Below are 144,179 nucleotides of genomic sequence, written 5' to 3'. Positions count from 1 at the left end.
ACATCTGAAGATGTCACCCCTGTCTGGCTGGCTTATGGACCTTTTTAGCTCTTAAGACCATTTCTCAGTCTGCCTCTGCCAGAAACTACCTGAAGTTTCTTTCACTGACTCACACGCCTTCTGGGGAGGAGGTAAAGAAGGATGGTACCTTCCCATGAGCCTCTGCTATGAGGTGGGAAGAATGTGACCAAAGTTTCCCCACAACGGCAGCTCAAGACCTGAAGTCTCAGGCAGGATAAACCACAATGAAATCAAAACTTCTTGGGAGGTTCACAAAGAGAATAATGATGTGCCCCCCCCCAAAAAAAACCCCAAGTGAAAACTCTCAATTCAAATACATAAATAGCTTAGATCATAAAATACCACAATTTAATCAAATATAAGTGTTAGATAGCAGTTCATTAATATCAAAATATTGATCCCAAATGCTAGAAGCCTTATCAAATATTCACATGTTTAAAACATATGTAAAAATCATGCATAAATGCATTTTAAAAGTCTCAGAAAATCAAAAGGTTATATTTTTGGGTGTGCCCCAATCCATGCAGTCAAAATCCACACATGGATTAGTCTGAGGCAGGATGCCAAATACTGCCCCATCCTTGGGTACATATAACCTTCTTCCCCTCTTTCCCCTTTTTTAAAAAAGGGGGGCAGAAGAGCATCTTACCACCTTGCTGGTTCCCCAATAATTCATCTACGGAATTATCCATGAATTATAAAATCATCCAAAATTCCATAATTATGGAATTAAGGAATTAATCTATGGAATTCTCTGCCATGGGATGTGGTGGTGGCCACTAGCTTGGATAACTTTAAAAGAGGCTTAGGCAAATTCATGGAGAACAGGTCTATCAATGACTATTAGTCTGGTGGCTCTAGGCCACCTCCAGTCTCAGAGGCCAGATGCCTCTAAAAACCAGTTGCAGGGGAGTAACAGTAGAAGGGAGGGCATGACCTCCCCTCTTCCTTGTGGGCTTCTAAGAGGCATCTGGTGGGCCACTGTGTGAAACAGGATGCTGGAATGGATGGGCCTTGGGCCTGATCCAGCTTCTTCTTATCCGTTCAGTCATGTCCAACTCTCGGTCACTCTATGGATCAATGAACTCCATGCCATCCTATCTCGTACAGCTTCCTTTAATTCCACCATTGTCATTCCGGTGTCATTTTTAATAATATCCAGCCACCGAGTACAAGGCCATCCCCGACTTCTTCTTCCACTGATCATTCCTAGCATAATTAAACCCTTAACCCGGCTACTGGGGATCACTGAGATGGGCACATAGAGCGCCCATCTGAGGGGGTAATCCTCAATACAATGTACGTGCTGCACATTGCATTGAGGGACACCTGGAGGCTGGAACAACAAATTCCAACCCCAGATCCTTCCATCTCGCTCCATGCTTCACACAGCTGCACAGAGCACACCCCGTGTGGGCCTGCAGGAGGTGTGCCGAATCCAACCTGCTTAGTCATCTATAGGGAAGGTAAGTGAAAAGCAGCCTTCCCACCATGCCCCCCTCACCTGCCCAGGGCAATTGTGAGAATCGACCCATCATCTCATGAAGGGAGATCTCCCTCTTTCCCTTTGGTGACTCCTTGTTTCAAGATACTTGTTCAGGAAGCAATTACCAGAACTATTATGGAAGTATCATCAAGTTGCAAACCAAAACTAGTATACACTTTACAAAAGGAAATGGCCAAGGTGCCACTTCATAACAATTTTTAATATCTTACATTACACTATTTGGTGTTGTTTTAATGTTATTGCTCAAAGCCGTAATATCTGAAGAGCCTCCTGTTCTTATATCTTTATTTATTTATTTATTACATGTATATCCTGCAGCATATACATCTTGTAAATAAATGAACAAACAACCCTGTGAGATAGGCTAGTCTGAGAGAGAAGTGACTGGCCCAGAGTCACCCAACGGGTTTCAGGGCTGAGTGTGAATTTGAACTCATCAGTTCAGGTCACCCTCAGAGGTCCTTCGCTGATCCTGAAGAGGTGGATGAGGTCCAAGGAGTGGGACTTCTTTGTGGTGATGTTCAAAGTATTTATTGAATACCCATTGAAATAGGTGTACCTGGGCACTTTCCAGATTAGACCCTGCAACGGGGTCACGTCGTATCTCGGAAGTGTGCTTCCACACTTCCTGTGTCGTGACACCGCAGTCCCTAGGCGGACAGCAGGGTGCCGTTCACATTTCCAATTCCTTGTTTCGAATTTAATCGCTGCAATATAGAGCTAGGACGTGTATATCCGGCGTTTAAAAGTTGCTGTTCTTTTCGGGTTGTTAGTTTCTGTGAGACTGTTCCCCCTGCTGTTTACATTTCGAATGCAACTTGCCTGAACAGAGGCATTTTGCTGCTGTTGAGCAGCTAGGCTGGAAAGCACCCTAGTGCCTTCATTGTTATCTTAGTTACCCATCCACTACTTTTGTGGGAGCTGCAGAAAGGGGTGGGTTCTTCTCGGAATGCAAGAGCTAGCTAGTAGGTAGAACTGCAAAAATCACGCAAGGTCCCTGCCTGGCTTGTGGCCAGAGAATCAGACCATGTTAGGAAGGAGCATAGGACCCTATGCACAGGGGCATGGCAAGGTTGGAGTGGGTCCAGAGACAAGATTTAAAAATGCACACACACACCCCGCCCCCGCTCAAGCTCAGCTCATGAAGTAAAGAAATATTAAATGAGGCTGAATAGTGGTAACAAAAAGCATAGTAAAATTTATTGTGGGCGATGCAAATCATTTCATGGTACTAGAGAAAGACATGCTGTTCTGGTAGCTCCAGGTCTTAATACTCACATCAATTTTGGAGGATGAATACAATTGAAGGAAGCCCAGACAAGTGCACACCTGGGGGAGTCAGTCATGCGACTTGCCTCTGTGGGGGGAAGGCAGTGGGCTCCCAGACAACTGTCTCCCCTTGCCCTATCATAGTTATGCCCCTGCCTATGCGATGAGGTGGCATTTGGAACTTGTGCAGAAGCTTTCCGCATCCTGCACTGTTGCCATCTGGAAAAGCCCCTATTCTGTGCCTAAATTTATACTACAGACATAAATCCTTTTTAACCCAGTTTTACTCTCCTGGTTCCTCAAGCTCTAGATCTGCTATGGAGATCGTGTCAGGGCCTAGGAAAGGATATTCTTGCAGCAGAAGACCTCCTCCCCCACTGCACACACACCCCACTGCAAAGAGGAAAAGTTGGCAGATGCATGTTCTGTTGTCATGGCAACTTGGCCCAAGAAGCCTAAAAGGTTGCAGCTTAGCTTTCCATTGAACATGTGATCTGGCCAGCGAAGGCACAGCATTTAAAAAAATTAAAAAGAAATGTGTCCCTCGCTTGCTCTGCGCTTCACCTCCATTTATGCTCCGGTTATTCTCTGCCCAGGTGTTACTGGCAGGGTGCTGTGACTTGTCTCTTCTCCGTCCTGCTCCCGTGAATTCATGTTCGCCATAAAGAGGAAATTGCTATGCTGCCATGTCTCTGGCCTGTCAGGTGCCGGTTTGAAATCTCTTGGGCTATTTATAAGAACATGCACCTTCCTTCCAGCTTTGGTTTTCCTTATTATGAGCTACAGCTGCTGGCTGTCTTCTGCTTATGACAATATACAAAAAGGTACTTGATTAGGCAGGCTATTTTGAGGTAGGGTACAGGAAATTATAATTCGTGGTGATCGCCTGTCGCTTTGGTGGACTGCAGTAACCAGGGCATTTTATTTACTGATTGGTTTCGGGAATTTAACAGCCCACTTTCAAAACGTAAACATTAGTCCTATTCACATGTTATGTTCAACACAAGTACAATCCAGGTTAGGCTGAGGTTAGAAAAAGAAATGACTGGCCCAAAGTCAGCCAGTGAGTTTCATGGCTGAAGGGGAATTTGAACTCAGGTCTTCCTGGTCCTAGTGCAACACTCTAACCACTAAACCACACTGGCTCAGTTCACATGTTATACCAAATGCAGGTACAGTAGAATACTTCATAACAGTGTCCTACATTTAAGGGGTCTATACCCAGGTTCATTGTTAAAGGGAATGTAGGTAAATAATTCAGAAATCATATTCACACGTCATGTTCAGCACTCATACAATGAGTGTTCATCATACACAGGTACAGCTATTCACACATGATGCTGAACATAGGTACAAAGGTATATTTCCTATCCACACCATGCATTTGAGGGACCTGTACCCAGGATCACTCTTAAAATGAATGCAGGTACAGTCATTCAGACAAAAATATGTACAAGCGTAAATACATCTGTACACTCAAAGAACATAATATGCCCAATACACACATTATGATGTATGAGTGTACATGTCTGTATACTCATAATTGTGTTTGTGTGAATGACTGTACCTGTGTTCGTTTTTAAGGTGAACCTGCATACAGGCACTTCAAATGCATGGCAGATAGGTACTGTACATCTGTACCTGCATTCAACATAACATGTGAATGATTGTACCTGTATACAGATCTTTACCTGTGTACACTGTACACTCATTGTACGAGTGTTGGACATAACATGTGAATGGGCCTAAAGTCTGAATAGGGCTACACAACACTTTTTATGAGTGTACAGACATCTGAACACAAGTACAACATAATGTCTGAACAGGGCTATTCTCAAAATGGAAAACAATAATGTTAAACAACCATATTTTAAAAACATCCACCAAATAATACAAGTCTTTGCATCAGGTTCTAAAAGCATCATAAAATACTGGAAAAAGCAATATAGGCAAGCATAAACAGCAAATAAAAGCTTAATATAAATAGCAGATTAAAAACAACTGATAACACAAAATACAACCAGCAACTGGTGATACTGGATACCAAAATGGCAACTGAGAAAAGCCAGCCATCTCAGTGTTCAACTGTTGACTAAACTGGTTCTCTAAAATGCTCTGCCAAATAAAAATTCATTTATGTGGTACCTAAAACTCAGCCATAAAGATGCCAAGCAGACATCTCTGGGGAGGACATTTCAGTTTTGATTTATTATTTTTAATTGAATGTTGTAAGCTGCTTTGAGCTTATGGAAAAGTTGAAACATAAAGATGTTAGTTAGTTAGGCAACACCATTTTTAAAAAAGTTTGGTCACTCTGTTTCCAAATATAAACCCGGTCTGCTCTTTGAGAGTTTGTCTTATAATCAAGAGAGATTTATATTTGGCAATAAAGAGTTTCAAGGATTAAAACTCTTATTACATACAGCAGTGGATGGTTTTCTTAACAACTGCTGAAGATTTGGGTTCACGCTGAGCTGAGAGATGCTTTGCATTTCTCACTGGACTGCTCTGAACAACACAGAAGTCTTGGCTAAGTGAATTACACTCTGGAAATGCAACATGATGAAGATATCAAACTGGGGCAAAATTAGCACTTCAGGTTTTATTGGTCTTGATTACTTTATCCCTTTTCTCTGTAAATCCCAATGAAAAACTCTTTACATTGAACCTGACTGGTGAATTTGCAAGCCAGGAGCTTCTCCTCACATATTCCTTTGCTGCATCCCCAGGTAGGGCTCATGTTATATGGGTTTTCCTCCTGCTACATGGGTTTTCAGAGAAAGAGAGGACAATTTTGGCAAGTGGTGACTATCTCATCAGGGATTTTGTACCTCCAATTTGCATCCATAGAAGATGGGGCCATGAAACTCCATGCATCCAAGTCATCTGACTCCACCCCACCCACCCCATACTCTCTACAGGGTCCCCACTGGGACAAACTTCTAAACAAAAAACAACAACAACACATTAAAAATACTGGATAGAATACAACGGCGCTCCATGAATGGGGAACAGAGAAGGAAGGACTGGTCAAATAAAATGAATCCAAATTCTTCACAGCATGTCTTTGTGTGCATGGATTTGCTCACTTCAGAAGAAATGAGTGGGGCTATCACCCGAGAGTTCACACGGTAACATTTAGCAGCATTTGCGAAATACCACTGGAATGTTGCTCCCTATTTCTGCTGCCAGTGCATCTTTGAAGAACTGTTAAAACATTCTGTTTTGAGAGAACGCTTGTTTTTTTGGCCAGCATGGTAGACTTGAGGTTAATGGGATGTAACTTTTCTCTGGAGAGGCCACAGTTTTCTGTCTCATGTAATGCTCCACACATAAATGCATTTCCCTGTAGGGTGAGAAAGTAGTTGGGGAAAATGTGGCACCATGTAGAGTTGTCCACTTTTATCTTGTTCACAGGCAAAGTGTAGTCTCCTGTGTGCCAACTCAGGGGGTACCTTGCACTGATGCATATCGACAAATATCCCCCACCGAAGTCTACATTTGCGGAGGGAGGGGGAGCAAGAGCAATGCATATTTATGACAACACACACAGTCCTTCCATAAATCTGACTGTTCAGAAAGCCTTTTTAATAAATGATAATGCGTAAATAAATATCCCTCTCTCTTGCAGTAGGGAACTGGTCAAATCTTCTACCTTCAGGGAGCCTTTTCTGCATCAATGTGCCAACAAAGAAAGTTCTGTGCACTGGAGAACATGCTGGGAAATATTCTGGTGTGTAACCGAAGTTCACACGTTGTGTTTCTAGGCCTTTGGCATCTCACCAGAGTGCAGCCTAGAAAATATCCAATCAGTGATGGTGTTTGGGGAAAAGAAGGGACAGAGGAGAAGCAACATGCATTTTGGGGAGGTGAGCTTTATCCCACGAATTAGATTTCTGAAAGAGAAGTAATGGTATATGCCTAGGAACATGTGAACACAGGAAGCTGTCTTATACTGAGCCAGATCATTAGCCCATCTAAATCAGTACTGCCTACACTAATAAGCAGCAGCTTCTCCAAAGTTACAGACTGGGATCTTTTCCCAACCCAACCCGGAGGCTTTACAGACAGGCCTTCTACCCCGAATCTCCTTCAGAAGAGAGTGTGTGCATTCACACACCAACCAAGCTTACCCCCGAAGTCCCTTCGAGATCCTTGGACCCACTCCACACACAAATCGGGCTTTGTCTTGCAAATTCTAGCTTATCTGAAGGTATTTCCGCATTTTGAAAATGCTGGTTTTAAGCTACTTTTTCTGAAAATGCTAGAGCAAATAGGGAGAAGCACTGCCACTTATCATTAGCATGATAAGAGGGATACTCTCTTTAGAAATGCAGATGTAGCTCTTTAGTACTCTCTCTCCCCCACCCATTGGCTAGAAGGAAAACACGGAGGAAAACATGTGAACTTGCATCAAAACAAAACCCGAGAGCAGAGGGGAGGGGCTGCTTCCCTCAATGCCGCAAGTGTGATTCAACGTGGCTTCACTCAACATTTACCCCGCAACATGAAGCCATGTGCAGATAAATCCCTGGAGATGCTTGGGATTGAACCTGGGACCTGTTGCATACAAAAATGCAGATGCTGTACCACTGAACTCCAGCCCCATCATCTTAAAAACAGCCCTGCTGGATCAGGCTCAAGGCCCATCCAGTCCAGCATCCTCTTTCACACAGTGGCCCACCAGATGCCTCTGAGAGGCCCACAGGCAAGAGGTGATGGCATGCCGTCTCTCCTGCTGTTGTTCCCCTGCACCTGGTATTTAGAGGCATCTTGCCTCTGAGGCTGGAGGTGGCCTATAGCCACCAGCCATGTATAGACCTGTTCTCCATGAATTTGCCCAAGCACCTTTTAAAGCCATCCAAGATAGTAGCCATCACCATATGAATTCTGTGGCAGAGAATTCCATAGATTAATTATGTGCTGTGTGAAAAAGTACTTCCTTTTGTTGGTCCTAAATTTCATGGCCTTCAGTTTCGTGGGATGACCCCTGGTTCTAGTGTTGTGAGAGAGGGAGAAAAATCTCCCTCTGTCCACTCTGTCTACTCCATGCTTAATTTTATACACCTCTAGGAGATCATCAATTTCACATCTGAGTTCCTTCAGAACTCTTGGGTGGATGCCATCTGGCCCTGGTGATTTATTAATTCTTAGTGTTTCAAGACAGTTTAGAACATCCTCTCTCATCTCCTCAATTTGGCCCAGTTCTTCCAAGCCTGAGAAACTCAGTTCTGGAGGGGGTATATGGTCAGTGTCCTCTGCTATGAAGACAGATGCAAAGAACTCGTTCAGCTTCTCTGCAATCTCCTTATCCTCCTTATCAACTCATCCTCCTTAATAACCAATCCAAATGCAAGCCAAGGTGGACACTACCTAGCAAAGGGAACAATTCATGCTAGGTCTCCTCCTCAGTGCCACATGGATGCCCCCATCCTAAACATATTTCCTCTGAAATAACTGCTGTTGATTTTGATGTGAGTTAACTTTCAAGTAAGCATACTTATGATTATAGGCTGACAGGCTGACTAATGGTACGTGCATGCATCTAACAAAAGGATAAGAACATAAGAACAGCACTCGTGGATCAGACCCAGGGCCCATCTAGCCCAGCATTCTGTTTCACACAGTGGTCCACCAGATGCTTCTGGGGAGCCCAAAGGCAAGAGCATGCCCTTTCTTCTGCTGTTGCTCCTCTGCAACTGGTATTTAGAGGCATCTTGGTATTTAGATGTGTGCAGTGGTAGCCCCCAGGCTTCCAAAGCAAGAGCACTCTTGTGCAAGAGCAGATATCCAGTTTATCATTTAGCAGTGGATTCAGAAAAGGGAGGGTGAGCCACTCCCTCCAACTCTGCCTTTCCACCCAACACTTCCCCGTGGGTGGACATTACAAGGGCAATAATGGTGAGCAGGCGGTCTTTGAGAGAAGTTTGGCTGACATGATGAGGAATATCATTTAAAGTAGTCCCATTGAAATTAACATACTCCCCCAGCTGGCCTCCGCTCCTCAGCTTCCACCACAGTTTTTAGGAAACAAGTTAAGACATGGCTCTTTACCCAGGCTTTGTGTTTTATGTATTATTGTTTTATAGAGGTTTTAGCTATACTTTTTTTAATTTTAATTGTGTACTGTTTTTAACCATATGTTGTAAACTGCTTTGAGCTGATTTTAATGAAAAGCAGTATATAAATCGAACAATCAATGAATAAAAGTAAAATATGTGATCATCTGCAGCGCCAGCTTCTGGGTCTCTCCGTATCTAGGGCTGGGGGAACCTCAGGTTCCACGTTATGTGTGAACCTGGCCTAATTTTCCTCACCATGCAGGGCAGGGCAGGGCTGCACAACTTCTGCCTTCCAGGTGTTGTTGGACTACAACTCCCATCATCACCAGCCAAAGTAACCAATAGTCAAGGATAATTTTTGTTGTTGTAATTGTTATTTTTATTGTTATTTATTCGATTTCTATGCTGCCCTTCCCAAAATCCACTGCGTACATCAGGGGAGGCTTGTCTGTGGCTACCTTCATGTCATCTGGTGGCCACCCAGGGACGGGCCTTCTCTGTTGTCGCCCTGAGACTTTGGAACATGCTTCCTGTGGGAATAAGAGTCTCCCCGTCTCTAGCGGCTTTTAAAAAGTGTCTGAAGACTCATCTTTTTACCCAGGCTTTTTAACTTTTTAAATTTTGGATTGTTTGTTGCTTTGTTTTAAACTGTTTTTAGTATTTAATTGATTTTAATGTTTTGTTTTTGTTTGTTGTGAATCGCCCTGAGACCTTGGGTTGGGGTGGTATACAAATGCCCTAAATAAATAAAATAAAATAAAATAAAATAAAATAAAATGGCTCAGGGCAGTTTACACAGAGCAATAACAAACAAACAAGATGGCCAGGGATTGTGACATTTCTTGAAGAATCCCTGATAAACTTCGGAGGAGCCCCAGAATGCAACTTGAAAAGCACCCCATTCAAGTATTAAAGAGCACAAACTGTGGATGTCTTGATGTGTAGTTCATTAGGAAAGACAATAAAAATGAAATGAAACATCAAAAAGTTGGGGATGGACACAAATGAGATTTAGTGTGATGTGAAAAATAAGACGGGTTGTTGTTTTTAAGTAACAGCCATTGAGCAAACTATCTCTTGAAATGAAATAAAGATAGGCTGCTACTCTTTTATCCGGACTGAGATAACAAATCTCCTAGCTGACAATGAAACACTTATCACCAATGTTTTACAGCAAGGCAAGTGAGATTTATCTGCACCAACATCTTTGCTACAAGAACGGAATGGAGTTGCTTGGATTTTCGCACACAATCTGATTTTCCAGGCCTGTAGTTCTCCCTCAGGAGCAGTGGCCTGGTTTTTTTAACACTTCTTTTGCTGACCCGTGAAGCCCCTAGTGGTCAGTAAAGCTACTGTAAGCTGTTTTCCTTCCATTCGGCAATCCTTTGATAACCTCAATTTACTTCCATGTCCCAAAGTAACTGGGTCGGAGAAAAGTTTCCAGATAAGTTTGTGGAAGTTGTGTTTCTCTCCTATGTTTATTAGTGGGTGAACTTGTTTATATTATTGAGTTTCATGCAATGCCAGGAGAGCGGGTCCTGTGGCAGCACGCATGAATTGTCCCCTTTGCTAAGCACGGTCCACCCTGGTTTGCATTTGAATGGGAGACGATGAGGTCATTCACACAAGCAAAAAATGTGTTCTACACAGGTTTGGGAGCTGTGTGTGCTCCCAGTTTTTGATTGTGTGGTACAATGATTCTCCTCCTCCTACAGCCTCCAAACCTGGATAGAACACTTTTTCCCTGCTTGTGTGACTGACCTATTCCTCTTAAGGGATGGGGCCGCTCTGGGAAGAGCATCTGCATGCCTGCATGCAGACGTTTCCAAGCCCGATTCTGCTTCATGTGGATGATGCCATTCTGCTTTCCCAGAAATCGATTGGCTTAAGGCGAGGCTTGCAGGCCCTTTCTTTCTATTGCAATCAGAAGGATTAGAAATAAATTAAGATAAAACTAAAATAATGGCATTTGTCCTAAAATAAGAAAATGGCTGTTAAATAATCATAGATTGGAGCAGGTTACCTGCTTCAAATATCTTGGTTTATTTGTCTAGTATGGAAAGATGAAATTAGATCAGCACTCCGGTCATTACCAAGTTGGAAGGCTACAGGAATTGATAGAATAGCTACAGCATTATGGCAAGCAACAGAAGAAGAATCAGTCAAGGCTCTAACGAAACTATGCCAGAGGCCAACAGATTGGAAGAGGTCAGTCTACATACCCTACCAAAGAAAGAAGACTTAACAGATTGCACAAACCATTGTACAATATCCTTAATTTCACATGCTAGCAAAATAATGCTCAGGATCATCCAATGCAGATTAGAGCCCTACATGGAAAGGGAGATGCCGGATGTCCAAACCGGTTTCAGAAAAGGCCAAGGAACAAGAGACAACATTAGTGATGCACGCTGGATAAATGAGAAAGCCAAAGAAAAAAGAAGTCCATATGTGCTTTATTGATTACAGAAAAGCCTTCGATTGCATCAACCATGTCAAGTGGTGGAATGTCCTTAGGAAAATGGGCGTCCCAGAACATCTCACTGTTCTAATGAGAAACCTAAACACCGGACAGGAAGCCACAGTCCAGACGGAACATGGTGAAACAGACTGGTTCCAGATTGGCAAAGGAGTTAAGACAGGGCTGTGTACTTTCTCTGTATTTATTCAATTTATATGCTGAACATATACTGAGTGAAGCTGGATTGGAAGAAGATGAGCATGATTTTGATGTTGGAGGAAGAAACATCAATAACCTGCACTACACTGATGACACCACTCTGATAGCTGAGAACCATCATGGATGAACTGTAAGCTGTAGTAATGAAAGTCAAGGGGCACTGTGAAAAAATGGGACTACAACTAAATGTAAAGAAGACTAAACTAATGACAACAGGTACAGCAACTAGCCTCAGAAATTATAGCAATAGCAATAGCACTTACATTTATATACCGCTTTATAGCCAGAGCTCTCTAAGCGGTTAACAATGATTTAGCATATTGCCCCCAACATTCTGGGTACTCATTTTACCAACCTCGGAAGGATGGAAGGCTGAGTCAACCTTGAGCCCCTGGTCAGGATTGAACTTGTAACCTTCTGGTTACAGGGCAGCAGTTTTACCACTGCGCCACCAGGGGCTCTTTATAAATTAAATTATAATAAGACATTGAAGTGGTGGATAGATTCTGCCTTTTAGGATCGACCGTCAACAGTAAAGGATCCAGCAGTCAAGAAATACGCCGCAGAATCACATTTGGTAGGGTTGCAATGAAGGCCTTGGAAAGGATATTTAGATGCCACGGCGTGTCTATACCTACAAAGATTAGAATCGTACGGAAAATGTTTTTTCCTGTGACAGTCTATGGATGCAAAAGATGAAGAAGCAAAATCCACATATCCATGTATATAGGGGACGGGTGTCTTTTTACCACCCGCAGATATGCGATACCACAAATAGTGGTTCCATGTATAACTAGGTTTGCCTGTATGCTACCTCCAGGTTCAGAAGCCTCTGAATACCAAATATAGGGGAGCCATATAGAAAAAGTATTGGCACTTTTGAACTTTGGTGCTGAAGAAGACTTTTGAGGATACCATGGACAGCCAGGAAAACAAACAAATGGATCATAGAGCAAATCAATCCTGAATTTTCACTTGAGGCACAAATGACCAGGCTCAAACTATCATACTTCAGACACATTATGCGAAAACCCAGCTCCCTTGAGAAGTCCATAATGCTGGGAAAAGTGGAAGGAAAGAGAAGAAGAGGACAACCAGCAGCAAGATGGATGGACTCGATTATAACAGCAATGAATGCACCACTAGAGACCTTAAAGGCCAAGTTGAAGACAGATCATCCAGGAGAGAATCTATCTATGTGGTCCCTAAGAGTCGACACCGACTTGACGGCACTTAATCAATCAATCAAGTTGTGCGTACATCAGGCCTTCCAGGGTTTTTAAACTGTTTTACATGTTTTAATGGTTAATGGTTTTAAACTGTTTTTAAATTTTTTTGTATTATTATTTTTAAATGACTGATTCGCGGGTTTTATTTTTGCTACTGTGCACTGCCCAGAGCTGTTTGGATGGGGTGGTATATAAATGTGATAGATAGATAGAACAGCACATTTAAACTATGTTCTTCAAAATACCCAGAGGTCTAGAAAGGCTGTGCTCAATTTGTCCCTGCTACAGCCGAGTCCCATATACAGCTATTGTTGGGAGTGCGGGGGGCAAGTTGGCTATAAAAAAATCCTGCAAAACCTAAAGCTCAACAGTCAAAGTTCTTGAGGAGCTTATTGCAGACACCATGTCATGCCATAAATGCAGTATTCTGCTTGGAAGCGGGTGTCAGAACAATAGAAGTGGGTCAATGGCTTAGTAATTTTGAATTGTGCATAAAGTTAAGATTTCATCCTACTGGCCTAGCTCTTTTGCTATTACTAGATAAATTTTCATCTTGCTGGAAATGTTCATTAGAAAGGAAACTGTCATTATGGCTTCTCCTTAGACTTTCTTGTATCAATAGGCTATGAAATGGCTAGATTAATGATTAAACAGTGAGGAGATGACATGAAACAGGAAACAGAATTGAGCCATGTGGCTCTTTGTGGCTCTGTTTTTTTAATGGCAAAAATTCACAAAAATTTGGAGGATTTTAAGCTTGGGGGGGGGCTTGCTGGAGAGCTGGAGGCCTGAAGAGAAAGGTACTGTGCTTTATTGCCTTTATTTCTTGGTTTCCTGACCCTTTTTTTAGCTTAAGGAACCTACCCCCTGAATTCCCATAGGGATAGAGTTTAGTTATTCACGAACACGAATACAATGAGTATTTATATACCACTTATCAACAAAAGTTCCCAAAGCAGTTTATATAGATGTAAATAAATAAATAAAGTGATTCCTTCTCCCCAAAGGGCTCACAATCTAAAAAAGAAACATAAGACAAACACCACAACAGCCACTGGAGGGAATGCTGTGCTGGGGATGGATAGGACCAGTTGCTCTCCCCCTGCTAAATCAAGAGAATCACCACTTTTCCAAAGTGCCTCTTTGCTCTGTTAGCAGGGCTCTGTTAGTTCACAGTTTCCATATCCACGCCTATAGGCAAGAACAGAACCCCCACAAATAACAGGGGCCACCTGAACCATTTATCGCCTAAAGGGTTCTCAAGGTGGCTTACAGAGCAAAAAGAATGATGTGCTGGTTCCCTGTCCCAAAGGAGCTCACCATCTAAAAAGAAACACAAGTTGTTCTAGTGAGAAGTAATCATCCTACTTTTCTTCTACTGTCTCTACAACTGTCTCTACAACTTAGAGGTCTATAAAATCATGCACAGTGTGGAGAAAGTGGAGAGAGAGAAATTCTTCTCCCTCTCACACAACACTAGAATCAGGGGTCACTCCATGAAATTGATTGCCAGGAGGTCTAGGACCAACAAACAGAAGTACTTTTTCACACAACGCGTGAAACAAGTGGATCCACTTGTGGAACTCTCTGCCACAGGATGTGGTGACAGCCAACAACCTGGATGGCTTTAAGAGGCATTTGGATAACTTCATGGAGGAGAGGTCTATCAATGGCTACTAATCAGAGGGCTGTGGGCCACCTCCAGCCTAAAAGGCAGGATGCCTCTGAGTACCAGTTGCAGGGGAGTAATGGCAAGAGAGAGGGCAGGCCCTCAACTCCTGCCTGTGGCTTCCAGCAGCATCTGGTGGGCCACTGTGCAAAACAGGATGATGGACTAGATGAGCCTTGGGCCTGATCCAGCAGGGCTGTTCTTATGTTCTTATGGACTAAATTTGGTTCAAACTGAGATCTACGTTCGATCTCTTGCACCTCAAATGTTCGTGCATCCACCATTTTGGATCAGGGTTGATGACATCATTACAAACTACACCATTGAATTGTCCCTGTGTGTCACTCACTACAACTGTACCAAATTCGGTTCAAATCCATTAGACAGTCCTCAAGTTAGTGCATTTGAGCCTTAAAATTTTATACATCCACCATCTTGGATCAGGGTGGATGACATCATCACAAACTACACCTAGGGCATCCCTATGTGTCCGTACAGCTGTAGCAAATTTGGTTCAAACTGGTTAAGCGGTTTACAAGTTAGCCCCCTTGCATTTAAAGTTTATGTGTCTGCCATCTTGAATTGGGGTGGATGACATCATCACAAACTATTCCATTGAGGTGTCCCTATGTGTCCCAACAGCTGTACCAAATTTGGTTCAACTCGGTTAAGCAGTTCACAAGTTAGCCCACTTGCATCTTCAAAGTTTATGCTTCCACCATCTTGGATTGGGGTGGATGACATCATCAGAAACTACAATGATGAGATGTCCCTATGTGATGCTACAACTGTACCAAATTTGGTTCAAATTGGTTAAGCGGTTTACAAGTTAGCCCACTTGCATTAAAAGTTTACATGTCTGCCATCTTGAATTGGGGTGGATGACATCATCACAAACTATGCCATTGAGTTGTCCCTGTGTGTCATTCACTGCAACGGTACCCAATTTGGTTCAAATGGGTTAGGCAAGCCACAAATTAGCCCGCTTGCGCCTCAGATGTTCACGTGCCTGCCATTTTGAAGTGAGTGGATGACATAATCACAGATCATGCCATTAGGGCATCCCCATGTGTCCTTGCAGCTGTAGCAAAGTTGGTTCAAATTGGTTAGGCAATTCACAAGTTAGTCCACGTGTGCCTCAAAAGTTTATGCATTCGCCATTTTGGATCGGGGTGGATGACATCACCACAAACTACGCCGCTGAGGTCTCCTTATGTGCCCCTACAACTACAGGTGAAACTCAGAAAATTAGAATATCGTGCAAAAGTCCATTAATTTCAGTAATGCAAATTAAAAGGTGAAACTGATATATGAGACAGACACATTACATGCAAAGCGAGATAAGTCAAGCCTTAATTTGTTATAATTGTGATGATCATGGTGTACAGCTCATGAAAACCCCAAATCCACAATCCCAGAAAATTAGAATATTACATGGAACCAAGAAGACAAGGATTGTAGAATAGAACAATATCGGACCTCTGAAAAGTATACAGTGTACTGTGCTTGATTGGCCAGCAAACTCGCCTGACCTGACCCCATAGAGAATCTATGGGGCATTGCCGAGAGAAGGATGAGAGACATGAGACCAAACAATGCAGAAGAGCTGAAGGCCGCTAATGAAGCATCCTGGTCTTCCATAACACCTCATCAGTGCCACAGGCTGATAGCATCCATGCCACGCCGCATTGAGGCAGTAATTGCTGCAAAAGGGGCCCAAAGCAAGTACTGAATACATATGCATGCTTATACTTTTCAGAGGTCCGATATTGTTCTCTTCTTCAATCCTTGTCTTCTTGGTTCCATGTAATATTCTAATTTTCTGGGATTGTGGATTTGGAGTTTTCATAAGCTGTACGCCATGATCATCACAATTATAACAAATTAAGGCTTGACTTATCTCGCTTTGCATGTAATGCGTCTGTCTCATATATCAGTTTCACCTTTTAATTTGCATTACTGAAATTAATGGACTTTTGCATGATATTCTAATTTTCCAAGTTTCACCTGTATACCTGATTTTGTTCAAACTAGTCCAGGCGTTGCAAAGTTTATCAGGGGGGACACACGGATAGACACACACACAGAAGGCTGGGTGATCTCATAAGCCTACTGGAAAGAAGGCTAACAAGGGAAAAACCAGCCACAGCCACTGGGAGAAGTGCTATGCTGGGCTTCTCCCCTCGCTAATGATAAAAGAGTGACCTCATTTTAACAAGTCCCTCTCTGCTCAGCTTGCCCAGTGGCCCATGTTGCTTTTCCTCTTTACTTCCAACTAGAAAAGGAAGGAAGAGGGAGAAATTTGAAGGAAAGGAAGCACTATTATTTCAATAGAATAAGAGAGAAAGGGGAGAGACGGGTGTAGGATATATGTCCTGTACAACAGGAAGGGTGTTGTTTGGTGCTTTTCTTCAGGCAGCAAAATGTCGTAGCCCAGCACCGACCAGAATAAAAATCATAAGCTATCCTTTGAAAGTACATCAAGGTCTGTCTTGAACCAGCAAAGCCTCTTTGCTCTCTCAGCTGTTCTAGGAAGACCATTCCAGAAGGCTTTCTCTGTCAACGCTGCTAATGTCTCATCATGCATTCTTTAAAAGCCATAAACTGCATCCATTTCCATGTGCTTTTCATTATGGACGGCATTATGTAGGCAGAAGGGGGCAAAATTATTACAGCAGGCTCTACTCCTCTCCTACATTCATTCATTTCCACATCTGAAAGGTCAATTTGTTGTATTCTGTCTAGCAAGCTTTTATGTTTTGTTAATTAGAAGTTTGTCCCTGTGGGGATCCTGTAGAGAGTGAGGTGCGGGGGGGGGGAGTCAGAAAGGGGGGGAGGGTGAAGGAGGAAAAAATGGAGTTGTTTCTGAATAAAGCATAGTTAAAAACAAACATAAGGCCACCTTAAGTGGCACAGCGGGGAAATGCTTGACTAACAAGCAGAAGGTTGCTGGTTCAAATCCCTGCTGGTACTATATTGGGCAGCAGCGATATAGGAAGATGCTGAAAGGCATCATCTCAAACTGTGTCGAGTAGGCAATGGTAAAGAAAGCCACAGGGCTCTGTGGGCGCCAGGAGTCGAAATTGACTTAATGTCACACTTTACCTTTACCTAAACAAACATAAGATTGCTTTGTGTTTATGAGGGAAGCAGCTATAAAACAATTCCCCCATCTACCCGCATTGATCATCCACAACTAGACCATCTGCCAGGGGTTTGTGTTTCTCTTGAAGACCTTCTGGAAAATTCTGGCGAAGTCTTCAGGCAACTAGGAAAGCAATCACTCGTGTGATGTGCCGTTCTAATGTTTCCATTAGAACTTGCAGTCTCCTGCTGTAGAGAAACAGCAGTCATGTTCTCAGTTCTACCATATGTACTTCCATTGCTACAAAAAAAAAACACTACAGAGGTGGCACTGCTGCTTCTACATCTGCAGCAGCGGTGGTGTCGCACATTCTAATGGAGATGTTAGCACTGTGCGTCATGCTGGCCAATGTACTTGGGAGCTCTGCAGCTCCAACTGTGTTTCTGAAATATCATTAGTATATGTTAATTTATCACAATTAGATGAAAGCAAGCATCATCCTTCCTCTTGGAAGGAAAATGATCTCTCAGCCTGGGTCTATCTGTTAGTGAGAAACAGGAAGGGGGGGCAAATGCCCCCCTCTCCCCAGAGAGCCACCCTGTTTGTATATTGGAGACACTGCCCCGTGTTTCAAATGAGAGCTGTGCAGGAAGGTGCACTTGCACAGGTGCCACTATTGCATGAGGGAGTTGAACAATCACACAGTCATTGCACCCCATGGTTGTGCAATCGCACAACTCCCTTGTGCATTCAGCATTTGCACAAGTGCACTCTTGCACATCTGGCGTTTGGAACACCCAGGGGACTTCGTGTGATATTTGAGCCACCGTGGGGAGAAAACAGGGCTAACAGGCTCTGAGAACTGAAGCTCAGAATGGTAAAAGTCAGAAGCGAAAGAGAAGGGCTATTTAATTTGCATAGATTCATCAAGCCCTGTGGAATACATTCATCCATGCAAAACGCTGTTCCAATTCCATTATTTTTCAGATTTTAACCAAATAAGCTGCTTATTCCTACTGTGATTCACTTGTTAAAATGTTCCTCTTCACTAATGAAATTAAAGTATATTTGGGTTTTTTTTCCTCCAAAGCCCACAAAAAGTGAATTAGGTAAGACATGAGTTTTAAAGAGCACTAACTGGAAATGAAGCAACTGTATTTTTTATTTTTTAAAAACCAACTTTTTCATTGTGAGATGAAATACTTAGCGATGTTCGGTGGTGGGTAGGTGTTAATTTGACTCATTCCCTGCAGTGCATTCCACTTACGCAGGATAAATTTTTCATATTTTGGATTTTTAAAAAATTTCCTTTACTAAACAGAACATACCCAACTGAGGATGTACACCAGTTATGTAACACAGAACAAGAATGTAAACACCATCAAGGCTCCAGGAAAATAGCAACAATTTCTCCTTACTCTCTACTTGTCAGTTCTTTCTCATGTTGAGACCCTGGGGGGGAAGGAAAATTATTTTCTGCATCATCACAACATAAAGCTATGAATTGAAATGTTAACTTGTTTTAAAACTATTTGTGCCTTTTTATTCAAAAACCTGCTCGCTCGCTCTTTTTTTGCCTGCCAAGCTCTCAGTGCCAGACCCCACAGTACTTAGAAAACGTTTGTGAACTCTCTAGGATGGTTTGTATGTTTGCACAGTTCTTTTTCAAAACATAGTTAGACCCTAAGCTAAACTCTGATAGGAGAGAAAGGCAACCCCAATGAATAAGTAACTCAGGCAAATAGGATATATTTTGAATATTCACTCAACAGAAAGAGTCGACAACAAACATCCTTGTGTGAAAAAGTATGTGAACCCTTCATTCAGCAGCAATAACTGCACCTAAACATGTCCTATAACTGGTGATCAGTCTCTCAAATCGGCTTGGAAGAACCTTGGCCTGCTTCTTCCATACAAAACTATTTCAGCTCCAGGGGCGTAACGATGGGGAGGCAGGGGGGGGCACGTGCCCTGGGCGCCACTCTGTTTGATCACGTGGGGGGCGCCAAAAAGTGCCCCCGCCAAGCCCCTGCCTTTCTGGAAATTTTTTTTTGGTTCGGATTTTTTTAAAAAATTATTATTTGTGCGCAGCAGGCAGTGTGGGACGCATTGAGCAGTCCCCCTCCCCGGGTCCCGGTGCCCCCCCCATTGCTCCTGGGCGCCGCAGCGCAGGCGCCTAAAGTTGCACTGCAGTGCCTGCCTGCTTGCTGCTTGCTTCAGCGAATCGGCGTCACCGTCATTTCATTAATCATATATCACTCCGCTCGTTAACGCTCTCACTTCCCGCCCCGCGGCGCCGCCTTCCCCACCAGTCGCACATGCCTGTCTGGCCCTCCCCTCCCTTACAAAAAGGGCGCTTGGCGCTTGCCTTCGTTCGTTCTAACCTTGTGGAGTGGAGTTTATGATCAGGCCCTCTAGTGGCTTGCCGCTTGCCAGGGTCTCTCTCCCACTCGCACATGCACACACGCAACTTTCTGAGCATGCGTGAGTCCTCCCAGCTCGCCTTCTGCACGTGGCATTGGCGACGAGGCAGGGTGGGACTGGGAGAGCGTTGCTGCTGCTGGCTGGGCGCAGGCACAGGAGGACAACAACATTAAGAGGGATTCGAACAAGAAAAGGTTTGTGTGCCTTAAATGAATCTTTATTTGGTGCGGTTGCCTTGGCTGGGGCGGCGGTTCTTCTCCTTGCTGGGGCTCAAAGATGGTCTTAAAGCGGCAGGGACAGTGCAGCCCCTGCCGTCATCGGTTGAGCAGCACCAGGCAGGCAGCAGTTCCAGGGTCTCCATCCTTTCCCTCAGGCGGAGGTGCAAACACTTGGGAGCCTAAGCCCTGTGTGTGTGTGTGTGTGTTGGTTCCCCCCCCGCCCCTTCCTCCACGCTGCTTCCCATTGCGTTCCTCCTCTAATCAATTTTAAATTAGCTGTAGGATGAGGGGTGCGCTCCTTCCTAAGCCCTGTGTGTGTGTGTATGTTGGTTCCCCCCCCCGCCCCTTCCTCCACGCTGCTTCCCGTTGTGTTCCTCCTTTAATTCATTTTAAATTAGCTGTAGGATGAGGGGTGCGCTCCTTCCTAAGCCCTCTGTGTGTGTGTGTGTGTGTGTTGGTTCCTCCCCCCCGCCCCTTCCTCCACGCTGCTTCCCGTTGCATTCCTCCTTTAATCCATTTTAAATTAGCTGTAGGATGAGGGGTGCGCTCCTTCCTAAGCCCTGTGTGTGTGTGTGTGTGTGTGTGTGTTGGTCCCCCCCCCAGTTACGCCGTTTTCCCTAGTTACGCCTCTGGGTGTGTGTGTGTGTTTGTGTGTGTGTGTGTGTGTGTGTGTGTGTATGTGTGTGTGTGTAGGATCTTGATTATGGAAGTTGGCTGAGTGTCAGGATGGGACAGGTGTCTTGTGTGCGCGCTGCAGTAGTATTTAGGAACATAGGAAGCTGCCATATACTGAGTCAGACCATTGGTCTATCTCGCTCAGTATTGTCTACCCAGTCTGGCAGCGGCTTCTCCAAGGTTGCAGGCAGGAGTCTCTTGCAGCCCTATCTTGGAGATGCTGCCATGGAGGGAACTTGGGACCTAGATGCTCTTCCCAGAGTGGCTCCATCTCCTGAGGGGAATATCTTCCAGTGCTCACACTTCTAGTCTCCCATTCAAATGCAAACCAGGGTGGACCCTGCTTAGCTAAGGGGGCGGAGGGGGTGGGGTGGGCGCAATTTCAGTGCTTGCCCCGGGCGCCATTTTCCCTATTTACGCCTCTGTTCAGCTCTGTGACATTTGAAGGCTTCCTTGCATAAACAGCTCACTTCAGGTCTTGCCACAACATTCCAATAGGATTTAGGTCGGAACTTTGACTTGGCCACTCCAAAACACAAAATCTCCTCTTCTTCTCCTCCCCCTCCTTCTGCCATTCTTTGCTAGACTTACTTGAATTGACGATGATGTTTAGGGTCCTTGTCATGCTGCATGATCATCATCAAAGCTTTTGACAAAGATCCTCATCAAAGACTCCTGAGGAAACTTAGTGGTCATGGGATAAGGGGACAAGTACATGTGTGGATTGCTAACTGGTTGGAAGACAGGAAACAGAGGGTAGGTATAAATGGAGAGTTTTCACAATGGAGGGAAGTAAGAAGTGGGGTCCCCCAGGGATCTGTACTGGGACCAGTGCTTTTTAATTTATTCATAAATGATCTAGAAGCAGGGGTAAGCAGAAAGGTAGCCAAATTTGCAGATGATACCAAACTCTTTCAGGTAGTAAAATCCAAAATTGATTGTGAGGAGCTCCAAAGGGATCTCTCCAAACTGGGGGAGTGGGCAACAAAGTGGCAAATGCAGTTCAGTGTTGGCAAGTGTAAAGTGATGCACATTGGGATGAAAAACCCCAACTTCAAGTATATACTGATGGGATCGGAGCTGCCGGTGACTGACCAGGAGAGGGATCTTGGGGTCGTGGTGGACAGCTTGTTGAAAGTGTCGACTCAGTGTGCAGCAGCTGTGAAAAAGGCCAATTCCATGCTAGGGATCATTAGGAAGGGGATCGAAAATAAAATGGCTAATATTATAATGCCCTTATACAAAACTATGGTGCAACCACACTTGGAGTACTGCGTACAATTCTGGTCACCACATCTAAAAAAGGACATTGTTGAACTGGAAAAGGTGCAGAAGAGGGCGACCAAGATGATCAGAGGCCTAGAGCACCTTTCTTATGAGGCAAGATTACAATACTTGGGGCTTTTTAGTTTAGAAAAAAGACGACTGCGGGGAGACATGATAGAAGTGATAGACATGATAGTGGATAGAGAGAAATTCTTCTCCCTCTCCCATAACGTTAGAACCAGGGGTCATCCCATGAAATTGATTGCCGGGAAATCTAGGATCAACAAACGGAAGTACTTTTCCACACAACGCAAAATCCACTTGTGGAATTCTCTGCCACAAGATGTGGTGACGGCCAACAACCTGGATGGCTTTAAGAAGGGTTTGGATAACTTCATGGAGGAGAGGTCTATCAATGGCTACTAGTCAGAGGGCTGTGGGCCACCTCCAGCCTCAAAGGCAGGGTGCCTCTGAGTACCAGTTGCAGGGGAGTAATGGCAGGAGAGAGGGCAGGCCCTCAACTCCTGCCTGTGGCTTCCAACGGCATCTGGTGGGCCACTGTGCAAAACAGGATGCTGGACTAGATGGGCCTTGGGCCTGATCCAGCCAGGCTGTTTTTATGTTCTTATGATCCACTTTCAGCTCAGCTTCAGCTCACAAACATTTGACCTGACATTGTCCTCTAGAATTTTCTGATATGCAACTGAATTCATAGTTCCATCAAAGATGGCAAGCTGTCCAGCAAAGCAACCCCAAACCATGATGCCTCCACAACCATGCTTGACAATCTGGATGTGGTTTTTATTTTGGAAGGCAGTGTTTGGTTATTGCCAAACAACATGGTGTGATTGTGTCCAAAAAGTTCAATTTTTGATTCGTCTCTTCAGAGAACATTATTCTAGAAGCCTTGTAGGTCATCCAAAATGTAGGTTATTTTTATAGTCTTGTTTTTAATGTTTATGTGAACCACCTTGGGATTGTTTTAGTGAAAGGTGGTATACAAATTTAACAATAAATAAATAAATAAATAAATCCAGATGCCCAGAATCATCCAAAATGGCTCATCCAGAATCAAAAATTTAGCTTTTGATTGTACATATCTGTGTATATCATGCCTCCACATTTAATGTTAGTGGCTGATATACTGTACAATGCTTGATGTGTGTTTTAAGAGAGCATGCATGCCATCGCACAAGAATACTCTTGCACAAATGCAAACATTGCACAGATACATTTGCACAACAAACGACCATTATGTCATCTGTCATGCAACTCCATTTGCACAATGTTGTGCTTTTGCACAAGAGTGCCTTTGTACAACTGCACACACATTCTGTTAAAATATACACTGTATGTCAGCCATTGCCTTTTAAAATTCTGTCTCATTTGTAAATTGTTCTCTTATTTGACACAGTAGCTGTCATGATAAGGAAGATTACTCAGAGTAGCAGCACTGTAATTTAAAAGACAAATTAGGCACAGTGTGTTTATCTGGTTGTTTTATTTTATTAGAAAAGGTTTAATCAACAGAATGGATGCTGCTGCTGTTGTTAAAAAAGGATTGTTAAAAAAGAAGCTGCATTCTGGATCACAAGAATATCCCTGCTGGATTAGACCAAAGGTCCATCTCATCCAGTGGCTATCCCATTCCCCGCAATGGCCAACCAGATGCCTCCAGGAAGTCTAGAAGCATGAAAGGAAGACTATAGCCCTATCCCACTGTTGCTCCCCATAAACTGGCATTCATGGTACAGTGCCCCTGAATGTGGAAGTTCTACATACCCTTCACAACTAGTAGCCATTGATAGATTACTACTCCATGAATCGATCTAATCCCTTTACAAAGCTATCTAAATGTATGAGCATCACCACCAATATTTTGCCCCATCTGTGTGGCAACACGTTCTGTAAATGAATTGCAAAATTAATTGTAAAAATTGTGAACTGCCTGGAGATCTGCAAATGGAGCAGTCCAGATATGTGTAAAATAAAATAAAATAAAAATAAATTATGCCTTGTGAGAAGACGAGTGGTTTTTTAAGGGGCTGAGACCAATCCATGAAGGACAAGTCTGTCAATGGTCAATAGTCTTGATAGGTAGGATGCGTCCGAATATTTGTTGCAGAAGAGCAACAGCGAGAGAGGGCATGCCTTCATCTCCTGCTTTGTGGACTTCCCAGAGACATCCAGTGGGCCACAGTGGGAAAGTGGCTGTCAAACTAGAGAGGCCTTGGGCCTGATCCAGCAAGACTCTTCTTATGTTTTAAGGCATTTCCCCTATAGCCCAGACGCATGTCATATGCTTCAATGGCCCATATTTATGGGCCCCATTTTCTGATCCCTTTTCCTGACAAATCCCTGTTAAGATTTTTGCCTTGTGAGGAACAGCTCATGAAAACTGTTATAGGGCTGTCACTCTTGAGTTTATCTTGTGGTCCATCATGGAAAGCTGCCAGTAAAATGCCTGAAAACAGAAGAGCTGGGTCAAGCCAGAAGTTCAATTTGGACAATTGGCTGGACCAGTTGAACGTTGGACTTTTTAAAGACGAAAGTGGGGACTGGGAAAGGCATCTGTGAGAACTGTCAAGTTAAATGTTTCTATTAATGGATATTTGCATAAATATACTCACTGGTTTTACATTTAATGCTCTCATGCAAATTCCATTGCTGTTTCGGCCCTTGAGAACCCACATTAGCATGGTCTTTCTTCAGAATTCAACTCCCTATCTACAGGTACTTAAGCGCTCTAGAAGTTAAATTTTGGAGGAATGTGTTCAGATGCATCTCCTTTCTAGTGCACCCACATATGACTGCATGTGCATGAACACTAAGGCACAATTTGTTTTTCCAAACAATGCAGCTGGTAAAGTGTGCTTTGAACTGTTGATAGGACAATTATGATTTTCTTGTATATTCTTAACCAAAAGACCCATCACTGATCTTGTGATCTCTTAACCAAAAGACCCATCACTGATCTTGTGTGGAACCACAAGAACTGGTCTTGTGGTAGCAAGCATGAATTGTCCCCTTTGCTTAGCAGCGTCCACCCTGGTATGCATTTGAATGGGAGATGACATGTGAACACTGTAAGATATTCCCCTTAAGAGATGGGGCCTCTCTGGGAAGAGCATCTGCATGCTTGCATGCAGATGGTTCCAAGTTCCCTCTCTGGCATCTCCAGATAGGGCTGAGAGTGACTCCTGACTGTAACCTTGGAGGAGCAGCTGCCAGTCTGGGTAGACAATACTGAGCTAAATGGACCAAGGGTCCAGTATATGGCAGCTTTCTGTGTTCCTATTCTTGGCTTTAAAATCAATGGAAGTCATGCTACTGCAGAGTCAAATTAGTCCATTAATACAAGTGATGACAAGGAGCATTCTGAAATGTATAATAATGGAGTGGGTGGGGCTTGCACAGCAAACTTCAGTATTAGAGCCATTATGGACTGGTATGTACAACAAGGATGCACAGATGCAGTGAGAGAGCAGCCTAACAGATCTTCCCAACTAATTGCAGCAGTGGAGCAGGGAGAAGACAATTTTCAGATGCCCTCCCCTTCCCCAGAAAGCCCTCTGTGCCATCTAGAAATATGTCCCTGATGGCTATGCAGCCCTCAGGGACATATTTTCAGGTGGCACAGAGGGATTCCTGGGAAAGGGGAGCATGTCAACAGTTAGTTGGGGAGTTGTGTAAGGCTGCTGTCTCCCTATACCAATACATCCTTGCTCTGTAGGTCAGCCCTAATGTTATGTGTGCATAGATGTCTGCACACATACACATGTGTTTGTGTGAGTGACTGCAGATGTGTTCACTTTAAAAATGAATCTTGGTACAGGATCCTCAAAGGCAGGGTACAGATAGGCAGTGTACTTGTGTACATGTGTTGAACATAGCATGTGAGTAACAATATGTGCTTACAGTGTACACAGACTGTACATAGGTCGAACACAGCATGTAAATAGGGCTTAGGGATATGTCAAATATGAAGCAAAAAAGGAAGAATATAAGCCAGAGAGAGGGGGTGAACCCAAGATGCTAAAAAGAGCGCTTAAGTAGATAGGGAGTTGAATTCTGAAGAAAGATTGTGCTAAAATGTGGGTTCTCAAGGGCACAGAAAGCAATGGAGTTGGTTGCTGCCAACTCGTTTGGCAGCTACTCGGGAACAGGCCTTCTCTGTTGCTGCCCCTGGACTTTGGAATGCGCTCTCTGTTGAAATAAGAGCCTCCCCATCTCTGGTAACTTTTTTAAAGGCACTGAGGACACATTTATTCACCCAGGCTTTTAATCAGATTTACTCCAGTGAACATTTATGATGTGTTTTGCAATCTTGCAGTTCTTCAAGGCCAATAATTTTTTTCTTCTTCTACTACGACGACGACGACGAATACTTATATACTGCTTTTCAACAAAATGTATGATTTACATAGAAAAATAAGTAAGTAAGATGGTTCCCTGTCTCCAAAGGGCCCACAATCTTAAAAGAAACATAAGTTTCTTCCCAGCAACAGATGCTGAAGGAACGCTGTGGGGGGGGATGGGCAGAGACAATTGCTCTTCCCCTGCTAAATATAATGGAATCACCACTTTTAAAGCTGACTCTTGGCTCAGTTAGCAGGGGTATTTTTCTGAGAATATTTCCAACCTCAACAAGAATTAGTGAAATATAATGGGAGAATGCAACGGTCCATCACCCAGTATTGTCTTCTCTGGTCTCTCCATGGTCCTGACCAGATGTTTTCCCCCACACTGCTCTTTCTTTTTCAACTGACATGCCAGAAACTGAAACTCAAAACTTCTTCATTCAAAACATGGGCTCCTCTCCAACACAAAAAGTGCTTAATCCATCCATAACCAGAGAACAGAATTTGACAGTGAGATGAGTTGTTATTATTATTTCTTGTTTACACAGTCAGACAGGTGATATTGACTGGTTTGTTTTATCCAGACATCGAGTCCTTCCCAAGGACCTGGGATGGCTGAATTTTATTATCAGTGTTGTTGCTGTTGTTATCGTCGCAGAATATAGGCTGTTCCCAGTAAAGTTGCTTTTTATAATTGGCTGATGGTGATTTCTGTAGCCCCTATGGTGTTGAGGTGCTCTTCAAGTTGTTTTGGAATTGCACCCAGGGTGCCAATTACCACTGGGATTACTTTGGTCTTTTTCTGCCACAGCCTTTCAATTTCAATTTGTAGATCTTTGTATTTTGTGATTTTTTCTATTTCTTTTTCTTCTATTCTGCTATCCCCTGGTATTGCTATGTTGATTATTTTAACTTGTTTTTCTTTCTTCTCGACTACTGTTATATCTGGTGTATTGTGTGGCAGATGTTTGTCTGTTTGTAGTTGGAAGTCCCATAACATTTTTGCATCTTAATAATAATGCAATCTTTTGCATTATTATGCAAAAGATTATTATTATTGATAACAATTATTATTGATGATCATTATTGATGATCATTGAATTGATGATGATGATTACTACATTTATATCCCGCTCTTCCTCCAAGGAGCCCAGAGTGGTGTACTATATACTTGAGTTTCTCTTTCACAACAACCCTGTGAAGTAGGTTAGGCTGAGAGAGAAGTGACTGGCCCAGAGTCACCCAGCTAGTTTCATGGCTGAATGGGGATTTGAACTCAGGTCTCCCCGCTCCTAGTCCAGCACTCTAACCTGCAGTTGGTACTTTTTAATCTCAATTGCCTTTTAATAATGGATCATTCTACTGATGTACTGTTGTTGGTGTGATTCTAGTTTTGATTTGATTTTATTTTTTTAATAGATTTTTAAAAAATATTGGAACATGTGCATTTGTCAACTTGAATTTTTGATGGCAAGGCAAAAGATAGATAGAGCAAATAAGTGCTACATAAGTAATATAATATCTATATCCCCACCTTATGTTGAGGTCATCTGGAGAGGTCTGTCTCCAGTTACCACCGGTACATCTGGTGGCAACTCAGAACCGGGCCTTCTCTGCAGCTGCTCCTGGCCTGTGGAATACACACTCAGCAGAAATTCATAGTTTGTGCACATGGTTGGCCTTTAAGAGAGCCCTGAAAACCTATTTGTTTGGTCTGGCCTTCCAAGGTTTTTAAATTATTCTTAAATGTTTTTAACTGTTTTTAAATTTATTTTTATATTGTTTTAAGCTGATGGTTTAAAATGGTTGTTTGGTGTTGGTTTTTGTACACTGCCCGGAGCCTTTGGATGGATAGGGAGGTATAGAAATATAATAAGTAAATAATAAATAAACAATTGCAGACCTCCGCTGTTACTATGCAACTCACAATACACAAAAGACATGATTAGAAACAGATAATAGATAGACATATGACAAAGAGTTGCCATGTTTACTCAGAAGTAAGCCAATGCTGGAGCAGCAGTAGAAATATATACCTGTCAGGTTTGGGGACATCCACCGAGGCCAACTGAGATATGGGATGCACACCTCCTGGCAGCCTTGAACATCATACAGAGCTTCTTGATCCAGATATGAAGGGTTCCTAACCTTGGGTGCCCAGATGTTGTTGGACTAAAACTCCCATCATCCCCTGTCACAATGACCTTTGACCCTGTCATATGAGGTTCTCAACTGACAAGCAAAGGACCTGTGTCATGGTGCAACCAATGGGATTCTTGAAGGGAAAAAACCCTGAATTTGGCTATTAGAAGAGTAAATAGACAGTGGAGTATAATCTGTTTACTCTTATTTTTTTCTGAAAAGGGCTCCTGAGGCAAAAATTATCCCATAAACACACATAGTAGATGTTGTTTTCATTTTTAACATAGAACTGAGGTATTTTACTGGCATCACCTCCCTTCTCCTGCTGTTGCCAATGGAATAATTACAATGGTAATTGTGGGGAGAAAGAGCTTTTGAGGAGACAGCCAGATGAGTAGGTGAGAAGGAGTTGGATGTTCCCCTGCTAACTGAGCAAAGAGGCATCTTTTTAAAGTGGTGATTCTCTTTATTTAGCAGGGGGAGAGCAACTGGTTCTGCTGGTTCTGGACCCGACCTGATCTTCACCAGCAGGAGTTCTCAGGCAGGAGATGGGCTGCAAGGAGAACACACGTGAACTTGTTGGGAGCTTTTCCCCTGCTTCTCACTTTTGCATCTGTCCTAAGTGTTTCTGTCAAAAGCTACATTTCCCAAAAGGAGTTTGAGGAGCTCTCAGCAGTAGAAAGGAGATGCACCCAATTTGCCAAAACTGTGTGTCCAATGTTGTCTCCAGATGGCAACTTCCTCTAGCAACTCTAGGTCTGGATGAGGGACTCAAGAAAGGTACAAGGAGTTACCTATTCATGTTGGCTCAGATTAAAGCAGAGCTGTGCACTGGAACATCCAATGCTGTCTTAAAACAGTCTCAGACAAGTTGGTTACTTATTCTGCAAATAGGTTTTGGGTTGAGGCTATTCTCACAAGCAGCCAAGACCAGGCTAGGGCAGCTAAGCCTGGCCTTGGCTGCCCGTGGGAACCATTGGGAGCCAACCAGCTCCCTGCAGCACCTCGGCGGCAAGCCCAGCTAAGAAGCCGGGCAATTAAATGAGGTTAAAGGAGCAAGTTCTCCCTTAACCCCATTTACCTGACTGCATGTCGGTGCCAGCTGCATTTTAGTTGGCGCTGATGCCCTGATGGGCACCCACCTGTCGCTAGGGAGATCCCCACAATAGACCATGCACTCACTCAGTGCACTGTGGGATTTCTGGGGGCAATCTGTCCCAATCCCCACTCTGTGCTTCCTGTGGCAGCTGCAGACTGTCTGGGCACGGGATCCACATGCCCAGACACCTCACCCAGATCATCTGCGGGGAAGGCGAACTTCTGTTGCCTTCCCCACTGCCCGCCCTCAAGCATTCGTGAGAAAGGACTCGTTGTGTATGAACCCACCCTTAAATTTCATTGGCATGACTAACTTGTCCTTTTAATTTCAGTGGGATTTTGTCGAGTAAACTTAGTCAGGATGTGGGCCATTGATTTCACTGGGAGAGACTTAAGCAAGTGTTTAATTCTCCAACGGATAACAATGATAATACCCCCCCCAAAAAAACCCCATTTAATTTGGGCTGGATTATGCTGCTGCTATAATGACATGGTGTCAGGAATTAGGCTGTCTCAAAAATATGCAAAGAAAAAGACAAGGGAATTGTAGCGGCCAAGAAACTGGAAGTGAGTTTTCTTCAAGTCAGTTTTTCAGCACCTTAAAACATTTGCTGAAGCGAAGCGTCAGAAGGATTTTGACATACTAGCTAAGGGGTCAATGGGAAGAGGCCACGCATAATGGATAGGGAGTTCATTGATCAGACAGCAGAGAGAGCCGCATGACTGGGAGGAATCTCTGCCAAAGAAGAGTGGGTGAGACCTTTGGGCTAAAGTCTGTGTTTGGAACATCCACTCCTGAGACAAGATGAATGAATGGGGCAGCTTTCAGCCAGAGGCATATTTTGAGAGCTGTACACCAAATCACTGGGAAATGACTTCTAAAAAAGAATTCCCTCCATGAGTTTATGTAATTCATGGTGGAGCCCGAGTAGGAAAAAGCTCACAATAGATCTCTGGCTGCTGTTCATCTGATTATCTCAAGGGTTCTCAAAGCTGACAAAGTAAACAACTAAAACAACAACCGCTTGAGTCTTGGTTGGAAGTTGAACCAAGATTCACCAGCCCAAAATCAGGTTCACCAGGAGGCTTTACACACAGGGCTTCTACTCTGAATCTCCTTCGGGAGAGAGTGTGTGTGTGTTCACACACCAGCCAAACTTACCCCAAAGTCCCTTCGAGATCCTTGGACCCACAACACACACGTCGGGCTTTGTCTTGCAAACTCTAGGTATTATCTCGAGGTATTTCCGGGTTTTTAAAATGCTGGTTTTAAGCTACTTTTTTCTGAAAACGCCAAAGTAAATAGGGAAAGGCACTGATGTAGAATCATTAGCACGATAAGGATACTCTCTTTACAAACGCAGATGTAGCTCTTCAGTACTCTCTCCCTCCCCCACCCACCACCATTGTCTAGAAGGAAAACACGGAGGAAAACATGTGAACTTGCATCAAAAGCAAACCCGAGAGCAGAGGGGAGGGGCTGCTTCCCTCAATGCCACGAGTGTACTTCCAAGTGGCTTCGCTCAACATTTACCCCGCAGCACGAAGCCATGTGCCGATAACTCCCTGGAGATTTTTCAGATGGCAACTTTACTTTGGGAGGGTGGGTGTGCATTCACATATCAGCCAGATTTACCCTGAAGTCCGTGTGATATTTCAGAGAGCACTTCACACACGATTCGGGTTTCCCCCTCCGTATCGGAACCTAGCCTGATTTATGTCTGGGGTTTAAAAATCCTCTTTTTGTGTCGGAGTTATCAGTTATGCCCTGAACACGTGGCAAAGCCTCTCAGTAAACCCACACTAAAGCCTGCTGTCTGAAAAGCCTCCTGGCTAGTTGCGTTTATCCTGAGATTTCCTCAACAACCAGTGACAGCTCAAGACTTCTGACTTGAGGTCTTAAGGGGAGGAGAGCAGGTCTTGCAGTAGCAAGAATGAATTGTCCCCTTTGCTAAGTAGAGTTTGCCTTGGTTTGCATTTGGATGGGTGACTAGATGTGAGTGCTAGAAGATGTGCCCCTTAGGGGATGGGGCCATAGCTCTGTGGAAGAGCATGCTTCTGCTTGCCGGCAGAAGGTCCCAGGTTCAATCAACCCCTGGCAGCATCTCCAGGTAGGGCTGGGAGAGACTTTTGCCTACAGCGCTGGTGGGCTGCTGCCAGTCAGTGTGGACAGTAATTAGCTAGATGGGCCAATGGTCTGACTCGGTATAAGGAAGCTTCCTACATTGCTATGTCCACTTGAGGCAGGGTGCCAAATGCTGCCCCCTTGTGCTTACCCTCCTCCCTCTCTTTCCCCCCACTTTGTAAAATCAGGGCCAGAAGAACATCTTGCATCTTGATAGCACCCCAGTAATCTGCTGCCTAAGGTCACTGCCTCACCTCGCCTCATGAAAGGGCTGCCCATGTCAACAGCAACATTTCCCCTAGTTATTTCTAACAAGTTTACTAGATCAGGGGAAAGCCCTCTGCAAGCCATCTCTGCAGAGGCTTTCTGAAGATACGCTTTGCAAAACCTCAGCTGCTAACACAGAGCAAATCTCCTTTGCAGAACTTCAGCTGCTGTGCAAGCTAATGGGGCTATTCTCACAACCAACAAAAATCGGGCTAGCAGAGGCTAGTCCGATTTTTGTTGGTCGTCAGAACCACCGGGCTCAGCTGCGAGCCCAGTGGTTCTGGAGCGGCTAACCCACTCAAGGACTCTTGGCAAAAAGCAGGTTTGCAGAGCAAGCGCTCCTGCAAACCTGCTTTTTGCGATCGTGAGTAGCCGCGGCACGCCATCACGTCATGCTTACTCATCAGTAGACCCCCGGCCGGGAGGCTTAAAAGCAGCCTCCCGGGTTGGGGGTCTCCCCAGTATGCCCTGCCCCCGCTCCCCCCACCCCTCGCAGGCTCCATCTCGGAGCCGGCCATCGTGTGGGTGGCCTATCTGGCCGCCCAGGACTCCCTGCCTGCTCGTGAGCGGGGAGAGCGGGCTTAGCCCGCTCTTCCAGCTCACTAGACAAAACCGGGTCACTAGACAAAACTGATCGTGAGACCCGGTCCAATGCGTTCAAACTCTGAACTGCTTGTCAGTTTAGATCTCTGTTGCTGATCTAAGGAGTACACATGTAGTTTGTTTTCACCTGATGCTCCGCTTTCATATTTGTAAAGAATGTAAACATTACAAAGATGCCATGAGGTCACTGTGTTCTACCTGAGTTTGAGAGCTGTGTGTGCTCCCTATTTTCAGTTGTGTGGAAGCAAGACAGAAGGAAAACCTGGGTAGAAGTAACTGTGTGGAAACCAGGTAGGAGGAAAACCTGGGTAGCTTGTTGCATCCGCACAATCACTTCTACCCAGGTTTTCCTCCTAACTTGCTTCCCAAACCCGCGTAGAACACAGTGAGGTGAGTCTCACGATCAGCGAGACTCACCCAGAGCGGGTTTGTGGGGAGAGAGGGCTTAGCCTGCTCTCCTCGCAGACAACCAGAGGGGAAGCCCTGGGCAGCCAGATCGGCCGCCCACATGGTTGCCAGCTCTGTCACGGAGCCGGTGGGGGCTTGGGAGTTGGGGAGCTGCGGAGCCCCCTGAGCTGGGAGGCTGCTTTTTAGCCTCCTGGTCGGGGGGTCTCCTCGTGAGTTGCCACGCCACGGGGCCCCACCATGGCAACACACGATCCGGAAACCCTGGTTAGCGGAGCACTCGCTCTATGCTCCCCTAGCCCAATTTTAGCCAATTGTGAGAACAGCCTCAGTTTTTGATTGTATGAATGACCTCCATAATCTAGTGATCTCTCTTACAAAGGAAGCAGAATCCAGGTGATGCTGTCCTCTGGAACTTCTTGCCACAGGGAAACAGGAAGCACATAATGATATTTTAGTTGTTATGGCATGAGCTACTGCATTGGAGTGGGGACGAAAGTCTGGTATAGTCTGGAAGGCAGGATGCAAATACAATGAATGAACAAATGAAACAAGTCACAAACACCATCCTCAACAGACAAATGGCTAAATGAATTATGGAATTCTACTAAACTGATGAGGCTTATAACTCCTGTGTATATGAGCCAGAACAAATTAAGAACAGATGTATTTATTTTATTAGTTTCTTCAAAAGGAAGAGGGGAGATTGTCAAAGACAACATTTAAGCACGCCTGAATTATATTGCTGTGAATATTTCTTGTGTTACAGTCATGGCAGGGGTGAAACCGAGGTTTTCCCAGTTCAGTCTTCACCAATACGCTCTGCCAACTCCTCAAAGCTTGAGAGTTGGTCTCCTCTGATCCTTTTTACAACTGACCCTCATTCCAGGAGATGAACATTGGGATAAAAGGGTTCTTTCATAAGAAACAGCCAAGGAACTTGAATTATTGAGGTTAATGGAGGTGCGTGCATCTACTTCTACTGAGATTGAATCGGTGCCATCTTGTCTTACCTGACAAAGAGAGACTTGGGAGCAGGCCGTTCTCTGGCTTTCTCTGGCATTCAATTATTCAGGAGCTGCTCTTACAATTTAGGTTACAGAGTTGATGTCTCCCCGTCTCTGTGGATTTTAGAGCACTGGCTCCTTCTCAATAAATCAGAACAGGGGACAACTGTGCCCTTTTTGTCACGGAAGTGTCTGGAAACCTTTGAAACTTTACACTGAAAACTTTACTCCTGGAAATTGATACAACTTCTGCACCACCGGATTGGTCAGGCGGGGAGGGGGCTTGCCTCCCAGATTGATGGGATTAGGGTTGGGTGTTCCCTAGAGGTTAGGAACCGAGGAAGCTGCCTTATACCGAGTCAGACCATTGGTCCATCTAGCTCAGTATTGTCTACCCAGACTGGCAGCAGCATCTCCAAGGTTGCAGGCAGGAGTCTCTCTCAGCCCTATCTTGGAGATGCCAAGGAAGGAACTTGGAACCTTCTGCATGCAAGCAGGCAGGTGTTCTTCCCAGATTGGCCCCATTCTCCAAGAGGTATATCTTACAATGCTCACATAGAATCTCCTACAGAGATGTGCACGAAACACAATTTGGAATCTGAATCATGCCAGATCCCTTTAAATGAGGGGATTCTACATCCCCATTAAGACGGAGGCGAGCAGATCCATACCTGCTTCTCTGGCACTGGCTGCCCTTTCCTTAAGCACGGTGCTCTGTGCGGAGGCCATGTGTGTGTCAGTGTCACTGAGGGGCAGCTGGGGGGTGATGGGCTGATGGAAGTTCGTAGCTACAGAGGAAGGAGAGGGAAATGGAGGCAGGAGAAGGAGAAGATATTGTGCTAGAGAGCAGAAATCATCCCCTTTGCTGAGCAGATTTCACCTTTGTTTGCATTTGGATGGGTGTCTGCATGTGAGCACTGTAAGATATTTCCCCTTAGGGGATGGGGCCGCTCTGGGAAGAGCACCTGCATGCTTGCATGCAGAAGGTTCCAAGTTCCCTCCCTGGCAGCATCTCCAAGATAGGGCTGAGAGAGATTCCTGCCTGCAACCTTGGAGAAGCCGCTGCCAGTCTGTGTAGACCAGGGATTCTCAACGTTGGGTCCCCAGATGTGGTTGTTATTATTTATTCAATTTCTATACCGCCCTTCCAAAAAATGGCTCAGGGCGGTTTACACAGAGAAATAATAAATAAATAAGATGGATCCCTGTCCCCAAAGGGCTCACAATCTAAAATGAAACCTAAGATAGATACCAGCAACAGTCACGGGAGGTACTGTGCTGGGGGTGGAGAGGGCCAGTTACTCTGCCCCTGCTAAATAAAGAGAATCACCACGTTAAAAGATGCCTCTTTGCCAAGTTAGCAGGGACTTCTACTGGACTTCATATCCCCCAGCCCCAGTGGTCTTTGGTTGGGGATTATGGGCGTTGAAGTCCAAAAACATCTGAGGAACCAATGTTGAGAATCTCTGGTGTAGACCATACTGAGCCAATGGTCTGACTCAGTAGAAGGCAGCTTCCTATGTTCCTATGTAGTACAACCATCAATATTTATATATCACTTTCCAGCAAAAGTTCTCAAAGTGTTTAACACAGAGAAATAAATAACAGCTCCCTGTCCTCCTAAAGGACGCACTATTCAAACAAACAAACGAGACAGGCACCAGCAGCAGCCACTGGAAGGATGGTGTGCTGAGGCTGGATGGGGCCAGTTGCTCTCCCCCTGCTTCATACAAGAGATCCACCACTTTAAAACCTGCTTCTTGGCTCACTTAGCAGGGCTTATCCTATTCTTTCACTAGGGAGCTCCAAGTAGCGAATAGCTTAGAAATGCAGATCCAAACATGATAAAACATTATAATAACAGAGTTAGCAGTTCGAACCAAATTTCAGCTCCCCCCAAAGGTCTCCTTAACCAGGCACCAGAAGGCATAGAGTAGGGATTCTCAACGTTGGGTCCCCAGATGTTACTGGACTTCAACCCCCATAATCCCCAGCCCCAGTGGCCTTTGGTTGGGAATTATGGGAGATGAAGTCCAATAACATCTGGGGACCCAACGTTGAGAATCCCTGGCATAGAGCAAGGCTGCTCAACCTTGGCGCTCCAGCAGATGTTGGCCTACAGCACCCATGATCCCTGCTATTGGCCACTGTGGCTGGATATTATGGGATTTGTAGTCCAAAAACAGCTGGGGGTGGGGCTAAATTGAGCAGGCCTGGAATAGAGTGATGGGGCAATGCAGACCTCTTGAGGGAGGACATTCTACATTCTCAGGGCCATAACTGAAAAGTCTCTGCTCCTCCTGCCCACCAGCCACGGCTCAGTCAATCAGGGGTCCCAGAGCAATAGCTGAGATGCAGAAATAGCAGCTTGAAGGGGTGATTTCTAGCAAGAATCTGACACAAGTGGAAAGAGTTACCCTCCTATGCAGTGAGGAGAGGAGAGCTTGTCTGGTGGTAGCAAGCATGACTTGTCCTCTTAGCTAAGCAGGGTCTGCCTTGATTGCATATGAATGGGAGACTAGAAGTGTGAGCACTGTAAGATATTCCCTTTAGGGGATGCAGCCACTCTGGGAAGAACAGAAGGTTCCAAGTTCCCTCCCTGGCTTCTCCATGATAGGGCTCAGAGAGATTCCTGCCTGCAACCTTGGAGAAGCTGCTGCCAGTCTGTGAAGACAATACTGAGATAGATAGACCAATGGTCTGACTCAGTATATGGCAGCTTCCTATGTTCTTATGGCTGGGGCTCTCTGGCTGCATTTTCTTAAGAAAGAGAGTAGACTGGCTCTAAGTGCATTGCTTAAGATTGAGGACACTGAACGTGGAATCCAGTTTTGCCCTGAATTTTGTCTCTATGAGTGTAGGCATTGGCTGACATACTGCACAAGGGCACGTCTGCCTAGTAACGTTGGGTGAACAAAAACAGCACAAATGGCATTATGCAAAAGTATGCCCTTTAGAAATAATGGGCTTTCTCTTGTGTAACATGATTTGTGCAACTTGCCTGCACGCAGTCTTACTGACATACCCATGGGATGATGCTGTGCTAGCGAAGAGTCCATGTTGCTAAATTATATAAGCAAACCTCGAGAAAGCTAGCTGAAAATACAAACTGGACAGGTTCAAATCTGGCACCCGTAATCCCAGTACATGAAGTTGCTACCAACATGACAAAATGAAGAGAAGAAGCCCTATTTTAGGACTGGCTTCAACACTTGCTGTCTGGCAAGAGCACAAAATGCATTTCAATCGTCAAGTCACTTATCTGTTCTCCCTACCCCCCCCCATTTACTTCATGGTAAGCACCTCCTTGTTTCCATAGAGGGTGTGTTTGTGTGTGTGTGTGTGTGTTCATACTTATTTTATTTTTTTATGTATTATTATTTATTCATCATATTTATATACTGCCTGGTATGTGTATCCCTAGGCAGTGTACATAATTTAAAATTCGACAAATGTAAAAACAGAATTAAAAACCTTTAAAACAATTTCACAGAATAAAGACAGTTAAGCCATTTAAAATTAACTAGATGGCCCTGTGCAGAACATCTGCATGCTAGAACTTTATTGGTCTCCTTAAAGTCCCACCACAGCCCCTGCTTTATTGCTCAGTGCCAGCCACCCCACTCTCCGCCACCCCACTCCTCCCCACCACCACTTTCAACCACCCCCCTCACAGCCACCCCCTCCATTCTCAGCCACCCCCTCCACTCCCCCACTCTCTCAACTCACTCCCTCATCTCCCTCCCACTCACTCCCTCAGCTCCAACCACGGGCCTCTGACACCCTGCTGAGTCTCCTCATGAGGAGGATGGCCAAGCTGGGGTGGGAGAGCAGGAGCATAGCGAGACCCCTGGGGGTCAGGGGGCAAAAGCTTATTAGGGGGCCTCCCTATCACACGCAAAGTGTGCACACCACCAGCCCCCTAAGCCACACCTCCTTGCATCTGACAACAGACACAAGTGGGGGGGCAACAATATCTCACCGCCCCGGCTCCGCCGCCGTTATTTGCGTGGGCTGGGGTGGTGGGGAGCCGAGCAGCGGCAGCCACCGCTATGGTCAGCCAACTGGCTTCTCTGCCAGCCTCTCCAGCCAAACTGTGCAGGTGCTGCTCCTGCCCTGCCGCCATTTGTGTCGGCCTGGGTGGGGTGAGCCAATAGGTGGCAGGTGCTCTGGCTGGCCGGCTCGCCTCTCCGCCGGCCTCTCCGCTCAAACTGTGCGCCTGCGCAGTTCAGATATGGAGTCGCACGCCCGTGACGTCATGGGCATGCAACGTCCATATCTAAACCGCGCAGGCACACAGTTCGGGCGGAAAGGCCGGCGGAGAGGCTAGCCGGCTGGCCAGAGCACCTGCCGCCACCGCTCAACACCCACCCACACCTCCCAGGTCAACACAAATAGCGGCAGCAGGGCGGGGACGGCAGTCACACAGTTAAGCTGGAGAGGCCAGTGGAGAAGCCGGCTGGCCACAGTGGCCACCATCACCTCTTGTCCGGGGCAGGGGCAGGGGAGACCAGCTTGGGGGGGGGCCCTGTGGGCCCAGGGACAATTGTCCTGTTTGTCCAATAGGTGCTATGCCCATGTGGGAGAGAGTACTGAGGGCCATCCGTGCAGGCCGGATAGGAAGCCCCGGCTTTGCCGTCCTCCTCACAAGGAGATTCTGCGAGGCATCAGAGGCCAGCAGTTGGAGCCAAGGGAGGGAGGGAAGGAGTGAGCGATGCTGCTGCTCTTTCTTCAGACCTCCTGCTCCTCCTTGGCAGCAGCTGCCCCTCCATCTGCTCCTCAGCCGCCGCCTCTATGCCCTCTCTCTCTCTCTCTCTTACATACGTCCTAAGGCTTTTAAATATAAAGATGTTAATTAATAGCTGAGAAAACAGATACATCTTGAGGGTCTTTTAAAAAGCAATCAGAGATGGAGAAACTCTTATTTTGACAGTGGGGGGGGGTATTCCAAAGCCCTGGGGCAGCCACAGAGTAGGGCCGGTGGCAACTGAAACCATATCTCTCCAGACATGGTCATTCACACAATCAAAAACTGTGTCCTACTCAGGTTTGGGAGTTGTTTGTGGAAGCAAGGTTAGAGGAAAACCAGGGTGGAAGTGGTTGTGTGGAAGCAGGGTAGGAGGAAAACCTGGGGAGAAAAATCACTTCTACCCAGGCTTTCCTCTTACATTGCTTCCACACAACCAACACTTGGGAGCACACACACCTCCCTGTCTGGTGAAACTGAAAACTAACAAATCACCAGGGCCGGATGGCATCCATCCAAGAGTCCTCAAAGAACTCAATTGTGAAATTGTTGATCTCCTTGCTAAAATATATAACTTATCCCTGCAATCAGGTTCTGTACCAGAGGACTGGACAGTAGCAAATATAACACTGATTTTCAAGAAGGGATCCAGGGGTGATTTGAGAAATTACAGGCCGTTTAGTTTAACATCCGTTCCAGGCAAATTGATGGAAAGCATCCTCAAGAATAAAATTGTAAAGCACATAGAAGAACAGGCCCTGCTGGGAGTGAACCAGCATGGCTTCCGTAAAGGTAAATCTTGCCTCACCAAACTTTTGGAGTTCTTTGAGAGTGTCAACAAGTGTGTGGATCAAGGTGATCCAGTTGACATAGTATACTTGGACTTTCAAAAAGCTTTTGACAGAGTTCCTCATCAAAGACTCCCGAGGAAACTTAGCGGTCATGGGATAAGGGGACAAGTACATGTGTGGAATGCTAACTGGTTGAAAGACAGGAAACAGAGGGTAGGTATAAATGGAGAGTTTTTGCAACTGAGGGAAGTAAAAAGTGGGGTCCCCCAGGGATCTGTACTGGGACCAGTGCTTTTTAATTTATTCATAAATGATCTAGAAGCAGGGGTAAGCAGCGAGGTGGCCAAATTTGCAGATGATACCAAACTCTTTCGGGTAGTGAAATCCATAACTGATTGTGAAAAGCTCCAAAAGGATCTCTCCAAACTGGGTGAGTGGACGACAAAGTGGCAAATGCGGTTCAGTGTTGGCAAGTGTAAAGTGATGCACATTGGAATGAAAACCCCCAACTTCAAGTATATGCTGATGGGATCTGAGCTGTCGGTGACTGACCAGGAGAGGGATCTTGGGGTCGTGGTGGACAGCTCGTTGAAAGTGTCGACTCAATGTGTGGCAGCTGTAAAAAAGGCCAATTCCATGCTAGGGATCATTAGGAAGGGGATTGAAAATAAAACTGCTAATATTATAATGCCCTTATACAAAACAATGGTGCGGCCACACCTGGAGTACTGCGTACAATTCTGGTCACCACATCTTTAAAAGGACATTGTAGAACTGGAAAAGGTGCAGAAGAGGGCAACCAAGATGATCAAGGACCTAGAGCACCTTTCTTATGAGGCTAGGCTACAACACCTGGGGCTATTTAGTTCAGAAAAAAGACGACTGCGGGGAGACATGATAGAGGTCTATAAAATCATGCATGGTGTGGAGAAAGTGGATAGAAAGAAATTCTTCTCCCTCTCCCATAACACTAGAACCAGGGGTCATCCCATGAAACTGATTGCCAGGAAGTCTAGGACCAACAAACGGAAGTACTTTTTCACACAACGCATAATCAACTTGTGGAATTCTCTGCCACGAGATGTGGTGACAGCCAACAACCTGGATGGCTTTAAGAGGGGTTTGGATAACTTCATGGAGGAGAGGTCTATTGATGGCTACTAGTCGGAGGGCTGTAGGCCACCTCCAGCCTCGGGGGTGGGGTGCCTCCAGGTACCAGTTGCGGGGGAGCAACAGAGAGGGCACGCCCTCAACTCCTGCCTGTGGCTTCCAGCAGCATCTGGTGGGCCACTGTGTGAAACGGGATGCTGGACTAGATGGGCCTTGGGCCTGATACAGCAGGGCTCTTCTTATGTTCTTATGTTCTCCCAAACCCAGGTAGAACACAGTTTTTGATTGTGTGAATGACTTCATTATCTCAGTATGTGGCAGGGTTCATGACAGAGAAGTACCCTGTACCGAAGCCATTACAAAGCCAACACTTCGTATTTTGTTCACAATAGCAAGCCATTAACATCTCCAGGACTGCTTTGGATACTCACCTAGCGATTGATGCTGATCCCTGTAGACTCCATGCCAATCTCATCAGGTTGGCAACCCTAAATCTAGCCTCTCTATCTTCTTTGCACAGGGCCACACACCCAATAGCCCTATCTGGATGTTTTAAAAAATAGCTCTGTACATACTTACAAGTGCCAAAAGTGGGTCCGGAACCCCTCAAGCCAGTGCGTCACTCACTCCTTCCATCTCACCACTCACAGTTACAGCAGCATTCGACTGCAGAGGCAGAGGCCACAACTGAGATGGTGAGCCTGGTATGTTAGCCAAGGTAATCAAGCAACAGTCACTTGTGGGAAGCTGTGCTAGGGTTGAACAGAAACAGTTTTCCACCTCCTGCTAAATATACGAGAGCCACCACTTTAAAAGGTGCATCCGTCCAGGTAGCCAGGCAAAGAGGTCATTCCCACACAAATCATCAACTGCGTTCTACCTGGGTTTGGGAGCTGAATGTGCTCCCAATTTTCAGTTGTGTGGAAGCAAGGTAGGAGAAAAAGCTACCCGGGAGGCAGGTCTCACGATTGGTGAGACTCGCCATAAAGAGGTTAGCGGGGAAAGCGGGCTTAGTCCGCTCTCTCCGCAGACAATCATCCAGTCTGCCCTGGCTGGCCAGACCAGCCACCCACACGACTGCTGGCTGCGTTACAGAGCCGGCAGGGGCTTGGGAGTTTGGGGGCCACACAGCCCCCGGAAGTTCCAGCATGCTCTACGCAAGTGCACAGAGCACGCTGGAGAGACCCCCGAGCTGGGAGGCTGCTTTTTAGCCTCCCAGTCAGGGGTCTCCTCATGAGTTGCCGTGGCGTGGAGGCACGCCGCGGCAACACATGATCTGGAAACCCTGGTTAGCGGAGCGCTCGCTCCACTAACCTGGACTAAGCGGAGGGCTTCTCAAGCGGGTTAGCCGCGTGTAAACCACGGGGCTCACCTGCGAGCCCGGTGGTTTACACGACCAGCAAAAATCAGGCTAGGCTCTCCTAACCTGATTTTTGCTGGTCGTGAGAAGAGCCTCCAGGTTTTCCTCCTACCTTGCTTCCACAAAGCCACTTCTACCCAGCTTTTCCTCCTACCTTGCTTCCAGACAAGCAAAGCTTGGGAGCACACACAGCTCCCAAACCCAGGTAGACGTTTGGGAGCTGTGTGTTGTTGGTTGTGTGGATGACTTCAAAGAATGACCCCACTCACTTAAATAGGGGTCAGTTCCAAGTGACTGGATACATTTCATGATGTCTCATCGTGTTCATGATGTCTCATCGTGAGTAGAGCCAGCGTGGTGTAGTGGTTAGAGTGCTAGACTAGGACCGGGGAGACCAGAGTTCAAATCCCCATTCAGCCATGAGACTTGCTGGGTGACTCTGGGCCAGTCACTTCTCTCTCAGCCTAACCTACTTCACAGGGTTGTTGTGAGGAGAAACCTAAGTATGTAGTACACCGCTCTGGGCTCCTTGGAGGAAGAGTGGGATATAAAATGTAAATAACAACAACAACAACAACAATAATAAGCAATTCAGACATCCTTTCCAACAGGAGGTAGCAAACGCAACTGGTCCCCTTTGCTAATCAGGGTCTGCCTTGGTTTGCATTTGAATGAGAGGCTGAAGATGAGCACTGTAAGAGATTCCCCTTAGGAGATGGGGCCAGAGCTCAGTGCTAGTGTATCTGCATGCATGGAAAAGGTCCCAGATTCACTCCCTGGCATCTCCAGTGAGGGCTGGGAGAGGCTCTTACCTGATACCTTAGGAGTGTGTCACTGTAGATCAGCAGTTCCCTGCCTTTTCCTTTCCAGGGATCCTCAACGTTGGGCCCCCAGGTGTTCTTGGACTTCAACTCCCATAATCCCTAGCCCAGTGGCCTTTGGCTGGGGATTATGGGAGTTCAAGTCCAAGAACATCTGGGGGCCCAACGTTGAGGATCCCTGAGATGGACTACTACGTTATCATCAAAAACTTTTGCAGACCTCCACATAAGCAAGACATTTTTAACATAGCCTATGGCTAACAGGAATCAACTTATATATCAAAGGGTATTAAAAACACAGCTATTCCTAATAACTTAATATGCTCACTCACAAATGTATTGCACTCATGACAGTACATTTACCTGCATAATCTACCCCTGGATTGTATTATTATATTATACTAGTATTTTTCAGCCCGTTAAATTAACGGGCGCTAGTCTCTGCCCTCAACCGCCGCCTCCTCCCACCCGGGCCCACCACCTCCTCTGGCTGAGAGTGGGGATTCTTTTCTGAGAGCCTCTACCCTCCCTGCGGCTGGTCCGGTTCCGCGGCCGCCGCCTCCGGCCTTCCCGCGGCGGCCACCGCTGCCAGCGGGCCCAGTCTCCTTGCCGCAGCTGCTCGGCTGTACCGTGTACTCTGGCCGAGGCCGCTGCTCCGCCGCCACCTCGTCCGGCTTCCCCCGCCATCTCCTCCCCCCCGCCCAACTTCGGCGGCAGCCAGACTGGTCCCGCCGCTGCCGCATCTACCCTTCCCGGTCCCCGCTTCTCCTGCTCCCGGACCGGACCCACCGCCGTCGCCATTGCCTCCCTGCGGCCGGGCCGGGTGCACTGTTGCCGCCTCTGGCCTCCTGGGCGGGCGGAGAGTGCTGCCCCCACCTCCAAGAGTGCTGCCCGCCCCCGCTGTCTTTCCCTTCCCGGCGGCCTTTCTGCGGCCGGGCGAACAACCGGCCAACATGGCCGCCTGGTGCCGGTGGTCATGTCTCCCTCGGCTTACTCTGGGCATGCGCAAAGCGCATGCCCAGAACAACCAAGGGAGACACGGACACAGACACCAGCCTTCTAAGACATGGACACACACCAAGGGATCTTATTATAGGGGATTCCTCCCACCACCACAGACCACCTGCAGTACCCTTGTGGACCACCAGTGGCCCTCAGACCACAGTTTAAGAACCACTGGGATAGACCAAGGGTTCCCAACCAGTGGCACTCCAGATATTGCTGTACTACAACTCCCATTATCCCCAGCCATGATTTATTGTGGCTGGGGATGATGGGAGTTGTAGTTCAGCAACATCTGGAGTGCCACTGGTTGGGAACCCCTGGTGTCGACAATACCAGTACCGAGCTAGATGGACCAATGATCTGGCTCAGTATAAAGCAGCTTCCCAAGTTCCTATAGCATCATGAAAACGGTAGAGCATCTTGCTTCCAACACACATTTCCTCTGCTACTTGCCATTTCTTTTGCAGGATTTTCAGCCCAATTTAATGTGGCATTTTTATACATTAGTTGCCCTGGTGGCTCCCTTTCACTATTCATGACGAGATCAATGGCAAACGGCCCCTATCAAGACCATCAGAAAGAACCTTTATGAATCACATTAGTCTGGGATGGCTCTTTCATTTCCCGGAGCAAACAGAAGACAGCAATTAGGTGCACCTTGCAAATGGGAGATTGAGAATGCCATTAACTCCAGAATCATTGTGTCCTAATGAGCAGAGGGAATTGGGGCAACGGGGCAGGAACAAGCTGCCAATGATTATTCCCTTCAAACTTTCTTGAGCGATTCTTTATTGCCTGCAAAATCAATAAACACAAGAAAGGAAAAAAGAAAAAGAAAGAAAGAAAGAAAGGAAGGAAGGAAGAAAGAAAGAAAGAGAGGGAGGGAGGGTGGAAGGAAGGAAGGAAGGAAAAGAGGGGGGGAGGGAAAAAGGAAGGAAGGGAGGAAGGGAGGGAGGAAGGCACCGCATCTGCCTTGGAATATTATAGACAGGTCTGTGTGTTTGCTGCAGTTCTGTGCAAACCTGGGTCAGAGCTATAATAGCGGGGATGGGTTCAAAGAACACATCATGCCCTGCATCTGGAAGCTGTCCAGCTCCCCTGCTCCCCCTGGCCGGGGCTCCCACAGTTGCCACCAGCCACCTGCTGCCGCCACTGCTGCCAACCAACTTCTCCAGCCACTCGCCTGTCTCTCAGGCCTGTCCTCCTTCCATCAGCCGGGCTTTTCCCATGCTGGCTGACGGAAAGAGGATGTGCATGTACTCTTGATGGGCTGATGGAAGAAGAGCGGGCCTGGAAGCCAGGCGGCAGGAGAAGGCAGTGGCAACAGTGATGACGCGGGCAGTCAGCCAGCTGGAGCGGGAAGATGAACATGGAGGGGGCAGGGAGGGGGGCATGAGTACATGTGTGCTGCCATGGGGGAGCACTGCCGCCACGAGTGGGAAGGCCACCTATGGACCACCACTTGTGGACCACCCTTGTGGACCACCACTATGTGTAGACAGGCCCAGTCTCCCCTCGCTACATCCCTGGAGCAAACAATGGAAAAGTGCAGCGTCTGACACAGAATGCAGCCACTCCGGGTGACATTTGTGACTAGGAATTAGAAATTCGAGAGCAAAGCCGAAGAAGAGAGGGCAGCAAATCCCACGTGTTTCGACCCAGATCTGTCCAGACCATGATGGAAGAGCAGCGATAAGGTATTCCTGAACCCTAAGAATCTCACATCTGGATTCCAAGCAGGAAAAACCACCCAGCACTATTCAGCTGATTGTATTGTCTCCCAACGTGCAAAAGAATGACTTATATGTTAGATGCTTAGTTTGTGGGGTTTGTTGCATTGCTCTGTGTGAAGGTCATGGTAAGGCTTCTGGGGCTGAGGATGACTTTCTGCGTTCAGCCAGATTTAGAGCCTCCTTCTCAGAGGCACAGAGTAGGAGCAAAGTAAAACAAAGGAGCATGGAGACCTACTGTGTGTACCTGAACCCAGGACTAGGAGGCTCTACACACGATCGCCGTGTAGAGCCTAATAGGGTCCTGCAGGGAGAGAGGGTCAAGCCAGTTGGGGTTGTGGGAATCAGGGACCGCCTGGCCCCGGGAAGTCCCAAAATGCCTCGCTCGAGTGCGTGGAGAATTCTGGGGACTGCTCAGATGCCGGGACACTTCTTTTAGCCTCCCGGTCAGGGGTCTCCTCATGAGCTGCCGTGGTGCGGAGCCACACCGTGGTGACTCACAATCACACAAACGGTGTTAGCAGAGCACTCATTCCACTAACCTCATTTTAGGGGTGGGGTATTTAGGCAGGCTAGCCACCACTGAACCACCGAGCTTGCCCGTGAACCCGGTGGTACTCATGACTGCTCAAAAGCAGGCTGGGCTCCCTTAGCCAACTTTCGAACAGTCGTGATGATAGCCTTTATTTTATTTTATTTTATTTTATTTTATTTTATTACATATTTCTATACCGCCCAAAACTCATGTCTCTGGGCAGTTTACAACAAGCAAGCAAACAAGAAGTTAAAACAGTAGTTAAAACAAAATAAATGATATAGTAAAACATGACAACAATTTAAATTCTAAAGCAACATTTTAAAACTATCTTAAAACTATTAAAACGATTGTCAGTTAAAAGCCTGGGTGAATAGGTGCATCTCTAAAGACTTGTTTAAAGTTGTCAGAGATAGGGAGGCTATTATTTCAGCAGGGAGCACGTTCCAAAGCTCTGGGGCAGCAGTGGAGAAAGCCCTTTAGGATTCTTCTGAGTTTTTTTTATATTGGAAAACAGGAGGTCATCTTCAATTCAGTCCTGTTCCTTTTGAGTAAATGCAGATATAGCCTGTATTCAACCTTTACTTTTTAAGGGGGCCATCGTAAATTCAGAGTCATCATCCATTTGGGTAAATACGGTATCTAAACGATCCCTTGAGTGTTGATTGGTTGGTAGACAAGCCTAATGGATTCATTCTGCCCCTCGATCTTGGGTTCCCCCTTCCCTGTTTTTATCTATCTATCTATCTGTCTATAATATTTATATACCACCTGGTATATACATCTCTAGGCGGTGAACACAACTCAATTTACAACAACAAAAGAAAGCAAATAATAAAAACACTTTCACAGAATAAAAACAATTAAACAGTTTAAAATTAATTTTAAATGAAAGTTGAAGACCTTTTTTTATTATTTCAGCAGGCCTTCCCCTAACTCTATTTCTTTGTGATGGCCTTGTTTTAATGATTGTCTTATCCTGCACTTCTGTGATTTTAGAGACTGGTTTTTTAAAAATGAATTTTGTTGTAGACCACCATGAATTCATTTATGAAGAAAGGTGGCATAGAAATCTTTTAGACAGATAAATAAATAATGGATTCCTGCTGGTACCATCAAACATCCCTAACTACTACTACGGATATTTATATACTGCTCTCCAACCAAAGTTCTCAAAGTGGTTGACATTGATGGCTCCCTGTCCCCGAAGGGCTCACAATCTAAAAAGAAACATAAGGCAGATACCAACAGCAGCCACTAGAGGTATGCTGTGCTGGGGTTGGATAGGGCCAGTTGCTCTCCCCCTGCTAAATATAAGCTAATCACCATTTTGAAAGCTGTCTCTTTGCTCAGCTAGCAGGGCTAACTACTGATACAGCAGAAACTAAATTAGCTGGCACTTCCATAGACTACCAGGAAGGTTAAGACAAAAAATATCATGCCTTTCCTACTTTATATGCATTCTAAACTGGTTAGTTCTAACTGGCACTGAAGGTTGGATTTAAACAGGAGGGGAAATAAATTGAGCTGAGCAGCGCAGAGCTTTTCCCTGTCCATAGATTACCCTCTTGCAGCATCCCACTCCTAGTACATTTCACTTTGATGGGAACAGAACTGAAAGTGATCTTGGCTGGGGGAAAGCAGGGGGAAAGATAAAGTGTGCCGTCAAGTCAATTTTGACTCCTGGCACCCACAGAGCCCTGTGGTTTTTCTTTGGTAGAATACAGGAGGGGTTTACCATTGCCTCCTCCCGCACAATATGAGGTGGTAAGTGGTCAAACCCAATCCATCCATCCTCATAGGCTCCAACTGGCCCTATTTACCAGAGAGAGTCCCTATTTTCTGGACTCTCGCCCTAGTAAATCACTGCCCCTATTTTGTCCCTATCTTTGCCTCTGGGGGTTGCCTTGTTCACTATTTTCCCCCCATGGAAGTTACTAGAATTGTCCTTCTTCAGGATTCAGCTCTGTCCTCGGAGTCTCTAAAAATTAAAAATGTGGGTGTGGGCCTTGTAATTCATGGGACAGAACAGCTGTGAGGAGCAGAGGATTCGGCAGCATGCAATGCAGACCAATGTCATGGGATCTTCACCATGGCAATGAACAAGACTCCTTTAATCTAAATTAGTGAAATATTGTGAAAGGGGGAGGAGGATCCATCATATAGGAAATGTTTAGCTGTTTGGGTTTACTGTTGTTTCATAGCTTACCTGGATAAAAGGTAAAGGCCTAGGGCTGTGGAATGTACTCCTGTTGAAATAAGAGCTGCATCATCTCTGCTGACCTGCAAAAGAGCACTGAAGACACACCTGTTCAGTCAGGCTTTTAATCTGATTCTAAATTGTAAATTGCTGATTTGTTTTTACTATTAGTTTTAAAGTTTATCAATATTTTAATTAGTCATAGACCACCTTGAGACCTCCTTATAGGCAGTATATATGCTAACATGGCAAAGAGGCACCTTTCAACATGGTCATTCTCTTTATTTAGCAGGCAGAGTGTAACTGGCCCTCTCCACCCCCAGCACAGGACCTCCAGTGACTGTTGCTGGTGTCTATCTTATGTTTCTTTTTAGATTGTGAGCCCTTTGGGGACAGGGAGCCATCTTATTTATTTGTGAGCCATTTTTGGAAGGGCGGTATAAAAATTGAATGAATGAATGAATGAATGAATGAATGTTGTTTGCAGTGTGAAAATGCTTGACTAACAAGCAGAAGGTTGATGGTTCGAATCCCCACTGGTATCTATATTGGGCCACAACAATATAGGAAGATGCTGAAAGGCATCATCTCATACTGCATGGGAGGAGGCAATGGTAAACCCCTCCTGTATTCTACCAAAGAAAACCACAGGGCTCTGTGGTCGCTAGGAATCAACACCAACTCAACAGCACACTGTACCTTTAATGGCCACCTACTGGCACAGCGGGGAAATGGCTTGACTAGCAAACCAGAGGTTGCAGGTTCAAATCCCTGCTGGTATGTTTACCACACTAAGGGAAACACCTATATCAGGTGGCAGCGATATAGGAAGGTGCTGAAAGGCATCATCTCATGCTGCACAGGAGGCAATGGTAAACCCCTCCTGTATTCTACCAAAGAAAACCACAGGGCTCTGTATACGCCAGGAGTCGACACCGACTCAACGGCACACTTTACTTACTGTATTTGACTTGTGTTCTTGCCTTTCTCCCAGGTTATCATTCAAGCAGGCTGTGGCTTGTATTGGCCACAGATGGGTGCACACAAGCTCATCCTTTCATGATGGCCTGTGGGTATCATCCAAACCAGCCCAACCAGTTGTTGGGAATTCTCTCTGGTAAGAGATACCCTTCTAATATAGCAGAGTGCACAGAGGCACAACACAGCGGAGTCTGCCCAGGCATGTGTGTATGCTGAGAGCAAAATAACTTGGAGCCAGTTCATAGTTTCAAATCACTATAAGGAGTATTTATTAGTGAACTCCATTCTAGATAGGAAAGTGAAGAGATAGGATCTCTAATCTAGCTAGCTAGCTGGATGCACATGGATTCTGCATCTCTGCACACATGATACAGGGAGAGAGGAGCTTGCATGTTGCAAGGGAGAAGGAAGGGAAGGAGAGAGAGGAAGTGGAAGTCAGGAAGGAAGGAAGTTAGTCCCTAAGAGTAGCAATCTACATATCAAAGGGATAGTGTCAGAGCAGTAGAGAAGGGATGACCAATGTCTTGACCTCTCTAGCCCTCTGACTCACTAGTCTGTCCCCCTCTGTCACTGAGACATGAGACAGAACAAAGTCTTTCACTTCCAACACCAGTTAACTTGGAATTGCCTCTGAAGACTTCCGTTAGTTCAGAGTGCAGTTGAGGCCAGCTAAAGTTACCATATATTGTGTGTACTTCATCCGACATGATAGCGACTGTCCTCTTGGTTTTATGGTTTGTAATGTGTACTTTTTGTAAAAGCGTGTCATTCTCTTCTGCAGTTTCTGTCTCATAAAAGAGCCTTTTGCTGTTGCTTCTTAGTAGATCGATGGTTGTGCATCTGAAGACTAGACCCAGCTGCCCATATTGCCTGGCCCAGTGCTTTTGAAATTGGTCTGTTTTCTTGGAAGCAATCAAAGATAATTTGATCCGAGTTCATGCAGAGGTCTCTAGAAACTAGTGAAGAGAATCAAAGACTTAGTTTGAAAACTGACAACAGGGAAGCCTGCCAGAAGTTTGCCTGGCCAATCCTCAATTAATGGAGATCAACAGCACTGATTAAGGTGGAGAGGCAAAAGGCACTTTGCACATGCTCAGATGTATTTATCTTCTCAGCATGCCTCCCTTTAACAAGGCTGCCCCCCAGCTCAAGTCCCACAACAACATGAATGTAAATAGAGAGAAACTGGAAAATGGTGTGAATCGATAGAATTGGCTGAGTTGAGCATACAATTGCAATTGGGAAGTTTCTTTCAAAGAGTGGTAACTTGCTCCTGCACACATCTCAGCAGTAAAGTACTCCTGTACTGTTCTTACTGCTGCTTTGGCGGGAGGGATTCAGTTACTGCCATTCCTTTTTGGTTGCCCCACAGACCTGCAGCAGCTGTACATGCACCTGCTGATTCATCCTCCCTCTGGGAAGAGAAATCAGCCTTTCCTCGGGTCAAAATAAAGTGTGCTCTAATCTTACTAAACCAATTTGTCCAGAGCCTACAATGGGGGGGGGGGCGCGTAGCTATAATTGAGCGAAAGTGTTCAAAGAACACGGGCCCCCAGCTCCTAAGGGCCCTCCATATCCACCCCTCCCTATTTTCTTCATTATCTTCCTCACTCTGGGGGGCCGCCAGAGAGAGGGATGAACACGGGCCCCCTCTTCCCTAGCTATGCCCCGGGGGGGGGTCTACGTCAGGGATTTTCAACATTGGGTCCCCTGATATTATTGGACTTCAACTCCCATAATCCCCAACCAAAGGCCACTGGGCCTGAGGATTATGGGATTTAAAGTCCAATAACATCTGGGGACCCAGCGTTGAGAATCCATGGTCTACGTCAGGGTTTCTTAACCTTGGGCCCCCAGATGTTGTTGAACTACAACTCCCAGAATCCCCAGCCCCAAAGGCCACGTCTGGGGATTCTGGGAGTTGTCGTCCAACAACATCTGGGGGCCCAAGGTTAAGAAACCCTGGTCTATGTGATCCACAGCATTACGGAGATGTAACCCTGCACCTCAGGACTGCTGTGGACTCCTAAGACAGCCCCAGCACCATTCTGAAGCAGTGGTTGTGCAAGAGTCTGTTGGATCTAGCGGGCTTTCCTTGGGGCTGGGGGGTCTTGGCTGAGGCATGTACATCCTCCTCCTCTGAGAGTGTCTCCTTCGGGTCACGGGCCAGGTGGATCCTGGCATCACACCAAAAATTACCCTCAGGGCAGAAGATGCTTCTGTGTAATTAAAACCAATCCAGGCAGCTGGATCTGTGGTCCTTAGGAGACAGCTCCACATATCCTCCAAGGCTCTGATTTAAATCCAGACTTTTGAACTGCTGGGACTAATGCTCACAGGACACCGGCAGGCTTTTAAATACTGTTGCCTTGATACTCCCTGTGGCTGCTTCCAGTCAAGAGCAGCTGTCTTGCCTAGACGGGGTGACTCTAGAACAACTAGTTTGGGGGAGCAAAGGGTAACAAAGAATGTTATCAGGGGAGCAAGGACTTTGCTATTCATTAAATACTTATAGAAGGTAGGGTAATAATTAACGCCATACATTTAGTGAAGCGTGCTCGATTTTTTCAGACTAATTCAGAAAATGGACCAGATGCTTTTGAGACAATACTGTCTTTTGGGAATTGTCCCCTTTGTTAAGCAGGGTCCACCCTGGTTTGGACTGGAATGGAGCACTGTAGGAGATTCCCCTTCAGAGATGGAGCCGCTCTGGGCAGAACACTTGCATGCTTGCATGCAGAAGGCTCCAAGTTCCCTCCTGAGATAAGGCTGAGAAAAGACTCCTACCTGCAACCTTGGAGAAGCCGCTGCCAGTCTGGGTAGACAATACTGAGCTAGATGGACCAATGGCCTGACTCTGTATATGGCGGCAGCTTATGTTCCTATGAGGAGTTCTTCTTCTTCTTATGTTCTTCTTCTTATGTTCTTCTTATGTTCCTATCCTATGAGGAGGAGAGCTGGTCTTGTGGTAGCAAGCATGACCTGTCCCCATAGCTAAGCAGGGTCTGCCCTGGTTGCATATGAATGGGAGACTTGATGTGTGAGCACTGCAAGATATTCCCCTCAGGGGGTGGAGCCGCTCTGGGAAGAGCAGAAGGTTTCAAGTTCCCTCCCTGGCTTCTCCAAGATAGGGCTAAGAGAGATGCCTGCCTGCAACCTTGGAGAAGCCGCTGCCAGTCTGTGAAGGCAAAACTGAGCTAGATAGACCAATGGTCTGACTCAGTATATGGCAGCTTCCTATGTTCCTATGACTGAGGTGGGGAGAGAAGTCAGTACCAGGCCTGCTGAAATCTGCAACCCCTCCCGCCTACACACATGGTCTCACTCAGCCTAGTTCCTGGCCGGGGAGGTAGCAAAGGGGTTGGCCTGGCTCCGGGGAATCTGGAGGAATCTCCTGACTGCCTGACTTGTTTCTGCTTCTGCTGCTTGTTCTGGGGTAGAGGCGTGAGTAAATGAGGCTTCTTTAAACAAGGGACTCCACAGTGTTCCCTCCAACAGGGATTCCCTGATGTTGTTGACTACAACTCCCAACATCCCCAACAGTGTTCCCTCCAACAGGGATTCCCAGATGTTGTTGACTACAACTCCCAGCATCCCCAAGCAAAAGCCCTTGCAGCTGGGAATTCTGGGAGCTGTAGTCAACAACATCTGGGAATCCCTGTTAGAAGGAACACTGCAAGGAAGGCCTTTTAAAATAATTAATTCAAGCTATAGGACCATCATATACTATGACAGTATTGTCTGACACTTTGCTGTAAAGTGCCAGAATGGTGGATGGAGAGCAAAGCGGGGGGGGGGAACAGGAAATATTTGTGGGGGGAGGACCTGTTACCCCTTGAGGTCCACCCTGGGCCTAGATACAGTTTCTGAACAACTTTCCGAAGTGGGTTGTGCTTTTCTGAAGTTTTGCTCAGGCCTCAAGAAGCATCTCTTGAAAGGGCAAAGAGGAGAGGAGGAAATGACACCTCCTCATTCACGTTGAATTTCACTCGGTTCTGCTTCCACAGCTTTGCCAGAATGGCCAGCAGCAACTGGGATCTCTAGAGGTGGGAGAGAGTTCTGAGTGGCATAGAAAGTTGCCAGGAAATGTCTCACACAGAGCCAGGCAGTGCTGTTTCCTATTCCCTCCGCTTATTCCTCTAATGCCACTCCTAAACTCTCCGGAATCCCATAAACGCCATGAATTTTAATGACAGCTGCATCCATCTCCCCCACCGCCCCAAGCTGTGTACTGCGGGAACAGCCTGCTGGCCATTATTTTCACAGATTTTCTTTGCTTGAATAGATTATAACCGGATTAAGAGCTTTTCGCATCCCAGTCAACTATTTATGAGCTTGGAAATGCAGAGAATAGATTTCTTTACAAGTTCATGCACATGCCTTTCAAGATGTAATGCGACAAATCTCGAGAGAGTGGAAGGGGAGGAGGACCCAATGGGCGTCAAGACCAACAGAAGTGGGATCTCTATTATAGAGATCTCAACATGTGGGAGGGCTGTCAAAGGAGGCATATTCTTTTTGGAACAGGTCCTGGTGGATGTTGTTTCCTTTTTAATGCCGGACTCTTATCAACACACTGTAGAACAGTGGCTCTCGAACTTTCTGTGAGAGCCAATTTCCTATACGCCCTACCTATTTGTCCACAAGCACATCAAGAAGAAGACCTGGGAGTTTTTCAAAGCCCTTTTTAAAGCCCTTTAGCTCGCATCTTCTCCGGAATGAAGGGGGTGTGTTCACATATTGGGCAGATTTACCCCTGTGAGCTATCAGGGGGGCATTTCACACACAATTCGGGTTTTTCACTGAGCGTTAGAGCTCAGCCTGATTTATATCCGGGGTTAAAAAATCAACTTTTTACATCGGTTCTTTGGGACAACTTTGAGTTTGCAGTAAAGTTTCTCAGAAAGCTCATGGTAAAGCCTGCTGCCACCTAATGGCGCAGTGGAGAATTGACTTGACTAGCAAACCAGAGATTGCCGGTTTGAATCTGCGATGGTATGTTTCCCAGTATCGGGCAAATGAAAAAAAAACATATAAAATGAAGAAAAATGCAGTGGAAAACTAATAAAACATATTAAACATATTAATCATACTCAAAAAAAATTATAGATTCTAAATCACAATTCATATATACAATATAGAATATCAATGCAATCAATGTAAATATAAGAACCATAATTTACAAGATAGATAACCATAAACAAAAATATATGGGAATATAAGCAATACTAAAGCTATACATAAGTACTGATGAATATTCCAGTGTCCAAAGAGTAAAAGTCCATAATTAGCTCAGCGGGGAAATGACTTGATTAGCAAACCAGAGACTGCCGGTTCGAATCTGCGATGATATGTTTCCCAGTATCAGGCAGCAGCGATATAGGAAGATGCCGAAAGGCATCATCTCATACTGTGTGGGAGATGGCAATGGTAAACCCCTCCTGTATTCTACCAAAGACAACCACGGGGCTCTGTGGTCGCCAGGAGTTAACACCAACTCAATAGCACACTTTACATTACTTTACCAGCAATAAGCTAAAGTTTTTTTTAAAACCTTATTCCAGGGTTTTTAATTAGTTTTAATTGTTTTAATGCTGTAACCTGGTTTTCAGGGGGTTTTAATTGTTTTAATTGTTTTTTATGATGTTTTAATTGTCAATTGATGTTTTACATTGTTTATATTTCTGTTTTAACTGTTATTGGTTTTAATGGTTTTGTTTTAATTGTAAACCATCCAGTGCCACTTTGGAAAGGCAGTATAAAAATCAAATCAGATAGATAGATAGATAGATAGATAGATTCTACATTCATCAGAGAGAATTCTCGGACAGGAATTCCCCCTGAATTCCCATCAGGGGGGCGCAAATTTAAAAACCCTCCTTTTTTTAATGGGATTGGGAAGCATGCTCAGCTCAGCAGTGGCGCTTGGCAGCTGTTTCATTGACACCATGTAGCTACAATGGCTTGCGAAAAGCACCAGAAAAAATGGGTAAAAATAGTTAAAGCAATCTTCCCACTCAAATTCCTGGACATTTCATATCCAGGATGTCACTTTTCCTACATCCTGGACAGGATGTCTAATGTCTGGACTCTCTAGGCCAATCCTGGACATGTAGAAACCCTACATGGAGTTTAGCTTTGGTAGTGGGGCATAGAGAAGGAAAGCACTGACTCCCAAGTCAGGGTGCTTTCCAGACAGCATCTTAAAATTGCTTCGCTTGGTGTGCATTCGTACAATTCTGAGTTTTGACACCGTCTTGCATAAGGGAATAGCAAGGTGCCTCAATTCGGATTTTACCTTGACTTTTCAGGCTTAAAGTGTTGAATGTGAATCATCAAATCCAGCTTGCTGGATTTACTCAGAAGTAAACAATTTAGTTCAAAGGGCTTCCTTGCAAGTAAGAATGCCTAGGATGGCAGCTGTTGAAGTGTGGCTTGCACAGCAGACTGTTTCTCTCTCTCTCTCTCTTTTGCAACTGCCTGGTGTTCTTGCGCAAATTGCTGGATGGGGGAAGATCAGCCGCCAATTAAGGGAGAGCAGCTGCCATGCACAAGGCTTGGTTGGAGAACATGCCAGTGGCAAACTCCTCCTGAGCACTCTCTGCCTGTGTGCAAATTCACTGAGCGAGGGAAGGAGGGGAGGAAAAGCCATCAGTCACCTGTCCCCTCTTCTCTTCTCTTCTCTCTCTCTCCTGGGAGGAAGTGGTGTAAAATCTGATGGTAGCTTCAAAACTTTAGGGTTAACCATGGGATTTTACACCACTTCCTCCCACACAGTCTGGGGCTTTTTAGTTTAGAAAAAAGACGACTGCGGGGAGACATGATAGAGGTCTATAAAATCATGCATGGAGTGGAGAAAGTGGATAGAAAGAAAATCTTCTGCCTCTCACATAACACTAGAACCAGAGGTCATCCCATGAAACTGATTGCCAGGAAATTTAGGACCAAAAAATGGAAGTACATTTTCACACAACACATCATCAACTTGTGGAATTCTCTGCCACGAGATGTGGTGAGAGCCAACAACCTGGATGGCTTGAAGAGGGGTTTGGATAACTTCATGGAGGAGAGCTCTATCAAGGGCTACTAATCAGAGGGCTATAGGCTACCTCCAGCCTCAAAGGCAGGATGCCTCTGAGTACCAGTGGCAGGGGAGTCACAGCAGGAGAGAGGGCATACCCTCAACTCCTGCCTGTGGCTTCCAGCGGCATCTGTTGGGCCATTGTGTGAAACAGGATGCTGGACTAGATGGGCCTTGGGCCTGATCCAGCAGGGCTGTTCTTATGAAAGCACCCAGGTGCCACACTCTGATGTGTTGGGGGAGGCACCAACCCCATTCCACTAGTCATTTGGAAGATCCCTGCCGAACTTGTAATTGGTGATGAGGTGAAGGATGTGGGAAAGGGATGAGAAGGCAGGGAGAGTGGGTGGACCAGAAGAAAAAAACAAGCGAGAGGGAGAGGAAAGGACTCAGACTATATGTTTGTTTGTTTATTAAGTTTTTATGCCACTTCTCACCACAACGGAGAAAGCCATGCCCTGTGTGGCTGTCAACCAAACTTCAAGAAGAGATAGCAAGGCGGAGGAGAGCATCTTTTGAAGATGACAGGCAGTCTCCTAAGGTATTACTGCCTCTCAAGTGTTGGAAGTTAAGGACTTTGTGCTGTCTCTTGTCTCAGACAGTGGAGGACAGACTAGTGAGTCAGAGGGCTATCGGGACAAGACATTGGTCATCCCTTCTCTACTGCTCTGACACTATCCCTTTGAAATGTAGATTGGTACTCTTAGGGATTAACTTCCTCCTTCTCTTCCCTACCTGTCCTTCTACCTTGCAACATGGCAAGCTCCTCTCTCCCTGCACCATGTGTGCAGAGAAGATGCAGAATCCATCTGCATCCAGCTAGATAGATAGATTAGAGATCCTAACTCCTCACTTTCCTATCTAGAATGGAGTTCCTTAATAAATGCCTTATATATTGATTTGAAACTATGAATTGGCTCCAAGTTACTTTACTCTCAGCAAATTCCGCTGTGTTGTGCCTCTGTGCACTCTGCTATAATGAAAAAGGGATTCTCTCACCACAGAGAATTCCCAACATCAAGAAGGACATTATGGAACTGGAAATGGTTCAGACAAGGGCAACCAAAATGATCTGGGGACTAGAGCACCTTCCTTATGGGGCAGTGCCACCACACTTGGGGCTTTGTAGTTTAGAAAAAGGGGGAGAAAGGGGAGACATGATAGAAGTAAGAGATGTAAGTTTTGGGTGGTAGAAAAATATGTTAAATAAATAAATAAATAAATAAATAAATAAATAAATAAATGTTTATAAAATTATGCATAGAGTGGAGAGAGAGGGACTCATCCAGTCTGGCATCTTCTTATCAAAGCAGAGAATAGGCAGGCATCTTTCCCTGTTGCCTCTAGTACGTGATATATGGTAGAGGTAGACTGCTGCGGGCTATGGAGCTTCTGTTTAGGTGTGATGGCTAATAGCTGTAGATGGCTTTCTGTGTGAAATTGGCTAATGCAGGGCTGCACAGTTTGGGCCTTCCAGCTGTTGTTGGACTATAACTTCCATTATCCCCAGCCACAGTTGCCAATAGTCGGGGATGATGGGAGTTGTAGTACAACAACAGCTGGAAGGCTGAAATTGTGCAGCCCTCTTTTGAAGACTTGGGAGCTTTGAAGGCTGGGAGGTTGTTTGACAAGGGGAAATGGACCGAAGGAAGGGAAAGTGTGTGTGTGTGTGTGTGTGTCTGATTTTGACATGCTGATGGGAATTAGCATTGAGGAAGAGATTTGCAGTGGCAAACACTGATATGGAATAATATCTAAGTCAGCTTTTCCCAGACAGGGAGGGAAACCCATAATGTGTGGATAGGTGAGGATATACCTTAATTCTTTCTCATTTCCTAATTAAAGCCCTCTGGCACAGCAGTCTTTACTATGCTTCCCGAGTCTCTCTCTGTCACAGGGAAAGTTGTCTTTGATGGCAAAAGTCTTTTAAAAGTCATTCAAAGGAAGTATTGCTTACTTTTCTTCTTGGGTAAAAAGCATCCCAGAGGAGTGCTTGACAAATTAAATCCAGCTCAACAAAGCAAGGCAGGATTGTGTGTTTACACAGCATATCTCATCTTGCTTTTTACACAATGCAGAGGGGGAAACTGTGTGTGTTGTTGCGTGCACGCACACATGCATTCGCAGGCACCAAAGATCAGCGTGCAGAATTTGTGCCTTAAATGCTACAGGGATCTAGGCCAAATTCTACCATCTTTGTAAAACAGATGGGCTTCCAACCTGTCGTCTGCCGTGACTTGCTTCAGTAACACTTCCAAACTTTGCCCTGACCTTCTGTTCTGCAGCTGTGGAATCTGTTTTTGAGCCTATGTTTCTTATTAAGATGAATTTATTCCTCACAAGCACCTGCTGCTTTTTTTAGCACAGCTCCTCTCAGGGCGGCTAGCAAGTCAGTAAAGCAATTAAACTTATAAAACCATAAGATGAACGAAAAATGAAAACAGCAAGGAAATTTTAAAAATGCCTGGCACAGGGAAAGATTTAAGTCAGGGCTGCAGAACTTCAGACCTCCAGCTGTTTTGGGACTACGGCTCCCATCATTCCCTGTCGTCATGGCCATGTTAGTGATTATGGGAGTTAGAGATTATGGCAGTTGTGGCCCAAGTTCGACAGGAGGGCCAAAATTGTGTAGGTGGGCCTCCTTGGGGAGGGCATTCCAAAGGTGGGAAACTGTCGGAGAAAAATATCTCCCTGGAGGTGCTTTAGTAATCAGGGGCCACGCCATTCCATCCGATTCAAAGCTTTATTAGAGGTGCTTTAGTAAGCAGGGGCCACACCATCCCATCCGATTCCAAGCTTTATTAATCACCACATGCCGAGCTGTCAATCGCGTAATGAGAGAGCCCCGATTATGGGCGGATACAGAGTATATAAGTCTTATCAATCAGGCAAAGCAACCAATCACGGACCATCAAAAAGATACATTCTTTTTCCCTTCTGAGCATGGCCAACCTTACAGTACAATAAGGCCATTGTGTACCATCAGTAACTGTAGCACCCCCCTCAAATGCCATGATGGTCAGTTTTACCACAGCAGAACCACTACTGAAGATGCCCTCCAGCCAGTTGTCACCAGCAGAATGTTTTGCCACATCTAGCTATAACAGGCAGCCAGAACCAGAAGGAACTTAAACTAAAGGGCCTAAAGGAGCTGAAGTAGCCAAGTCTCCAGTTTTTCAAAACAGAAAAGACCCTTTTTGTGAGTAGGGAGAAGGGGACTTCCACCTCTCAAAGGTGCCTAGGAAATCTGCAGTTGTGTTTCACTTAACACAGTGGAAGCACCACTGCTGTGTCCACAGCGATGGCACCACAATACCTTCCTAATCCTAACCCTGTTGAGGCCGTGCTGCATCACGTCCATGAGAGTTATTCGCCGGATTCAGACATTATGCTGTACAAGTGTACAAATGCCTGTACACTCATACACGTGTTTGTGTGAATGACTATACCTGTGTTCATTTGAAAAGTGAACCTGGGTACAGGTCCTTCAAAGGCATGGCTCAGATAAGAAGTGTACAGTAATCCCTCGTCAACTGCGGGTTTCCTAATCGCAGATTTGAATATCTGCAACTGGGAAATTGTGGCAGTCTCACCAACCACGACCTGAATATCCGTGATTTGGCAAGATTTTTTGGAAATTTGGGGAGGGATGGGGGATTGGGGGGGGTCAGGAGGTCATTCCCAGGGTCAGGGATGATTTGGGGGGGTTGGGTGATTTGGGGGGGTTGAGGTGATTTTTGGTGGTCAAGGGGTCATTTCTGGGGGTCATGATCGTTTTTTTCTATTTTTAAATATGGAGGGGTTGTCTTATTGCAACCACGATTCCCCTAACCCCCCATTTCCCATTGGTTTTAATGCCTTGTCAACTGCAAATTTGCCAACCATGAGGTTTTCCAGGAACAGAACCCTCGTGGTTGGCAAGGGCTGTACTTCTGTACCTGCATTCAACATAACATGTGACTGACTGTACCTGTGTACACTATACTCTCGTACAAGTGTTGAACATAACGTGCAAATGGGCCTATAGTGTTACATTGCAACCAGGAGACCTTTCCCACAAGAAATGTACTTAAGCCAGTTCAAATTGTCTAAACCAGTTACTCAATTGCTTTTTAAAGTCCAGAGCAAGGATGTGCCGGTGCAATGAGAGAGCAGCCTAACAGAACTTCCCAACTATATGCAGCAGTACAGCAGGGAAGCAGCAGTTTGTGATGCTCTCCCCTTCTCCAGGATGCCCATTGTGCCACACAAAATTATGTCCCTAAGGGTCACACAACCCTCAGGGACATATTTTTGGGTGGGAGAAAAATGGCTACATCCTCCCCACTGCATCAGTGCCATTAGTTGGGAAGGCTGTTCTCTCGCTGCACTGGTGCATCCTTGTTCTGTGTGTCAGCCACTGTCTGAACTGGAAGTGAACTGGGGAGTTTTAAAATACTGATTAACGTGAACTGCAAGAGAACCCAGTTTTTTAAATGATCAGCTCCATTGTCTTTGAGCACACCAGTTCAAAGTGTCTGAATGGGTTACTGAACTGCTTTTTAAAGTTAGTGGCTGACATCTTGACTAAATTCCTCAATAGTCCTACTCAGGAGTTACTCTAAAGGACCTCTGAATTTCAACAGGACTCCCTCTAGTAATTTTAATCAGGATGTCAACTACTGTCTGAGCAGGAATTGGATGCATATGTTAGGGGGTTATACATTTGACATTATTTGACCTGGAGTTAAAGGTGGGGGGAACCTGAGCCAATACTGAACCCAGATTTCTGATGGATCAGGACTCTCTGGTCCTGATAAATTGAAGGAAGCAAAGTTGCTTTAGTGGAAGGCCATGAAGTATTGCATATGTTTGCCAGATTTGGTTGTAGACTGCTGCCCTCTGATGGCATTGCGCTCCTAAGACAACCTTCTTCAGAAATACCGTTCTTTTTCAGAAGTCCCATCCTCATGACATATCCAGCAAGAACAAACACACATATCAGAGGGTGGATGGACGGGGCAGACCCAAATGCACATACACCTGTCTCCATTTGATTGGAAACTCTGAAAAGCAGAGCTACCCATCACAGGAGGCCCATTCACACGTTATGTTCAAAACTCGTACAATGAGTGTTATAGTGTACACAGGTGCAGATCTGTGCACAGGTACAGTCATTCACATGTTGTGCTGAACACTGGTACAGAAGTACACTTCCTCTCTGTACCATGTATAATTTGAAGGCCCTGTATCTGGGTTCACTTTTTAAAAGAGGTACAGGTACAGTCATTCACACAAACACATGTACAAATGTAAAGACATCTGTACACTGAGTACCTCTGAGTACCAGTTGCAGGGGAGTAACAGCAGGAGAGAGGGCATGCCCTCAACTCCTGCCTGTGGCTTCCAGCAGCATCTGGTGGGCCACTGTGCAAAACAGGATGCTGGACTAGATGGGCCTTGGGCCTGATCCAGCAGGGCTGTTCTTATGTTCTTATGTACACTTGTACAGCATAATGTCTGAACTGAGATAGGGAGAGTGTCCAAAGTGCTGCTACCTGCCATTAGAAGCTGCAGTCTTCATCCAATTCCCCATGCTTTGCCTGCCTGGATGAAGAAAATCAACACCTCAAGGCACACACCAGCTCAATAAATGACAGGACATTTCTTGATATGCAGAATGGTCCACAGGAGTCATTTTAAATGAACACTGTGAATTTGGAGTGGTTGTTTCCTCATGCAGTGGAGTTAGGACATTCCTCAATGACAGTAGTTAATTTTTTAAGCAGAGAGGTGCCAGGGCTGACACCTGGCTAGAACCCGTGCTTCCTGATCACGAGGACTGTCTCTTGTGTTACTTGGTGGCATTCTGTGTGTGCTCAGAGACACTGGGCAACAGGCAGACTAGTTCATCATGACTAAGCGGCACTGAAATCAAAGAGACACGTTGACTGACTGACTGTCTGACTGACTGAAGTCCCATAAGTTTTTAGTGGGACTGAGTCAAGACTAACTTAATCTGGATATGGCCCACGCTTCATCATTATTATTTCCTGTTGTCTTTATTTGCTTTATTGTGTTATTTTATTGGGAGTCGGTTTGGATAAGTGCTGGCTGGCCCACACTGTAAGGTTCGGGACTTCACAGGAGGCCATTCTGACATACTCTTCTTTATTGCATTTAAACAGGGTTTTGGAGCATGTGATTAAGGGGCACCCCAAGAGTGTGCTGGGACATCCTCCTGTGATGTCAGGATTGGCGCACTTTCCATGTTTCTCTAGGCCCATTCACACATTATGTTCAACACTCGTACGAGTGTACAGTGTGCACAGGTACAGATCTGCATACAGGTACAGCCATTCACATGTTATGTTTAACACAGGTACAGAAGTATACTTCCTATCTGTACCGTGCATTTGAAGGGCCTGCATCCAGGTTCACTTTTAAAACGAACCCGGGTACACTTATTCACCCAGACACGTATATGAGCGTACAGACATCTCTGCACTTTTACAGCATAATGTCTGCATTGGGCTTCTGATCTTATCATGCGTGCTGGGCAGTGTTCGTCCAAATCGGTGCAGTGTGGATCTTTTAAAGGTTTTGTTGCTGTTGTTTTTTAAGCTAGGGTGATCAGTGCCTGAAATTAAATATGCTGGCACCTGGGTGGAGTTTGAGAGCTGAGCCTGGTGGGTCAGGAGGTAGAGCCCTAAAAAGGTCTTTCCACAGCTTTGCACCTGCTTGGGGCACACTCTCTTTCTGAGCACATCACTCCCTCCTAGGGCTGAACCATTCTTGGGCTGACGTTCCACAGACATCTTAATGGCACTCTCGTGGCAAAAGCATCAGCAGCTGCTTTTAAGAAAATTACTTATTTTTGGCATTGGGGCTTGTCCTCGCAAATCCTCTGATACGTCTCAAAACCAAAGAGTGCTGTCATATGAGAGAGGCCCAAGATATGCGGGCAGAACAGGGGTACATATATCAGCAGGCGTGTCCCCAAAAGCAATGTCTTAACAAGGCAGATGCTGAGGGAAGGCTGGATGTGTATGTAGGGCTGCCAGCTCTGACTGAAGCTATTTCTGGAGGTTCTATTTTCCACTCTTTTCCAGAATATCAAGCCATTCACATCTTTGGGTTGTTTTCAATAACACCGGCAGGCTGGCACCAATCCTTAGGCTGGCAGCCCGAGATATATGTAAACTGGCTGGAGATACTCTCCTTTACGAAGAAAATGCACCCTGCACATGCTTAACTGCCTTAGTTCTACCAGGGAACCCTTCCTTTGGCTCAGATTAAAAGAACTCTGCACAGGCTTAGAGGCACTCTTTGCTATCATGTCCCATAGTCCATCCTTGGCGAGTCTGCGGACTGCAGAAACGTTACAGGGTGATACGTTTGAGCGGCTGTTCTCTGGGATCTGCCTTAAAATATCACCCTGCCTCTTTCTTTTCCTATTGGATAGGCGGATGGTAGGATATCTCCGCCATCCTAGCCGCCATGGGGCGTAGACTAAGAAACGAACCCGTTTTGCATTCCAGGTATCCATTTAGTCCTCTCTGCAACGAGGCTTTCCCCCACCTTACTGTACTGCATACATTTCCCAGAATGCCTCACGGCAACAGGTGGAAGTGAGTCGCCACGTGCCCAGAAAAAGGGCTGGGTATGGAAACGGGTCTTTATGGGAAAGGGACTACATTTCCCAGAGAGCTCTTGAGCGCTCAGCCGGAAGTGAGTGATCGCAGCCCGGCTGCTCTTTATTCCTAGTTCTAATGGGTCCTGCAAAAAGAAAGTAGGAAGATGTTGGGTCGTAGTGCGTTAAGTGTCAGGCTCTTGGTCCGGGGGAGCAATGGATTCTCCATGCCGCAGAGAGGTGAGAATTAGGAAGCTGCGTTATACTGAGTCAGACCATTGGTCCATCAAGCTCAGTATTGTCTACCCAGACTGGGAGCGGCTTCTCCAAGGTTGCAGTCAGGATTCTCTCTCAGCCCTATCTTGGAGATGTCAGGGAGGGAACTGGGGACCTTCTGCATGCAAGCAGGCAGGTGCTCTTCCCAGAGCAGCCCTATTCCCTAAGGGCAATATCTTACAGTGCTCACACATGCAGTTTTCCATTCAGATACAAACCAGGGTAGACCCTGCTTAGCAAAGGAGGACCCTCCCTGCTTAGCAAAGGAGACAATTCATGCTTGCTACCACAAGACCAGCCACCTAATGGCACAGCGGGGAAGTAACTTGCATGGGGAGCAAGAGGTTGCTGATTCGAATCCCCGCTAGTATCAGGTAGCAGCGATATAGTTGGCACGACCGACTCAACGGCACAACTTTACTTCACTTAGCACAAGACCAGTCCATTCCCAGGGTCAGAACAAAAGGCCAGCTCTTGGGGTCCTAATCACATGTTATGTTTTGCAGGTGCACACCCTATGGTTTTTTTATTTTATTTTTTTACATAACATTCACAGATGTTTTAAAATGTGAAACAGAGACTTGGAACAGAGGTGTGTCACACAGGTCCAGTTATCCCAGATCCAGGATTGGCTGCAGTTCCTCTCTGGAATGTTCCTCTCTTGGTCACAGACCTACATTTGCTGCTGACTATTGTGTGGAGTAGCTCTTGCAGCTCTTACTCTGTTGTGCTTGTTGCTTGTATTTGCTGACTATATGAGGCTTACTGCCATTTAAGTGTGCCCAGGAACTAACAGAGATTTCCAGATGTTGTTGACTACAACTCCCTTAATCCCCCAGGGCAAGCCATTGCAGCTGGGGATTCTGGGAGTTGTAGTCAACAACATCTGGGAACCCCTGTTAGAAGGAACCCTACCCAGGAGTACAGCCTCAGCCTCCAGTGGTGGTCAGATGGGGAGGGACACTCATAACCGGGGTGTGATGGGAAATAGCTGCCTGCATCCCTAATTTCCAGGCTGAAAACTGTAAAACCCCTGTTCTCCCATATCCATATAAGAGTGCCCCCACCAAACTGGGGCCCCAGATATAGTTGGACTACAACTCCTATCAGCCACAGCCTTTGGCCATTGTTGCAGGGGATGATAGGAGTTGCAATCCAACAATATCTAGTTACCCAGGATTGGAAACCATTGTGTTAGTGAAATGATAACAGTTTTAAAATGTGTTTAGGTTTTTAAAATACACACACACACTGTTTAACAGAATATTTTGTTGCATAATGGATCTGGCTATACAAAGAGCTCCCAGTCAGTTTCCCATCCAGGCACTAACTCGATCTCATCCAGCTTAGCTTCAGCAAAGTTGCTGCTTTATGTGCCTTTTGGAACATGCCGTCAACTTGGTGTCGACTCTTAGTGACCACATAGATAGATTCTCTCCAGGATGATCTGTCTTCAGCTTGGCCTTTAAGGTCTCCCAGTGGTGCATTCATTGCTGTCGTAATCAAGTCCATCCACCTTGCTGCTGGTCGTCCTCTTCTTCTCTTTCCTTCAACTTTTCCCAGCATTATGAACCTCTCAAGGGAGCTGGGTCTTCATATAATGTGTCCAAAATATGATAGTTTGAGCCTGGTCATCATTTGTGCCTCGAGTGAAAATTCTGGATTGATTTGTTCTAGGATCCGTTTGTTTCTTGCCTTAGACATGACATAATCGTGTCTTAGACATGACATGGTGCTGTCATGATGTGGTTGAACTTTATTGGTAGATAAGCAGACGCGTCAAACTCATTGACCCTGTCTCTTTTCAGGTTTTGCTGCCACCACCCCAGTGAAGTCATATGATGTAAGAAGAGTTGAAATAACCCCGTTGGAGCAAAGGAAACTCACTTTTGACACCCACAGCTTAGTAAAAGACTTGGAGACTCATGGTAAGCAGAGACACTGAGCTGATTCGTATTTGGAGCACATGCAGAGGGGTGGTTTGGATGAACCGTGACCACCACCCCCACGATTGGGGAAAGGTTGCCCAGTGTGCCTTCTGAAGTAAAATCTGAACCAGCCCATAACTCCTTTGAATTCCTGCTGTCATATAGATTAGATAAGAGCATAAGAACAGCCCTGCTAGATCAGGCCAAAGGCCCATCCAGTCCAGCATCTTGTTTCCCACAGTGGCCCACCAGATGCCTCTGAGAAGCCCACAGGCAAGCAGTGAGGGCATGCCCTCTCTCCTGCTGTTGCTCCCCCTGCAACTGGTATTGAGAGGCATCTTGCCTTTGAGGCTGGAGGTGGCCTATAGCCCCAGACTAGTAGCCATTGATAGAACTGTCCTCTTTGAATTCATCTAAGCCCCTTTTAAAGCCTTCCAGGCTAGTGGTCACCCACTACATCCCGTGGCAGAGATTTCCATAGATGAATTACGCTCCATGTGAAGAAGTACTTCCTTTTATTGATCCTAAATTTCCCAACCTTCAGTATCATGGGATGACCCCTGTTTCTAGTGTTGTGAGAGAAGAAGAAAAATTTCTCTCTGTCCATTCTCTCTACTCCATGCATAATTTTATACACCTCGCTTATGTCTCACCATAGTCACCTCTTTTCCAAACTATAAAAACCCAGATTCTCCTAAAAAAAGGGGGGGGGGCATCATGTGGTATAGATTGATTGATTTCTATACCACCCTTCCAAAAATGGCTCAGGGCGGTTTACACAGAGAAAGAATAAATAAATAAGATGGATCCCTGTCCCCAAAGGGCTCACAATCTAAAAAGAAACATAAGACAGACACCAGCAACAGTCACTGGAAGTACTGTGCTGGGGGTGGATAGGACCAGTTACTCTCCCCCTGCTAAATAAAGAGAATCACCACATTAAAAGGTGCCTCTTTGCCAAGTAAGCAAGGGTTAACCAAATCACTTATTGACTTATTTGACTTTACAGCGTACCCTATTTCATCTTCTGTTTGTGCAAGGGTCTCAAACCTGGGTCCTTAGGTGCTGCTGGACTACAACTCCCATAATTCCCTGCCAAAATGGCCTTTGGCCAATGGAGGTTGTAGTCCAAGTTTGAGAACCCCCGTATTCCAAAGCATTGGGTGTGTTATCCTGTTGTTCATTAGCCAAGTGCCTTGGCAGTATGTTTGTGAACGGGCGACTTCTGTATTGCAAGGACCCTTAGTGAGCACAATGTATCTCTCTGCAGCTTGCACACCATGTCGCATTACAGCCTGAACCCCACAGGATCTGTGTTGGGGAGTCCACACCATGGCTCTAGTTCTCATTGAGATGGCCGATCTGTATCTTGGTTGTGCTGTTTCAGGCTGCAGGTGGGGATTTACAGGATTCAGTGCTCTTTTATTGAAAAATAGCATCCTTGCACCTAGAAAGCTAGTGTGTCAGGGAGAAGGGAAAGCTAGACCTCCTTCTCCTTATTGTCTAGTTTTCTGCACACAGGGAGATTTGGGGGTTTTTTTGGTTAAGATATTTGGACCTGGCCTTTCAGCCCCTAACTCCATTAGAGGGACAACAATCCAAGAAGCAAAATATAAAACTAAAAACTGGGGAGGCACAGCATGGAAAATTGTTGCTTGTAAGGAAAGAGGCAATCCTACCAATTCAAAAGCACAGCAGCTACACAAGAACATTTTAACCAGAGGCTGGGTAGGCCTCATGGGGCAGGAAATTCCCTAACTTGGAATTTCCGTTCTTGAGGACTTAGCTCCTTCCCTAGGTCTCCAGAAGTTTAACCATCAAGTGGATGGTAGATGCATCTTGTCTCTAGTGCACATGCGTCTTAAGTTCAAGAGCATGAACACTAAGGCACAGGCAGCACACAGCCTGCCAAATTCCATAACTTGGGTGCCATGACTGAGAAGAGCTCTCACAAGCTAGGGTCAAAGGTGGGGTCCTGAGTCAGAAGAGGTGGGAGGTTTCTGCTCTCATTCATTATCTTCTCTTTTGACAGCTTACTACTTCTAAATAAGAATATAGGAAACTGCCATATACCGAGTCCGACCATAGGAACATCTAGCTCAGTATTGTCTACGCAGACTGGCAGATGCTTCTCCAAGGTTTCAGGCAGGAATCTCTCTCAGCCCTATCTTGGAGATGCCAGGGAGGGAGCTTGGAACCTTCTGCTCTTCCCAGAGCAGCCCCATCCCCTAAGGGGAATATCTTACAGTGCTCATCCATCAAGTCTCCCATCCATATGCAACCAGGGTGGACCCTGCTTAACTAAGGGGACAAGTCATGCTTGCTACCACAAGACCAGCTCTCTTCTTGCATCTTCATCTACCCAAAATGTTAGACTATGTCAAAATGTTGCATCTTCTAGACCAAGGATTCTCAACGTTGGGTCCCCAGATGTTATTGGACTTCAACTCCCATAATCCCCAGCCAAAGGCCACTGGGCCTGGGGATTATGGGAGTTGAAGTCCAATAACATCTGGGGACCCAACGTTGAGAATCCCTGTTCTAGACTATGTTGCATCTTTTTTAGACTATGTCAAAATGTTTAATCTTCATCTCCCCTATAGGCTTTGGGAAGGAGCAGGCCCAAACCATTGTGTCCGCCTTAACGGCCTTGTCCAGCAACAGCCTGGATACCGTCTACAAGGATATGGTGACCCAGGCCCAGCAGGTAACACATCATCCATCCTTCGATTACCTTTTCTAGTAGTAGCTTTTCTGCTGAATAGTCAGATAACCATCCCATTCACACGATCATGCATACCTGGGTACAGCCTTTGTCATGTGAATGGGGTGATTAGCTTTTCTGCTAAATTGTCCACTGGTTAAATAGTCTTTGTAAAAGGGTCCTCTGTGTAGTAAGGTCACAAGTTGACTATATTCCTTCCCCTGAAAAGATTTGCTTACTTTCATAGTTCCTGTGTGTGTGTGTGTGTGTGTGTGTGTGTATACGTATTTGGATTTCCAAATGCAGGTGCAACATCTAGCACCCCTTTAGAATTAGTTTTTTCAGAATCAATGTATTAGTTTTCCAAAACACTGAAATAACTTTCTATTCACCAGATTTGTGTAGGAAGACTAGGAATCGCATATCAATTCTCAAACGTTTTGATATTGTGACCCCTAAAATGATATATAAAAATAGTAAACCCTTGTGATTAAAGTTGGGTTCAAAAACTAGGATCAGTGTTCAAAAATCAGGATTAGATTCTAAACCTGATTTTTGAACATTAGTCCTAATATGTGATTTTCTTTTAAAATGCTCACATTTTAAAATTATTCTTCTGAATTTTGGAACTTGATCTGCATCAGAAATAGCTTCCCAACAATATGTCCTGTTCTTGTGTCATCCAAATCCACACAAAGCTTCTAGTTTCCTGTCGCCAAAATCCACACAGGGCTGAGAGCAGACACAGCAGCGGCATTTCTTTGGCCAACAGGTCAGAGAGCTCATCTCTTGAGGTGGAACTCTCTTCTACATCCAGCAGGACTGTTCTTAGGTTCTTAACTCTAGCTTGCAACTGAAACGAATCACATTTAGTTGCTGTTTGAGAGTGGAATCATCTGGAAGCTGCCATATACTGAGTCAGACCAGTGGTCTATCTAGCTCAGTATTGTCTTCACAGACTGGCAGCGGCTTCTCCAAGGTTGCAGGCAGGAATCTCTCTCAGCCCTATATTGAAGAAGCCAGGTAGAGAACTTGGAATCTAGATGCTCTTCCCAGAGCGGCTTATTCCCCTGAGGGGAATATCTTACAGTGCTCACACTTCTAATCTCCCATTCAAATGCAACCAGGGCAGACCCTGCTTAGCTAAGAGGACAAGTCATGCTTGCTACCACCAGACCAGCTCTCATCTGCCTTGCATGGTGGTAGGCTCTCCTTTGCTGAGGACTTTCAAAGAGAGGCAGGCTAGCCATCTGTCAAGGATGGTGTAGTGTACCAGGTTCCTGGGCTAAGCAGGGAGTTGAACTAGGAGACTTCCAAGCTCCCTTCTAACTCTAAAATTCTCTGGTTCTGTGACTGCCTGTGGAACCACCTGTCAAACCATCTGCTTGTCTCCAGATCACTAGTGCCCGAGGGGCCGACATTAATCATGCATTTCCTCCATCTCAAGCAGGCCACGTTTAAGCTTCACAGCCCAGCAAAACATAACCATCACCCATACAACAGGCTAGATATAAGGAGGTTTTAGCCAGGGTTAAGGCGCGAGCGCACGCTTAACCCTGGTGCTGGGTTTGTGTGTGTGCTCAGGCTGCACACAGCCCGAGTACAAACAGAGTCATGTGCCTAGAGCGCTTGACTCATGAGGGAGTCTCCCAATGCACCGTGCTCATTGTGCAGTGCATTGTGGGATACCTGAAGGCCAGGACTCATTTTCCTGGCCTCCAGCAAACGGATCGTGTGGGCACGAGACGAGGCACAGAAGAGGAGACTGCAGATCATCTGGTGGGAACTGACAGGGTTGGATCATCTGGTCCAACCCTACCTTCTTCCCACCGCTGCCGTGTAAACAACCTGAATATCTCTGTGCAGAAGCTCTTTGTGTTTATTTTATTTTGCAATCTTGACCACAAGCAGAAACCCGCCTGCAAAATGAAATAAAAACACACGGAGAGTATTCCCTTGTTGTCATCACATGTTTTAAACCCCCAGTGAACATTTCTACAGTTTTAGAAGCACACGCTTGCATGCCGGAGGGGGCGCACTGCTTTTGGCAGCGAAATAATTCATGCTTCATGGCATAAACCTGTGGAACATCAGTGATTTAGCATTCACACCTGGTCCTGCCTGCTCAAATTGCTTTCTGGACCTGCCGCTATGAGGTAGGCATGCCTGCTCATCCGGTTTCACTCGCAAACCAAAGGGAAAAGCCAGACGTTTGCTTCAAATATGACTTTGAGGAAGTGCTAGGAAACCATTTTTGTAAGCATAGGAAGCTGCCATATACTGAATTAGACCCTTGGTCCATTTAGCTCAGTATTGTCTACACAGACTGGCAGCGGCTTCTCCAAGGTTGCAGGCAGGAGTCTCTCTCAGCCCTATCTTAGCAATACCAGGGAGGGAACTTGGAACCTCCTCCATCCCCTAAGGAGAATAACTTACAGTGCTCACATGTAGTCTCCCATTTAAATGCAACCACGTCAGACCCTGCTTAGCAAAGGGGACAATTCATGTGTCCTTCCATAAGACCAGCTCACCTCCTCCTTGACGGTATAATCATGTACACCATCATTTTAAATCACATATGGATAGGCCTACTATGTTGCACAAGTGTACAGATGTCTGTACAGGAGAACCTTGTTATTTGCAGAACTGCTATTCGCGGTTTCGCGTGTTGGTGGAGTGTCTCATTGACACCTGTTTTCATTATCCGCAGATATGAAGGGGGTTAAAACCCATGCATCTGTGGTTCCTAAGGGCCGGAAGTGACCGCGGAGGTCACTTCTGCCCGCCATTTTGTCTCCAGGGAGCCAATTTGTTACTCCTTTCCTTCTAAAAACAGTCTTTTTGGACTATTTTCCATGATTTTTGCAGGTTTGGGGGGCATTCCTGGACAGATGTAGAGATTCCTGGCCACACACAGACCCCGCAGAGCTCGCCATTTTGGGTGCGTGTTTTCCCATTTTCCCTCCACTTTGGAATCTAACCCCTCTTTCCACATGGCAATAATGACTCGTTACTCGTGGTTCCGTTACTCGCAGCAGTAGGAAAAGAACAGAACCCCTTCAAGTAACAAGGTTCTTTTCTATGCTCATGCATGTTTTTTGTGTGAGTGACTGTACCTGCATTCTTCTTAAAAGTAAACCTGGGTATCGTTCCCCTGAAATGCATAGTACCGATAGTGGACTGCTGTACTTGTGTTCAACATACCTGTACCTTTTGTACACAGTACATTTGTTGTTGTTGTGCATTTGCCCTGGTTGCATATGAATGGGAGACTAGAAGTGTGAGCACTGTAAGATATTCCCTTTAGGGGATGGAGCTGCTCTGGGAAGAGGAGAAGGTCTCAAGTTCCCTCTCTGGCAGCATCTCCAAGATAGGGCTGAGAGAGATTCCTGCCTGCAACCTTGGAGAAGCCGCTGCCAGTCTGTGAAGACCATACTGAGCTAGATAGACCAATGGTCTGACTCAGTATATGGCTGCTTCCTATGTTCCGAAGTTGTACCAGTGTTCAACATAATGTCAGAATAAGGCTAGACAGAATGAGGAGGAGGAGATGATGATGACGATGATGATGACTTCCAGTTTACAAGGACATCAAAAGTTCGATTAGGGGATGCATAAGGGGGAAGTAGAATTGGTACGAGGAGGAAGTCAACCTTACCTGAAAGCGTCCATGAGAAATGTGGTCTCTTGCCCTGTTTTGTGTTTTTTAAGCCTGTGTTAGACAAGTGCCTAAATCAAGGGTTCTCAATCTTGGATCCCCAGTTGTGGTTGGATGTCAACATGCATCATGGCCATTGTGTCTGGGGAAGATGGGAGTTGTAGTCCAACCACATCTGAGGACCTAAGTTTGAGAACCCCTGGCCTACACGACCGTAAGGTTCATTCACAAACTTGCTAGCCAGAAAGAGAGAGAGAGACTTTTCACCCATAAAATAGACTGTCTGCTGGGAGAAATGGGAATGTTTCCAGACGTCTTGGTGTCTTTATACCTAGGAAATAACTTTGCAGCAGATCATGTCTCATTTGGACTCCATCCGGAAGGACATGGTCATCCTCGAGAAGAGCGAGTTTGCCAACCTGAGAGCGGAGAATGAGGTATTTCCTCCAGAAACGCCCAAATGTCCTTCACTTGGTAGCCATTTCCTCCCCACTGAGTTCTTTATTTATTACACTTGTATCCCACCCTTTTTCCGATGAGCTCCCAGCAATGTATATGCTTCTTATTAATCGCCTACAGTGGTTCTCACCCTGGGTTCCTCCAGATGTTGCTGGACTACAACTCCCAGCATCCCCAGCCATAATGTAGTTGTGGATGCTGGGAGTTGTAGTTCAGCAACATGTGGACCACTGCCCTACAGCCTTGCGAGGTAGGTTAGGCTGAAAGAGAGCAACTGAGCTTCATGGCTGAACTCAGGTCTCCCTGGTCCTAATTCAACTCTGTGACCGTGACACTATGCTGTTCTTAAAGGTGCTTTATTTGCATCTGTTTCTCTCTTCTTGTTAATCTCTCTCACACACACACTCCTCAGTCAAACTGACTATGATTGTGATCATTCTGCGCCCTTCCTAGCACCAGCCCCTTTTGTCCCCAGACCTTCTGTGCTGCCAAGGTTTCTTGGTAAGCTTCTGAGCAGTTGGAATGCTTATAAACATCCCATAGCACCTCACCAGCTATGTCAGGGACTAGAGAATAGGGGTTAGCAAACTGGCTCGAAGTTGAGCTGATTTGCCATCAAACAGGGCCTGTTCAATGACTTGCCCTTGAGCCAAACAGGGCCAAGTTCGGTTCAACTTTGAACCCAAGCACCCGAACCAGCTCAGGGCTTCTAGAAGGGGTTGGGTGTATGTGTGTGTGTGTTTAATTTTTAAACTTACAGCCGGGTCCACAGCCTCCCAGGTTTATGTAGCTGCAGGAGGGGGATGTCTCCGAAGGTTTCCCCTCACCCCAGTCTTCGGAATGCTTTGGTCCATTTTCAGGCCTTGTTGGCCCTTTCCCGGCTCGTGGCAGCCACTTTGAAGCTTTTGAAAAAGCTTCCAAACAATACAACCTGTGTGTTCCTCAGGAGTATGTTTCTTTCTTTTTGTTGAATTTTTCTACATTTTGGATAGCAAATTTGCAAATAACTATAGTATGGGCAAAATTTACATGTTCTGCACTTCAGTTTCCTGTTTGTCTGTGTACATCAGTAGCTGGGCTGTAACTAAAAAGCTGAGTTTGGCTTGGGAAAAATCTGTTAAACGCCTGGGATCTTAACATGTGTGTTCGCCTGGGTTTATTATGCACATGTTGATCTTAAGACTGCAGTCTGCAATGGGCCCTAGGGAGAAGTCATTACATAAATTGACTACTGTAATGCGCTCTACGTGGGGCTGCCTTTGTACGTAGTCCGGAAATTACAATTGGTACACAGAATGCGACAGCCAGATTGGTCTCTGGGACAACACAAAGGGACCATATAACACCGGTTTTGAAAGAACTGCATTGGCTGCTGATAGGTTTCCAGGTGAAATACAAACTGCTGGTTATTACCTATAAAGCCCTTAATGGCTTGAGACCAGGTTATTTAAGAGAGCGCCTCCTTTGTCATGAACCCTCCCGCCTTTTACGGTCTTCTGGAGAGGTCCAGTTATGGTTGCCCAGCTCGTCTGGTGGCTACTCGGGACCGGGCTTTCTCTGTGGCTGCCCCAGGGCTTTGGAATATGCTCCCTGCTGAACTAAGAGCATCTCCTTCTCTGTTTGTTTTCAGGAAGACCCTCAAGACGTTCCTGTTCTCTCAATTACTTAGAATTTTAAGAATTTGTTTGATATTGTTTTTATTGTGTTTTATGTATTTTAACCTGTGATTTTAATGTTGGCATCTGTACACTGCCTAGATTTACATATCAGGCGGTAGAAAAATATGATAAATCAATCAATCATTAAATCAATGGTGGTCCCAGTAGAGGCAATCAACACACATCATGTTACTCTATCTTCCTCTGTTAAAGTATCAGCTGTCTCTTTCTTTCTCTCATTGGTACCTAGAAAATGAAAATTGAATTGGATCAAGTTAAACAGCAGCTAATGGTAAGTTGATAAGGATCAATATGGTAATTAGAATGTAGTTTGGAGCCAACACTGATAAAAAGAGTTGTGGTCAATCTACTATTCTTCTACTACTACTGCTATGAATATTTATACAGGAGAACTTCATTACTCATGGGGGTTCCATTCCTCGCCTGCTACTGTGAGTAACGGAACCACAAGTAATGAAGCATCACAGCAGTGGGGAAAGAATTAGGTTCCAGGATGGAGGGAAAATGGCAAAAATATGGCAAAACCCAGCTACAAAACATACTGTTGAGTGTTCTGCAGGGGTCTGCATATGTCCAAGAATCCTCCCTTGTGCCTAGGAATGCCCCCCCCCATGAGTAACTGCCCTGAAAACCACAAAAAATTGCAGATAAAAGTCAGGTTTGGGGGGCGGGGGTTGAGAAATGAGCCAGAAAATGGCTCCTCCTGTCTCCTGGGCTCTTTTAGACATAATGGAAGCTGGAAGTGACCTCTGTGGTCACTACAGGCCCTCTAGGAACCGCAGATATGTGGGTTTTAACCCTTCCGCATCCACAGCTACTGGAAACCGGTGTCTATTAGACACCCCATGGATACATGGAACGGTGAATAACAAGGTTCTACTGTGTAACACTTTTCAACAAATGTTCCCAAAGAGGTTTACATAGAAAAATAACAAATAAAAAAGATGGCTCCCTGCCCCCAAAGGGCTCATGATCTAAAAATAATAATTAGATAGACACCAGCGACAGCCGCTGGAGGGATGCTGTGCTCTGGGTGGATAGGGCCAGTTGCTCTCCCCCTGCTAAAAAAAAGATGCTTTAAAAAGATGCTTTAAAAACACTTTAAAAAGATGCCTCTGCTTAGTTCATAGGGGTCTCCGCAAGATGAGGAAGAGAGAGGTAGAAAGTTCTTAACCCTCAGTCAGCGTAAGGGAGCGATCTTCACTATTTTTCAAGCAGGAGCTACGTGGGCAAAATCCTTCAGCTCAAGAGCCATTTCCCATTGTGTTGAGCTCCGCACTGTGCTATTTTCAGTGCTGGCAGAGCCCTCTCTTAAGTAGGGATGTGCGTGGAACCGGCTCGGAGGCCCTTTATAGGCCCTTTATACTCCGAACCGCTTCGATGGTGGGCGGTGTCTCACTTTAAGAACGGGGGAGGGTGCACTTACCCCTCCCGCCACTTTCCCCCCACGGGTGTCCATTTTCATAAAAGCTCATCGCGCGCCTGTGCAGGTGCGTCGGGGACTTCCGGATATATCCGGGCAATGGGGTGGCAGGGGGGTACACTACCGCCCTGATGAGCTTTTACGAAAACGGATGCCGGTGGGGGGAAAGCGGCGGGAGGGGTAAGTGCACCCTCCCCCTCTCTTCAAGCGGCACCCCAGCCGCCTTCAAGCCTCCACGCCGCGGTTCTGTGCACATCCCTACTCTTAAGCCTGCCCAGCAGTCTGTGCGCACCTTCCAAGATGGTACAGAGGCTCAGGAGGGCTCCATTTCCCTTCAAGGAAACGTGCACATTGAAAATTGTGGTCTCCACATTAGTGCCGGTGCAGAGTATTCAGCTTCAGCCAAAGCGTCACACAGGCCCAATTAGCAGTTTGTCAGGGGGCCGCACTTCAGGTGGATAGGAGCCACCACTGCCCCCCCCCGAGCCTTACAGTGAAGGACACGGACCTGGCATTGGCATTGTCGGCCCAAGGTGGGAAGCAGGAGGTGAAGGGGTTCGTCTAAGAGGCCTCCAGGTTTCCTTCCAACTCTGAAATGCTGTGATTCTAGGGAGAAGAACGTCTCTCTCCACTTTCTCCATGCCGGGAATCATGGTATAAACCTCAAAAATGTTCCCTCTTAGCCATAGTTGTCTTTTAAAATTAAATATATAAAAATAGCCCCAAATGTTGTGGCCTGTGTGTGCCATCGCCCCATTTTAGGTTCTCTTTCTTAGTCACCCTAAAGTGTGAAGGGGAAGTTGGCAAAAAGTTTTTTGGGTTTTTTTTAATGTAAAGGGAGACAGGGAGAGAGCTCAGCCCCTGAGGAGTTTGTGCCACCTTTCATGGTGGCCTCGTTTTCTGCTCAACCTTTGTTTTTGTTTGGTTTGTTTGTTTGTTACATTTCTATCCCGCTTCTCCTCCAAGGAGCAAAGAGCGGTGTACACGGTTATGTTTGTCCTCACAACAACCCTGTGAGGTAGGTTAGGCTGAGAGATGTGTGACTGGGCCAGAGTCTTAAAAAAGGTGTTTTGTGTTTTGTTTCTTAAAGAATGAAACAAGTAGGATCCGAGCTGATAACAAGCTGGACATCAACTTGGAGAGAAGTAGGGTGACAGACATGGTAATTTCTTATTTGTCATTGCTTCCCCCTCCCCCTGATTATTCCGGCTTCCTAAGATGTAGAATTTCTCAGTCCTTTTAAAAAAAAATTTCTTCAGTTCACAGATCAAGAGAAAAAGCTCATGGAAGCCACAACAGAATTTCATAAAAAGGTAAGTGTGAGCTGGGACCTTTCTTTTCTTGGGAGGGTTGTGTTAGGGAGGTGTGTGTGTGTGTGTGTGTGTGTGTGTGTGTGTGTGTGTGTGTGTGACTTTTGTGGGTACATCAATACACGCAGACTTCCTCACACAGTCACAATGGCTACTAGTCTGATGGCTATAGGCCACCTCCAGTCTCAGAGGCAAGTTGCCTCTGGATACCAGTTGCAGGTAAGCAACAGCAGGAGAGAGGGCATGCCCTTACCTCTTGCCTATGGGCTTCCAGCAGCATCTGGTGGGCCACTGTGGGGAATGTCTAGTCCATCTAGTCCAGGATGCTGGACTAGATAAGCCTTGAGCCTGATCCTGCAGGGCTGTTATGATGAATCCTGCACCCCGTATGTAGAAACAAACAGGCCGATGAATCTGCCTATATTTGCTTCTTCTGTATAACTCGGGGGTTCTCAAGCTTGTTTCCCCAGGTGTCATTGGCCTACAACTCCCATCATCCCCTGTCACAGCAGCCAGGGATGATGGGAGCTGAAGTCCAACGACACCTGGAGGCCTGCAGGTTGACACCCCTGACGTAGATGCCGTCTAGCGCTCGCACCTGTTTCCAGATTTCTCCAGTACTCTTTATCAAAAGAAAGATATAAAGGCAATCCTCACGGCCAGCTGAAAGCGGGCTAAGGGAGCCCAGCCCGGTTTCCGTTGGTTGTGTGCTGCAACAGGAGCTGTGCTACTCCCGGCAACCAGCCCACTTAAATCCTCCCCCCTCCGCTAACCCCGTTTTTCTGATCATGCATCTGCCATGGCTGCTTGCAGCCATGGTGGACACACTCAGGGAAGGGGTGCCCCAGAAATTACTGGGGCTCCGGAGGGGAGCGCTTCTCTTCGCCTGACCCCCAGAGCTGCCGGTGTGCCCAAGCAAAGCCGTCACTCATCCGGGCGGTGGAGGGAGAGTGGGTCAAGCCCGATCTCCCCACAAACCCCCTTTCAGCCCTACACATGGATTGTGTGTAGAGGCTTACTAAGAACTTATTCTTGGGTTGACTTGACCCCTACCAAAATACCTGCTGGGGTTCACCGGAGAAAAGACTGATTTTGACTGCCCGCATATGTCAGTATTTCCGTCGCTGAGGAGTGGATAGCACAGCCCGTGTTGCTTCCTTTCAGGATTCCGGCACCAACAGCTCCGTGACGGAGATCAGCAATAAAATCGACGCTGAAATAGCTGCTCTGAAAACACTCATGGAATCAAATAAACTGGACACAATACGTTATTTGGCAGGTAGGTGGCTGGAGGGTCGAAAGCGTGTTTCAGAGGTAGGAAGGCTGATTTCTGGCCAAGACAAAACCTCCCGCAGGGGTCGTCTAGGTCGGACCTCCTCCCAGGTGCTGTGGGCTTGTTGTGTATCAGACGGCAGACGCACAAAAGTTGTTAGTGGGAGACACAACTTTTCTCTTTGGAAAGCAGCCGCGCTCTTCAACTGCCACTTGATCTAGTGCTTGTATTTTAGGAGTTTAGCTCCTATCAGGATTCTTTTTCAGTATCGCTTTTCAGCAGCCTCTGAATGTCCGTCCCCGGCTCCGGGGTGTAGAAATAAGGCAACATGCCAGGTTTTTCAGGTCTTGCAAAAGGTAAAGGGGTTTTGCTGCTGGAAAGTGTCAGAGCATTGGTTCTCAACTGGCGGGGTCTCCAGATAAACTACAGCTCCCATCATCCCCAGCCACAACAAATTGTAGCTGGGGCTGATGGGAGTTGTAGTTCAGCAACATCCGGAGGCCCCCCAGGTTCGGAACTACTGTGTTAAAGGTAAAGTGCGCCGTTGAGTCGATATTGACTTCTGGCGACCACAGAGCCCTGTGGTTGTCTTTGGAAGAATACAGGAGGGGTTGACCATTGCCTTCTCCCGCACAGTATGAGATGATGCCTTTCAGCCCCTTCCTATATCGCTGCTGCCCAGTATAGGTGCTTCCCATAGTGGGGATTCGGACCTGCAACCTCATGCTTGCTAGGCAAGTCATTTCGCGCTGCGCCATTAGGTGGCTACAAACTACTGTATTAGAGTAATTGAAAAACAATACTGTCATCCAGCCCCATTGCCCTCCCTTCTCAGGTTTCCTGGCTGCGTATTGTATGAAATAGCTGGACTTTTAGTCGGTACAGTCATCTTTGTAGCCCCTCCCACCTTTAGAATATGCCAGGCAGAGGGGCGTGGCTTTCAGCCGTGAGTGGGTGAAGCCACTTCATCCCGCCGGCAAATTCACTTTGATAACCTTACTGCTATTCCCCAAGCACAATGCTTTGTTTTCCCTCACTGGAGTGAAAAGCGACACTAGTTTTGGGATGTCTTTGTAGGTATCAGTTCCGTACTCTCTTTGGTTCTCCTCCTTCAAAGTTAACTGTATCAGGGAAGGCCCGCAAATTTGATAAGTGGGGGTTTGGTGTCTGAAACGGCTGTCACAGGGGCTGCCTCATGATGCATTTAATATCTAATTACTCTTTTTTACATTTATATCCCACTCTTCCGCCCAGAGCAGTGTACTTGGTCATGTTTCTCTTCACAACAACCCTGTGTGGTAGTTTAGGCTGAGAGCTAAGTGCCTGGCCCAGAGTCACCTAGGGAGTTTCATGGCTGAATGGGGATTTGAACTCGGGTCTCCCCGGTCCTCGTCCTACATTCTAACCACTTCACCACGCTGGTTGTCTATATCGAAGGATAGCAGAATACTAATAATGGTCGACATGTTGCACAGCATACCATGAACAGTTCTGCATTGCACATGCTGCTGCAGGCATCTAAAATAATGCCGCCACTGTTATGCAAGAGCGCTCTTTCACAAATGCGTAAAATGGCACAAGCATTCTTGTACAACACTGGGGTCATAGTGCTGCACAACCACAATTGTGCCATTTTACATATTGGCCCAAGAGCGATCTTGCTCAACAGTGCCAGCATTTTTTAGATGCCCTCAGCAGCATGGGCAGTGCAAAACCATCAGCAGTATGCTGTGCAGCAGGTCAGCCAATAGTAAATTTACCAGTAGCTTAAAAGGTTGCAATGCAAAAGGCATTAACTCTTGTCTTTGTTTGCAGCCTCAGTTTTCACTTGCCTCGCGATTGCCCTGGGATTTTATCGGTTCTGGAAATAAAAGTCGGTCGCAGAAGCCAAGACGGAACAAGCCCTCTTGCAGCTGACCTACAGCATGTCTTGGATGTGCCTTCTAGCGAGATACATTCTGAACCTTGATGTCAGTATTGATTTTTCACGGATATACCACTGGTGGATGTTGTCTGCAGTCACAATAGAGCAAGCAATGCATCTTTGGTTTGTATCACTTGGGGCTTGCAAGGGGTTCTTGTATATGGGAGGCCAACAGATCCTTGGGCTAAGAAAAACGGAAAAGGAAAGATAAGGTGTAGGAGGAATAAAATACTTGTTTGGCTGGAATATCATAGCTATTATCCATATCCGCATTTGGACTTATCCAGATATCTTTCCTTGCAATCCAGAGTCTTTCCCAGCCCTACCTGGAGATGCTGTCAGGGATTGAACCTGGAACCTTCTACATTCAAAGCAGATGCTCTACCGCTGAGCTACGGCCCTTCTCCTAAGGCAGGAGTCAGCAACCTTTGGCACTCCAGCGGTTGTTCAACTACATTTCCCATCGTCCACAGTTTATTGTAGCTGGGGAGGATGAGAGATGGAATTCAACAACTGCTGGAGTGCCTGAGGTTGCTTACCCCTGCCATAAGGGCGTTGCGGCGGGGGATGATGGGAGTTGTAGTCCAGCTACATGAGAACCCCCAAAATGGTCACATTGCCAGAGGAGCCCTGCCAGTTGCTCCCCAGTGGCCACATGCAAGGAACCGCTGTTCACCATCCTGTGGCGTGCACAGCCTTTGCCTCTTGTCACTGCCTGGATGAGACCTCCTCAGTCCATCAGTAGTCCTTTTTAGTTCCAGTCTGAATACTTGCAAGGTGCTTGGGGACCAGAATTCCCTGTCTCGGGTAATGCTACTTCCTTTGACACATTTCCGTTTGCAAAGCATCCAAACCCCCAGAGCACTTTGAAGCATTTTTGCTGGCATCCTTCATACATTCTCCCATTTAGAAATGTGAAGGCCTTGCGGAGGAAATTGGTGGGGGGATATTTTTTCGGGGAGGGAGAAATGTGGTGATTCTTCCCCTCAGGCATTTTTCCCTCCAGGCCAGGCATTCACATTTGTACTTCCATCTGAACAACTTCTTTTACTGGCCTTTTTTTTTTTTTTTTTTTTTGCTTGCAGTGCTGTTGGGTCATTTGCCCCAAGCGTACTTATGCACTCCATTTATCTTAAGAGCAGTGTACTCCTGTGCCTTGCTGCTCTGCGACACGTATCATTTTTGTAAGAGAACTGCAGATGGTGGCTGCAGATGACTCCCTTTCCTACTGGGAAACTGAGGCTGCAGTCTGTGCATACTTCTTGGAACAAGCCCCAGTTAACCTGGCTGTGCTCACACAATCACGGCGATCCTGGTTAAAGAGTTAACCAGGATCACTGAGCCCTGTGGAGCCGATTGTGAGAACCCAGCGCACCCCTTTGGGCAGTCTTGGTCAAACAGCTGTGGTTAAGCTGCATTTAATCAGAGATCTGTCCTGGTTAAATATGGGTTGATTACAGAGGTTTGACCAGGATTAACATAAGAACAGCCCTGCTGGATCAGGCCCAAGGCCCATCTAGTCCAGCATCTTGTTCCACACAGTGGCCCACCAGATGCTGCTGGGAGCCTACAGGAAGGAGTTGATGGCATGCCCTCTCTCCTGCTGTTACTCCCCTGCAACTGGTACTCAGAGGCATCCTGCTTCTGAGGCTGGAGGTGGCCTATAGCCCTCCAACTAGTAGCCGTTGATAGACCTCTCCTCCATGAAGTTATCCAAACCCCTCTTCAAGCCCTCCAGGTTATTGGCTGTCACCACATCTTGTGGCAGAGAATTCCAGAAGTGGATTATGTGTGGTGTGGAAAAGTACTTCCGTTTGTTGGTCCTAGATTTCCTGGCAATCAATTTCATGGGAATTGCCAGATTGTGGGTTCTCACAGTCCACTCCACAGGGCTCGGAAATCCTGGTTAACTCTTTAACCAGGATTGCCATGATTGTGATTCTGGGCTTGTTCTCAAAAGTATACATAGACTGCAGCCTCGGTTTCCTGGCACCAGCAGGACCTGATCCTGCTAACCTGCCTGCATTTTGCCACACTGTATGTGGGCCAGTGAGGATTGGGGGGCACAGCGGCAACCTATTCATGATAATTAAGCACACATCTTTGGTGCTACCTTTTGACACATATTTATAAGTAATAATGATGATAGATTTTGTTGGCAGATTTCACCATATGCACCAATCCACAGAAAGTTATACAGTGGGATTTCAGCTAGTCCCTTAAATGCAACTCTTTTTCTCTGGATTGAGGCCATAGTACAGGCCTACTCAACTCTCCCCCACCCCCACCCCCCCCCACACACACACTCTGCTGTTTTTCGACTACAACTCCCACAGTCCCCAGCCACAGTGGCCATTAGCCAGGGATTATGGGAGTTATAGGCCAACATTTGCAGGAGGGCCAAAGTTCAGCAGCCCTGCTGTAGTAGTTAGTGAGAGTGCTTTTGCTTTATTTTTCTAAGATAGTGTCTCTAGAAGCACCAAGTTACTAAAGAGGAAAATTAAAGTTACCATTCCAGACACTGGGTGCAGGAATGATAGGGTACAACTTCACATTTAAATTAGCAGTGTGTGTTTCCTGGAAAACATAGAATTGGTCGTCCCCCCCCCCATAACTTAAATTCACTAGGATCTGATTTAGTATATTTGTCTTCTATGTTGTGGACAAAACTAAAAAAAAAAAAAAAAGCCATGTAAACTTATGATCTAAATATCCTCATAGTTTTTCCATCAGGCCATATATTTGAACTGAAAATCAAAACCAATAAAGTGCTAATATGGTTTGCATTTTTTATTTGAATAAATTTAGAGCTTTACTTGGACATTTAAGTTTTATTAGAATACCTGTACATTTTTTAAGGCACCACAACTCAAAGGCATATACTTCCTTATATGGTTCAAGTTTTGAGGGGGTGGTGGGAGTAAAAGCACCCCAATCTGAAAATGTAACTAATTTTTGCACATCCAAATTGCTGTGCATGCATAATTGCTGTGCATGCTGCACTGGATTTGTAGTCAACATCTGGGAATCCCTGTGACAGGCAACACTGATCCAGACTTACAGTGCATGTGCCAAAAAATGTTTCATGCACGCAATGGGAGAGGGGTGATTTTTGCCAATCTCCCCTTCACTCTACAGCCCATTATGCCTTCTGAAATTATGTCCCTGAGGGTTGTGGGCCCTTCAGGGACATATTTTCAAGAGGCATAGTGTGTTCCAGAGGGAAGGAGAAACTGGCAGAATTCCCATTGCATCTGTGAAACGGTTTTGGCCTGTGTAACATTAGTTTGGGTGTTAGCCAGTCACCTGAAAAGAAAAGTGGGGAAAAAATTTCCACATATTTTTTCCACAGAAAATTTTCAATTCCTGAAAATGCACTGCTCCATAGGCTCAATGAGTAGAGTAACAGATGGATACAGTACCAATCAAACTGGACAAAATAGTGATTGGATTTAAGAGAACAGAAAACACTGTTCTTGCTAGTGCATTTTCTCCCAGCTCGCCATTGCTATACCTATGCAGTATCCAGCATTTAGTGATGTCGTTCATGGCTCTGACCTGCGTGGGGATCACCTTGCTGTGATCATAATCCTCCTCCCTGTCTAAACAGAGCTCTGAATCCGTAAGATGTGCATTTTGGGCAAAGAGGGATGGCTGAGTGTGAGGCTGTGTGTCTTGTACAACACTTTTTGTTATTAAAAAATAAATGGTTTCAACCAGAAATCAGCACTATGCAATATGGGACACCTCTCTAAGTCTGGTTATTGTAAAGCAGCAGGAACCCAGAACGGAACACAGACAGTTATATCTGCCTGAAGTTTTTTCTGCGGGAGATTTAAAACCATGCTGTGGTGTTTTTGGAACACCTTAAGGTCATCAAGGTCAGGTCTCTTGCACACACCCCGAGTCCATAGATGGAATTGCTTTTTGGCTAGAATTCTACCCATATTAGAAAACTGCATTTTTATTTTTATTTTTATTTTTATATTCTCTTTTCCTGTTGGCATGTGTATTGGAATGAGTGGCTGATATACTGCACCATGTTCCGTCTGCCTTGCAATGGTACACGTGTGCAGTTGCACGTGAGCACTCTTGTGCACGCATAGGAAATTGTGCAAATGCAACTGCACAATCAGCAGTCATTGTTTCCATTGGCTGTTGAGCATGCAGCTGTTTGTGCGATTTCATGCATTTCTGCAAGACCCCACTTCTGCACAACTGCTTGCATGTTCCGCTAAAAGGCAGACAAATTATTGCAGAGCATGTCGGCCATTGTGGGATAGTATAGGGTAGTCCAGTGACTCTAAGAAGAGTTATAAGCTTTGCCTATGCTCTTGCACAATCCATTTACAGCACATGTCGAGGGCAGCGACACTGATGGCAAGCTCTCGGTGTGGGAGGCTGTTACTCTGGGGCAGGGTGGGTGTGGGGTCCGGCTGCGGATGAAGCCAGAACTGAAGAGAGGTGCTGTGGTCTGGTGGGGGCAGCAGAACCAGCTGAGACACTCCAGCACTTAACTAGGAAATGTGTATTGTCGTATGCTGACCAAAAATCCAGAGCCCCACACAGACCACAGACCCAGGCAATGGTATAACACTCCACATATTCCTTCTGGTCTTGGACTTCGCTCACTCATTGGCTGTGATAGGGAATGAGCCCCTGGCTCACACGTTTCCAACTTGCCGTTCACTGGATGTGCCAGATTGTGGTTTGAAACTGTGATGAGACCATTGTTTCCCATTGCATCCCTTTCATTATACGCAGAATGAAACAAATGCGTTCTTTGCAAAATTTGTTCATGCTAGTTGTTTGTTCACATGGGACACATTGGTGTGGCCCAATACAACATGGGAAGTGGGAGGTGCCGGCGAGGCAGCCAGCCCCTCCTAATGGACTGTGCTCCCAAGGGACATGGGATCTTAGGGGGCGGGGGTCATCCTCTATCCATGCCCCAACACACCTTCACATTTGCAGAGGGACCCCTGCTTTGGATTCCCCTCCCAATGGGCATTTTGTGTGTCGGTACAATTGAGGGTCTTCTCCCCATTTGGGAGGGGTCTGTTAGGCCAGCTCAATTCTAGCCTTTAGAACAAGGGTGTCCAACCTTGGCCCTCCAGCCATTGTCAGACTGCAACTCCCATCATCCCCAGCCACAGAGGCCAATAGTCAAGGATTATGGGAGTTGTAGGCCAACATCTCAGGAGACACCCCTGCTTTAGAAGAACGGCAAAGACCTTTCTGTTTAAGGCGGGCCTTTGTTGAGCTGGGACAAGGCTGCACAACTCCAACTGCTGTTGGGCTACGACTCCCATCATCCTCAGCCACAGAGGCCCATAGTCTGGGATGATGGGAGTTGTAGGGGCCAATGTTGTGCAAACCTAACCTGAGAGAAGGCTGGTGGTATGCCTTCATTGGAGAGGACATCGCTCTGCGTCTTAACCGCTAGAGCTTTACTGCTTGCTGCTTTTTAATAGGATTGATACATTTTTATTGCATTCAATCAGCTCAACTGGCTTTTATTGAACCGTTTTATTGCCGCATATCATTTTGAATTATTTTTCTGTTTCTAAGCTGCTCCCTGGTGCTTGGTTGAGATGGAAACTGACAACTGAGTCTTTAAACAAAATGCTAATGCATCTTAATTGGTAACCCATTTGAGTGTTCCCTCTGGCTGCTGAGACAACCTGCCTGCTGTCTTGTACCTTTAGGGTGATATCAAACCCTGAGCTGATGTGTATCTCGGGCGTACTGGAGTAGATGCATTGCAGTCGAAATTCTGGCTATGGCACTGTTAATTAGAATTGGTTTAGGCTGCAAACCTCCCCAGAGGAACTGCATTCTTTGGCTGAAGACCTTCCTCTTAAATCTTCCTATCGTTCCAGCAAGATGCCTGGGAGGACCACAACTCTCCATTTAGTCCTCCTTAGAATCTTCTCACGAACACTCCCCCAGGGCTATAGAGGGGCTTTCTCGTCACCACTTTCTTTTTCTCCTTGCCAGCCTCGGAGTTCACTTTACAGACAGAGGGCTCCTGCAGAAGCAACACAAACGGTGAATCTGATGTCCCAACAGGCCCAGTGGGAAAGACAGAAGCATGAGAAAAAATGTAAAACACGGGTGATATGTGGGATGCCATGCCCGGGAATGAAGTGACATCTGAAAGGGCACTGCACTTGTGGGAGGAGATTAGGCTAGTACAAACCTGTTGCCCCAGCTGAGGGGTGGGCCATCTTGGCTCTCCAGCTGTTGCTGAACTACAAATCCCATCACCCCCAAGCCTTGTGGGGAGAGCTAGGGCAACAGGTCGCCTACCCCTTCCCTAGCTAGTTGCCCTAAGACAGCCCTTGCACCCCAAATGCAGTTCCATTAACCGAGTTTTGCTGTTAGGATTATTTTATTTTAATTTTTACATTTTATATCCCACTCTTCCTCCAAGGAGCCCAGAGCGGTTGTGAAACTGTGGCAAGCCTCCCTTGTTTGGGGACGGGTGCATCAGCGCTCTATCGTGCAATCACATTATTTATTTATCATTATTATTATTATTTATTTATTTAAGATATGAGTACCCTGCTCCTGCAGTACACTACTGTTCCAGTTCACAACATTGTGCATTCTTGCACAAAGCACCGTGTTTCCGCACAACTAAGCTAACTTCTTGTGCTAGCGCACATTTGCTGGTTCCAGAAGCACGCCCTCGCTCTGGACATCAGCCAGTAGTCCTCACAGTGGACCTCCTTTGTGCACATTTTGGAGATGTAATTGCCAGTTACTGTTTTAATGGTCGAGACAGTTTCATGTGCCTGTATAGATTATTATTTTTCTATGTAAACTGGAGAACTTGTGTTGAAAAGTGGTATATAAATACAATAAGTATGTAATATAAATAATATATATTTATAATAATATAAACATGTATGTACATACACTGTATTTTCACATCTGTAACACACAGGTTGTCACCTTAAGTGGTGCAGTGGGGAAATGCTCGACTAACAAGCAGAAGGTTGCCGGTTCAAATCCCTGCTGGTACTATATTGGGCAGCAGCGATATAGGAAGATGCTGAAAGGCATCAGCTCATACTGTGCGGGAGGAGGCAATGGTAAACCCCTCCTGTATTCTACCAAAGACAACCACAGGGCTCTATGGGTGCCTGGAATCGAAATCAACTTGACGACACACTTTACCTTTCCCTAATCCACAGGTTATACCTTTGCTTTGATGCAAGGTGGGGTGCCCAGATTTTAATAGGTGCAGGCTATACGGAATTATTTTCACCAAAACGAGGATCACCAAAGTGTAGTCTAGATTAGAAGGGCTGCACAACTCCTCCGATTCTTATCGGACTGCAGTTCCTATTGTCGCAGTTCCCTCTTAAGTCTGTCCCTCCTTCCTCCCCCACCCCCAGAACCAGCTCCTTCAGCCTGCCTCTCCAGTCCTCAGAGTTGACTTGGAATACACAGAGTGCATGGAATATCCCAGAACAGGCGATCCAGGTGTATGTGTGTTAAACATAAATGCTCATTTCCCACCGGTTATACAGGAGTGCGGGTTACAGCCATCTGCAGGGCATATGCGTGAAAATACGATAGAGGCACACACAGACACATGAACGCACTCCAGTGGTAAAGCTTTACGTGGGACTGTACAGCTTCTTCAGGGTGTTGACTGAGGGGCTGAAGATTCCCTAACAGACTAAAGATTCCCTGCACAAAGACAGGTAGCAGGTCAGAGGCTTCACTGAAGCTCCCAGATCCCTGTCCCCAAAGGGCTCACAATCTAAAAAAGAAACAAGATAGACACCAGCAACAGTCACTGGAGGTACTGTGCTGGGGGTGGATTCTCTATTCTCCCTGATATGAAGTTCCGCTTTGGAAAGAGGATATAAATGTTTAAGATGGCTTTAGGCTCCAAGATGTCCTGCAGACAGCCCTGACAAAGCATTCCCCCAGCACCCTTCATTTTTCGAAAGAAGTTGGGCGTGCCATGCGATACTCACCGCAGAGAGGGAGAGCTGAGGTTTCTCCTGCTTCTCCTGCTGCTCTTTGAGCTTCTTTATCTCCTCCCGATACGCATCCACCTGGGCCTCCAGCTCTTCCCGTCGCAATCGCTCGTACTCCAGCTGTGCCTGCAGCTCAGCAACGGTTCTGTCCAAAGCCAAGCCAAGGTTCAGAGAACGACGACACCCACCCGCCCGCCACCATCACAGGTTATCAAGCCACAGAATCATTCTTGCGGGTTTCTTGCCCGGCTGCAAAGACATAGTAGCCATTTCAAAAGTGTGTCCCCAGATGTTGTGGGACTACGGCTCCCATCATCCCCAGCTACAACGGCCTTTGGCCATTGTAGCTGGGGATGATGGGAGCTGTAGTCCCACAACATCTGGGGACCTGAGTTTGAGAATCAATGCCTTATAGGATTAGCAGTCTAGCTGCTAGAGCTGTGACTCTAGGTCAAGGCAGCACAACTTCTCCTACCCCAGCTGCAGTGGCCCAGTTGCCAGGGATGATAGGAGTTGTTTTGCAGTCTTGCTCCAGGCTCAGCTCCGCAGTTTGCAGGTCTGGCTGGGAGACAAAAGGTTTGGATATTTTCACAGAAATGGGAGCCGCTCAGGGGAGTCCCTCTGAATTTTAAGGCTGAGTCTGCTCTGGAATACAGGCATCCTTCACCAACCGTGAGGGTTCCCTTCCAGCAAAACCTCACCGTTGGCAAATTCGTGGTTGGCGAGCCATTGGAATAAATGGGAAACGGGGTTAGGGGAACTTTGGTCATGAAAAGACAGAAAAATCAAAGAGGAAAAAGACGAAAAAATTGACGAAAATCACCCAGAATCCCTTAAAATAACCAAGAATAAGCAGATTGAACCTCTGGGAAATATTGAACCCCCAGAAATTGCTCGAAAGCATTTTTTTAAACCCACCCCCAACCGCTCAAAGTCACTTTAAATTGTGAGGAGTTGGCAGGGTCAGCAAGAGGAATGAACAGATTGAACCTATGAACCCACCCACCCACCCACATTGCAGGAAAAAACCCCAAATCACTTTTTAAAAAAATTGCCAGACTGCAGATACTCAGGACCAGTCACAATTTCCCAGGTATAGATACTCAAAACCGCAATTGGGGAAACCATGGTTGGTGAGGGATGGATGTACATCTGTTCAACACCCATTCATCTACACTGGGATGAACCGAAAAGTACAGTTTTTGATTCATCTGTCCAGAGAACGTTATTCCAGAAGCCTTGTGTATAATCCAGATGCCCAGAATCATCCAGACTGGGTCATCCAAAATTAAAAATTGAACTTTTCCAACACAACTTGTTCTCTTTGGCAAAAACTAGAACACTGCCTTCCAAAGTAAGAAACTCATCCCGACGTTCGAGCATGGTGGTGGCGGCATCATGGTTTGGGGCGACTTTGGTGCATCAGGACCTGGACAGCTTTCCATCTTTGATGGAACCATGACTTCAGCTGCATATCAGAAAATCCTAGAGGACAGTGTCAGGCCATCTGTCCGTGAGCTGGAGCTGAGCTGAAAGAGGATCATGGAGCAAAACAATGACCCTAAATATTCAAGTATGTCTACCACAGAATGGCTGAAGAAGAAGAGATTTCGGATTTTGGAGTGGCCCAACAGAAACCCTATTGAAATGTGGCAAGACCTAAAGCAAGCTGTTCATGCAAGGAAGCCCTCAAATGTCACCGAGCGGAAACAGTTATGTACAGAAAAAGGGCTAAGATTCCTCCAAGCTGATGTGAGAGACTGATCACCAGTTAGGGGACACATTTAGTTGCAGTTATTGCTGCTGAGTGAAGGGCTTGCATACTTTTTCACACAAGGATGCTTGTTGTTGAGTCTTTCTGTTGAGTTAATATTCAGAATATATCCTTTTTGCATGAGTTCCTTATTCATTAGGGTTGCCTTTCCCTCTCGGTCAAGTAAGAATTGTGCTAACATACAGACCACCCTAGGGGGTTCATAGACTTTTTCACAGTACTGTAGCTTAAATTTTTAACTTTTTAAAAAAGTTAAAGTGTCAAGAAGAGGGAGAAATGGAGTCCGAAGCGGGACGAGCATTTCCCTGCCGAAAGTCGGGACGTCCCGCACAGTGTGGGACAGCTGGCAACCAAATACCAGCAAAGTAGTAAGTCAAGCGCAAGACACTTCTTCAGTGGAGAAGGAGGACCATAGCTCATGGGAAGAGCATCTCCTTTGCTTGCAGAAGGTCCCAGGCTCAATTCCTGGCATTTCCAGGTGGGGCTGGGAAATAACCCTCTGAAGCTCTGGAGAGCTGCTGCCAGTCATGTAGTCTGAGCTAGATGGACCAGTGACCTGACTCAATAGAAGGCATAATTATAGGCTTCTCTCTGGTTCTGGGACTGTAGCTCAGTTGGGGAGCATGTTTTGCAATCCCTGGCATCTCCAGGTAGGGCTGGGAAGGGAAATAATCATCAAACCCGGGCAAGCTGCTGCCAGTCGGTGTAGACAATCCTGAGCTAGATGGACCAGTGGTCTGATTCAGTATGTGGCAGCTTGCTCCATAACGAAACCCAATTGTAGTAGTTTAATGAAGCCTTTACTACCAACTATTGCAAACGGAACCTGCCCTGGCCTTCATGCAGAACAACCAGCAGAGGGCAGCAAAGCCACAAAGACTAAAATAATTTGGGTCTGCCACAAGCCTATGAAAGAAAGTGGGAGGAAACTAATGTTGGTGTTTGCGATGGATCTGCCCATTGGGACCTCTTTGTAGGACCACCTTGCAGTCCTGTAGAACTTGGCCAAATGCTTACTTGACCAGCTGCCTCTCTTCTGTTTTCTTCTGCCTCTCCTCGATAGTTATTCCTCCAAGCAGCTTGAAGTTGCTGACGGCGATTTCGAGCTGCTGCTTCAGTTCTGTGATCTTCTGATAGGCTCTTGCTGCAAAGAAGACAGTCCTCTGGGTCTTTTCAGCAGCCCAGTCCAGTTAATGGCAAAGGCCACTGGGCACAGCAGCATGCTCTCCCCACGTCCCTGCCCCATTAGCTAGGGAAACAGCCTTCCAAAGGGACTGGAGGGGAATTGCAGAGCTCAAAACTGCAGGTGACTGATCACTTGAAAATGGAACATGGTTAGGAAGCTGCCATATACTGAGTCAGACCATTGAGTCATTTAACTCAGAACTGTCTACCCAGACTGGCAGCGGCTTCCCCAAGGTTACAGGCAGGAGACTCAGCCCTATCTTGGAGATGCTGCCAGGGAGGCAACTTGGAGCCTTCTGCATGCAAGCAGGCAGGTGCTCTTCCCAGAGTGGCCCCACCGCCTGAGGGGAAGATCTTGCAGTGCTCACACATGTAGTCTCCCCTTCAAATGCATACCAGGGCAGACCCTGTTTATCAAAGGGGACACTTCATTCTTGCCACTGCAAGACCAGCTCTCCTCCCATATGCATCATATGCAATGCAGGGGTGGACCATTTTGCCACCCTATTAGCACTCCAATACTCTGTCGCCTGAGGCCACTGCCTCCACCTCATGAAAGACAGACCAATGGCCTGCCTCAGCAAAAAGGTGGATCCATATGTTCACATGCACCCAATGCCACGGGCTGGACACCTTTGCCCTCCCGAGTCCTCCACTATGTCAGTCATGGACATGCCCCTCACCTTCACCAGCCAAGCAGCATTGGAGACACTATCCTCAAAAACCCTTCTCTGCTCCCCCAAACGCCCTCTCTTATTGACTCACATACTGTGCAGGGAGCCAACTGTCTAAGCAAGCTGGTATCCACACCCCGCTTGCGAAGGCAGGGAGGCTCTGTGGCTGCTAAGGAGTGCATCCTCACACTCCCACTGCTAGCCCTATTGGAGTAGCATCGCTACTGCTTCCCTATTCCTTTGGGTTCCAGGTTCCCTCCCTGGCAGAACCCTCCCAGGTTCCCTCCCTGGCTGAGAGAAACTTCAGCCTGCAACCTGGGAGAAGCTGTTGCCAGTCTGTGTAGACCAGGCCTGCTCAGTTTAGGCTCCCCAGCTGTTTTTGGACGGCAACTCCCATAATCCCCAGTCACAGTGGCCAAGAGGCAAGGGTTATGGGAGTTGTAGGCCAACAACTGCAGCAGTGCCCAAGTTGAGCAGCCCTGGTGTAGACCAGGGATTCTCAGCGTTGGGTCCCCAGATGTTATTGGACTTCAACTCCCATAATCCCCAGGTCCAGTGGCCTTTGGTTGGGGATTATGGGAGTTGAAGTCCAATTGCATCTGAGGACCCAGTGTTGAGAATCCCTGGTGTAGACAGTACTGAGCTAGATGGACCAGTGGGTTGACTGATCACTTGAAAATGGGTCCTAAACAGGGGAGACCCATTTTGCTGCCCTGTTAACACTCCAATAAACTGTTGGCAGCTTCCTGTGTTCCTAACTGCATCTGCACACAGACATTAGCCTCTGGTGTGACTTGCCTGATTATAAAGCAAGCCACACCCTATACAGGCCAGCTACATTCCCATCCCAGATGGCTTTCTGTCCACAGCCTGTTGCCACATGGATTCCCACCGACTAGACCAGCTCCTAAGATCCATGCTGCTTGAGTTCTTGCTGCCCCACTGCCCCTCCGTAGAGGCCCCACCACTTACCGCGAGCATCCGTTTTGCTCTGCTTGTCTACATGCACACTTTCCTTGCAGTCCGTGCTCCCCTCCACACTGTGTCTTTCAAAGAACCGCACGTCCTCTTCATCAATTTCCTCCTCAGAGTCATTTCCCATTTTCTTTTTCAAATATTCAGCAGCAGCCAACTGGGCAAACCTGGACCATTCAAATGCCCATTAGGCAACCGAAGAATGCAAAAAGAAGAAGAAAAGGAAAGGAAAGGGAAAAAAGACCAGCAGGGTTTCGTCTGCCAATTGTGATTTGTGCTTCCCAGTTTAGTGGCAGCAGCTGTCTGGAAACCTACCGGAGCAGGGCTAGAATTACAGAGGGGGCCAGAAGGGACCCAGCCCCCCTATCTTTTGTGTTTTGGAAAAGAACGGGTTACAAACTTCATCTCAAATAATTACTCCATACATCTGGAGCTATATTTTAAATGCTCCCTCTGCATCTTCTCTTGCTGCTTCAGGACTACTAGTCTGTGTCATTTCCCAAACATAATAAGCAAAATCCATATTTTCTGGAAAACAGTGGTTTGAATTTTTGTTCTCTCTTACTTTTAACATGTTGTGTCATTTCAGTCATCACTCAGAACCTCAGGTTTTTCCTCATGTCATTCTTATCATCTGAAACCATGCCATGGCACTAACCACAATTTGTTTATGACTATCTACCATAAGAACATATGCCAGATCAGGCCCAAGGCCCATCCAGCCCAGCATCCTGTTTCACACAGTGGCCCACTAGATGCCACTGGAAGCCACAGGCAGGAGCTGAGGGCATGCTCTCTCTCCTGCTGTTACTCCCCTGCAACTGGTACTCACTTGGTACTCAGTCAACTGGTACCAAGTCCTGAACCCTAGATTTGAAGCTGGCTTTTGCATTGTACCCCATAGCAGGGCATCACAGGTGTGGTTGACTATGACTCCCAGCATCCCCAGCCAAAAGCCATTGCAGCTGGGGATGCTGGAAGTTGTAGTCAACCGCATCTGGGATTGTCCTTGGGCCTGTAGTGGCCAAATTTGCAATGGCATTGTAAAAACTTTTGAAAGTGGTAAAAACACAAAAACAACTATAAAAATTATCGATATCGTCAGAGGAATGGAAATGAAAATTGGCAGGAATGTCCTCCAAAGATCACTCCATGGAGAAAGTACAACATTTTGATTCTTACCCTGACCCTAATTTGCTCTGTGCAAAAATGACTGCAATTTTACCCTAATCATTTAGGAGTTGGGATAAAGAAGGGGTGATAACACAGAGAAAGCTTTAAGTGCAACAAGGCCATCGCCTGTTTTCCATTCTAGTGGGGGAAGACGTTGCCAGAAATCAGTATGGGCATTTGTCCCCTGAGATGGTACCAACAGCCAAAATTTGTGGGCCTGGCTCATGAACTAATGTGGAGTACAGCTTCAGGACCTATTCTGATTTTTCTCAGAATTGAAACAAAGTGGGGTGCAGTCCAGATTAATTAATCTCAAGAACACCCCTTGTGTGGTTAAAAAAAAAAAGGCTGGCAAAGGGGTGTAAATGGTCACCTCTTGGCAGTGTCTTTGGGTGTCTCTCCAGCATCGTTGGCGATGTTACAGTCTGCTTCCCTATTGATCAGCCACTCTAGGACATGCAGATGACCTTGCCCGGCAGCTGAAGGGGGAAAACAAACCATTCAAGGTGAATGTCTCTGCTTAGAAATTAGCTCATGACCTTCTGAATTACTGTACCATGATTAAAGGTCCTCCACTGCCTTGGAAGCCAAGGTTCCCTCTCACATTATATGATGGAGGATTAGGATGGTTACATAGGAAACGCAGCTCTTACTGACCTTTGTGCAAGAGAGTGGCTCCCTTATCATCCCGCTCGTTGATATTGATGACTCTGTCTTCCAGTAACGATCTTAAGGTGTCCACATCCCCTCTATAGGCAGCATCATGACCTGGAAATGTTAGCCCTAATCAGCGAGAAAACAGAAGCAGATACATTAACTGCAATAACCCCAGAAACAGAATCGGGGAAATACTCTGTACATTAAGTGTAGAGATACCTGTGCACAGGCACTCTATCTATCTATCTATCTATCTAACTATCTATCATATTTTAATACCACCTGACATGTACATCTCTAGAGAGTATACAAATTTTAATATTAAAAATTGCAGATTAAAATACATAAAACACAATAAAAACAATATAAAACAAATTATTAAAATGATTAAAATTGATTCTAATTAAAAGCTTGCGAGAACAGGAGAGTCTTGAAGGTCTTCCTGAAAACAAACAGAGAAGGAGATGCTCTAATTTCAGCAGGGAGCTTATTCCAAAGCCCTGGAGCAGCCACAGAGAAAGCCCTGTCCTGAGTCACCACCAGACGAGGTTGTAGCAATTGTAACCGGATCTCTCCAGAAGATCGTAAAAGGCGGCAAGATTCATGACAAAGGAGGCGCTCTCTTAAATAGCCTGGACCCAAGCTATTGAGAGCTTTATAGGTAATAACCAGCGCTTTGTATTTCACCCAGAAACATATCAGCAGCCAGTGCAGTTCTTTCAAAACCAGTCTTATATGGTCTCTTCCTGTTGTCCCAGAAACCAGTCTGGTTGCCGCATTCTGTACCAATTGTAGTTTCTGGACTACGTACAAAGGCAGCCCCATGTGGAGCGCCTTACAGTAGTCGAGGCTGGAGATCACCAGCATTTGTACCACTGTTTTAAGGTCATTCACCTCTAGACATGGACGTAGCTGACGTTATCAGCCGAAGCTCAGCCTGAGAAACCAGAGAGAGCTTTGGGTCTAGGAGCACTCCCAAGCTATGTACATTTATTATGTACGTATAAACTTTATGTTTATTACATAAAGCGTAATTTTGGAATAGGGTTAGAGAATTGGGCAAATGTGTCTCATCAGCCACCAGCTAGCAGGTGCTCCACACAGCCAACAGACATCTGTGGTTCAAATAATTAACACTGGCTCCCATGTGGCAGGTTGTAGTGAAAGATTCAGAGACAAGAGGTCTCTGAATACCAGCTACAGGGGAGCAACAGAAGGAGAGGGGACATGCCTTCTTCTCCTGCCTGTGGGCTCCCCAGAGGCATCTGGTAGGCCACAGTGGGAAACAGGAGGATGCTGGACTAGATGGGCCTTGGGCCTGATCCAGCAGGGCTCTTCCTATATTCTTATGTTTGCCCTCGATTTGAAAAGGTTGAAAGTAACTGCACTAGAGTACTGTACAAACGTCTCTCCCATGAAGATCAACATCTTCTTATCCCTGGTTACTCACCTGTCTCCTTTTTCAGCTGAGCTCTCTCTTTCTGCAGAAGATCAATATACTCCACAATATTGGTCTTGTAGAACCTCTGCGCCAGGTCCCTTGAGGTCTCCCCGTGGTCGTTCGTGGCTTTCAAGGTATGGCTCAAAGAAGGCATCTTGCTCAACAAGAACTTAAAAGCATGCAAATGGCCCTCCACGGCCGCCAGATGAACTGTAGGGTGAGGAGGAAAGCTAAGCCATCATTCAAGCCAAGTTCCAAAGTAGGGTCTCAAATGGGAGGAGGCAGACCCTGGTGTCTTTCTTCCTGCTCCACTCTGTTCCCATTGCAAGCCTGACAGACTGAGCTCCGTGTTTCTAGGGTGCCATCTAGGCTGCAGTACCAGCCTATCTATTGGTCAGCTGATTCCAAGGACCAATCGCTGCACACCAAGCCCTATAAAGCCCTAGCCTCAGGGCTTGCTCCTCAGTCCAAACAACTATCTCTGGTATGAGGGTGGTGCCTGTGTGCTTGCTCCTTTGGATCTTGACCCCTACCTGGTTTTGACTGTGCATCTAGAACACAGGAAGCTGCCTTATGTATAGTCAGACTATTGGTTCATCTAGTTCAGTATTCTCTACATTGACTGGCAGTGGCTCTCTAAGGTTTCAGGCAGGAGAGGAGTCTTTCCTGGCCCTTCCTGGAGATTGCACCTGGGACCCTCTGCATGCAAAGTGGATGTTTTCCCACTAAGCTGCAGCCCACCCCCAAAGGTGTCATACATGGGTCTCCCGTCCAGGCAGTGAGCATACCAAAACCTGCTTAGCTTCAGCAAGGTGGCTGTAGTAAAGAGTTAGGGACATAGGGAGCTGCTTCCTACCAAGTCAGAGCATTGGTCCATGTAGCTCAGTATTGTCTACACTGACTGGCAGCAGTTCTCCAAGATTTCAGGCAGGAGTCTCTCCCAGCCCTATCTGGAGATGCTGCCAGGGAGTGAACCTGGGACCTTCTGCATGCAACCAGATGCTCTTCCACTGAGCTACGGCCCCGTCCCCTAAGGGGAATATATTACGGCAGGCAGTGCTCATATGTAGTCACCCATCCAAATGCACACCAAGGCAAACTGCTTAGCAAAGGGGACAATTCATGCTTGCTATCGCAAGACCGGCTCTCCACTGGCTTCTGGCCTTCATGGACAGGGAGCCCAACTTTATCTAAGACCAAATGGTCTGGAGCCTGAACCTTTCTGTCATGACACAAAGCTCAGTTAAACTCTTTATTACAACCAGTATTAACTCAATATGCATCATACATACTACATAATGCACAATACCTGACCCCAAACTAAAAATGTTTTGCTGATTTATGTATTATTTATTTTTCTGTGTAAACTGCTTTGCGAACTTCAGTTGAAGAGCGGTATATAAATATCTGTTGTAGTAGTAGTTTGTTTGTTTTTAAACATCATTTCTGTTGCTGTTATAAATGGTTTTGCTATATGCAGCTTGTTTTGATGTATGCAGCTCTGAGTAATTATTATAACAAGGTGGGGTATACATTAATAAAATAAAATAACATTTCCCCTGCTGTACCTGGAAGATTTCCATTGTTATCCACATCGTCTAAAGTAGCTCCCCATCGAACAAGAAGTTGCAGACAACCTAGGCGGCCATGGAAGGCAGCATTGTGAATGGGCTTCCAGTCATACTGATCAGAAACATTCACATCCTGAGTTTTGAGGGGGAAAGAGGGGGAAAGCAGTCATTTGAATTTTAAGTTGCTGGGAGGAGCAATGTGAAGATCAGAAAGAACTGGACCTGAGAACACAAAAGAGCCCCACTGGATCAGACCAAAGGCCCATCCCATTTCCTACACTAGCCAATCAGAAAGTTTCAGGAAACCCACAAGGAGGGCAATAGCCCCTCAAATGGTACATCATGAAGACAGTGAGTTTTTTAATCTCACAACTGACATGGCTCACGTAAGAGCAACCTAATGGCATGCCTACAGTAGCTGGTGATGCTCAACAAATATAAAGAGTTAGTTACATGAGAATGCTCAGTGTCTCATTCCAAGGCAAAATCTGTCCCTTTGTATCAGGAGCTGTAATGATTCAATTATAGAGCAATGGGTACAAAAGACAGTGTGGTGCAGTGGGGAGCCAGGTTCAAATCCTTGCTCAGCTATATAATAATTAAAAACAGTTAAAAATAATAAAAACATAAAATAGTAATATAATGAACTACTTTTAAACACACACACACAGTTTTTCAACCCCACAAAAAAATTCACAAAGCAATTTCCACAGAGAAAGAACTAAGATTATTCCTTTTCCCAAAAGGGCTCACAAAAAGAAACAAGATAGATAACAGCGACACAGCCCCTGGAAAAAAACTGTGCTGGGGATAGATAGGGACAAGTTACTCCTCCCTTGCTAAATATAAAAGAGTCACTACTTTAAAAGGTGTCTCTTTGCTCAGTTAGCTGTGTAATGAAGTTCACCGAGTAATCTTGGGCAACTCACTTATCTCTCCACCAAACCTACCTAACAGGGTTATCAAGAGGATAAAAATGAGGAGAGAACCATATAACCAGCCAGAGCTCTTTGGAGGAAGAGTGGACTTTAAATATTATGTTTTTATTTATTTTTAAAAGATGTCGATGCCACCTTTGTGGTGTTAAAAAGACATCTAAGGTGATATAAAACATCAAAATCAAAAAGCATAAAAATCACTAGGGGAACCCACTATAACCCCAAAGCAAAAAAGTAAAGTCGAAACAGTCACTTCTACGTAGACTACATAGAGTAATCCCTGGTGAACACAGCGGGACTTACTTCTCAGCAAATATGCATAGGATTGTGCTATATATGCAATAGAAGTGTTCTAAAGCCCTATTCTGACATTATGTTGTTGTACCTCCAGATGTCTGTGTACAGAAGTATGTGTTTGTGTGTGTGAATGACTGTATCTGCAGTCATTTAAGAAGTGAACCTGGGTACATGTCCCTCAAATGCAGGGTACAGATAGGAAGTACTGTACTGTACCTGTGTTTAACGTACCATGTGAATAGCTGTACCTGTGTACAGAACTGTAACTGTCTACACTGAGCGCAGATTGTATGAGTCTAGAACATAGCATGATGTGAATGGAGTCTCAAGAGGAAAAAGAACAGAAAGACAGAAGCTCTCTAGTTACCGCCCCACTCCGGAGTATAGTTTGCAGAGTGTATGACTGTCCGTGAGCTGCCGCTAGATGTGCCGGGGTACACCCTCGATCGTCCTGAGCTCCTAGGTTCACACCATCAACAAGGAGAGCCTATACATACACAGGGCAAAGAAAGTCCTAGTCTCATACCTAGGGTAATATCAAACGTTTTATATAGCAAATCAATACAGGATGGAAATAAATCAGGAGTTGGTGTGGCCAGTGTACAATGGCATTTATGGCTACTGAGTTGGATTGGGTTAAAAACAGATCAGGTCAAGGAATAGTGTTTCATGCTTGCCATTGCAAGACCAGCTTAATCTCCTTAACGAAGGGATTGATGAAAACCTATCTGCTATCCTTGTTGTGCAAGCACAATGCTTGCATAATCAGACCAAGGCTGCAAGAGACTACCCAGCTTTTCCACTCACTTTGTTGCAGAAGCACAGTATTAATTTGGATGTGAGCCATCTAGTCCAGCATCCTGCTTCCAACAATGGACATCCAAATACCTCTTGGAAGCCCAGAATCTGGGCATGAAGGCAAGAGCCCTCTTTTGCAGTTCCTCCATAGGAACTGGTATTGAGTGGTATACTACATCTGAACATGGAGGTTCCATCTAGTCATCATGGCAAATCACCATTGATAGACCTCTCCTCCATGAATTAGTCTACTCCCCTTTCAAAACCATCAAAAAGCTCATGGCCATCACCAAATAATGTATCAGTGAGTCCTGCAAATTATAAATTGTTAGAAGTATTGCCTTTTGCCTGTCCTGAATTCACTGCCCATCCATTTCATTAGGTGACACCACCAACTCCTAGTCTTAGAAAAGAGGGTGAAAAACCCTCCTCTATCCCCTTTCACCACCCCCAAATCCATGCTTACCTGCATGCATGCATCCTGACCTCTGATAGCAGCAAGGTGAGCCACGGTCCAGCCTCTCATCGTCACGTCTGTCCTATCAGCTCCATGCCAGAGCAGCCACTGAAGGCACTACCAAAGACAGACAATTCATATGGCCTCCTGTACTATAAGCCAGAGGTTCCCAACCACTCTCATCAACCCTCAGCCTGTGGAGAGGTGGCAACCCTATTTAGAAGGCTCTTGTAATTATTGCTGCTTGTCAGCTTAATGATAGCATTCATCACATCTGCAGTCATTAAAAATAAAAGAGCCTGTGTCTGCTGGTGGAGAGAAGGCTATATTAGCATAGTGGCAAAGAGGCTGAACTGTGCATCAGGACTTCCCTGGGTTGAATTTCACCTCTGCCATGACCTCAGCAGGTGGCCTTAGGCAAGCTGCTCCCAACTGGACACAGCTACAATATAGGGAGAATAACATTCACTCTATGGGGTGGGTGTAAGGATAGCAAGAAGATAACACATCTGAAGTGCTTTGAACATTTGCCAGAGCTACACAAATACTAAGTATTGTTAGGTTTAGGACTCATATCCATTCTCCTTATCTCTTGGGCTACATGCAGATTCAGGGTGTTTCCAGACCGAAAACTACTCCATTTTAAAACAGAAGTTCATACCACTTTCCTTCTCAGCGTCCAGATTCTGTCCTTGGCTGTTGTGCAATTTTGCAGTGCCATCTGCTGGCCATTGCTAACAATCTGTGATGATATTCTATTCTCATCATGGACTGGCAGCAAATAGCCAGCAGGTGGTGCTGTGAAATTGCATGACAGCCAAAGACAGAATCTGGACTCTGAGAAGAAAAGCGGTAAGAACTTGTGTTTTAATATGGAATGTTTCTCCATCTAGTAACAACTTCAGTTTCTCTAGATGATACAAAAGCACCATATTTATTTTCAATAGGCCTTCTTCTGAGGGAGAGGTGTTCAAATGTACTATTTCCAGACTTCTCCAATAGTCATTGGTGTTTTGGACTACCATGCACATAGCGTTTCAGCTTTCAAAGTTGTGTAGAAATATTTTGACCATGTTGGGGTACCCCTGAATATCCAGTCTAAGTTAGCCATGACAACTTCCCCTTGGTATTAATGGGATCTAACTTAGTCATGACTAAATTGTCTCACTGACTTGAGAGATGCTTAGTCATGCCTACCTTGTCTGGATGCTGCTCATTCAGTCTGCTGCTGAGAAAGATACAACTATCCAGTTTTCAGAGCTTTCTAGTAATAAGAGCATTTTGGACTACTTGTAAATCCCTGCAATTTAAAAGCAGGATATAAACAACAGTCACCTCATTCCAACTCAGGCCATCTCTTACCTCCAGACTCCCAGAATGTGCTGCCCAATGCAAGGGTGTCAGTTTGTAGATGGGATCCACCGCGTTGATGCTGACTCCAGAATTCACCCACTCTGCAAGCTGTTCCACATTCCCACTTTTCACAGCCTCATGAATGTTCTTGGATCTTCGCTTCTTTGGAACTTCTGAGGAATAGCAACAGGTCAATGGCTCATTTAGTGCATTGCTGAGGGTGGGAAATAAAAAATGGAAATGGGGAAACCAAAGTATACATTCTAACCAGGCTCAGCCCAAAACCATGGGCCTGACCCTACATCTGACATTGAGGACTCCCAGGATGAGGTGCTCAAGAGCTCTGAGCCATAATGCCTAGGTCAGCCTCAGAAGACGACTAGAATGAGGCAGGACTTGAGGGACCTCTGCCTCCACCAGGGTCCCCTGTACCTACCAACACTCTCAACACTCCCCTACACTTCTGTAGCAGATTATAGCCTTTGTCCCAGAGCTAGCTCACATGAGGGAAGGAAATGCTGACTCATCCCTACAGAGCTTTCTGGCAAAGGCTAATCCTAAAACTCTTCCTTACTCTTGGAATGTTAAAAAATGGCTGCCGCTGCCACCACCCACATCAACAGAGCTTCACACACCCCACACCCCCGCCACTGGGCTTGGGTGGAAATCCTGGGGAAAACTCTTTATTTTGCTATTAGGAAAGTATACAAAAATCCTCCATGTGCAAGCCTACACCCATTGGGAAAACTAATAGCGGCTGAGCTCCTGAGGCTTCTTTTGCACAATAAAAAATCCCCCTTTCAGCCCCCCCCCACTTTCACCCAAGTTAAAAATCCACTCAGAGAGGCTTGTAAAAGAAAATAACAATAAGAAAAACAAGTTTATTATTCAAATACTACAGACTGCTTCCCTCTGTGGCTTTCTCAGCTTTTAGTTGCAGTTAAAAATACTCAGTAAGTTACAAGAATACTTCAAAAAGCACCCCCAGGTGAAGTTGGGGTGGCATGCTTAAAAGAATCGTGGTTACCCAGTTGCAAGGAACAGGTACGCAGAAAAATACAAAAGCACAATTAAAAACTTACAGTCTTTTGCAATGCCCTGGCTGGATGGGCAATGGCTAGTGTTTCTTAGTTTAGTTACGTTGCAGATAAACAATAATATACCAGTATCAGGGATATACAAAGCACACACAAAAGCAACTGAAAGTCTAACACAAAATCTGACTAAACGAACTTTCCCTAAACTAAACTTCTCAAAGCCAAAGCCCTGGTTTCCTTTGTCTTGAACTCACAAAATCCTGGATGAGGATTCAGGTTCCCTGCCCTCCTGTCTTCAAGGAGCTGCAGAGACATTTTCCTGCAGCCAGTCCCTTATGGCCACATGTGTTCCTCTCACCTCCAGCCTAGCTTCTTCTCTTCCTCTCAGCAGCTCTCTAGGTCCAACCCACCTGGTGTGCTGATTGGGTGAGCTCTGGAGTTCCCCAGCCTGTTAGTCAGGACAGGATTCACTTCCAGTTAACTCTTTAGGGGAGGGCTGGCTGGTCAGTACACCTTCACACTCAGAGAACGAAGCAGAGGCACCGGCAGCTACACAGCCCCACCATAGCCAGCACCTAGGAAATAGGGTACAGGCCCTTTAAGGCTTGAGACATTCCGGGCTCCAGCGGAGCTGCCCCTCTGGCTGTTGTTTAAAGCTTCCATTTTCCTCTGCTCCTTGCAGGAGCAACCACTTGTAGACATATTCCGGCTTCTATTTTCTTGTTTGTGATCTGGTTTCTGACTTCTCGCTTGTGTTTGACTCTGGCTTGGTTCATCACTGTTGGACTGATTCCCTAGCTCTTGACCTCCTGCTTAGGAACATAGGGAGCTGCCATATACTGAGTCAGACCTTGGTCTATCTCGCTCAGTATTGTCTATACAGACTGGCAGCAGCTTCTCCAAGGTTGCAAACAGGAGTCTCTCTCAGCCCTGTCTTGGAGATGCCAGGGAGGGAACTTGGAATATTTTGTATGCAAGCAGGCAGGGGGTGCTCTTTCACTGAGCTATGGCCCAGTCCGCTAAGGGGAATATCTTACAGTGCTCATAAGTAGCCTCCCATTCAGATGCAAGCCAGGATAGACCCTACTTATCAAAGGGGACAATTCATGCTTGCTACCACTAGACCAGCTTTCCTCCCTTAAGCATCTTTGACTCTGGCTTAGCTCACCCCTGTTGGATGGATTACCTGGCCTTTGACCACCGGCTTGTATTTGATTCTGGTCCAGCTTTGCCTTGACGGGTGCTCCTTGCCTGGTGGACACACCAGCCCTGCCCAGACATGACAACCTGAGGCAGAACAAGGAGCTGCTCCCCACTTCAGTGTGTGGAGCACGCTATGCCCCCATCCCTCCACACAGCCAGTGTGGTGTTTGAGGTTAACCCATTCCTTGATCCAGGCCAGCTTTTGAATGGGGCTTTCGTTACTTGGATTCCAGTCCTGGAGTAGAGGCGGGGCTAACAAACAGCCAGCAGCAAGAGCACAGAAAAGCAGTCTGCACTTGCCTCTCTGTACATCACATCTATGCCATTAAACCATTAATATTCCTGATGCCACCCCACTGTCTTGTCCTTGCTGAAGGACAACCCTTTCCTCTGGATTCTACAGCCATGACCTCCCTTCCGTAAGCCCCTGCCCAGTTTCCACATAGCCCAGCTCCAACCTCCCTGCCCAGCCCCTGATTTCCCTCCTCCCTCCAGTTCCTCCCCCAGGTCTCCTCAGCAGGTAGTGGCAGCTGCTGCCTCTACTCAGGCTCACCCTCCTCCTCTTGGAAAGGCAGGGAGCAGGGAATGAAGTGGCAGGAATTCTGTCCACAGCTCCGGCCACCCCCTTCCTCACCCCCTGCCCTTTCAAAAGGCAGAGAGAGTGAGGAGATTAGCAGCTGGGAGCAGGAGGAGCTCAAGCCGTGGTGGTGGGAGCGGTGTGGCCACCACCGCCAGGTCAGGGAGGGCGAGACCCAGTGAGGTCATTGGGGAGGTGAGAATATTGGTGGGAACAGGGCATCTCTGTTGCCGCCGCCTAGAATCTACTGCTCCTCTTGACCTTGGTTGTGTCGTCGAGTCGGTGTCAACTCGTGGCGAACGCAGAGCCATGTGGTTTTCTTGGTCGAATACAGGTGTGGTTTACCCACCAGGTGCCCCTGGGAAGCCCACAGGCAGGAGCTGAAGGCATGCCCTCTCTCCTGCTGCTGTCACGTGCTCAAGACACCCTACGTTTATACGGACTTTTTAAAAACAGCTTCTTGTCAGAAGAGATCTCCCCTCTGCCCATGTTCAGATGATCTGCCTATTGGTCTATTTTTACAGCATTTGTTCCATGCCGACCAAAGGCTCCCCACCATAATCACGATTTTGCCAGAGCTGTTTATCACCAGAAGAGACAGGAACTCTGCACAGGCGTAGAGGCATTCTGCTCACCAGCACATTAAATATGGTTTCAACATTCCAGGGAGAGACGTCGGCATGTAGGGTCGCCAGCCCTCCAGGACTGACCTGAAGTCTCTGGGTATCCACACTAATCTCCAAGTTGCTCCGGAAAGCAATGTTAACGGCTTGGTAGTCTGAACATTACCGGGGCGGGCAGAGGAAGTCTCCAAGAATAGCTTCCGTCCGAGTTGGCAACCCGATCTGTATATGCTCAGAGGCACTCAGTTTGTGGTGTCAGGATTATGAAGTGCAAAGTGGGAGGCCTGCTGTCAAAGGCACAGTAAGAAAAGAAAAGGCAGAACTCAGCGTGCGGTAGCCCCCCCCTCCCCCGGCCCCCAATTTCTCACCAGCTGAGGCAGCCGTAGCCGGCATGGCTCTGGACCAGAGGGGAGCTGCTTTCTAGGTCCTCCTCCCAGGCCTGCACCTCTTTCTGCTCTGCAGCTTCTGGCTCCTTTGTGGCTGCTCAGCTGCAGGAGGGTTGCCATGGCGACTGGGTACACTTCCTGGGAAACTGAGCTGCGCTCTCTGCCTGGACTGGGAGCAACAGGCCGGATTGGCCCAGCAGCCGCCCAGGCGTGAGCATGAGAAACTGCAGCTTCCTTTAGGAGGAGAAACCCCCCCTGCATGCACACACCATTCACATGTTGTGTTCAAGGCAGCATGTACTGCCTGTGTATGGCATACGCACTGTGATCCGTACCGTACCGTATCGTACATTACATTCGACACACACACACACACATTTGACAGCTTTGTCTTAGACCCATCCATTCTGTTGGGCAAATTCATGGAGGAGGACAGGTCTATTGACTGCTACATCACTACCAGTCTTGATGGCTATAAGCTACCTCCAGGTCCAGACGCAGGGTGCCTCCAACTAGTTAAGGTTGCCATACTCTTCTGGCTTTCCAAATCTGGCTGCCTAATCAACAGGTTATGTAAATTGGCTGGAAAATAATTTTTAAGCAGAATAGTGACTGCACGTTTTGCTCCATAACTCTGCTTCTGCAAGGGCCAGAACTTAGCTTTTTTGCGGGGCAGGGGAGAGCTGAAATCCAGGCGAATCTGGGTGGACTAAGCAATCTGGGTGAGGTGCTTAAAATCTGGGTGAAACCCGAAATTTCAGGGGGCATGGCAACTCTACTCCGAGTGTACCCATTACAGGGGAGCAACAGGAGGAGAGGAGGCATGCCTTCATCTCAACAACCTGCTAACTGGGCAAAGAGGCACCTTTTACTGTGATGATTCTCTTTATTTAGCAGGGGGAGAGTAACTGGCCCTCTCCACCCCCAGCACAGTACCTCCAGAGGCTGTTGCTGGTGTCTATCTTGTGTTTCTTTTTAGATTGTGAGCCCTTTGGGGACAAAGGTCCGTCTTATTTGTTTGTTATTTCTCTGTGTAAACTGCCCTGAGCCATTTTTGGAAGGGCCGTATAGAAATTGAATTAACAACAACAACAACATTTATATACCACTTTTCAACAAATGTTTCCAAAGCGATTTACATAGATAAATGATAAATAAATAAATACGATGGCTCCCTGTCTCCAGAGGCTTTGCTTATGGGCTTCCCAGAGGCATCTGGAGGGCCACTGTGGGACCACAATGCTGCTGGACTAGATGGGCCTTGGGCCTGGTCCAGCAAGTTTCTTATACGGATACAAATACGACAACTATTTATACAGCTTTTTGACAAAAGTTCCCAAAGCGGTTTACATAGACATAAACAAACAAACAAATAAAATGTCTCCCTGTCCCCAAAGGGCTCACAAGAAAGAAAGAAAGAAAGAAAGAAAGAAAGAAAGAAAGAAAGAAAGAAAGAAAGAAAGAAAGAAAAGATTAACACCAGCAACAGCCACTGGCTGTTGTAGCCACTGGAGGAATACTGTGCTGGGGATGGATAGGGCCAGTTGCTCTCCCCCTGCTAAATAAAGAGAATCTCCACTTTAAAAAGGTGTCTCTCTACTCAGTTAGCAGGGGACATTATGTAGCAGAGGGCATTATGTTAGCAGGGGACATTTATATATTTAAACTAGGGACCATCTTGCTCTGAGAGAAGGAGAGAAGAAAGAAGTAAGACTAAGACCCAAGTAAAGATGTAAACGTGTGGCCTTGATATATTGTTCTTTATTCCAGGTTTCCCCCCCTCCTAAACTGCTTTGGGAGGTTTGCCTGAAAAGTAGAATATAAATGCCAAATAAGTAAGTACGTAAAAGCCCTATTCAGAAGTTCTATACAGACATTCTGTTGTATATGTCATGTGTTCAGCTGTGAATTCACATCTCGTGTGAATAACTGTGCAGCTTTAAATGTGATTCTGGTGCATTCCCACCTCTAACCACGTGTACAAACCCACACCCAGGTGCAAACCCAGGCAGTTGGGCCCAGGCACCAACACTACTGTACGTGTGTTGAACATCATGTCTGAATAATTGTATGGCTCACTATGTAGTACACTGTCACACATACATACATACACCCCTCCTGATTATTTTTTCAGAGGATTCTTACTCACTTTTTGACTTAAACATCTTCAAAAGCAGCTTGCAAAATAAAATCCACATAACATTTGTATTTCTGCTGCTTCTTTCATTATTGCTCTAATGCAGGGGTTCCTGACCTTTTAACAAGCATACTACTCTGTGGCCTAACTTTAAATGGCGCAGCAGGGAAATGCTTGACTAACAAGCAGAAGGTTGCCGGTTCAAATCCCTGCTGCTACTATATCTGACAGCAGAGATAAAGGAAGGTGCTGAAAGGCATCATCTCCTACTGTGTGGGAGATGGCAAATGTAAACCCCTCCTGTATTCTACCAAAGACGACCACAGGGCTCTGTGGGCACCAGGAGTCAAAACTGACCTGATGGCACACTTTATCTTTACTTTACTCTTCTGCTGCAGACCTTCTGTTCAGGTACCTCCTTTGAGATTTTGTGTGATTTTGTGAGGTTTTTGTGCACGCACAAATTTAAATATTACAGTTAGGTGACAGCCTGAGCCACTCTCCCTGCTTCCACCCAAATAAAAGAATACAGCTACAATCAGTATAATCATCAAGGGAGTTACTAAAGGCTCCCCCAACCAAGGTTACTCTCCACCCAGCCACCCACAACCAAAGACTACTGCAATTCATGAATATTTGCATAGCCCTTTTCAACAAAAGTGGAGGGAGAGCCGACAAGGAGGAAGTTGGCAGAGGAGGGCACGGAAAAGAGGCAAGGATGAGAAAGCCTTGAAGAGGCAAGGAGCCTTGGAAAGGAGTGGTGGTGGCGGCAGCAAGCAGGAGAGAAGTGTATGTGCAGGAGAGAAGAAAAGGTGGTAGGAGGTTGGCAAAGGATGACCCAGAGACAAGGAAGTACAAGGAGCCTTAGTGAAGACAAGCAGCCCTGAACCAAAGGCACTCTTACCCCTGGTCTTCCAGGCAGAAGTCCAGGGCCTCCACACACCCTGTGCCCCCCCCCCATCCACTTTAGTCTATCCCAGGTGGTGTGGTTGCCACGCCATGCTGCTGGGTGGCCAAGTGTGACTGTGATCTGTGCCAGGCAGCCCAGCGTGACAACTGATTTAGAGACAGAGAGAGGAGTGGGGAAAGAAACATGCAGAATGGGAATATGTTATGTTTATTCAGACCAACCAGTTATTTTGATCTTTTCCAAACTGGCTTTCAGATGGGCTATGGGGTTGAGACAGCCTTGGTCGGCCTGATGGATGATCTCCAATTGGCGATCGACTCTGAGTGTGTCTCTGCTGATCCTTTTGGATCTCTCGGCAGCTTCTGATACCATTGACCATGGTATCCTGCTGTGTCGCTTGGTGGGATTGGGTGGCACTGTCTTACAGTGGTTCCACTCCTATGTTTCTGGCAGATTCCAAATGGTGTCATCACTTGGAGACTGTTGTTCTGGAAAGCGAGAGCTAAAGTTTGGGGTTCCACAAGGCTCCATACTGTCTCCATTGCTTTTTAACATCTACATGAAACCGCTGGGAGAGATTGTCGGGAAGTTTGGTCTGGGATGCTATCAATATGCTGATGACACTCATCTATTTCTCCATACCAACTTCATCAGGAAATGGCATGACCCCCACCAAGTGCCTGCCTGGAGGCGGTATTGGGCTGGATGAGGGTTAACAGGCTGAAGCTGAATCCTAACAAGATGGGGTTGGGATCCCAGAGATGGTTTAGATCTGCCTGTTCTGGATGGGGTTGCATTCCCCCTAAAAGATCAGGTTCATAGTCTGGGAGCGCTCCTGGATCCCAAACTCTTCCTAGTTTCTCAGGTTGAGGCTGTGGCCAGGAGTGTTTTTTTTATCAGTAACGTCCATTTCTGGAGACAAATGGCCTTAAACAGTGGTACATATGCTGGTAACCTTTAGGCTTGACTACTGTAATGCACTCTATGTGAGGCTGCCTTTGTACATAGTTTGGAAACGACAATTGGTACAGCAGCCCCCAGATTGGTCTCTGAGTTTACCCGAAGGGACCATATAATACTGATTCTAAAACAACTGCACTGGCAGCCAATATGTTTCCAAATAAAATACAAAGTGCTGGTTATTACCTATAAAGCCCTTAATGCCTTAGGTCCAGGGTACTTAAGAGAGCGCATTCTCGGTTGTGAACCTTGTTGCCTATTAAGTTCATCTGGAGAGATCTGGTTATGGTTGCCGCCAATTTGTTTGGTGGCAACTCGGGACTGGGCCTTCTCTGTGGCTGCCCAGGGCTTTGGAACATGCTCCTTGCTGAAATAAGACCACCACCTTCTCCATTTACTTTTAGGATCCTGAAGACATACTTGTTTTCCCAAGCTTTTAACTGAAATTTAAATTTTAGATTATCTATTATGATTTTTATCTGTTTTTCTGAGTTTTAAATGTTTTATATTTTATATTTTTAATATATACACTTCCTAGAGATTTCTATATTAGAAATCTATATTAGAAAGAGGTATAGAAATTCAATAAATAAAATAAATAAGGTTGAGCATTGAAATGCTTCTGCAAATGCATATTTGCATAAATATACCCATTTTATATTATTATTATTAATTCAATTATTATTAATTCAATTTCTATACCATCCTTCCAAAAATGGCTCAGGGCGGTTTACACAGAGAAATAATAAATAAGATGGATCTCTGTCCCCAAAGGGCTCACAATCTAAATGTTCTTGTGAGTTCAATTGCTGTTTGTGCCCTCAAGAACCCATGTGTTAAAAATACGTGTGGCACAGTGTGTGTGTAGGGGATGATGCTTAACTTGCAGCTCCAAGGGCCTTTAGGTCCAGGCTCCAGAATTACCTAGGTGCACCTCTGAGCCCTGTAGAAAAGCAGTGGCAACACACACACACACTCTGTTTGCTTCAGGCTGCTCTGCCTCCCGAGTCAGCCTGACTGTCTTCCCACTAACAACTGATAGCAAGCTGGCTGTGCATGCTGCCGACAGAGCTTGCAATTGGCCAAGCTCTATCAATAGGATCTAGGACCAGATCTGGAGGCGGCGGAAGACTCCAGAGGAGATGCAGGGGCAGTGGAGAACTCTGGGTGAGACACGGGGCAGTGGACAGGAACAGGGGTAGGCAAGCTGGGCTCTCTAGCTGTTGTTGAACTACAAGTCCCATCATCCCTCAGCCACAATAAATGGTGGCTGGAGATGATGGTAGTTCAACAGCAGCTGGAGAGCCAAGGTTGCCTACACCTCTTACACAGTATTGTCATGTAACCTTTTTCCTATTGGTTCTATTTTCAAAACTTCCCTGAGCTCCTTGGAGCAAGACCAATCAAAACAAAACCAACTAGTGATAAAATTTAAAATGTTAACAATGAAACGATCCATTTCTAGGAGGTGGATTTTAGGTCCCTTCATTGGTACCAAAAGGTGCCATCCATAAAGAGATTGATGGAAAGCAGTTGTGTTCTGGAGTAATTTATTTCTGGACACCTGCTGCAGTCAAAGCTTTGTACTGAGGTTATTCTAGCCCCCGAGAAGCCATGATCCAAACCCAAGCTTTGAAAGACAAATTCTGTGCCAATTACTTAGGTCACAGCAAATAAATGCTGAATGGCAGGATTCATGTAACTTGCCACTTGTGAGCATTTTGCATAACCATGCCCTTGGCTCAATGGTATTCACTGAGTTCATCAGTTGAGTTGAATGGTATTCATTGAGTTCATCAGTTTAAAATGTTTTATTCAACCAAAATTGAAAGGGATGGGTGTGTTTGAATTACACAGAACTCTTCATGTTTGAAATGGGAAATTAATGTAGACTGGGCATGGGGCTGAAGCATGGTGGTAGAGCATCTGTAGGACCGCAGAAGGTCCTTCATTCACTCCCTGGCAGCATCTCCAGGTAGGGTTGAGAAAGCCTCCTGCCTGAAGCCTTGGAGGGCTGCTGCTGCCATTCAGTGCAGACAATACAAAGCTAGATGGACCAAGGGTCTGACTTGCTGTAAGTCAGCTTCCTATGTACTATGGGCATGACCCAACCAGAAGTAAGCTCTTCAAGTCCCATTGATTTGAATAGGAATGCTGAATATGGGGGAAGAAGTTATTTGGCAACATTAAGCCTTCATAGTTCAGTTACAAGCATGCTCTTCCCTTACCTTCCTGTATTCTTTTTTGTGCCTCTTTGATTGTGAGCTTCAAGAATATGGACCTACCTAAACACCAAGTAGCACTATATACATAATACACTATATAGCATTATAGACACAGGTGATACTATATACATGGTAGTAAACTAGACTGTGCAAAATGGAAGAAAAGTTCTGCTTAGAGAGCAACTAAGATTTGAAGAAGGCAGGTCTTTCCCCTCCCAACTGCAGGGAAAACAGGAAAAAGATGAGGGTAAGGTTATATAGGTCCTCCCTTCAGTAACACTGGCCTGATCCAACTTCCTCCCCCACCTGCTGCTTTTAAGTTTTTGCAATGAGTCAGGACATTCAATCACAGATCTCTAGTGTCATTTTTGAGACTCAGTTTTTAAATTTAAACTTAAAAATGATGTCCAGTGACATTTAGAAACATATTCAGTTTTAATCCAGATGCACACATACTCAACCCTTCCCATAACCACCCAAGAAATAATGAGATTCAGACTGGTATATGATTCATTCTAGTTTATTACATGAAATAAATATTAACATCTCATGTAGTCTCTTTACCATCTAGACCCAAGTTAAACCAACAAAAATGTTAACCATATTTCAAACTGAGCAAATCTTACATTTATGTTTCTCTTCTGTAAAAGTTAAAGGAAATTGGTTCATCTACTAAATTCTTGTGTATTTAACTGGATGGAAAAAAATTAAGAAAATCTGAAATTGCTTCTGTTCCCAGTACACCCTGGGTTTTTTCTGTAAACTGTTGGCACGTGTTCAAAGTCAAGCACATGTTATTTTGTTATGTACCTCTCCTAGCCTTCTTTTTAAATATCTGGATGTGAATGCATGTAAAGAAAAGCAATCCAATGTTTGCAGGAATCTCTTCTGGAACTGAAATGTTCTTCTTAACAACTTTCCTATGAATCCAAAAAAGGCCATCAGGCATTTTCTTTGAGAATCCTATTAACACGGGGTCTATGTTGAAGTTCAAATTCAGTTCCACTTAAGAATATCCCCAAAACAGAAACACTTTTTAATTAGATGGTGTGCATAAACATTATACTCCATAGATAGCAAAAAATATCTTTTATTTATAATTTACATTTCCACAAGTGAAAAAATCATACAATTTTTCTTACATATACAGTCTATTCCTGTTAATTTTGTACGCCATCTACAGAACTTCCACACAATAGACACCTGACACTGTGCAGGTAATAAGAAATTCAAATACAAAAATGTATTTATTAACCAAATAAGCAGCTGGGGCCCTGCCCCAGGTGAATACTTTATTCATATAAAAATTATTTGCCTTCTAGAGTCAGCTAGAACACAGTAGCTCTTTTCTGTAATAAAAAAAATTGTTTAAACTGACTCAACCTTTTCAGGTTCTGTTTTAATTTCGGCCGATGCAGATGTGCTCTCTTCCATACACTCATCAGGCTTTTCCTCAGGTTCTTCTTTGACTTTGGGACTGCTACAGGAGTCTGGTATTTCTTGCTTGACAATGTTCAACATAATATTTAGTGGATTTTCTACAGGGGTTTTGCTAGGAGATGGTGTTGAATCAAATGATGAGGTCTGTAAGCCAAGAATAAAATCACATTTGGAATTTTCACCACTAACACTTCATTGGTAGCTTTTGTCTGTTAACAAGACTGAAGTTAAAATGGCTTTCACAACTTTTATGCCATCTGAGGCTATATAAAACATGCAGGAGACTTGAGTACTTTTGTCATGTCAGGAATCTGGGAATCCCAGCTCTCTTCTTAAAAACAACAAAAAGGTTTCTGGCCCTCGTGATTCCACAAGTAAATTTGACTCAAACACAAGTAAAAAAAATCCCTGACTAGTAATTCATTGCTTAATGATTTTTTTTCAAAATCAACACAGCACCTGGACTATTTTTTCCATATTTAGACAAATGCTTCAGATGCATAAAGGCTTTCCTGACAAGAACGAATATTACATACAGCACATTTAAAACACAAGGTACAATTCTTTTCATCTATAGGCTTTCCAAGTTGTTTATTTATGCCACATAACTCACTCTGCATGTCTAATGAGCATTACAGTAAACAGCCAATGTTTTGTAGATTTGATTTATAAACCTAAAGAAAGTCAAGACAAGAATGCACTTACATTTTGATAATCTTCGTAACATGATGGATGGTAGATCTGGTGAGGAAAAGATAACATGTTACAACATATTTTTAGGAACAGAAGATTATTTTCATTTTCTCAAGTCACATCTTCCACTAAAAACTTTATACTGGCAACTGTAGAATATTTTGGTACTACTGAAGTCATTAAGCCCCCTTTTGCTAATTCACTGTCTGACAAAGGCCTGTAACAATGTAAGCACCTGCCCACTGAAGTAGGTTGGTGCAACTCAATAAGTAATATGGAACAGGAAAGAGCACTTTCAGAGATATAATCCCTGCAAAATTCAGTATGACAACTGGTTCTTAAAGCCCTTTTTTTTTTTGTTCTCCTAGGCAACTACCAAGATCAAGAATATTTTCAACATTACCTTTCCATCTACACAAATGGCATTTTTTAAATGCCACTCCTCCTCTTCCTCATCCCAATATTGCTCAAACTGCTCCTGACAAATTTCACAGCTCTGAAATACAGAAAAGCAGTTAAAGAACATCCTTTACATTTACAGCTTCCTTGTTGTTTTGTAATCTTATTTTACTCGTATTAAGAAATATTGAGAAAAAGAAGCAACCTTATTTAGTCAGATTAAGAAAAGGGCAGGGACAGGACCAATGCAGGCATGCAATTAAGCTAGCTAAATCAAAAGGGGAAGCAGACAGCCACACTAAAATGACTGGATGCAGCTTCTAATTCTAACAATGAAACTACAAAGTGCAATTTAGCTTGAAAGTGGAGGACAAGATATGCTAGGTGTTTTAATTACTGTAAAATCTTTTTTGATAAATGCTCTCTGCAAGTTTCTATTCAATTTTAAAGGTATTAATGTAGAATTACTAAGAAGGAATGCTCTCCTTACACCTTGCAACTACACACAGACTGAACTGCTCATCTTGTTAAGAGACATTAAAGTGTGGCCACACTTAAATGACTGCTAAGGCCAAACTACTGTACACACTGCCTTCTTACTTGAGTCCCCAAAGGAAGACAAATTACTTAAATGAGAATTTCTTTTCCACAATTAAAAATATAAGCAAATATAGTGGATTCATATTTGGCCCATAGTGGATTCATATTTGGCCCACTCATCCTCCATACCTTAAAATACATGCCTTCAGAAGCCAAACCCATGGTGGCAAGGGTTTTATTGCATATACTCATTTATTATAACTATTATTATTGTTATTTATTTTATTAAACCGCCTTGGGGCTATATTTTAACGAAAGGCGGTATAAAAATGCAAAAATAAATAACTATGGGCAAATATGAATGAATGCTTGTAGAAACAAAAAGCAAGCATTCTGTGGTGTTAAACCATCTTCACAGAATAAGTACACTAAGGCCAGGATAAAGAGCTGTGTTTACCTCATCTACTCCAGCTGGGCCTGCAGGGACACTCTGAAACTCCTTTTCCTTAGCAGCTTCTTGTGTTTTTAACACAACTTCTTCATGCACTTTTTCAAAGAACTGGCTCTTTGCACGTTCCTCTAAATCAGCAATTTCTTCAAATTCTATCCAGTCCTAAAGTAAAATGTTGATAGAGCACATGTTAGAACTCAGGGTTTTTGTCTCTGACAGATTCATAATCTGTTGCAATAAGTCTGTGTGATTTTAAAAATAAAATAAAGTTAAAGGTTTTATAAATTCATAGAGAACGAGTTCATCAATGGATACTAGTCTGAGGGGCTTACAGGCCACCTTCAGCCTTGGAGGCAAGATGCCTCTAAATACCAGTCTCAGGGGAGCAACAGCAAGGAGGCCCTCACCTCTTGCCTGTCGAGTTCCCAGTAGCGATGTGCACAGACCGGTCCGAAGGCCATTCTAAACGCCTCCGGACCGGTCCGGACATGGGGCGGTTCAGTACCGGGGGGGGCGTGGTCCTTTAAGGGCTGGGGGAGGGTGTACTTACCCCTCCCACCACTTTCCCCCCACTGGCACGCATATTTTAGTAAGCATTTGGGGTGGCAGGGTACCTCCCTGCTGCCCCTTTCCCTGGTCGTCTGCAAAAGGCTTCAGAAAGCCTTTTGCGTGTGTACGCGGCGTGACACGGAGATGTGATATGTACACATGCAAAAGGCTTTCTGAAGCCTTTTGCAGATGACCGGGGGAAGTCCAACAACAGCTGGAGGGCTGAAACTGTGCAGCCCACATAAGAAGAGGAAATGCTTACTAAAATACACACGCTGGCAGGAGAAAAGTGGCGGGAGGGGTAAATACACCCTCCCCCCACCCTTAAAGGAACCCCCACCCCAGTGCCGGACTGCAGCTCCGCAGTTCTGTACACATCCCTAGTTCCCAGGGACATCTGGTAGGCAACTGGGTGAAACAGGACGCTGGATTAGATAAACCTTGGGTATGATCCAGCAGGGCTATTCTTATGTTCTTTTAGGAACAGGTTCCAGTATTGTGAATCCTTGCTCTTTTATGAAAAAGCTAACTCCTCATCATCCTATACCACATTTTAAGCTCTATTCCCCTCAGAACTATGCAACAGTATATTAAACTTGTGGCTGATTCAAATCACCAAATGGCACACAACACTTCAGACTACCAAGATACTGCATTAAACTGACACATGCAGCACAGTCCTCAACATCAATCTAAAGTTTTAGTCATTTGTTTGATAAAGCAAAATTATCTTTCAGTCAAGCTCTACCTATGAAACAGTATCAATCAATCAATCATCTTTATTACAGTCATATACCAGTATACAATGCAGGGAGTGATTACACAGTACAAAGTATAATGAATAATGATACATTAAAAGGCCTAAGGAAGCATTAAAAAGCATTGCATAAAAGGGCATAAAACGGTATACAAGACATAAAAGGTATAAAAAGAGATAAAAGGCACAATTGCATAAAAGCTTCTCGGCCTTTTGGCTAAGATCAAGTGTGTGAAACAGTAGTTTCAGTCAGACACAGAACAAAAATATGTATTTGTGCTGTGACTACTTGGTTAGAACCACAAGAATGTCATCTTTCAAATTTTCATTTTAGCATTTAATCTTTGCAACTGCAAAGACATTCTTGAAAACATAGCTGCAAGCAATATGTTGCTTCTCAAAAGCAGATACTGTCTACATTTGACCACCAGAGGCCACTGCTGAGGCAATGGATTACTTACAGAGCACATTATCCTGACTAGCTTATGTAGACAGGAAAGTGTGTCAAATCCAGAAGGAAGTTCCACTGGCAACGAAAAAGCTGCTTAAGCAGCAGGTGCCCTCAAGAATTCAAAGGAAAGGCTATAGACAGGTAGATTTATCAGGGGTTTGATAACATTCTTACAAAGCCATCATCCAATACTCCATAACCTAGAAAAGCTGAGGTGATTTTCAGAAGCAGTCAAGATAATTTTCAGTTAGTTAGCTCAAGGTCATGCTGAGAGGATGCATGTTTAAGTGCATATTATCTTGGCGGTTTTTTTGTTTCAACAGGGCAGGCAAAGCATGTAATTGATTTGCTACTTACTGTTAAACTGTAGTACCATCTTCTGTGAGTGACTTTCCTGCTGACATCCTTTTCCGTGCGGTTCTGGCGATAATGCCAGTCCAAGTGGTCTGCATATACATCCGTTTGTGAGGTTGTGAATCTCATTCCACAAGAGTAACACTGAATACCAGTGTAGAGCCGGTTTATAACACTATCATAGCGCCTGTAAACAAGTTGGACACTTTTCAGCAGCTGATTACGGCAATTACTTATGGGAGGGAAAAGACATGCAAACTTCCAAGAGTCCCAACATAGAAGGTTAACACAAGACAAAACCTGTTTTTAGGTTTGGAGGTGGCTAAAATGTGTTATAGTTTCAAATTCATTCAGTAACTGCTACCGATTTCTCTCATGGCTACTTGTTCTAGAACTTTACCTAAGTTAAGAAATAGACAATTTGGAGCTTCTCATCCAAGTGTTAGAGGCCTAATTCACCTAGTGGGGCTTATCTAGTGCTAGGTCTGAGGGGCAGGAAGGCAAAGAAAAAAGAGTCAAGGACTAGGTTGGACCAGGAATGAGGTCATAGCCCTAACTGAAAGAGGCAAGTCAGCACTCCAATCAAGTTTATGTGAACTAACCAAAGAAGTTTCCACACCTTCTAAATCAAAGGACTCTAAATTCTCAGGATGCACCAGTGAGTAATGTCTAATTCTATAAATTTCCTTTAAAACCCAAAGTACTATTTAATTATGCAACATAATACAGAAAATGACTGTTTTGCTCTCCTGTACTTAAAACAGGAGTTTCCTGACCTCTTGCAATTAAGTTTCATTTGCCCTTGATCAAAACAATTAAGTTAACCTGTCTTGACCAGCCCCACTCTGTGTTATCAACTCAGTTCGTATACATACTGTTTCAGTTCTTCTATCACAAAACTAGTCAGGTCTGGAACATCTTGATCCTCATTCTGGTCTTGATCATCCTCTTCCTCCTCTGGAACTGGCTGTGTAGAAACTTCACTGACTTCTAAACAAATAAAATATGCTGTCAGTATTGGATCAAAGTGTATAGGAGTATCCAGGACAAAACAGCACAGCTTTGATCTAGCTGGTCTATATTAAAGGTTCAGAATTTAACTTATCACAATTCCACCCAACATCTCTCTTGGCTTTAATGAGAAAGTTATGACCAGGTCCAATATACTTATTATGTTAGACAATAATCAATTTGTCACCAAGTGAAGATCTTTTTCCATATGCATTTCAATGTTCGAGAAGCATGTTTGGATGAGATTTTCTCCTTCCATTTTACTGATTGTTGCTCTCTTTTTTTTTATCATTTTATGTTTTTGTGTGCATCAGCCTGGAAATCTTTGTATTGAAGCGCAACTTACCAAAATAACAAAATAAGTATCTCCTGTCCCAAATTGTCCATTTCTGCCCAAAGGTGCAAGTCTTCAAATTCTGAATGGCAGCTACCATTAAAGCCATTAATGGCTACAAGATATTCAAGATGCTTAGATCAAACATATGAGATTCCACACACAACTGGGTCTCATACAAAGCTTAATACTGCTTGTATTAATACTTATTCTGCTTAATACTATGCAGAATAAAACAAGTTGTTCTAGTAAGAACTAATCAGCCTGCTTTCCTTTCACTGTCTCTATAACTGGACTATAATTGGTTCAAATCGAGGTCCACAAGTTATAGCTCTTGCACTTCAAATGTTCATGTGTCCGCCATCTTGGATTGGGGTAGATGACATCATCACAAACTACACCATTGGGGTATCCCTATGTGTCCCTACAGCTGTAGCAAATTTGGTTCAAACCAATTAGGCAGTTCACAAGTTAGCCCACTTGCACCTCAAAGGCTTATGTATCCGCCATCTTGAATCGGGGTGGATGACATCATCACAAATTACGCTGTTAAGGTGCCCCTACAACTGTACCCAATTTGGTTCATATTGGTCCAGGCATTGCAAAGTTAATGCGGGGAACACACATACATGGGCGGACACAAAGACAGAATGCCAGGGGATCTCATAACTGGTAAAGTAGGCGAAAAAGGTGAATGTGATACTTACGAGTTGAAGCTGAGTCAGGCTGTAAAACCTTGAGGATTCCCGTTGAAAGCAGTTTTGAGTACAATTCATTTACATCAAGTTGGCCAAGGTGATTATCAGGATAGGAAAGTGGGGCATTCCCTGGTGCGGATGAAAATGTCCATACTCATTACATTCTCCCAGAAAACTCAATACATTCTATCATCTCGATAGTTAAATGAATAAGGCTTAAGCAAAAAGGTCTGGTCACAAAATGACCACACAAGTTAATTGTCAGATCTTCCACCCCGACTCTGCCTCCATCTTTAACCATAATCTCTTCTCATTTTTTTTTAATCCTCTTCTGCCCCTTCCCTTTTCCTTACATCATTTTTAACACGTGCAAAAGGCCCAACAGCACATGAGAACCTATCCTCCAAGTGTTATGCAAGACCAGGACTCCAAAAATCATGAGACTAGTTCCCAATGGGGCCATGTTTACATGGCTAACTGCTTTTCTAGCTGAGGGGAGTCTCAATGATGCAACATGAGAGTAAAATATCCCATAGTACACATACAAGATCCTGGGATCATCTAAATCTCACTTTCAACTACAGCAACTGTGTTCCAAGTTAACTTGTATGGAAGGTTTGGTTTAAAATAGTTTTCTGCCTAAGCAGCTCTCTTCTCTTTTATACTCCAGTCAGATTGCAGTTGCTGATGTTACTATGGAAATGTCAGTTTCTGAACAAGGAATGCATAGTCAGAGGTCTGAGGAACTCAAACATGGCTCAACAATTTAGCGTAGGGGGCACAGCACTTCAGAATACCTCCATAAGCCTCTCTTGATCCCATCTGATCCTGCCCCAATGCATACCTCCAAAGCTACCTTGCCTCTAGCTTTGTGCCCCAGCTGCTCTACCCACCACCCTCTTACTCTTCAACACATTCATTTTCTCTCTCCACAATACATTCTCTCCCTTCAAGCTTTCACACTTCTCCTTTCCTCAACAACTCCTTCCCACCAAATGCAGCAGCTCCACAGGCATCTCTCTTGCTGCTAATCAAGAGGCCACATTCCAGAGAGCAACTTCAGGGATGCTGAAGTGCCACACTCCCAGAAAGACTTTTGACACATCATCCCCTATAAAGCAGTGGGTCCTTGTGCCGCAAACCAAGCACATCCACCCAGGCCAGTCTGCACACGACTCCTGCCTGAAACCTTGGAAAAACACTTCCAGTCAGTGTAGGCAACACTGAGTTAGATGGACCAAAGGCCTACTTGGTATAAAGTAGCTTCCTATGCTACTAAAACAGTTTGGCTTTCATGCCTCACTCAACAAATGCAGGAGCTGAGAGATTGGTGAGGCATGCTACAAGTTCAACTGGGCTGTTATTGACTCATGTTGCTGAATATGCCTTTAGAATGAGAAGCCTTGAAGAGGGACAGGACACTTTCAATACAAAGGCCTTCAATAAACAAATATGTTACTGGAGAGATCCAAACACAAAATTTAGATAGATACTTACCAGGTTGACTTTGGACAAAGCTTCCAGGATTTTGTGCATGAACAGGTAAGAGTGGTTGCCCTGGATTGTAAGGTACAGGCTGAGTAGATGCCATTGACAGAACAGGAACCTGTCAAAGGACAAATATTGCTTTAATCTGAATGTTTATAGTTATCCGATTTGGAATTTTCATATCAATGAAAGGCGTTTATTTTGAATTCACCTATGAACACAGTAGGATTTTTTTGTCTTTTGTATTATATCAATAAAATTGCATAGCATATATTAAAACTTTTAAGCTTCAAAATTAAGACACGATTAAAAACAACTTTCTTTCTGGAGCAAAATGTACCATCTGCAATTACTAAACACCAAAATAAATTAAAAATTTACTTCCAAAAAGTGCCCAGAATTTATAATTTGACTTGCAGAATTCTTCTAACATGCTGAATGACAGTAAAACAAATACACTCAAACTTCACTCAGGTTATAATGGAAGGGCTACACCAATTTCATTGATTCTATCATGGCTGTGCACTGAAACTAAACAATGCATAGGCACTGTTACAAGGGTGTCAAGAACAGCTAAAAATCCACTTTTGCTAACAACTGTAGTGCTTCAGACTTCAAAGGAAGAATTTTTAAATGACTGTTTATCCATAATTGTCAGGACATTTTGTATCTGTGGATTCAGTTCAACAAGTCTAGATCACAAATAGACAAAACCTGGGAACAATTTAGGTCACCATTGCGCTGCTGTTGAACTGGCTCACTTAAATCTACTGCCAAAAGTTTTTTACAAGATTTTAGTATTTTTAAATATAAAAGCATCTTGTTGATACTTCAAATGCAACAAAACAATTATCCAATTATTATCCCATCAAGATGGAATTTTATAACTCTTACCTGCTGAGGTTGCTGAACATTTCCTGACATACTGTTAAAGTTGCCATACTGAGGACCCTGAAGGTTCTTGTCGTCAAAAAAATGTCCAGAAGCCCTATTAAGTGCATTAGGAAAAGTTTGGGCTCCAGTTCCAGGTAGCCCATTGAAGTTTGGTCCTTGAGGGTTATCAAACATTTGCTCAGCTCTCTGGAACTGCATTCCTTGTGATGGCCCATTATAGGGCTGGTTGGAAGGTTCATTGTAAGGACCAGCTTGTCCGTAAGGTGGTGTTTCAAGTCTTGAGGCAGAGCGATTAGCTACATTTTCAATTCTAGGACCTTGATGACCAAGAGACATATCAAATCGTGCTGCTTGCTGATGTTGAGGATCTTCAAACCGCTGAGGCATAGGCGTATCAAAACGTGGCTGAACCTGCTGACCAGGTGGGCCATCAAATCGAGGTGGTGTCTGTTGAGCAGGCCCCATTTCAAACCTTGGACCAGGCTGTCCATGTAATCCATCCAGTCTTTGCAAGAGTGATGGCTGACCAGGTTGACCATCAAATCTTGACTGACAGCTGTCAAACCTTGGGCCTGTTTGGTTGATAGGTCCTTCAAATCTAAGTCCAGACTGGACCGATGGTCCCTCAAACCTGGGACCAATACCTGGCTGCCCATGCGGCCCAACAGGTTGCCCATGCGGCCCTTCAAACCTAGGTCCAACTCCAGGTTGACCATGTGACCCCATAGGCTGCCCATGTGGCCCTTCAAATCTTAGACCACTTGCCTGCTGCCCATGTGGACCCATGGGCTGACCGTGTGGTGCTTCAAATCGCAGATTAGCTCCTGGTTGAACATGGGGTCCCATGGGCTGCATATGTGGCCCTTCAAACCGTAAACCAGTTCCTTGTTGACCATGAGGCCCCATTGGTTGACTATGGGGTCCCTCAAACCTCATTCCACCACCTGGGGGGCCATGGGGTCCTACACGGTCATGAGGTCCTTCAAACCTCACTCCACCTGAGGGTTGGCCATGCGGCCCTTCAAATCTCACTCCACCTGAGGGTTGGCCATGTGGCCCTTCAAACCTCACTCCACCCGAGGGTTGGCCATGTGGCCCTTCAAACCTCATCACAGCAGATGGCTGACCATGTGGTGTATCAAACCTCATCCCAGTGGATGGTTGGCCATGAGGTCCCTCAAACCTAATGCCAGCTGATGGCTGGCCATGGTTCCCTTCAAATCTTATGCCACCCACTGACTGGCCTGTAGGCCTCTCAAACCTCAACACTCCCCCTTGCTGCCCCATAGGCCCCTCAAACCTTATACCTGTTCCTGTACCTACTTGCCCTGTGGGACCTTCAAACCGCAGGGGACCACCACCCATTTGCCCTGATGGCCCATCAAACATCAAAGAACCATTTCCTCCAGACTCTGCTGGGAGCCCATCAAACTGAGGTGCTGGCTGACCTAGGGGCCCCTCAAACCTTAAATTAGTCTGTGCCTGTGGTCCATCAATTCTAGAATTTGTATTAGCAGGTCCTTCAAAATGAGTTGCTGATCCATCTCCACCTGCCCTTGTGCCAGGATGTCTAGGAGAGCCCTCAAAATGAGACCTCTCTTCCATCAATGAACTAAATCTTTGCTTTCCATCAGCAGCACCAAATCGGGATCCTGGACTCTCTGTGAACTGTTTCTCTGTATCTTCATATCTTGGTCTCTTGAAGGGTTCATTGAATGGAGACCTCTGCTCGTCTCGAACACCTTTAAAAAAACAAAGCACTGTTACAGGCTGAAGAAGCAGCCTTCTTCTCCTCAGCAATCCCACTATATAAAACAAATCTCCAACACTGTGAAACACATTTGGAAACTTCAATGTCTTCCGTTTCTAACTATTCCTGCTTTATTGCCCAAGGAAAAATTTAAAGCCTGCCGAATCTCTCCAATACTATTAATAGTTCTCTCCTCCATCCATCTCCAAAGCACAAACTTCTTATACCTTTCGAAGTGTTTGGCTCATCATGTCTTCTCCGGCCCTCATGAGGCGAAGTTTCAGAATACGGTCTGTTGCCACCAACAGGGGAATGTCGCCTTGATCTTTCACCAAACTGTCCTACACATTTGCTTTTTGTTTGTTCACATTCCATACCAGAAAGAAAAGCATCACTCAAACGGAAGTCTAACATTTCATCAGCATCCAACATGTTGAGCCTTGGAAATGAATGCTGAACTTGTGTTCTCTTTAACTTAGCTTTATGTTCATGATATATTAAATCTGCATCAGTCAACAGGGGCTTCTTTTTCAAATTGCCCTTTTCGCCCAAAGGGCTATCCCACACATTGCACCTGTGCTTTCCTTCCTGATACTGGAAGAGCTGATGAATCTGATGACACAGAACAAGGAACTCATCTTGCGTTATTTCACCAGATGACAGGCGTTCATTGGCCTGTGATGAGAGAAAATGGCAAGAGTTAATTGGAAAAGCCTCTCAAAAATAAAACCACGAATCAAGAATAAATCAATATTTTTACCTTCTTAAGTAACTCTCTCTTGTTTGCCACAGTCAATTCTTTGGGAATCTGCAAATTAGCATCCACACTTAATCGATGTTGCTGCTTTGGTGTGCGTGGTGATGGAACTCCTTTACTAGTTGCCCAGGCATCTCTGTGCCTCTGATGAGGTGATTTACAAGGTCCTTGATGCTCTTCAGTAAGCTGGGGGCTATAATTAATACCAGCAACATGTTAACTTAGTTTCCCTGCACATACTGAGACTTAAACATAACCATTACACTTTGGCACATCAATACACTTGTTTCTGTAGCAGCAACACCAGACCTGCACCTACTATAGCCAAATGATTACAGATCATAAAGACCAACTTACTTTTTATTTTCCTCCCAACCAGACTTCCATCTTTTGCTTGACTTGGAACCTTGCCAGTTTTCCACATTTTCTTTGGGTTCCGAATTTGCTTTTGAAGAGTGTTGATTCATTCCTTCCTGTGGACGGTCTTCATGCAATTTCTTTGACCTCCTTGAATCTCTTGCTTCCTGTTTAAGGCCCCTCTTATTAGAGCTCCTTTCATCTCGTGTTCCCTGCCCAAAGTCCTCTACATGGGATTGTTTGGGTCCAGACTGTCGAAGTTTCCCAATTTTAGGTCCAGGAGAGAGACTTCTGAGCCTTCGTTTGGGTGACCGCCTCTCTCGCCGTTTTGGAGAATGGGAAGATGGTGACCGAGATCTAGGCGAACGTGATCTTTTCCTAGTACTTGATCTTCCTGGCTTTCCACCTGTTTTTTCTGATTCCTCTGTACTCGGGTCCTGCTTTTGTACAATGCCATTAATTATTTTGTTTCTACTCCCAACTGACCTATGTTCTTCTTTCTCTTTTCTCTCCATGCTTCTCCTCTTTTCTTTTGTATCACTGTCTTTACCATCTGGCTTATCCAGAAGATGCTTTTTTAATCTTGGATCCCTCTTGCTCATTTCAGACACTCTAGTGTTTTCAGAGTCTTGGTTTCTGGAATCTTTAGAATGAAAAGGCTTGCTTTGCAAGGGAGATGGCGATTTTGTTTTTGAATCTAGATCAAACTCTTTCTTCTGCAATTTCTCACCCTGTTTTAGTTTTTCTTGCTTTGATGTGTTTTGTTTTTCAGTCTGTAGACTTTTGCTTGTCTTAGAATCAGGCTGATTAACTGGATTCATTAGAAAATCTTTCCTATGACTTTGATCTTTAGCATGAGAAGAATGCTGACTTGTTCTATTAAGACGAGGATCTCTATTAGGTATTTTGGCATCATGGAGAGGAGACAGATGGGTTTTTTCAGGTGGCAGACTAATTTGATGGGGAGCTTTAACTGGCACATGAGGCGGCTGTGGAACATGTGGTTTCAAAGGTGCTTGACCCAGGCTGGATGTAGTTTGCTGAACACTAAGAGAAACTGCCTAAAATATCAAGGAAGAGGGGTGAAAATTTAGAAAACAAGCACTCCAAAAATCATAGAATCAACTACTCTACAAGCATAAACATCTGAACTACATAAGAATATATTTTGCACATTGCCCAGACACACCATAAATGGATCAATTTCTGAAGTTACAATTCTATGTAATAATTCATCTTTATGTTAGAAGAGACATTACAGTGACAGGCACCTATCAGTGACAGGCACAGGCATCAGTTCACTCTGGAACTCACCTCTTACTTTTGTTTATAATTCTTCTACAATATCCATATTTGTGAATTTGTTGAAAAATACACACCACATTTTCATTTCAGTATCTGGAATTAGGAAACCTATGCAGCATTTTCAATGTTTTGGAGCTTTGTTTTTTCGTTTTTGAATCTAGTGTTTTGCCATAATACATACTCCAAGGCAATAAATGAAGTTTCACAGAAAATATGTCAGATGTGGGTGAGGGGCTGCTTCCTGAATACACAACAATGGGTTTTCCATGCTATATTTGTAACAATGTGTACTCCACAAGTGCGGGGTGGGGGAGTAATAAATACTGTATTCCAAAAATAAGATCTGCTGTGACAGAATGCAAGTTGTTTCCTTCATATCACGAGAGAACATTATACAAATGATTAAGCTTTGGAAGGATATGGAGAGTATTCACAAAAGTATCTCCGGAGTGCTAGAAAGCCAGCCTACAAGTTACATCTGCTAAAGGGATTTGCATCTTCTGTAATCTTCCCCCCACCCACATCCAGGTATTACAAGTTGTGATTCACCTCAATGATGTTTACTAGCAAGGGCAGGAAAACTCCCAACATAATGGCCCCAATGCAAGTATCAAGCTGTACTAAATGACAGCTGCCAGTTCAGGAACTTAGAATAGTGACAAATGTAATCTACAGATGCAGCGTAACAGAGGTAGAAGGGCTCTCCAAACATAAAATGAATAGGATTTGAGGGCAGATTCAAGACATTTTAGCAAAGCCCATGCCCCTTCATTAATATGCTGAGAATCTGAAGGCATGTTGTAATTTGTATTGCAGATGGTTCCACACCAATTACTCCAATTGCAGAAAAAGCGAGTCTACATAGAGTCCACTAACTAAAATCCACTGAAGAGTCTGAAATGAATTGTCTAGTGGCATATAGCAGGGCTAAGAAATATTTTGCTTGCTTTGTCAGGAAAGGGGAGAAAAATCCAACCTGACATTTTAGATCATCCACATCTATCCTACTCACCAGTTGTGCTTTGGTCTGCTCTAGCTCCAGTTCTAATTTTTTCTGTTGAAGTTCTAACAACTGTTTTTGCTTTGCCAGGAGCTGTTGTCTTATTAGCTGCTCTTGAGTCAAATTCTTTTGTATTTCAGGAATAATTGGAGAAGAGGACACAGCAGAACACGAGACAGCAGGTGTACAGACTGTAGAGCTCGGTGCAGGAGGCTCCTCAGGCTACCAAGAAAATGGTAAAGAAGAGGATTCTTATGTATGGGGAGAATCAACCACCTGTCAATGCAAAGCTACTATGCTTTTGCTAATTTTATTTAAAATCTTTTAATACTTTGCATATCACTGAGAGTAGGAGCAGATTTGAAATATTTAATACACTGTACAAGTATGTTAGGACAACTAAATACTTAATGTCTGCTACAACTGTTGGCCTTTACCTCACTCAGTGTGCCAAGTCCAAGGTCTTGCGCAAAATGAGACAATCACAGTTTAAAGCAGCACACAGTAGTTGTAGCTACTTACCGATTTATTTAAAAATTTAGGATTCACATGGATGCTAGAAGTATTCACATTAGGGGGTAGCGGCTTAATTGGCCAAGCTGGGTCTATTGAATTCACCCGGATGTCGAGAGCATAGAGTTTCTTCAAAGGGAAAATTTCATCCCACGTGGAACGCAATTTAAATAAACTTTTCCTAGTATTTTCATCCACCTAAGAACAACAGAAGAATTCTATGGCTTGTTAAGTTAATATAAAACATTTGTTATACTTTTTTTGAAGAACTAATGTTCAGACTCTGTACTGAGCAGCATCCAAACTAGTTAGTCATGATGTGCACCACTGAAATCAATTAGACAAAGTTAGTCATGACTAAACTTAGTGCAGATGCTGCCCTATGGCTCCGCTCACAGATGTGCACTTAAGTTCCATTGAAATCAGCAGATCTTAAGTGCACACACAGCTGAGTGAAGGAGTATGGCCTGTATGTATTTGCAAACAGTAGCATTTGAATACAGTAAAACCTCTTATTTGGACCTTGCATATCTGGATTATTAGATATATAACTACATCCCACTTTACTTTAAAGATGTATAGCCTGCCTTATGGTCCCAAGTGGGACCATCAAGGCAGCTCACACAAAACAAAACTTATTAATTTCATATCCCAAGATGTCTTAATATTACATCTAGCATTCATTGCAATGAGGTATAATCCCAGACAATCCATAAACTTCTTAAAATGGTTTGTGTTCCTTAGAACAGCTGAACTGCAATTAATGCAGCAATCCCGTACACATTTACTGAGGAGCAAGTCCCACTGAAAACAGCAAGTTGCTTCAGAACAAGCAGCTATAGGATTGAGTTGCAAGTAGCTTAATGCTGCCTTAAGATAGTTGTGGACAGATTTCTGCACATTTGCCTTCACCACCTGACGTTTCATACACCCAGGCAAAACATATATTGTTTCAGGTAGGTTCAATGGATTGTGCTCACATTACAAGACTTTGCTTCATCAATGTACCTCACATGTTACAGATCATTTAAACAAAATCAGATTTAACAACACAGAAAGGGGCATTCAATGATTTGTTTTTGTGTCTCAAGTATTCTTCCAGCCTTTCCATAGCACTGGTGGTACCTCAGTAACTCTGAAAGTAGTAACCTGAGTTTCAGTGAAAGTATGCCAGTCACAGCAAAATACCTTATGATGGGGACTTAAATACAAATTTCATCTTTAAAATATGGCCAGTCCCCTGGTGCTAGGAAATGACACTTATGGGTAATTTAAAGCAAAATAAGAATAGTCAAAGAATGCTGAACTGAAAAGTTAAGAATAATCAGAAAAAAGCCCCAACTGATAAAAATGAAAGCTCTTTCAGATTGTGGCATGGCCCATTTAAGTATCCAGTGTTTGCGTGTTATATTGAATATGAAAACTCATACATGACATTAACCAAATTACTGTACCATCAAAATGAACAGGGAGGAAATGCAAGTACACATTTCAGAGTCATTAATTCCTCTGGAAAACAACACACTTATTCACGAAAGAAACTCAAAAACACAGCCAAAAGAAGCACTCGCATCTAATGTAGCACAAAGAAGCACATTGAAAAAAATGGGGGGGAAAGAAAAAGTTTTTCATTCATCCAGATTTCTAATGTAGGTCTTCTCTCACTCTGGATATGCCCCGTATCTTTCATGCTATGCAGCAAGTACACATTTTGCATCTTTATTTTTGGAGTACCAGTTGAATAAATGAAGTCCAGATATAAAAGGTTCTACTGCATTCCTTAATACCCAAGAAAACCCAAGACTGAGTGCCAAATATTTATTTATACAATAGCAAATTTTAAAAATGTTTATGAAAGCAATCCGTATATACCTTTTCAAACACATTAACAAATGTTGCAACTAGGTTTTTAGTAAACGCAGTAAGATATTCTCTTCCAACATTCTTGACAATGGAGTCCATAAGGTACATAACAGGAAGTTTCTCATTTGAAGGAGCCTGGAGTGACAAGAAAAAAACTGAGACATTTAGTTATAACACTTTGATTTCTTTTTTTAAATTACGGAATGCCATTCCCAAGATAACCAACCCCTATCTTGTAGCAATTATGAAATAAAGAGTGTTGTACACAATTTATTTTAAGAAACTAACTCAAAAGGGACAAAAATACCAGTTTAGCTACATCTGAGAAGAATGTGTATTCCTTTAAGTGAAAGGAACTTAGGCTTCTGCCATGGCATAAAGAACTGGCCCATGACACAAATACTGTCAGGTGTATCCAACACTTGCTTCATGAGATATTATATTTAGAGCATACTTGGAGAACACACACACTAGTTTATGGAATCTCTAGAAAAATGAGACATGAACCGGCTTGTTAGCCCCCCCAAAATAGCTGTGCTTTCTTTCAACAGGGAGAATTCAGTAGATGGGAGATGGAGAATACCAGGGTCTTTGCATGAGCCACATTTGGAATAAAGTTACTTTGCTGCAATCCAAACAAATGCTATGCAAGTGACACCATCTCTGGCCAGATGAAGCAATTCCACACCAACTTTTTCAGAACTGTATGCAAGCCATACAACTGGAACAAAACAAAAATATTAATCCACAGTGGAGGGATGTTGAATAGACAGGTTTATAACTGGAACCAAAGACTGGCATGGAAGGCAGTCTTCAAAGGCTGGACACTCCTCAATGCCCAAGGCAGGATTTTTTTCCATACACAAGATGGGCCCCAGGCTCGTGCAGCGCAAACTGTGTGTTGTAGAGACAACTTCCAAAGGAAGTGAAAGCCTTCTGGGTTCCTTTCAAAATGAATGTTAATGTCTCATCCATATCAGCAAGGGACGGCAAGTTTCCAAAAAGCATCAGCATGTACAGAGACTTGTCAGGAGGAACTCAATGGTTCTAACAGAAGTTGCATACTGACTGTCATCCTTTGACACAGGAGCAACTTAATTCTCATTTACCACCCAATAACTATAAATCTAGGGTTTACATGCAGATTTACATCTGGCAGCTAACAGGGTCTGCAAGCCATTTTCAAATTCTTGTTGTCCAGACAAGTGGGTCATTGCTCTTGATTTTCCTTATAACTAGCGTCTTCCCCACTAAAACAGCTGAAGTAAATTGTGAAGAAATTTACAGAAGGTAGTCTGGTAATACACAACTTTTTAAATTTAAAAATGTGGGTAAACCTGAACCATCCTTGGTTATGGGATTTTCCCCCCACACACAAATATTCCTTTCATTAGACCACCACCATCTGAAATTTGCTTCAAGAGGCATCTATACCAGCAGATCTTCAACCAGGTGGGGATTTTACCAAATAGCATATAATGAAAAATTAAGAGCAGGGGGAAGTATTGCCTTCATATGAAACAATGCACGCCACAGCTTAGGCATAAAGGGCATGTAGAGGAAACCAAGTACTTTATTAACTCACTAATGGATTGGAGATGAAAATAATTGGACTAGGCACCAGTTGACAGTGTGCAAACCGCCAGGATCCAATTTTGCTTGTTATAATAGGCCTGGGAAGTATTAAGGTACTTGGCCACTTCTGAGTGCCAGACTTTTAAACCCGATATGGTAGTTCTCAGATTTTCAAGGACAGCTGTCAAGGAAACACAGCTGGACTCATAAGATCTTATTCCTAGTAGAAGATAATATTTTTCCTTTTTAATTTTAAAGAAGCAGCAACACTGCTATTCCAAGGGTTATAAAATGTCCCTAAAACCCCCAGAGCTGTGGAAACTGCATGTGAAGTACTGTGAAACAATAAGGGAGCAAGCCTATCCCAAGGGTCAGATCTGAGCTTTAAAATATTTTGAGTGCCATATTTAAGAATCAGAACTTAAGAATGGACTATTTCAGTCTCCATTTCAACTATTTATGTTACCAAACTACTCCCTTTAGTATCTAAGAGGAAGCATATTGAGATGTATTGAGGTCCACCCCCAAGTCAAGGTAAACCCAAGTTAGACTACCCAGCAGTTTTGGAAGGCAGGAAGGCAACATGGAACACCCAGAAACTGAAGTTAATTAACCTCAAGCTCATCTGCAAGAAAACATGTTCAGGGCTCTTTACAGAATGCTTGCTGCACTTCTTCAAATGGCAAATGAATGAATGTTGAAAATGTGTGGTTCTGTGTTTTTCTGTTTGACTTCCCCAAAATATCTGAGCCTTCCTCATACCTCCTTTGGTGCAAACCCAGACCACAGAATAATTTAACACTTAGAAACAAATTCTGCACTACCCGGTAAATAAAAAGACAAATACATATTTCATACATTTTATTTACAGTTTTTAGAATACCAGTCACACATTTCAAAATCATTTATTAAATGTAATCAAACCACTGTTTTACACTAAATAGAAACTGTCTCCAGACAACACTTTCTTTCAAGAGTGGCTTTTCAGAGAACTCAAATCTCATGTTTTATCCTGGTCACTAGTGATTAACTAGGCAAATTAGAGGTACAGGTGTTTAAATACACTTAAGGGGAAATGTAACCACCCTCCCTCTCCTCACTCCCAGGTGATTCAACAGTACTGGAATTATGATAAGTTATGTACTTCCAGTTATTAGCATAGACTGACATCTTAAAAATATGAAGGGAAAATGTCTGGAGAATTATGTTGGACGTTAACCAACCTGCACTATACGCAGCCTTTTCCCCATCCCAATACTTTCAAGTTTTGCTACCATCATTTAAAAACCCAATTAAATTAGCAAAGTCAAAAGCCCAACTTGTAGGAAGCAGAAGTGGGGACAGGAGAGCAAGGGAGACAAGATGTTTAACTGCCATGGATGTGTTACCTTTATGCTGTTTAAGTGACCAATAGATCAAAAGCCTGTGGGCAAAATGCTGTAATATAACCTAAGCCACATGCAGCCAAGCTGACATGTCAGCAAATGCCTAGAGTGGATTCTGAACCTATTCCTTTTTGTATCGTATGCCTCTCGGGCGCCATGTTGTGATTGTACAGGCTGCTGTGATTCCTACAGACAGGGTGGATAACTTCTTTCCCTCCCTTAATGAATGGGCTGCTCTAACAAGTCAGTCACACACACACACACATCCTTCTAATCTGTCATACCTCTTTTACATTACTCAAAACATTCCAGGAGCATAATGACCTTCCCCGCCACCCCCATCGCATAAAGATCTATCCTGCAAAACAGAGTAAGGAATTAAGGGGGCAAGTTCCGCCCTTCCAAAAGAAAAGCCTTTCTTGGTCTCAGGAAAACTAGATTAGCAAATTGGATTACATGACACATAGCAGTCCTTGTTTGAAAAGCCTTATCTCCCCCCCACCCCACCTTTAATCTAACACTTTAGATTTTGAAAAAGATTCAACTTCTGCCAATTTAAAATGAATACAGATTATGACACATAATTAAACTGAGACACAAGCATGTTACTTGGCAAGACCAGGCTGCAGGGCAAAGCATAGTTCCTGCTGCACAGTCACTGCCAGTACGCCATGTTGTGTGTTTCATTTATGCAGATCTGAGAAGTGTGTCACAATATCTTCCTGAACTGACTAAATATTGGGGGAGGGAGAAATAAGGCCCTCCCCTCATATTTACTGTTCCTTCCTGATTGTTGTCCAGGATCCTCACTTTTTGCCCAACCTTCATTACCATCCTTTAAACACCGATTTATCTTAACTGTCTGCTCTGATCTACACATGAGATCATCAGTACTCCTGTTTATCCTAACAGATCAATTGCCTTCTCTTTTAATTTAGCTTCACCTTTCTCTTCACCTAACTCTCCTAGGCCATTCTTACCAAAACTCATGCCTTATCTATGTATCAAAAGCAGGGACCCTGGGTATAATAACTGGGTTATCCATTGCCTTCTCTGCTCCTGATTCCTATAGCCTACCTTTGCATTATTTCCAGGCATGATTTCCTTTGAGGCCCAATTACAGAACCCTTTGACACCCACCGTTCCCCCCCTCACAATATCTGGATCTTTTTCCTCCCTCCTCCCTTCACCTAGCACTAACTAGATCTGTATCCTTCTCCACTATAATCTATCCCTTAGTCATATCCCTAAAACCCTGGTTAACACAAAGAAGTGGCTTTGTTTTTTGTTTGTTTTGTTTTTGCTGTTTGACTTCAATTTGTGTTTGTGTATGTACTCTTGATGTAGCACTTAACCACTCCCTCCCCCACTTTAGCCTCACTATAAAGGACTATTTAGGGCAGAACCACCAAATGTGTATGATGACTGTTGTGTGTAATCTAAGGAGATGGCAGGCGAGGGGGGAAAGGGAATCACCCATTCCCCCCTCATCTGCCACCTCCTTAGATTACACACCTGCAATCCAAGAGCAACCCTCAGGGGTTTTTGGAGGGGATGGAGAGATAAGGGATAAGACTTAAGCCTTAAGGTGTCTGCATGTCTGTGTGTAGTTTAAAAAATATAAAATACAACACTGCAAATGGCAGAAAGACAGCCATCAATGGCAAGACAAAAACCTGGCCTAGTAGTCAAGAGGGCTGGACTAGGATCGGGTGACTCCGGGCCAGCCACTTCTCTCAGGCTAACCTACCTCCCAGGGTTGTTGTGAGGCTAAACACAACCAGGTACACCGCTGCTCTGGGCTCTTTGGACACAAATGTAAATATTAAAGTTTATTTAGACTAGCGCCTTCCGTCCCTTCCCCCTAGATTTCCTTCTCCCCACCACGACTGCCTCCATGTGTCACCTGGACACGTGTCCTCCCGTTCACTGCCCAGCCTCCTCTTCGTGCGTCCATAATAGGCCTTGGCCGGCCCCAGTTCCCCACTACTACTCCCCCCCACGCACCGCCCCGCGCCCGCACTACTTTCCCCCTCCTCTGCCTGCCTGCCTCCCTCCTCCTCCTCCGGCTGCCTCATTCACACGCACACACGAGCGAGACCCCCTGCCTGCCTCCCCCTCTCTCCCTGCCTCGAGCGGGGTCTGGCCCTAGAATTAGGGAAGGGGTCCGGGGTGGGGGGTCAGAGAGAGCGTATATTCGGCGGAGAGTGTATAAAAACCTTGGCGACTTGCGCCTCGATCAGCGAGACGATGTCCTTGGCGAAGGGCACGTTCTCCTCGGCCAGGATGGTCAGCATGTTGATGTGCGGCTTGCTGTTGAACGTCAGGTCCTCCAGCGACGACTGGTAGTCGCGGCAGGCGTCCTCGCTGCTGCCCCCGCCGCCGCCGCCGGCTCCCTCGGCCCCCGAGGCGGGGCTGGTGCTGCCGCTGCCGCCCGACATTCTCCTCCGCAGGGCTGGAAAAGGCCGCGGGAAACGACCGGCCGCCGGCGAGGAGGGAAGGGAAGACGGACAGACAGAGACAGACAGACGACCCCTTCCTCCTCCTCCTCCTCCTGCCGCACTGGCCGCTGCCGCTCTCCCGCCGGCCTCCTCTAGCTCATCCTCCGCATCACCGACGTCGTTTTCTCCTCAGATCGGAGCTCCACGGGCCGCCGCCGCCGCTCCCTCGCCCAGCCGTGGGCTTCTCCCTTCACCAACAGCGCGCACAAAATGGCGGCGGCTCCCACGGCTCGCGAACGCCTTCTTCCTCCGGCTCCAACCGTTGCGTCATGTGAAATTGTTCGACCGGGGGGGAGGCGGGCCTTTAGGAAGGGCCTTTTGTTCGCTGGCCGCGCCGCCATTGGCTCGCTCCGGCCCTGGCTGGCATACTGATTGGACAGCCCGGCCTCGGCTCCGCCTGCTTCCCCACGCCTCGCTTCCGATTGGGCCCGCTTTCCACAGCTCTTTCCTGGATTGAGTGAGAAACTACTGAGCTGCGACTGGCTGGTGCGGCACACAGGCTACTTGATTCGTGGCAAGACGTTAAGTCCCGCCTCGGTCATTTCTTTTGATCTTGGTTGGACTTTCCGACATAATCCCGCCTCCCTTGAGCAGTGTGACGTCGGGGATGGCTCGCTTTCTTCCCACTTACCCCTCCCCCTCCTCCTGCGAAGCCTGGGCAAAGGCTTCTCAGAAGGCCTGGTTTTCTATTGGTCTGTTCATTTGGTCGGCTGTTGCTATGGCAATGCAGGCCCTTTGAGGCCTACCTTAAAGTTAGAAACCCGAGCAGCAGGTTTGCTGCACACCATATAACTTTCCACACTGTAAGGAAGTAAACTACCTAAAAACCACTCCCCACCTCAGTAAGATCCACACGCTGGCCTAGTGATCTCTCCTGCGGTTCTGCTAATACAATTTTTAACCCAGCCCTTCACCTTTGAAAAGAAATGCACATTTAAAATAAACAACGCCTTGCATGACCTTTATTCGGTTTTTATCTAAATTTTAGGAAAAAAATAAATATGACTCAGTATTAATACTGATCCACACAGATAATTCCTCATCTTTCTGCAGGCGAACTTCCCAAGGAAGATCAGCCTAACTAATGCAAAATGTATGGGAAACGTATTTTAAACCTGTTTTATCTGAAAAGCCATTTTAAACAGCTTATTTTATTTTATTTTTTAAAGCCTTTCCATAGATTTCACATTAGCTCTGATGACCCTCCCTGGGAACTTAGTTTGCAGAAAAGTAAGAAATTATCTCAATTGAGATTTGCTACCATGTGCCATCAGTACCATGCCATAGATCTGTATTCTTACAGCATAAGAATAAATAAATAAATAATAAAAAATAAATAAATATTGATCTACAAATTAGATTTATTTTCAATGCTCTCAGCTTCTTGTTGCTTTCATGTGGTAATCTGATACCCCCCTTGAAAATAAAATCGTGCTTATTTTCCCCTAAGGACAGACAATTCTGCTTCTGAGGCATCTCATGTGACGAAACCTCCAGAGATACATCCAATCCGACTTGCCAACCTTTATTTAAAATTAAACCAAAACAAACTCTAATGACCTTTCCAAGACACACAGAAGAGTCACTTGGGATCCATTTTGAACTTGTACATACAACCTTGTTATGTGGCTTGTGGCCTGTGGATAAAAGGCATATTTGTTCTATTGCTCCAATACATGTTCAGAAAGATGAACAATATTTTACTATGTTTTAGATTTTCACACAGAGAGAGAGAGAGAGTTTTAGATGACAGTGAAGGTGCTTAACATTTTAACTTGCACCGCATGGTTCACCTTAACTTCTATACATAAGTTTAGAAAACGTAAGTTTGGGGCGGTATAAAAATATGTTAAGTAGATAGATACTTTATTTTCAGCCGATGGCCGAAACAAAACAACACAAACAATAAACATTATTTCAGCATTCAACATTAACTCAGCCATTAATTTTAGCATCAATCAATGAACTACAAATTCTAATTGCAATGTAACAAAATTTTGCTACAACATGAGAGTTGCAGAGTGCATTATCTTCTAGTAAAAACTTCACCAGCAAATCATCCGATTGACTTTCAAACCTAGAAAGAAGCAGCACAATTAAATGATATCTAATATTACTATAGAATCTACTGTTAAGTACATAAATAAATAAAATAAAATATACCATGTAAGCAGTCTCATATATTATGCTACCTTTACAAATTTGGCTCCATGCACCCACACTTTGCTTTGGTTTTTTAGCTCTTTTAGGCCTAGGGAGGGATATGCCATAGAGGTTATTCAACAGGTGCAGCTTCTCCATTCATTCAATAGTGATGCATCTGATTAATTGCTGCCTGGTGTGTTGTGACCTTATTTATAAAACATGGAGGGCATACGCATGAGCAGCCCTACCTGGGCTGGTGCAGCCCTATAGGGGAAGGGCGGCTGCTTGTGTGAAGTTCTGGAACTGGGCCCAATCCTGGCTGTTTTTGCTCTGGGACTGGGCCCAATCCTTTTTCTACCAAGGCTTACTGAGGTAGAAGGGTGCGAGCCGTCTGCAGCCTGGGTGTTCATAGAGCTAGGTGGCTAGAGCGTCCAGTAGCAGGGAAATCCCCCAATCCACTGTGCTCCTCACGCGGTGCACTGAGGGATGCGGGAGGTCTCACCCCACCCCCCGCCTGCCCCTTCGCTGCTCCTGAAGCCATTGTGCCCCGGTCGTGTGGGCACGTGGTGCTGGGGAGCCTGGGAGTGGCACTGGTTGTGTGGGGGAAGGCAAGAAGGCTCTTCCCTCCAACCCTCCCCAAGCCAGGTAAGTTCTGGTCATGAGAACGACCTTGAGATTTGCTACCATCTGCCATCGAGACCATGCAATAGACCTGTATTCTTACAGCATCAGCTGTGGTCCTCAAATAACCTGTACTATATTCTAAAGACAATTTCAGCTCTGGAAAATTGTCCAGTTTGACACCAATTGTTCAGACTACAGACATAAGTGTTATTAGCTGTTGGACAAATGGCAGAGAGCTGGATGAAATCTTTGATTCACCCAAATATTTAAAATAAATTTATTTCAAACCTAATATCATATATGAATAGCACATCTGCAGATGGAAGAGATTCCATTGTCATTACTGCTATCTTGCCCATTAATCTGTGGAACTGAGTGACACTGGATACAGTAATGGCATATCTTTTGATTGAGTAACAAAGCAAAAGGATTATCTTTTGATGGAGATCAAAGCAAACTGTGGTGGCTTCTCTGACTGAAAGTGGAGGGACAGAAGGGAACACTGAACAACAAGAGGAGTAGCAACCAGATACCTCCCATTGAGAGCTAAACAAAATAAGGAGAGAACTTACCCAAGCTAGGTAAACTCTGGTCATGAGAACGACCTTGTGATCTGCTGCCATGTGCCATCAGTACCATGCAAGTACACATTTTCAAGTCCGTCACCAAAGTGCCCTGAATTTTTGGTAGTTGGGGGGATGTAATGTGTTTGTATATACTGAGGCAACACACTCCCCATCTTCTTGGTTTTGCATTGGCAGGGAACAAGATATTAAGATCATCACCCTAGAGATGTACATATCAGGCGGTATAAAAATATAATAGATAGATAGATAGATGTCATAATTAATGTGTCATTAAGTTCATCAGAAGGGGTCCATCTTTGGGTGCCACCAGTTCATCCGGTGACGACCTTGGATCGGGCCTTCTCAGTTGTCACCCCTAGGTTGTGGATCGTGCTCCCCATGGATATAAGAGGAATATCTTCCTTGGAGGCCTTCAGGGGAGCCTTAAAGACCCATCTTTTTAGCCTGGCTTTTAATGATATCTAGTTTTAATTGTAATGTTAGCCTGGTTTAAATGTTTATTTTAAAAAATTTAATTGTTCTATTATGTGTTTCTGATTTGAATGTTAACTGCCCTGAGCCATTTTAGAAAGGGTGGCGTATAAATTGAATAAATAAATAAAAATGCATAAATAAGGCATGAAATTAAACTCAGGGCATGAAGCCAAGAACAGATGCAACCTGCCAATCCTTCTTTCAGGCGGAGGGCCAAGAAAGCTCATGGGCTGGCATCAGTCTGAAGGGGAGATGGGAGAAAATCCACTGGAGGAGTGACAGATGAAGCTGTTGTGCCGGTTGAATTTCTGCCTTGAGGTTTATTATAGTAGGTGGCAATTTAGGGAAGCAGTGTGCATATTTATTTAGGCGTTAGCCCCTTTTAAACTCAACGGCTGACATCCTGACTAACCATATGCTTGTGGAAGGACGATGCACTAGGGCAAAGCTGTGGCAGCAAGCATGAATTGTCTCCTTTGCTAAGCAGGGCCTGCTCTGGTTTGCATTTGAATGGGAGACACATGTGTGAGCACTGTAAGATATTCCCCTTAGGGAATGGGGCCGCTCTGGTAAGAACACCTGGCTTGCATGCAGAAAGTTCCAAGTTCCCTCGCTGGCATCTCCAAGACTGGGCTGAGAGAGGCTCCTTCCTGCAACTTGGAGAAGCCGCTGCCAACCTGGGTAGACAATACTGAGCTAGTTGGACCAATGGTCTGACTCAGTATAAGGCAGCTTCCTATGTTCCTATGTTAACCAGCAGCACTACTACTACTGCTAGGAATATTTATATACTGCTTTTCAACCATTCTCAAAGTAGTTTATGTTAAATAATGAATAATCTGATGGTCCCCTGTCCCAAAGCAAGCCTTTGCTTTAAAGGAAACTTTGTGCAAGAGTGCTATAATGCAGGAGTGCAATTCTGCAAATTTAGCACAACAATGAAAACCTTTTGTGCAGATATGCAAACTTTCTGCGCTAACACAACTTTGCTTGTCATGAATGTTTTTTTTTTATGCCAGTGGAACTTACTTCTGCGTAAACATGCATTGGCTTTCACTGTTCATGGGATACCACAGTGGTATAGCCCATTATTTCACAACCCACAGGTATCTTCATCCCATGCCATTGTACCTGTGTAGATCCTCACTCGTTCTTTTGCACATAGCAATTAATTGTGGCTGTGCAATAAAGATGACTGGTTGGGTGAGCTCTAACTAGGCGGGTTTCTAGGTTGTTACGGAAACTGTCTCTATAAATCCAGTCACTCCGGCTTCACTGACATCACTCATGCTTTCAGCACAGACCGGGCCATAAATAATTCACATCTTCTCAGCCCTGCGATCTTTGCGCTGAGGTTAAAAGCTTAAAGGAAAACAAGTGTGATTAGATTAGCTGTTCTACACAAGACATGCCACATTCGAAAGTCTGCTTTCAATTTTATTTTATTTTTAAGCTTGATGCATTTTTGAGAGATTACAACTTCTGGTTGGGCTTGTTTCAGTGTATCATCGCCTTTTTGTTGCTTTAAATGCACAAATTATATATATATATATATATATATATATATATATATATATATATATATATATTTTTTAAGCCTGATCCATCTGGAGCTCTTCCTAATTTTTTTTGTAACCAAATATTAACTTTCAGTGCATTTGCGCATAGGAACATTTGTTTATTGGAATGCTTGTGATCTTGGGGTATTTTTCACGAGGGACACTAAGAAAATGCTTGCTAGCCTCTCATACATTGTTTAGATGCACGTGTGCATTATTGTTATGCTGTCCTGGATGTGCAGGAAGGAATTAAGTGTTTTAATTAAGTGCAGGCCTTATAGGAAGATGGATTTATATTCACATGTTCAGGATCTCTTGTCTGTAAACAAACATGCACTTACTGAAGTATATAACTGATGTTCCATGATTAGCACAGAAGCATGGTGTGTGTGTGTGTGTGTGTGAGAGAGAGAGAGAGAGAGAATTCGGTTGGCTGGTGAACTGTTCACCATTTAATCCTTTCTCCTGCACCATTCTCCTGTTCAGAACATGAACCGACACACAAACACACTTGGATCCACCAAGGGGGGAAAATGCAGAAACTTGCATCAAACTTTTTATTTTTTCTTCCAGGCAGCAAATAATATGTGGAGGGGAGTGAGGTCAAGAAAATGATGCAAAGGGGGAAATCCCTACTTCTGTGCTGCTTCCCTGATCCTACAACCTCCTACAACCGTATTTGGTTTTGTTCATAAAAATTACAGATCGGGATATTGACCCTTTGTTTGTTTGTTTGTTTGTTTATTATCCCGCTCTTCCTCCGAGGAGCCCAGAGCAGTGTACATGGTTATCTTTATGCTTGCAATAACCCTGTGAGGTAGGTTAAGCTGAGAGATACATGACTAGTCCAGCGTCATGGATCGCCTGGTATAACGCATTCTTTGTCTTGCAGGTCCCAGGCTAATACTTGAAGGGGTTAATCCAAAGCGGGGTGATGCAGATTGTAGCCAAATTCAGCTGGGGGGCCAAAGTTCTGCAGCCCTGCTGTGGAGGAACGAGGCCTAGACCTTGAAAATGAAAGGCTTTAAAGGATACATGGGTTTTGAGGGGAAAGGGAGAGAGGTGATGCCATGAAGGTGTTTTGGGAAGAGAATTCTGCATTATACCTACCCTCTGTTTCCTGTCCTTCAACCAGTGACCAATACACACATGAACCTGTCCCCTTAACGCATGACTGCTAGGTTTTCTGAAAAGTATTTGATGAGGAACTTTGTTGAATGCTTTTTGATAGTCCAGGCATACTATGTCAACTGGATTACCTTGATCCACACACCTGTTGACATTCTCAAAGAACTCCAAAAGGTTAGTGAGACAAGATTTGCCTTTGCAGAAGCCATGCTGGTTCTCCTTCAGTAGGGTCTTTTCTTCCCAATGCTTAACAATTTTGTCCTTGAGAATGCTTCCTATCAATTTGCCTGCAACAGACATTAAGATAAATAGCCTGTAATTTCCCGGATTCCCCCTGTCCTGGATCCCTTTTTGAAAATCAGAGTTACATTGGCTACTTTCCAGTCCTCCGATACGGAGCCTGATTGTAGGGATAAGTTACATATTTTTGTAAGGAGGTTGGAAATGTCACATTGAGTTCTTTAAGGACTCTTGGGTGGATGCCATTTAGCCCTGGCAATTTGTTAATTTTTAGCCTACTTTCCAGTAGGCTTATGAGATAACCTGGCATTCTGTACGTGTCCATGTGTCCATCCGTGTGTTCCCCGCATCAAGCTAATTTGTGGACTGTCTAACTAATTTAAACCAAATTAGGTACAGTTGCAGTGAGTGGCATATAGGGACACCTCAATGGCATAGTTTGTGATGATGCCATCCACCCCAATCCAAGATGGTGGATGCATAAACTTTTGAGGCACAAGTGGGCTAAGTTGTGAACCGCTTAACTTATTTGAACCAAATTTGCTACAGCTGTAGAGACACATAGGGCTGCCCTAATGGCATGGTGTGTGATGATGTCATCTACACCAATTCAAGATGGCGGCCACGTGAACATCTGAGGCACAAGCAAGCTAATTTGTGGACTACCTAACCTATTTGAACCAAATTGGGTACAGTTGCAGTGAGTGACACACACGGACACCTCCATGGCATAGTTGCCGTAGTTGCATATATGATGATGTCATATATGCCGATTCAAGATGGTGGATGCCTAAACCTTTGAGGCGCAAGTGGGCTAACTTAACCGATTTGAACCAAATTTTCTGCAGCTCTAGGGACACATAGGGACACCTCAATGGCGAAGACTGTGATGATGTCATCCACTCCAATTCAAGATGGTGGACAAGTAAACTTTTGAGGTGCAGGTGTAGTAACTTGTGGACAGTCTAAGCAATTTGAACCAAATGTGCTACAGCTGAATGGACACATAGGGATCCCCCAATGGTATAGTTTGTGATGATGTTACCCACCCCAATCCAATATGGTGGATGCACAAACATTTGAGGTGCAAGTGCACTAACTTGAGGACTGTCTGACTGATTTGAACCAAATTTGGAACAGCTGTAGTGAGTGACACACAGACACACCTCAATGGTGCAGTTTGTAATGATGACATCCACCCTGATCCAAGATGGCGGACACATGAACATTTGAGGCACAAGAGATCTAACTTGTGGACCTCAGTTTGCACCAAATTTTGTCCAGATGTAGAAACAATGAAAGGAAAGAAGGCTGATTAGTTCTTACTAGAAAAACTTGTTAATTTTCAGTTTAGAATGTCGTCTCTCACCACCTCTTTCAGTTCTTTAGCCTATGTCCCTGAGAAGCTCAGTTCAGGCACAGGTATACGCTCAGTCTCCTCTGCTGTGAAGACAGATGGAAATATCTCATTTAGCTTCTCTGCAATATCCATATCCTCCTTAATAATCCCTTTTACTCCCTCATCACCTAACAGTCCAACCACCTCCCTGGCTGGTTTCTGGCTTCTGATGTACTTAAATAAGTTTTTGTTATTCCCCTTGCTGCTTTTAGCGAAATGTTCCTCAGATTTTCTTTTCGCCTCCCGATGGCACACTTTACCTTTATTGTCTCCTTGCACTTCTTTTGCCAGAGTTTATGTTCCTTCCTGTTCTCTTCATTTGGGCAAGCCTTCCAGTTTCAGAAGGAAGTCTTCTTCCCCTTTATAACTTCCTTGACTTTATTTATTTATTTATTTATTTATTACATTTATATCCCGCTCTTCCTCTAAGGAGCCAGAGAAGTGACTGGCCCAGAGTCACCCAGCTAGTATCATGGCTGAATGGGGATTTGAACTCGGGTCTCTCCGGTCCTAGTCCAGCACTCTAACCACTACACCACGCTGGCTCCCTCTTTACTTGTTAGCCATGCTGGCATCCTCCCAGACTAGGCAGTACCTTTCCTCCTTCCACGACGAACTGTTCTAGGGCACAGTCATTTGGCGTGTCTAGAAATCTGGCCTCTTTGTCATTACCTGACTGTGAATTTACCCAGTCTATGTGTGGGTTGAAGTCACCCATTATTACATCTTTTTCTCTCTTTGATGTCTCCCTGATTTCCTTCTGCAACTCCCAGTCACGATCAGCGTTTTGATCCGGACTTCCGGAGGGTGATAGCACATCCCTAGTAGCACATTTCCTTTCAGGCCTTGTATTGTCACCCACAGAGTTTCTGTGGACTCCAGTCTTC

The 144,179-nt window shown here is 45.1% G+C and overlaps 3 protein-coding genes and 2 long non-coding RNA genes across 9 annotated transcripts; 3 read left to right on the top strand and 2 right to left on the bottom strand.

The window, feature by feature from the left end:
- The first annotated feature begins 64,166 nt into the window (after positions 1-64,166).
- Positions 64,167-80,966, top strand: CCDC90B (coiled-coil domain containing 90B). Its single transcript, XM_053312731.1, has 9 exons — positions 64,167-64,326; positions 66,171-66,290; positions 68,894-68,997; positions 72,988-73,089; positions 75,020-75,061; positions 77,304-77,375; positions 77,473-77,526; positions 78,688-78,802; positions 80,612-80,966. Exons 1-9 carry the CDS (start codon positions 64,254-64,256, stop codon positions 80,665-80,667), a joined length of 738 nt encoding a protein of 245 aa, XP_053168706.1. The 5' UTR covers positions 64,167-64,253; the 3' UTR covers positions 80,668-80,966.
- ANKRD42 (ankyrin repeat domain 42) lies at positions 80,781-105,977 on the bottom strand. 5 transcript variants are annotated; one of them, XR_008320299.1, is made up of 13 exons: positions 105,822-105,977; positions 102,023-102,186; positions 100,670-100,777; positions 99,773-99,892; positions 98,168-98,303; positions 96,609-96,809; positions 95,159-95,284; positions 94,875-94,980; positions 93,326-93,495; positions 91,512-91,638; positions 88,718-88,865; positions 86,540-86,751; positions 80,781-80,904 (listed from the first exon to the last, which is right to left on the bottom strand). XR_008320299.1 is itself a non-coding variant. In XM_053312728.1 (12 exons), exons 1-12 carry the CDS (start codon positions 105,844-105,846, stop codon positions 86,644-86,646), a joined length of 1,539 nt encoding a protein of 512 aa, XP_053168703.1. In that variant the 5' UTR covers positions 105,847-105,977; the 3' UTR covers positions 83,496-86,643. The 5 variants fall into 5 exon arrangements, 3 of the variants coding, with proteins under 3 accessions (XP_053168703.1, XP_053168704.1, XP_053168705.1); XM_053312728.1 differs by lacking the exon at positions 80,781-80,904 and having other exon boundaries at positions 83,496-86,751; XR_008320300.1 differs by lacking the exons at positions 80,781-80,904; positions 91,512-91,638 and having other exon boundaries at positions 83,496-86,751.
- Positions 105,837-127,828, top strand: LOC128352287 (uncharacterized). The gene is made up of 3 exons (XR_008320302.1): positions 105,837-106,049; positions 107,610-107,674; positions 127,440-127,828. It is a non-coding gene; the product is annotated as an uncharacterized LOC128352287 (long non-coding RNA).
- PCF11 (PCF11 cleavage and polyadenylation factor subunit) lies at positions 112,576-135,392 on the bottom strand. Its single transcript, XM_053312727.1, has 16 exons — positions 134,855-135,392; positions 129,685-129,810; positions 127,822-128,010; positions 127,312-127,521; positions 124,995-126,055; positions 124,641-124,830; positions 124,108-124,555; positions 122,131-123,872; positions 121,246-121,354; positions 119,758-119,877; positions 118,581-118,695; positions 117,709-117,892; positions 115,601-115,756; positions 114,608-114,700; positions 114,217-114,252; positions 112,576-113,655 (listed from the first exon to the last, which is right to left on the bottom strand). The coding sequence occupies exons 1-16, from the start codon at positions 135,074-135,076 to the stop codon at positions 113,440-113,442; spliced, it is 5,217 nt and encodes a 1,738-aa protein (XP_053168702.1). The 5' UTR covers positions 135,077-135,392; the 3' UTR covers positions 112,576-113,439.
- A 1,755-nt stretch (positions 135,393-137,147) lies between these two features.
- LOC128352286 (uncharacterized) lies at positions 137,148-141,242 on the top strand. The gene is made up of 3 exons (XR_008320301.1): positions 137,148-137,926; positions 139,172-139,294; positions 141,099-141,242. It is a non-coding gene; the product is annotated as an uncharacterized LOC128352286 (long non-coding RNA).
- The last annotated feature ends 2,937 nt before the right edge of the window (positions 141,243-144,179 follow it).

Source organism: Hemicordylus capensis, chromosome 3 (genome assembly GCF_027244095.1).
Source record: "Hemicordylus capensis ecotype Gifberg chromosome 3, rHemCap1.1.pri, whole genome shotgun sequence".
Classification (NCBI taxonomy): domain Eukaryota; kingdom Metazoa; phylum Chordata; class Lepidosauria; order Squamata; family Cordylidae; genus Hemicordylus; species Hemicordylus capensis.
This window is presented reverse-complemented; position numbering and strand designations above follow the sequence as displayed.

Bases quoted from the DNA above. Each gene is read 5' to 3' on its own strand.
- CCDC90B (XM_053312731.1), top strand. From the start codon at position 64,254: ATGTTGGGTCGTAGTGCGTTAAGTGTCAGGCTCTTGGTCCGGGGGAGC. The intron at 73,090-75,019 runs GTATTTCCTCCA...ATTGGTACCTAG, and splicing joins ACCTGAGAGCGGAGAATGAG to AAAATGAAAATTGAATTGGA. The intron at 75,062-77,303 runs GTAAGTTGATAA...TGTTTCTTAAAG, and splicing joins AAGTTAAACAGCAGCTAATG to AATGAAACAAGTAGGATCCG.
- ANKRD42 (XM_053312728.1), bottom strand. From the start codon at position 105,846: ATGCCGGCTACGGCTGCCTCAGCTG. The intron at 95,285-96,608 runs GTGAGTAACCAG...CTCGCTGATTAG, and splicing joins TCAGCTGAAAAAGGAGACAG to GGCTAACATTTCCAGGTCAT. The intron at 86,752-88,717 runs GTGAGTATCGCA...TTGCTTCTGCAG, and splicing joins CTCAGCTCTCCCTCTCTGCG to GAGCCCTCTGTCTGTAAAGT.
- PCF11 (XM_053312727.1), bottom strand. From the start codon at position 135,076: ATGTCGGGCGGCAGCGGCAGCACCAGCCCCGCCTCGGGGGCCGAGGGA. The intron at 119,878-121,245 runs GTAAGTATCTAT...CATCCGCACCAG, and splicing joins CTTTGTCCAAAGTCAACCTG to GGAATGCCCCACTTTCCTAT. The intron at 115,757-117,708 runs GTAAGTAGCAAA...ATTTTACTTTAG, and splicing joins GATGGTACTACAGTTTAACA to GACTGGATAGAATTTGAAGA.